This window comes from Sciurus carolinensis, chromosome 5, assembly GCF_902686445.1.
Source record: "Sciurus carolinensis chromosome 5, mSciCar1.2, whole genome shotgun sequence".
Taxonomy (NCBI): domain Eukaryota; kingdom Metazoa; phylum Chordata; class Mammalia; order Rodentia; family Sciuridae; genus Sciurus; species Sciurus carolinensis.
The window spans coordinates 46,116,691-46,260,869 of record NC_062217.1 but is presented as its reverse complement, the minus strand read 5'-3'; the positions used below and the strand labels follow the sequence as shown (position 1 = coordinate 46,260,869).

At 39.0% G+C, this 144,179-nt stretch overlaps 1 protein-coding gene across 1 annotated transcript; it reads left to right on the top strand.

Annotated features, from left to right (window-relative positions):
* The first annotated feature begins 61,043 nt into the window (after positions 1-61,043).
* On the top strand, positions 61,044-94,875 carry Tnfsf11 (TNF superfamily member 11). The gene is made up of 5 exons (XM_047553999.1): positions 61,044-61,333; positions 68,428-68,595; positions 87,416-87,461; positions 87,539-87,637; positions 93,393-94,875. The coding sequence occupies exons 1-5, from the start codon at positions 61,103-61,105 to the stop codon at positions 93,812-93,814; spliced, it is 966 nt and encodes a 321-aa protein (XP_047409955.1). The 5' UTR covers positions 61,044-61,102; the 3' UTR covers positions 93,815-94,875.
* The last annotated feature ends 49,304 nt before the right edge of the window (positions 94,876-144,179 follow it).

Here is a 144,179-nt window from a genome sequence, read left to right as displayed (position 1 = left end):
AAACTTTGACCAAACTCCATGGGGAGAACCTGCCTCATGGGACTGTTTCCCAAGCCTGCCCTATGGAGCTGAGATGGGTCAGCAGCTTGGGGACCCAAAATGGTGATAAGCAGAAGAGACAACTGAGAAGTACTAACATTATGAAAGAATCTTAGTGCTGAACTAGAAGAATAGTGAGCCCTTTGTCCCATCCATGCTCCATGAATATCAGGTCAGTACCTAAGGCCCATGTAGAGTAAAGCCAGGATAGCGAATATGGTGGTAAAATGTTGAATTCCAGTTCTTCCAGTCATTCTCCTTCTTTATCCTATTTTAATAGCTTTGTTTCCTGCATTATCAACATTTTCTCTCCAGAAAGAATTTGACAGGCTTATTTTTCCACACTAGCAGAAGTTAGAGATTGATAAGCTGGTGAGGGTGGCATGTCTGACTTTGAAATTCTAGGCATAGGGGGCTCCTTTTCTTCTTATGAAGAAAGTAAAAATGCCTCTGTTTCTACCATGTTTGAAGAATGGAAATTTTCTGGAGAAAATGAAATGGGGGCAGAGTAGGTTAATATGCATTTCAAGTTACAAATACTTAAAAAATCTTGTGCAACCTAAGGATATTCTGTGTGCATCTGTTTGAAGCCAAGAACAGAAGAAGAAACCAAGGACTGATTTAATAATTATTCAAATTGATCAGCAGGCATAATTTTTCTCTTTTTATCTCTCTTTTTCTGGGTGAAATGACACTCTAATTCTTTGAATAGTGCTGTTAACTCACCTGGATTAGCATAAAGACTTACTTTGGAGTTTATAGTTCCACTACTGTTGTTTCTTTGATCTTCAGTCCAGCTCATATATAAGTTATTCAGAATCAACAAGAGAGTTGTTCTATATTACTAGCAGCATGTATCCTCCATCAGCTAAAGAGCAACATCCTTGAAACATACAGTAATTCTAATAAGTGATAGAATTGTATATTACATTTTTTTCTCATCAGTTTTACTGGAGTTGTGATGAACTGCAACTTAATAAGCAAGATGGTTAGTAAATCATAACTGATGGAGATAACTCATTTATTAAACATCTTAAACTCTGTCACTCCAGGTGGGAAGATGAATTCAGGAAGGGGAAAACCCAAAGTTGAGCAGGTAGCACTGATGTGAGTCAGGTCTGGTAATCTGCTGTGGGTGTGCTATATGCCCAGGTTGGGAGACTTGTGAGGGTGTACTTGCTGACAGTGGAGGGACAGCCAGATTGGAGCCTAGAGGCAAGAGTCTCAGTGGGTTGAATGTCCTGACAGGTTTTAATATCTTTTCCCAAGAGAGGTTGATATTTCATTTCCTCAAATTCAAAGTTTTATATAATCTCTCTGCAGCTATGAGGAAATGAAAAGAATAAAACCAGGAGATGGTAACTCTGTCAGTTTTAGGGAATCTGCCATTGAACTTTCTGACCATGTGAGAGGAATTGTTTCTCTGTTCTAATATGGCCTGATGTCAGCAGGAGGGCGTCCAGCTCAGCATGGATGTCACTTGCTGCCAGGTGTGTCTGCTTGGATATTGAGTCACACTTTGAAGTTCATCCATATTGATCATCTCATACAGGAGTTAATTATTTCCAAGACTCTGAGGTCAGGGTTTGTTGTGAGTTCATTTGGGGTCAACCTAGACTTGTTGAAGCATAGAAGGGTTACTTTTTTCCTATAGACCAGAGAGAGATTTTCAAACATTCTTTGGCAGTGGAATCTTTGGGTCAGACAACTTTTCAGGGAATCTTAATATAGAAAATAGACAAAGGTGGATCTTCTCTGGTACCCTTGGTGTCCAACCATGGTCTTTACCCCAGGAGACAGCATGAAACCTCCTTGGGGAGAAACACACTAACCAAAGTGGAAAATTCCTCTCCAAATTTGTACGTGAGCAGAACCTGCTTGTGCTAAGTGGTAGCACATGGAAAGAACCTGGCAGCATTGAGGAATGTCATAGGAAGCAAGTCTATGAGACTTATTTTTGTGTTTACTGCAGGGATGTTGTTAAGGATGTGGTTGCTGACATCCCACAGTGTTTCCTTTATGGAGATCTGCTGAAGAAATGTTTCTCTTCCCTCAGGACTGCAATTAACCACATTTCTCCTGAGCAGCTGGGAATCTTACATCTTGTAGGTACTGTACATTATGGGCTATCTCTATGCTGCCTGGAGGGCAGGCCTCTCAAACTTTACTGCACACTGGAATCCTCTGGGGAGCTCTTAAATTGCAAATTTCCAGGCTCACCCCAGAACAATGACATCAGAATCTCAGGAGGGGGAATCAGCATTCTTAGAAGTTTTCTGGGTTATCTCAAAGTGCACTCAGGGTTGAAAACCACTATTGCCTTATTGCATTAATTGTGGGTACTTTTTTTTTCCTGTCCAGTTGCTCAATTGTTCATTCCTTACATGTCTTTGTTAATCTTAATTTTTAAATGAGTGGATATGCACATATACATATGTTTGCATGCCAATTGATGAAGATTAAATGTTCAGGAATAATTGCCTTCTTTTAAAGTAAAATTTGGTTCTACTTACAACTTTCTCCTATAGTACATGTGTTAGTTTGGGTCCTCCAAGCAGCAGATGCTGAGATGGGATTAGATGTGCAAGAAATTTACCAGCAAAATGCTTGGGAGGGAAAATGAATAGGGAACTGGAAATGGCTGGGAGAGTTATCAGGGCTGGATGTTGGCTGACCCAGGAAGGCGAGAGCAAAGAAATAAAGTATGGGTGAAAACTCTCAGCTCATGACAACTTTAGGTAAGGTTGGGAAACCTGCTGGAATCCTTAAGCCAAAGTCATTAGTCAGAGGAGCTCAAGGGTACCAGGGACAGGTCAGATGGAGGACCCTGCCTTGCTTGGATGTTGACTGGGAGCACCCCAGAGGAGGGTAGCCTTGTGCTGACTATCACCTGGGGTCATCAATCCATGATGCCGCTGTCAGAGAGCTGAGAAGCACATTGCTGTGGCAGCCATAGTGCATCACCTGAATTCCTTTTCCACTTTGAGTCTACCTATCATTTGTGTTTAGAAATAGCAAAGGATTGGGAGCGATGTGACTATATGACAGGAGGGGGAAAGAAAGCCACAGGGTGAAGAGAGTGACAGATTGGGATGTGAGAAGGTGGCTACAAGGAGCAGAGGGAAGTTACATGAAACATTAGTTCTGGTTCACTGATAGGCCAAAGGGAAAGATGAAGAGTGGGGGTATGAATGACTGCTGGGAGAAGAGTGAATGAACAATTTGGATAAGGAGTGAGAAGGACCATGCTGACTAAATCCAGTAGAGACCAATTAAAGTATGGATGTCATTCACTCATAAAAAATGGAGGCATGTGTCAACCTGGGGTGGCTAACTCACTCCACTATTCCAGAAAGACTTGTGGGAGCTTTAATATTGAGAAAAATACTTTACTTCTTTAGCAGTGGTTTCTATCCTGGTTTCATGTTAGAATCATTTGGAAATCTTAAATATACTGATGCCAACAGAATAAATAAAGGAATATTCTTGAAGTCATGTGCACACATCAGTATCTTGAAAAGGTACCTCAGGTGATGCTAATGGGCAGTTCAGATTTAGCCTCTTTACCCAATCCAAACATGAGCAAAGCATGTGCAGGACTAGGAGTAAAATGTACATTTATTCGCATAAATAATTTGAGGGCATGGGAATTTATAAGGTGCTTCAAAGTGCGGAGATTTTAACATTTAAATAACCCATGAAAATTGTATTTGCAACCTGATTCTTCTTTGTTTACATCAAAGACCATAATAAAAACATTATCTGTTCTGCCACACCAAAATTATGGGAAAAACCACTTCCCACTCCCTTCTCACAGTCTTCTGGAGGCAGGGTGAAATGGGTTTCCAGTTCTTAACAGGCCAAAGCAGATATGAAGCAAGAATATGCAGGGTCCACTGCACAGAGAACAGAACCAAATATAGCCATTCTTCCATCTCCACAGGGGATTGGTTCTAGGACCCCCTATGAATACCAAAATTCCTGGATGTTCAAGTACCTTATGTAAAATGGTGGAGTATTGCATGTAACATATACACATTCTCCTGTATACTTTAAATCATTTCTAGATTATTTATAATACCTAGTATAATATGAATGCTATTCAAAGAGTTGGATACTGTTTTATTAAGGGATTAGTGACAAGAAAAAATATCTGCATGTGTTCAGTACATGTGTTCATTTGGTTGAATTTGTACATGGAGAATCCATGGATGGCGAAGGCCAACTTTATTTTGCCCAGGGTTTGTTTCAACAATCATCCATGAAATATCCTGTGCCTGGTGACATGAGGAGCACTGCTGAAGATATGTCAAAGAACAGGACAACTAGTGGTCCTCCCTTGACATCCAGGTACAGCCTAGCACTGCTTGAGATGCAAATTGTAAAAAGACAGGGACTTCACAGTGGAAAGGGAATCCCATTTGGAAAGAGAGAAGCCACCCAAAGGTAGTTGACCAGTAACTGAAGAGCTAATGGCATTAGTGTGATAGTTTAAGCTTAGTATAAATATGCAATCATTAATTAATTGAGAACATCCTATGTGCTAGACACTGAGCAAGATGCTTCAACTGATTTCGGAGGGGAAGACCTGGGAAGTTGTCTCATCTGATTTTTGGGGATTCCATGGTGCTGGCATTGAGAGAGTTATCTCCTTTGTCCTGAAAAGTTCCTGTGGTAGGGAGACTAGTGGTCCTTACACAAAATGTCCTAATCCCCTAAACCCATGACTAGGTTGCTTTGTGTGACAAAAGGGAATTTACAGATGGGATGAGTTAAGAACCTTAAGATGGAATTACCCAGATGGGTTCAATCTAATCATTTGTGTCCTTTAAAGAAGGAAACCTAGTTTAGTTCAAAGAGAGAGAGATGGAACCAAGAAGAAGGGGCAGAAAGATAGCAGTTACCTGCCATTGTTGGGTTTGAAGATGGAGGAAGACCCAAGAGCCAAGAAGTGCAAGCAGTCCCTAGAAGTTGAAAAGGGCAAGGAAAAGTCTTCCAGAAAGGAATACGGTCCTACCACCATCTTGATTTTAGTCCAATGAGACCTGTGTTGGATTCTGCCCTATAGAACTTATAAGATAAAGAATTTGTGTTGTTATAAGTCACTGTATTTCTAGTAGTTTGTTATAGCAGCTGTAGGAAACTAGTTGCTGAAGAGTCTGCATACCATTTGTAGAAAGAAGAGACACACTGCTTAATTTTCATTTCTTTTTAAAGTTTTTATTTTGAGATAATTTTAGATTTACAAAACAGTTGCAAAACAGAGCACAGTTCCCATATACCTTTCACATAGTTTTTCATAATGTTAACATCATAGATAATAGTAGTAAAATGATCAGTATTAAGGAATTGGATCAATATTAAGGAATTAATACTGATATAATACAATCAACTGAAGACTTGATTCAGATTTTACCAGTTTTCCATTTTCTACCAAAGGTCTTTTCCTTTTTGTTCCCAGATCCCACTTTGCATTTATTTGTAATGCCTTTTTAGTCTCCTTCAGTCTGTGAATTGCCCAGAATTTACTTGTCTTTGATGACCTTGACATTTCTGAAGAGTGTTGTTATTTTCTAAAATGACTTCATTTGGGGTTTGCCTTGTATTTCTCATGATTATTAGGAAGAATCCCACAGAGGACATGTGCTTTTCTCAATGTATCCTATCAGTTGTACGCCCTTATGATTTGTCTTTTTACTGATGATGTTAACTTGGTTCACTTGGCTACAGATTTTACCACTGTAAAATGAAAATTAATACACGGGTATTTGGGGAGGTATACTGTCAGCCTATACACATATCCTGTTTCCCCTTAAACATTTTCCCATCAACTTTATAATTCACCAGTGAATCTTGACTATAGTAATTACCATTGTGGTCTAATCATGGGACTTTAGTTCCTTTATTCCCTTTACATTTATTAATGGGATTGTAAGGAAAAGCTATTCCTTTTCTGGCATTTATTTCTTTATTCAGTTATTTATTTATATCAGATGAACTCAAGGATATTTGTGAGGGTTCTCTCTGCTGCATCCTGCGTGGATGGGCAAAGGGTTAACTGCCAGAGGGTGATGTTGGTGGTTTTTCTATCAACTACCCCAAAAACCTATCTACTCAATAAACACACATGAGCCAATACTCTTTTTAAATGAGATGGAGTGTGATGGGTCTGACCAAACCAGCTTTGGCCTCTTACAACAAGTCGCCCAACTCTCTTTTATTTGTATACACAGGTAAAGGGGGCCAGAACCAGGAGGAGCTTCTTCTGTGATGGACAGGATAGGGTTAATTTAGGGAATCCATCATCTTAGGGGGAATATTCCAGAAGGAGACAGGGAACCACTTCCACGCAGAGCCACATGCTTCCCAGCAGTTCCTAGAAGCCAGGCATCTGTGTCCCATGGTTCAACCTAGTCTGATTCTGCTAAATAAGGATAACTTCCCACAGATATTTATTTCATCTTTTGGTTTATGACCCAATGATATTATTATTTATTTTGTTGCTCAAATTGATTCAGATGTGATCATTGGAAGCTCTTTTAAGTAGGCCTCTGTGAACTTTCAATATACACTTAGTCTTTTTAAAAATACTGCTCATCTTGTATTTTCCCTGTCCTATCTTTGAATTCAGTCACTTCTCCAAGGAGAGCCCTGACTTCTTTTATTAGAAAATAACATTTAGGTTGGGCAAGGTGGCATGCACTTGTAATACAAGTGGCTTGGGAGGCTGAGGCAGGAGAATTGTGAATTCAAAGCCAGCTTCAGAAATTTAGTAAGGTCCTCAGCAACTCAGTGAGACCCTCTCTCTAAATAAAATATTTTTTTAAAAAGTGCTGGGGATGTGACTCAGTTGTAAATGACTCCCCCCTAAAAAAAAAAAAAAAAAGAAGAAGAAAAGAAAATAACGTTTAGAAACCATGATCTGGATACTAGAAGTGCTCATTGCTACTGGGATGTCACTGCTTCCAGACCCTCCCAGCAAACAAAACTAGAGACTTGCCAACCCACCCATGCACCCATTTACACACACACACACACACACACACACACACACACACTTACTTATACACACATATATACAGATATATATGCACCTATCTGTGTGTGTATATAGATTTTTGAGAAAAATCAGTCACATTGCTTTCTCCAAAACCAATCCAACACCACTAGGTTTATTTTACTTTCTCCTTTTCTTATTTATAAATTGTTTCTGTAATTGTGAGAAACCTGGATCTCATTATCTATAATTTGCTTACTTATTAGCTCAACCCTATTATGCTTATAAAATAGTTTCAGAATTATGAACCTGTATCCCTGTGAGGAGCAAATTTACCAACCTAAGTATAAAGTTTGTGTGCAGTCCTGTTTGTGTTTTACCTTTCAGCACCCAGTCAAAACACTTCCAATGATACTTTAGTAAGCTGCTTTTTTTTCCCACTTCTTAATTTTTTAATCTTGATTCATGAAATTTTGTATTAAGATATGAGATGAATTGCAATTCATTCACTTTCAAGTGTTCAACTTGAAAACGTCTCTTTTGAGCTGAAATAGAGCTTTTGAATTTATTACAACTTGGTTTCAGAGCTGGAAATCTGGGACTCTAACACTTTGACACTGAACCCTTTTAGTTGTGAGACAAGTTAAATTAAATCACTGTGCAACACTCATCAACCCTGGACAGCTCTGACAGTTCCAGCCTTGCAGGGTAATTGACCCAATACCTTACTCTTTTAGCTAGATCACAAGCTTCCTGAAGGCCATGTAAGTGCTAATTCAGTCTTCACATTCTTTGAGCAGTCTTCTTTGGCCACAGCAGATGATCAAATAGTTTCTACATTTTTACCTATCATGTTTCTAAGTACAAGACTATGAATGCTGTGTGTGATGGGTTTTGTGCCACAGAAATGAAAGGCAATTTCTTCTTCCCCGCCTGGAAAACTCTTTCCTTCATCCCCTGCTATTCCTTTCTTGCCTGGATAGCACCTCTGGTGGGACTAGACAAAGCTGGAACCTTCTTAGACTTCCCTCTCCCCTCTACTGTCATTTCAGGGCCTGTACTCTCCTGTCTCAAACTTTGTGTGCAGATCTAGGCAAATTAGATACACTCTCCAGATAGAACTTAAAACACTGTGGTGTAATCATTGGGTTTCTTGCCCATCTTTCTCGGAAGGGAGTCAGCTTTTTGAGTGCTGGCTCTGGGTCTTCTTCATCTTAACATTCCCAAGCAAATGGCCTTCCAGGAAAAGATACTGAGCAGGTGCTGATTGAACAAATGGGTAACATCTGTGGTGAGAGGAGTAATATTGTAGGTGCATTAACATGTGTCATCTGGTCACAGGAACAGGGCACTTGACAAAAATTAGACACCTGCAAATAAAGCCTGTACTAGTCAGGGTTCTCTAGAGGAACAGAATCAACAGGAGGTGTGATTATAAAAAGGGGATTTATTAGATTGGTTTACATGACCAAAAGCTGGATAGTCCACAATGGCTATCTGTAGGCTGCAGAGCTGGGAGAACCAGTAGTTGTACAGTCCAAGAAGCAGATGCCCCAGAATAAGAAGGATCAATGGTGCTACCCTAGTCCGAGACCACGGCTTCTTGGGAACTCCCTGGAGAATCACTGGTAGGGTCCACTTTGAAAGAGTAAAGAAGTGAGAGTCTGATATCCTCAGACGATCAAAGCAGCAATCAAGAACCCATTCAAGAAGAGTCGAGCTTGCATCTGCATCTGCTTCCTTGTTCTTCCAACTTTTATTCCATCCAAGTCACCATCCTACTGGGCAGTGCTGCCCACGCTTAGGGAGGGTCTCCACTTTGGTTCACTATCCCACATTCTAATCATTCCTAGACACACACTCATTGACACAACCAGAAGCCTCTCAATCATAGGCATCTCTTAATCCAATCAAGTTGACAATTCAAATTAATCATTATTAAACCCAAGGCATGAATCCATTTAACTTATGGGCATAGGACTCATTGGAAAAAAAGAAAGGATGGAAGGAAGGAAGTAAAGAAGGAAGAAAACAACCAAAAAAGAAATAAAGCATATCCAGTAACAATTATGTACCAAGAATTATCTGATACTTTGCACATATTATCTCATTTTAACCCTCAACCCTCTAAGTCAAACCAGTTTTTGTCATTGCACAGAAGAGACACAGCTAGTGCTGGGGTTGAGTGATTCATAATCTATGTGCTCACAGTTCTTAATTGATTACTCCACATTTCAATCCACCTCCATCTTCCTCCAAAATCAATATGCTTCCTGTTGTATCAAGTTATCTGGAGGGAAAGAAAGGCATTAATTTGTTAAATTACTAGAAAAATAAATCAAAGGAATTTATTTTGTAAGATAATTATAATAATGATTAAAAACAAACAAAAATTCTTAAACTGAAGTCAAGCTGCATTTGATTAGCAAAGTAGTCAGAGACCAAATCTACTACTATTGCCCTTGAAAGTCTCCTAAATGATAACTGAAATCCTTGAATAACACTATTAATGCCTAATACAGGTTTATAGGATAAAACTTAGAATGATCAAAATTGGCAGGTTCTTGGAGATCTAATATAACCATCAGAAGTTTTCTTTTTTCTTTTGTCTAGAATATATGTCCTGTCACTCTTGTTTCCAGAAGATCCAAATAGCCAAAAAGTCATGATATCATTTGATTTCAGTATAAGAATCCAACTGGGCAAAGGTTCTCCTTTGATTTCTATAGTCTCATTGGATTGCAGAGCTAAATATCAACTCCTAGAATGTGGTACAATTTTTATGGATCTAAACTTGGCTTCGTGGAACTCGACAGGAGTTGTTGTCATTTTGTTTTGTTTTGGGGTACTGGCAATTGAACTCAGGGGCACTTGGCCACTGAGCCACATCCCCAGCCCTATTTTGTATTTTATTTAGAGATGGCCTCACTGAGTTGCTTAGCACTTTGCCTTTGTTGAGGTTGGCTTGGAACTCATCCTCCTGCCTTAGACTCCTGAACCGCTAGTATTATGGGTGTGTGCCACTGTGCCTGACAAGGAATTATTTTTAATACTCGATTTTTTCAAATACATTTTTAATAAGCCACAGTTTTTGTTCTGCAACTTATTTTGCTTAGAACAAGGAAATGTCTTACAGTTCAAAATTTTCTCTCAATACTGTGTTGCAACAAACTTTGTCTCCTAGCCAATTTCGTGTGCTTGGCAAGCAATTTGTCAGCAAGAGCATCTTCAGATGAAACATCAACTTTCACTTCCCCATGGATGATCTCTCTTCCACTTCAAAGGATACTCAACTCCTAACCCCCAGTTAGACATGCAAGAGGTTAAGTCTATACTTCCCACATCTGGTGTTCCATTCAATGATAGATGATTCTCCTCAGTCACCAAGCTGATTAAAATGTTTTATTACATCCTTGTGACAAAAAATATTTTTTTTCTTAAAGCAAAGAATAATTAATTCTGAATGAGGAAGTAGAAAATGATTTAAATCACTTACTGGATAAGGAATGTAAACAAGTAAAAACCATTAGACAGAAATGTGGTTAACATTTGTTTGCAAGCCTTCTTTCCCTGAACCCAGTCTACCTAAAGAATCACATCTGAAGTAATAAATGCAAATTTTTTTTTGTTAAGGAATTAAAAAAACCCTTGTCTTTCTTTCTTCTTTTTTCATGCTCATATAAAAGCATTTTGGATGATTAAGTAAATGAAAGAGACTGAAAATTTACCAAATAATCTAAATTTAGAAGAAAATTATGGGGCTCCTTTTTTGAACAAAATATGCACATGAAAAATAAAACCCTACTCTTTGAATTGAGAAGCAATTTTAATAGCTTGTTGAAACTAAAATCTTACGGCTATGCTTGGTAAGCTTTTTTTTTTTTTAATTCTTTTTTTTTTCCTCATGCAAATAAAACCAAGAAAAACACAACCATGCAAACTCTACCTCAAACAACTCTGAGAATGTATTATTTCTTAGAACTGGGTTGAATTTAAAGCTATCTAGTGTGGACTCTGCTTCTAGATGATTAATGCAGGAAATAATTTCAAAAGGTTAACACGTTTGCTGAGAACATATACTTTCCTGGCTTTCTCTTTCATCATGACCAAGCCCTAGACTTTACTATACTCATTCCTAATTCCTCCTCTTCTCTCCTCTCCCCTCCCCTCCACACCTCCCCTCCTCTTCCTTCCTTCTCCCTTCCTTTCCCTCCTTCCTTTTGTATTTCAGCTCTAGGTCCTAAGAGGGTTCTGTGTATGCAATATATACTTAATACATTTTTTTTGGAGTGGATTCATGAGTTCCAGGGTTGGGAGTGGGGTGAGAGGCTTTTGTCCAAAAGCCTCCTAGTTGCATAAAGGCAAAATTATAACCCAGATTTTCTTCACACAGAAGCCAGGCCTCCATTAAAAGGCATTAATTCTCTTCAAGTCACCAGTGTGTTACTGTAGCCCTTACACAACAGTAACACTTGTGTACCCACTCAGGGATCATGATGGACACACTAGAATTAAATCAGACCCCAACAAAACAAACCCAGAGCAGCCCTCCATTTCCTCATTAGAGGGGCAAAAGTTTTCCCTTATAGATTAACATCAAAAAAATTATCTCAGGGAGCACTTTTCCCCATACTCCACTATAGATCTCATGCAAGTGTGTGCAAATGTGCACGTACACACATGTCACATATGAATGTCAGCTGTTTACATGCTGTGAACAGTCTAGCAGTCAGGAATGTTTGTTAAAAGGATTTTTTTCTCTGTAGCTATTACCTGCTTATCTTTTTTCTTCTTGGGGTGCATTCCTAAAGAAGTTTCTTCAATTTTCCACAGCCAGCTATCTGTTTGGTTAACATGTTTATGGTTTTGTCTCTCTTGGAATGAATCACAGAAATCCAGGTCCTGCCCACTTTTAATATGACATTAATAAGTAGAGTCAGGAGGATCAAACTGGAGATACCATACAGCAGGCTTCAGTTAGACTTGGTACATGCCTGAGGCTTCAGAGGAACTGTTGTTCAATAGGCAGAGACTGACCAAGGCAGAACCACTGGGGAGCTGGGGACAACAGGATCAGAGAGACTGTGGGTTGCTAGGGCTAATGCTAGGTCAGGAATATAGAAACAAGATCTAGTTGTAAGGCAGCCCTGGGAATCTGGGGTAGACTTTTGCTGTTTTTTCCACTAGGTGTCCACTTGCCCTTCCTGTGATTATGGCACTTTAATCTTATTAGGAGACTTGTTCCTTCTTACTATTTGTGTTTATCGTTTGGGAAAGCTGACTCCTCCCTAGGGTCCTGGAAAGGACTTGTGTGCTTAACTAAGTCAAACCATGTGTTACCTGTCTCAGCCACTGGGATTGGTTCAGGGAGGAACACATGACCCAAATTAGGCCAATATGAGCTAAAGACATAGAAATTTGGAGAGATTCTTATACTGATCGGGAAAGTGGACTCAGTAATCTCTGGTCAAACCTGAAATCCCCAAAGATATAAGAGCTGAATCTGCTGCTACTATCGTATTACCATGTGTTCCCTGTGCCTAAAGTCACCATGGAGGAAGATAAAATTGTGAAGGATAGAAAAAAAACTATATCCTATTGGCATTGCTTAGACTCCAAATTCAGCTAAACCCAAAGCCACTGAGCATATCCTGACTTTGCCATTATGTGGATCAGTAAATTCCACTTTTATTTAAGCCAATTGGGTTTGATTTTTTATCATTTGCAACCAGATGGATTATTTTCTGATACAACATTTCACTGAGTCTGCCTTGTTACTGAAGTTTTTTTTTAATCCATGTATAACTCTCGACCCAAGGTGACTCAGTCTCCATTAAAAAGTGTCATAGTTGAATAGTTTTTGTCCTATGAATACCTAATAGTCACTGTCCCTGAATGAGATCACAAGGGAAGGTAGTAGAACCTTGGGCTAGGTTGATGGTTGATTGACCATAAGGATGATGCAGGAAGCCTTCAAAAGCCAGATACCCTCTAGTAATCACAGAACTTTCGGGTAGATGACCTGAGTGATACTCCACATAAGCAGTTCTGGTGTGGGTAGGCCCAGAGGTCCTGCAGAATTCAAACTCAGAGACTATGGGATGTTTAAGCAATGGTGTGCTTCCTTAACACAATATCCCAAAGACCGCAAAGAAAAAAGGGCTGAAGTCTTGCAGGGATTGTCAGCCAATCAGGTTCCAGTGGCCATGGGAGGCTTTGAGATTCCTGTGTCCCAAGTATCCTTTTGTCCACTGTAAGAACAACTCCATGGCTAGAGTTTTATTGCCTAGGATCTGTGTGTGGTTTGCGAGGTATACCTCAGTGGAGTTCTCTGGACTTTCCAGATTGTCTCATAACCTCGGTGTAAATATGTTCTGACCTGGTTTTTCCTGCTGTTGCTGGTTCAGAGCACATAAGGAATGTGGCCCATTGGCATCCCTGTCCAAGTAGCTGGCTCATTGGAAATTTCTCCCTATATTGAGGAAAGAGATCCCTGCCCACAGCTCCTAATATGTTTCAGCTTATGCTAGGATACAAACCATACCATTGCAGAGTTCCATCAAACTTGACTCAGGCACACGTAGAAAGGAACCAGGGCTGGGACCTTACACCTCAGTGTGAAGCTCATAAGAGCTCTGGTCATGGGCTATCAGGTGGTGGACTGATTTATGTCTGATCTTTTGCCCTGTACTATGGATAAATGGGAACTGCCATGCCACTGAAGGGCTGGGATAAAGGCGGTGTTTTACTGTGGCATTGGTGGACTGAGTCATGGTGTATTGGAACTGAGATAAGGCAGGATGTTGGCAACAAGAGACAAGGAGGCTGATGTTAGGGAGGATGAATTTGATGGTAATAGTGGGGTGACAAGCTTGTGTCAGGTGGGGGGGCCCTGACAGGACATGGAAGCAACCTTGTATACACAGCACAAGGCCAGTAGTTAGCTTGGATCAGGCTTGGACAACAAGGTGAATCAGTAGAAGCAGGAGCATGTTGGGAAGCAGAATCAGGACCAATCCCAGTGAGTTGACTTGTTTTGTCAGTATGCCGTAGGCCACTACAGACATTGATTTTTTCCCTCAGCACCCTTCAGGTATTATGCTAACTTCTGAGGTCCAATGCTCTGCTTCCTCCTGAATTCCTCTCCCCCAGGAATCATATGCTTTTCAATATTCTCTAGATGAACCCCTGGTAAGAGCTAACCTGGGTGATTTGGCTTTCCCAGGTGCTGGGAAAAAGCAGGAGCTGGTTATTTTAAATCCTAGAATTTCCAGTGGATCCTTCCTATCTATACCTACTTCACTTTGGGATGTCAGTCCTTGGAAGTTTGGGATTTATTTGAGCCTCATCTACTGTCATCAGAGAAATCATTTTTATGACTTTGTTTTCTGGAATAATAGGACTTCTTTAAGAATGTGAAATTTCTCAACGTCCAGATTATTATAAGCAACAATGTAATATATTAAATTCTACATATCTTTTAGGATTTATATATACTCTTCCTACTTACAAATAGGTTTTGGGGTAACTTGAAAAATAAACATTCATAAACAGAGGTTATTAAAAAAAGAGCTATGCAAAAGGAGAAAGCCAGTGGGTTATGTTATCTGATACATCTAAATAAACTGGATTCTTGGGAGATGCAATCTTTTTTCCTGGTACTAAAAGGAACATATTGTATGTATATGTCCTAACACAAAGAACATGGAATGACATAATAGATAACATCATCAATAGCAGTTTTAGAGATGATGCAATTGTGATCCTGATGGCATGATGGCAGGTTGCAGAGGTTCAAATTGTAGTTCTGTGTGTTTCCAGCTGTGTGTCCCTGGGCAGGTTGCTAAACCTCTCTTTATCTAATTTTTTCTTATTTGTAAAGTGGAGACAATAATAGAACCAGTGTTATTTCATTTGGGGAACTTTAAAGTAAATATATAAAAAAAATTAAGAGAGTGTTCGGTAACAGTGAATAAATAAATGTTACTTCTTGTTTTTTCTTGTATGAATCTTAAATAGACACAGAGGTTCAACAAAGTTCTAGTTCAAAAGTGGTCCAAGGATCACTTGTCTTCTTGACCTTGGATTCTCCAAGACAGTTTGACTAATGCTCCCTGATGCCAGGGATTTTTGTCCTTTTTTTCTCTCTTCCCTTCGTCTCTTTTATGCCAGTCAAAAATAGCCTTTCCTATGTACTGAGCCTTCAGGGAATTGACAAATATGGTAAAGTAATTTAAGGCAAGGTGCTGTGATAGTTAATTTTATGTATATGCTTGAATGTTATGTACCCAGTAGTTTGGTCAAACACTAGTCTAGATGTTGTTGTGAGGATATTGTTTAAATAGAATTAATACTTAAATCAGTAGACTTTGAGTAAAGCAGATTGCTCTCCATAATGTGTGTGGGCCTCTTCCATTAACTGAAGGCCTTGGGAGAAAACAGAAAAAGGGTACCCAGCAGGACGAAGGAAATCATTCCTCCAGACTGCCTCTGGAATCAAGATTGCCATACCACTCTTGTTATTCTCAATCTGCCTGTCTACTGGCAGGATGTTAAACTTGCCAACTTCAACAATTATCTAAGCCAATTCCTTAAAATAAATCACTCTCTGTATATGTACACATACACACAAAAACACATAAACACACACATGTGTGTATATATATATAGATATATGAATATATATGTAGAGAGTGATTTATTAAGGAATTGACTTATTTAATACTTATTTAACACACACGCGCACACACACACACACACACGCACTATCCTTCCTTCTGTTTTATGGAGAACCCTAATATAGTGTGAACAATTATAATGGTTAAATGTCTTAGTTTTCTTGGTAAAAACTTGCATTTTAATTAGGGCTTAACTGTAGTTTTTATTTTTTGCAGTGCTGGGGATCGTACTCAAGAGCCTCATGAATGCTAGGTAAGCATCTACCACTGAAGTACACACTCAGCCCAGGGCTCAACTTTAAAATGTGAGTAATGAAAACATTTCTAAATACCATCAGGGAGTCAGGTAAGCTACTTTCTAGTAACCTTGAAATAACTTGGTAGAGGAACTGTCTATTTCTAATATGGGTCCTGGGCTAGTCCAGGATATTTGGATTTATTTCCTCCTTTCCTGAAACTATTCATAGATCATGTAGAAATGACTTTGGTTATTGGCACATGCCACACACATTTCTTTTAGTCTGAGTTAGTGTTTGAAAATCACAGAATAAATAAAAAATAGCCGGGTGTTGCTCTGTGCATCTGCCTTGAGTATCAGTGTAATTCACCTATTTGTCATAATCATCCTAACAGCAAGGTAAGCATGAATCATTGCTTCCCCAAGAGTATGAGAGAAAACAAAATCAAATTTTTCTCTGGAACTTCCTGGAGGAAAGCCAATCTTCTACTCATTATGTTAGGGCAAAAAAATCAATCAGTCTAAAATCAAAGTCTTTTTTTTAGCTTTTCATGTGAAAGATTGCCATCAATAAATCCTTCAGAATCATCATTGTTCTTACAAGGGTCACATGGTGTTCTTTCAGAAATGGGAGAACAATGAGAATGTAGGGGCAAGGTGGACCTTGGGAAATAAATAAAATTCATCTGGGATATGATAAAAGACCAAATAGCTTGGATATCTACACTGCAGGGTATTATTATGGTGATGGTGTTTTCTCTGTATGAAAATGTAGAAAATTTGTATTCATTGATAGAACATAGTTACCATATTTCTTTTTTATTGTTGGTGTTTTGACAATCACTTATCCTCATCCATTCTTGCTTACTCATCTGCTCAATGTTTGGTCCACCTTGTGAGATCCTTAATGCTGTGTGCTACAAGAAGCAGGGGTTATGACTCCATATCCTGAAATAGAATGGGCAAGTCAGGCAGCTCTCTCTGTGAGGGTAAGAAAGGAAGTCTGCATGAGAAGAACAATTAGCAGAGGTATTTTAGGGAAGGTTCATTGTCTGGGGTCATGATTCACCCTTTGGGAGAAGGCACAGCCACCCTTTGTGAGAGCTGGTTGAGAGTTCACTTTTCTGGAGGTAGTCTAGAGAAGATGAGCGTTGGCTGATGGAGAGGTGAGAGAGGATCCCAGAGGGAAAGGTATAAAAAAAACTCCTGTTGTTAGGGGTTTAGTCTTTAACTGATTTTAAGGGTTTGTGTAAGATTTGCCAAGTATCGCAGAGCCAGCAAGGTGAACTGTTGTTTTATTAGAAAATATTATTTGACAGAAGAAACAAACAAAGATTGCAAATACTAGACAGGACCTAAGAGATCTGGATGCAGAGGGCTCTCATAGCCTTTGTGACAGATGTATGGTGTTAGGAGGGAAGGAAGGGAGAGAGGATGGTGCAGAATGTCCAAGCCCCGACCTGTAGCAAGGAACTTTGTCAGAACTGGTAGCTTGGCATAGGTAAAGTAGCCACTGGCTGGTCCTTCTTACTTCTGTCCTGTGGACAATTCCCATTCCACATCTCTATTATTCATAGGTGATATGAGGGGGAGATTTGTCCACTTTGTTGGGGGGGTTTTCCTTGTAAGGACAAAGTATATATGGACTAGGTCTTCTGGATCTTGGCATTATTGACATTTTGAGCTAGAAAATTGTTGAGGGCTGTCTTGTGTATTGTAAGATGTTTAAGCCACACCTCTGGACTGCATTTACTAGATGCCAGTAGCACCATCAACCTTGTCTCCTGAGGAATAAAACTGCCCCTGTTGAGAGTCACAGGTCTAGATTGAACTACTTTGAAATTTCCCACTGAGCCATAATAGTAGGAGACATGGATCATAGTGATTACATATAAATGTATATATACATATATATGGCAGTCTGGAGGAATGATTTCCTTTGTCCTGCTGGCTATCCTTGTTCTGTTTTCTCCCAAGGCCTTCAGTTGATTGGAAAAGACTCATACACATTATGGAGAGAAATTTGCTTTACTCAAAGTCTACTGATTTAAATATTAATTCTATCTAAGCAACATCCTCACAACAACATTTAGATTAGTATTTGACCAAAACACTCAGCACAAAACATAAAATTCAAGCATATACATAAATTTAGCTATCACAGCACTTGCCTTAAATTACTTTACCATATTTATTTGTCAATTCCCTGAAGGCTCAGTACATGGGAAAGTATATATATCTCCATCCCAAATACCTCTCGATTCTGTTCTGTTTTCCATCTTCAACACCTTGGACTAAGTTACGGTCTTCTTATCCTGGACAATTTCTGTGTCCTCCTAACTGGTCTCCTCTATCCCTTCTTTCCCTCCCCAAATCTGTTCTTTACACTGTAGCAATAGTGATCTTTAAAAAAAACATCTGTCTTGGGCTTAAACACTTTGGACCTTTCCATTTTGTTAGGGTGAAGAAAAAAATCCCTTGCTGACTGACGTGGCTCTGCATGATCCAAATGTCTGTAGCTTTCTTTCCCCCTTCACTCCCTTGTCCTTTGGACTTCAACAACCCAGCTCATCTTTCATCCTCAAGTGGGCTGTGATTCATCCAGCCACATGGCCTTGGCACATGCTGCTCCTCGGCCTGACATTTTCCCCCTGCATATTCTCTTGGTTAAAGCGTAGGTGGTCATCTGTCAGCTCAAGCATCACTTCCTTGGGGAAGCCTTTTTTGACCACTCAGAAGGAATCAGGCTGCTCTGCCAAGTGTACTAGTATCATTACAAAGGGCTATCATCCCAGTGTGATTTCCTACTAGTGAATAATTATACTGTTAACATCCATCTCCTTTTCTGGGTTGTAAGATATAGGATATTAGCACTCATCTACTTTCTCCTTATTTCTCCACATCCCTCCTCCTTTTGTTCCTTCCTTCCCCCTACCCCTTTTGTAGGGGGGGAGATACAAGTTCACATGAGTCTGCTGACACCCAGGTTGCTCTAAAATACTACATCTATTCTTTAGTTATATATATATTTTAACCAATCTCCCTTGCTAGTAATCCACATTTACCTGCCACCACTTCCCTTTCTGTGAGCCAAGAAATCTTTCAAAGGGATGGAAAGGCTGGACAGGTGCCACCTGAAGCTCTTTTTTATGGGACTTCTCCAAGGTGAGGAAGGAGCCACAGTCTTTTGTTCAAAGCAAAGAAATCCAAACCCTTCCAGCTGCATCTCAGCTGCAGCTACTGCCCAGGGCTCTCGGCTGCACAACTGATGATTTAAAAAACTCACTGGCAAAAAAAAGAAAATCCAGTTCATTATAGCACATGGTTCTCAGACAAACTCTAGCAGGGTTTTTAACAGTAGGCAAAAGAAAGTATATTTGATGATAATGACTGATAGTGGTATTGCTGGTGGGTCGTGACCTCGTTTGGCTCCTCAGTTTCTGGTTTGTGGTTCTATCCCAAATCTATAATGACATATAAAATAATAGACCACTTCTCTTGGTCCTTCCTTCTCTTCAAAAATCACATTTCTCAAGAAAATACATCGAATTTATAAGATTTAAGCATGTCAGTAAAATATCCATCACTTAGTAGATTGTCACCTCACACCTCGGGTTCAAATTGTCTATTTTTTCCTCTCTGTTTCACTTTAAACAGTCTCTCCCTGCTTCCATTTTTGTCTTTCTTCCACTTTAGTCCCTGTGGACTGCTGAAATTCACAATTTATTTCTGGATGAAAGATTCAGAAAGTGTTATACACTAAGGAATAATGAGCCACAAACTCTTCCCTTCTTGACCAGACAGTGCTGGGGATGCAGGGTGAGTAAGCATAATGCACGAACAATAATGGGAATTTGGGACAGATCTCTATAGGTTGTGAAGCACTTTTAACCTCCATTATTGAATCTCAATGACACTTAGGGGATGCAAAGAGAAAATTCAAGGCCCCAGGCAGAGATGATAGAGATGTTCTTCTCAACTAGAGATTCCGTTTACTAGGATTTCCAGCGTAAGCACCCGAGGTCACACTCCTGTTTGCTCTGCAAACTCAAGAAAAATGCTCACTGAGAAAATACACAGAAGAGTTGGGTGGGGGATTTGGTGGCTGTCCTGGTAACTTGTTTGAACTCCATGATTGCCAGGATTGCATCTCTTTTGTTCAACACCATATTCCTGGAGCCTAGCAGAGAGTTTGGTATTTAATGTTCCCAGCAAATATCTGTTGATCTTCTTTGTGCATAGCAAGTAAACACAGCATAAGCTGGATGGGAAGCATCCTGTGTGGATGGGAGGGTAGGAAGGAGAAAATGTGGGAAATGAGGAAAAGTGGAAACAAATATACTTGTATTGTTTTCTTTCAAGATCTTTCTTCTTCAATTATATTGTCCTTCCTAGGCTGTCTTAAAGATATCTTCCTAAACAATTACTATTATTTCCATGGTGCATAACTGGAGAAGAAAAGGACACAGGCTTGGTTTCCCTGGCATTACATAGAGACGCTACTCAATCCTTTCTCTGTTTACAATAATCTTGTTTCCTTTTTGTAAAAAAAAATTTATTTGTTCTTTTTAGAGATACATGACAGAAGAGTGTATTCTGACCTTATATAAGCTCACGTCTATCTAACATTGTTGGGCTATGCTGTAAGGCACAAAAACTGTGCTACTGAAAATGTTATAGTCTCATCTAGTGTAAAATATGGTTATTTAAAAGAAAAAATTGCTTTGTAAGCAGCTAAATTAACAAGACTGATCAGTTCTCAATTTATGGAAACAAATTAATAATTTCTATTGGCCTCACATGGCACTGGAAAACTTGAGGCCTTGGTTCTACGTAAGAATTTTCCTGGACCTCAGGGAAGAAATCTCCATCTTCATTCATCTCTGTCTTCTCTACTAGGCTATAGTAGACATCACATCAGGAATATGATATAAACTCTTTCTTAAGAAAAGGAGCTATTCATATATAAATACAAGACTAGTGTAACTCCACATCATGTATAGCCACAAGAATGGGACCCTAATTAGAATAAGTTATACTCCATGTATATATAATAGGTCAAAATATACTCTATTGCCATGTATATCTAAAAGGAACAAATACACAAATAAAGTAAAGAAAAGGAGTTATTTGTTAAGTACTGATTTGATGCCCAACCTTTCAGAATGTTAATAAATGAAAATGCATGATCCCCTTTGCAGAGCTGAAATTTTGGTTGTAAGACTAATACTGTAAGTAAGGACAGTGTCTCACACAGTATAAAGGCTGAGTCCTGATTACTTTCAGAGGCTCAGAGCCTCTATCATCCTTTGCCTCTCAGGCTTCTTACATAGACTTCCTGCTTATATTTCATCAGCTTACATTTTTCTTCTTTTTTTTTTTTGCAATGCTAGACAAGCATTCTACCACTGATCTACACCCCCATTCCTTCTTCATCTTACTTCTTGTTCCCAAGCTAGATCATGAAGCTAAAGCTACAAAGTTAAAACACACACACACACACACACACACACACACACACACACACTTACTGTCTGCATGATCTAGTAGAACCACTCCATGATTTTTCAGTTGGAATCACTTACTACTAATTTGCTGTGTGATATTGGTGAGAAAACTAAACTGTGTCCATTTTGTTCTGCATTAGTGACTTGAAGTTGTTCTTGCTTATGGCATAACATAGACCCAGGAGAAATATAGAGAGATACAACGAGAATGAAGCAAGTCATATTACTACTCCTAAAAGTAACCAAGTAAATTTAGAGTTGCTACATATTTCATTCAATCTGTTATCACTATTAATTGTGAGCTGCAACAGTTTTTTTAATATACCATGAAGAAAGTAAACAAAAGAATGCAACCAATTAAACTAGGACACAATGCTTCTTATCATGTCCGTTTTAATATGCACATAAATTTCAGAGACGATAGAATGTGAATAAACAAAACAAAACAAAACAGAACACATATGTGCATCTTATCTATTATTAGAGCCATTCGTGTAGGTGTGTCCAAAGCAAGCTACCTTTCCAATTTTATAAAGCAGGCATTATCAATGACATGAACTATTAGTTTGAAAGCATTCTATTTTACCATTATTATGTGAATTCTGAAAGAGCTGAAAGCTCAGGGCTTGTGACAGCTGTCTTTATCATTGGTGGGTGGACACAATCCAACACTCAGCATTTCACTTACGATACAGTTTTATTCAGCTTCCATGAGCCCATTTATTTATTTTAAATCCAGCATTTTTTCTATGAGAATTTCTTTTAAAATAATAGCCACTCTTGGGAGCCTCCCGCAAATAGCCATCCTAACACACACTAGCTGCTGACTCGGCACAGACAGTTAAACACAGCCTTTCCCAGGGCCGTCCTGGGTTCTCTGGTCCTGCACAAGGGATGCTGAGGCACTGTGGGTCAGGATGCTGCAGCCCTAGGCCGTGGTACAAGCTCATCAATCAGATGCTGTCAGTCTGTGTTTACAGATGCAATGAGGTTTATCTTTTCCAAGAGAAAAACAGAAAACTGTATGTGCCTCCTTTTTCCATTTTCTAGTAGGAAACTGCTTAGTGGAGAATGCGTACATCCAAAGCTGTGGATGATGAGTTAAGGGCCACTTCCATCAGAAACTGAGATTTTGGTGGTTTGCTTACTTGTTAACCAGCCTGACTTTGAAATGTCAGGATAGAGGGGAAGGGATGGAGAACATTCTCCATTCCTTGGTTGATATGTGCAACACTAGTGATTATTTACAGAACGCTTCCTATGTAGCAAGGACTGGAGTAAGCAAATCATAAGCTCGAGCTACTTCTCCTAACACATCCAATAGGTAAATAATGTTATTTGCGTCTTCTTGAAGGTAAGGAAACTGAGTGTTGTGTTGAGTGATGTCCTCCTGAAGGTGGAGTCCTAACTTCTAGTAACTCAGAATGTGACTGTTTTGAAGGCAGGGTCTTCACAGAGGCAATATGAGGTCATTAGAATGGAAGCTAAGCCAATAAACTAGCATCCTTTTAAGAAGGGTGAAATTTGGACCCAGAAAAAGACATACAGAGAGAAAGTCATGGGAACATGAAGACAATCATCTACGAGCCAAGAAGAAAGGCCTGGAACAGATTTTTTTCTCACAGCTCTCAGAAAGAATCATCTATGCCAACACTGATGGCCTCCAGAACAGTGAGAAAGTAAGTTTCTTTTGCTTAAGCCACCTACTTTGTGGCACTTTGTCATAGCAGCCCAAGAAAGGTGATCCACCAAGGTTATTCTATTTGCCAGGCATCACCAAGGTGACAGATATATAGCTCATACACAAATCTTGGTGTCTGAATCTGGAGCTTGGGATCCATTTAACACACTCACCACAATGCATCCTGGGCAGAAATGGTCTCTTGTTGCAGCCTTTGTGTTCCATGAAAATGGATGAGCCTGAGTGTTGGGTTGGTGGTTTCCACATAATTTCAGTATTACATGGTATTTGGTTGTCTGACATGCTGTATTGTGGTGAAATATTAGTTATACCATTATTCCCCAGGGAGAAACCAGGACCAAACTGATCTTGTCTGAACCATAGTCTGCACTGGAAATAAACTTCAGGGATGCTCTCCCTGGAGTCCTCCCTGGATCTGATGAGTAGGGTCACTGTAACATGTAATTGGTGTGCACTGTATAAAGGTCACCGACAATCTTATTAAATTATATACCTGATCATGTCAATGCTGAGAAACTTGGTTGAACATCCAACCCCTGGACATGCAGAATAAATCCATAATCCTTTGCCTAGCATTCAAGAACTCACAGAGCATTACCTTGACCTGTTTTTGGTCCTCACTAGAATATCCATGTTTTCTCCCCAGATGCACACAGGCAAGGTGCTGCCCCAACCCCTGCTGCTGCCCACCCACTTCAGTTTTGGATTCACTGTGTACCGTCTCACATCTAGTTTCTAGTTCTAAATATTTCCTTGACCTTAAACTTCCTTCTTTTCTCTTATTACACATTGACATATTGGTAACTTCACTCACAAAGTCTAATTTAAATCCCACATTCCTCAAAGACGTATCTCCCATCTTGTTATTTCCTCTCTAAGTCCCAGGTCTCTTTTCCAGTCTACCTCCTAAGGGAGACTATTATGACTCTCTTATCCCTGTGAGCTCTTGGAAGGCAGGGACTTTGTCTTTTCAATTTTTGTGTCCTTCAGATTTAGCATGGTCTTCATACAGTTGATAGGCAATGAGTTTTTGTTGAACTTAACATAGTCTCCAGGTCACCGAAGCGAAGGTTTCCAAACAAGCTCTAGAGAATTTACCACTCTTCAGAGACAAAAGACAAAGGACAAAAAGCAAAAGTAAAAATGTGCGGCTTTTGTTTTCAACAGAGTCAGATCATAAAGCAGAGTAACTCTTTCTCATGTTTTTCCTGGAAGACAAAGTGTGGGCATCTGATCACCAAGTGTGCTTTGTGGTTTCAATTTCATTGTCTGCCGCTTCTAAGGTTGTATTTTGTTTCTAGGCGTAACTACTTTGAACTCCACGAGTGATATTACAGCATACGCTGGTAATAATTCCTTTACTTTAGGCCAGATAGCATGGTGGCTCAAACAGAAACAACATTTGATGTCGAACTGGAAGTTGCATACGGTCAAAGTTTATTGTATTTCTCTAGATTGTTTTCTTCTTAAGAAATGTGAAGGCAGCAAGAAAGAAACATGCTTTCCAATTTATGGGCCTCACTGAACCTGACTTTACAATTCAAACCACTCTTAACCAGGCACAGTGGCACACATCTGTCATCCCAGCTACTCAGGAGGCTCAGGCAGGAGGATCTCAAGTTCAAAGCCAACCTGGACAACTTATCCATATTCTGTCTCAAAATAAAATAAAAAATGGTTGGGGATGTAGCTCCATGGTAGAGTGCTTGCTTAGCAACTACGAGGCCCTGGGTTCAATCCCCAGCACTGAAAAAATATTAATAAATAAATAAATTAATAAATAAATAAATTAATAAATAAATAAAACTATTGATCCTTGTGACTTATTTTTTTAATTGGTGCATATTAATGATACAGAATAGTGCATTTTATTGTGGCATATTTGTACAGATATGTAACATAATTTGATCAAGTTCACTCCTAGTACCTCTGCTTACTTTCTCCCTCCCCTCCCCCTCATCCCCTACCTTTACGCTAATTGTCTTCCTTCTACATTTGTGACATTCCCCCAACCCCAGCTTCCATTTATGAGAAAAAACATGTAATACTTATCTTTCTGAGTGGCTTATTTGACTTAACATGATGATCTCCAGTTCCACCCATTTTCCTACAAGTGACATAATTTCATTCTTCTTTATGGATAAAGAAAACTCCATTGTGTAAATATACCACATTTTCTTTTTTTATTCATTTTTTTGATGGATGCCTTGATTGCTTTCATAACTTGGTTATTGTGAATCGTACCATGATAGACACAGGTATGCAGGTATTAATTAAATAATTAATTATTTCTGATAAGTACTGAATAGTGAAATCGCTAGATCATCTGCTAGTTCTCTTTTTAGTTTTTTGAGGAAACTTCATATGTGACTTAGCCTTGATAGCAGCAGCTTCATTAACAGAATGATCCAGAACTTATATCCTTTTTTTCAGGGGAAAAGGTTGTTTTGAACTTGATGGAATTATTCAGCCCTAAATGGCAGCAGGGTATAGTTGTTAAGTGTATGAAACCTAGACCATCTGGGGACAAATTCTGGTTATAGTAACTTACTAGATTGCAGGAACCCTACATATGACTTTAATTTCTGGACCTCGATTTCATTTTCTATACAATGGGGACAAAGGATTGTTTTGTAAGATTGTTATGATAGATTCATGAATGAATACATAAAAAGCATGTTGATTAGTACCCAGGACCTAGTAATTGTCGCAGTTAATGTTAGCTGTTACTATTTTGGTGTGCTTTTCACTGAAGAAGGGGAAGGACAGAGAATATTGTCGGCTTCATCACGAACTCCATCTCAAACTTATTTCCCACTGTTTGCCTTTTCTTTCCTTTCAGAACATGTTGGAAATTATAAGCAAACATGCAAGTGATGTATGTATATTTAGTTTCACATGCAACCTTGTTGTTATTTCCTGGCGTTCTTCCAAGATATCTTACAAGTTATCAATCTCGCCAGGACAGAGTGTGTTTTCTGACCACTTCCCTTTTGCAATTAAGGACTGTGACCACTCGCTTACGCACAGACTCAGACCAGCAGCCTTAACCCCAAAGGAGGTCAGAAACTCCCAGCTTTCCCCGCCAAGGGGGCTAGCTGAGAACCCGATACCATGTGTTTTAAGGCTGTGGCTAAGGCTGTGACCATAGGAACTGGGAACACCCACCAACACCCTGTCCCCCCAGCCCCACTTCCTTGGCTTCAATGCCATCAAGCATGGTTGCAGTACGTTTGTCAATGTTTTGAGTGGATTTCGGTTTCTGGTGTTTATTTTTGAATTGCTAAAGATTTGGAGAGAAGGCAAACAAACAAACAGACAAGCAAAGAAACAGATGGCAAACACTCCTGGACAGACCAGCACTATGAACAGACAGGCTCTGGATGATCAGGGATCACGGTGAGCTCCATGAGGGTCCAGAGCCCCAGGATTTGGTCAGTTGCTCCTCAAATAAAGCCTGCCCCAGACATACTGCAAGAAGGCTTTATTTGCGTAGGAAACCTGCCAGTCTGGCCTCAAAGATAGTAGGTCACAGTCAGAGTGGTGGTGAGTTTTCCTGTTTACTTACTACCTTCATGGAAGCATTGAGGTGAGGGCTGAAGTCGTTGGGTAAGATCAGCATCTTTCCTGTTTCATTAAATCCACAATTGTGCCTCTTTGATTGCTTGCTGCATCGACTTTTCCCAATAGAAAGTTTAGAGAGGCATGGTAAACTCACAAAGATTCTCTTCTGAAGGTGTGAGAGGGTTTTAGAGCAAGGCTGGAGGGGTTGATGACAGAAAGGGCAGACAGCATTGTGAAGCCCACAGGCTGTCCCAGCTGGGCAGGAAGGCATCCCCGTCTGAGTTCATGGTACCAATTACACATACTCAAGTCCATGTGGGTGAAGGCTGTGTCCGTGATGTTTGCCACTGTCTGCCCAACATTCATCATAGTACCAAGTACACATCGGACTCCTAGTTGAATGATGAAATAAACATCCATAAGTAGATTCAATACTTATGGAATGGCCTCATCTTAAAATATAATATGTTGCATGGTCTTCCCATATACATCTGTTTTTGCTAAACAATCGTGCTAGTTTTAGGCTTTGTCAATATAGCCATTGCATCTATTGTCCCTTTTCTATTGCTGAAGCAAGGAGAACAACTCTCCAGGACCAGGGTAGAACATACATTTGAGGGAGGATGCTCAAGCTATGAGCAATTTCCTGGGACAAGGGACTCCAAAGGCTCTTCCATCCAGTTTGAAGAGTCTTGTACTTTGCAGGCTTCACTATTCAAGACTGATTGTAATTCCTTGAGAGCTTGGAGTCTTATCTCTATTTGGAGAGAAGCTTAAAGTTTAAAGAAACTGAAATGTTGAATCAGATGAGGAGCAGGTTGAATGGCACACTTGCAGATTATGAAAGGTTATCTCTTTTGGAGATAGTATTGGCTGCAAGAGTATAAATTATAGCTTAACATAGGAATCAAGGGCCTTACAATTTTACCTTTCCATCTAGTAATTCCTCTGGAAAGAGAGGCTAAGAATCAAATATGGAAATTAGCAAAATACCCATACCCAGTAAAGTGCATCACATCATTCTATCTGAGAATCAAAAATTGGAAACAATTTTAATGTCCAGCAATAGTCAATGGCTAAGTAAATTATGGGGTGCTGCTATTAAAGTGGAAAGCAGGACATTTATTTGTGGTTGCTTTGATACCATGGAGAGTTTCGGTCCCTAAAGAGCAAACCACTGAATTTCTAAGTTGAAAACAAAACAAAACAAATAAAAAAAAAAGTGAAGTGTTTAATACTTATCCATGCCTGGAACCCTTATTCTTCCTTCCTTAGACATTAATTCCAAGAAGTTTAAATGATTAGGTAGTTCTAGAAATAGGATGAGGCTATTTGATGTGTAAATAATTTATGATTTAGAATTGAAAGCGTGGAGATTTCAGTGTCATCAAACAGCTGTGGATATTAAACTAAACATGATGATAAAAAATAGAAACAAAGCTTTATCTATGAAGGTTTTATTTATAAAAGGTAGTTACTGATATACATATGCTAAATTATTTACATTTTTATTTTCATCTGTGATTATGAATAATTGCTTTATTCTTGATGTTTATCTTTTTATATAGATATGTACTGAGTTTATATTAAATTTATATTAAGTATAATTTATGTTAAAATTATAAAAGGTAATTAAAATCACAGTGTGCTGGAGCTGGGTCAGCTACAAAGAACTTATTGATGGGAAATGTTTTTTAAATGCTTGAAGTGAGCTCATTGGGTAAAATTAATGACTACTTCCTCCCAAGAGCTACGGGAAAAGAAGTTGGGGGGAATTTTCTCCCTGAAGGGTTAGTGGACCTGAGGGATGGGAAATTTTGGGCTACTGAATACCCTTTGTGTTCTAAATATCTGTTAAATTATGGAGTCAGAGCAAGGACAGTTTAGTGCTGCAGCAAGAATTGGGTCACCTTATTGCTTGGCCACAGTGTTTTTTCCTGGCAAGTGCTTTGCCAGTGAAGTGGCTCAACTTCCTGTCCGTGGGCATTTATAATAATGCCTTCTCTTAATAGTGTAACTGTTTTTCACCATCTGTCTCCACCCAAGTCCTCTTTTAGTATGCCCACTCCCCTATTAGAGACCTACTTCTGTCTGAGGTGATTTAGATCATGTAGCTTTCCATACATTGTATAGTAGTAGACATCTAAGTCATGCTGATTAAATCATTTGACAGTTTTAGTCACCTAAGCAAAATCTTTCTATTCCTTGCATTTTGTTCTGATCCCTACTCTTAATCTCTGAGGCCCAATAGTCTCAGAGAAATAGATCCAGACTAAAGCAAGCATTGGGATGGAGCAGAAGAGTATTCTGTGGTTAGAAGTAGCCTTTGGGGTTCTCAAGGTATGGGTAATGATAGGGGTAATAATATGGCAATCTAGAATAGCAAAAGGAATCACATACTTGTGGATGGGCAATACAATAAAGAAATCTTTTGAATAAAATTAAAGGCAATATACCACTCAGTTCATTAATAGTTTTTGCAAAGACCTGACAAGAACAACTAGAGGAGGAAAAGTTTATTTTGGGGTTCATTCTTTCACAGAACTCAGTCTAAGGATGGCTGACTCCATTCTTTGGGTCTTGAGGTGAGGCAGAACATGATGATAGAAGAGCCTGGTGGTGGAAAGCAGCTAAGAATATTGCACCAGGAAGCAGAGAGAGAGAGAGAGAGAGAGAGAGAGAGAGAGAGAGAGAGAGAGAGAGAGAGTTCTCACTGTGGGTAACATGTAAACCTGAAAGCCATGCCTCAGTCACTTGACCCCTCCAGCCACACCCCACCTACCTACAGTTTTTACTTAATCCGTCAAAGTGGATTAATGCATTGATTAGGTTAAAGCTCTCAAAATCAAACCATTTCACCTCTAAACTTTCCTGTGTTGTCTCACACATGAACCTTTGTGGAACACCTGATATTCAAACCATTACAGGGGCAGTACACAGAAGAAAATATTTTATAGAGCAGATATTTTATTCCCATAGATTCTGACAAAGTAATTCTTGAACCAGACACATCATTTTTTCATGGCAACCTGAGTTTTCCTGGAGCCAACTTTGGAAGAATTGGTGAGAACTCTGGGAATTCCTCAGGGCTTCTCTGGCTTTCCTGGAGGAAGGTTGGATGCTAGGACTCTAATGACTAGCTTATTCTGGACAATAGGAGAGGAGGATGCAAAGAGAGAGAGGTAACAACTTATTTGCCATATTTTGGATAAAATTGTCCATGGAGAAAAAAAAAAAAACCACCAATCTGGGGTTTCTTCTGGCTCTATGCTCAGGATAATGAAGGAGGATGTACCTCCCACTAGGTGACTTAAACAACAGAAGTTTATCTTCTCACAATGGAGACTAGAAGTCCAAGATCAAGTTATCAGCAGGGCCCTGGGCAAAGGACCTGTTTCAGGGTTATCCATGCTTTGTACATGGTTGTCTTCCTCTGGCTTCATATTCTCTTCCCTCTGTATGTGTCCGTGTCTATATTTTTTATAAGGATTTTCAGATAAGTTTAGGATTCATCTAATGAACTCATTCTAAATTAATCTCTTCTATAAAGATACTTCCTCCAAATACAGTCACATTCTGAGGTACTTGGGTACTAGGAGTTCAACATATGACTTTTTGGGCAACCTGAAGTACTAAATTTCAGCCTGTAACAATTTTTCTCTGACTATGGTAAATGCTGACAAAGGAAGATTCTCTAATTTTTAGTATGGGTAGGTCTGGGGTCCTCACCCCTTTACACCAGTGGAGGAAGGGGAGAGAAACTCAGTCAGCAAAACTGACATGCAATGAAACAGTGAAAAGCACGTCTTCTCTTTAACAGCAGGTACGAATGAACCACCTACTCATCCCAGCCTAGATGGGACCTGCTTTTCCAAATGGAGATGTGGAAGAGAAAGCAAAGTCATAATGTGAAGCCAAACAGTCTGAAACTATGAAGATGGGAAGTTTGGCTGTGTGGTTGAGCCCATTAATTATAGTGTGTCCTGATCATGTTTATTTGTCTAAACTCTTCTTGGTGTTGCAAAACAACCCCCCTTGGACATAAAACACCAAAATTCGAGAGCTCATGGAGCTGTTGTCATCTTCCCATCCTCTGTGGTTGCAGGTCTGTGGTGGGGACGCTCATCCAGACTGACAGGGAGATCCGAATATAGCGAGACACACTGTGTCACACAGGAGTAGGTACATGCAAGATGTGGGTTCACCTAGGTCCCATGGAAAGTCACCTCTGAGCACAGTTGGAGTGAATGAATGGAGAGGTCCCCAAGATCAGCTGCCATCTCCTCTATCATCTGTCAAAAGTTTTTCAGATTAAACTGATGAATTGGAAGAGAGGGGAATAATGGGGATGAGAGGGAAAACTATCAACTCATTTCCTAAATGTCTTTTTCCCTACCCTAGACTGTGGTAAAGTACAGCAGGGACCAGCTGGCTAGCTTTGTTTGTTTAAGTTGTTGACTAATCTCTGAGTTCATGTGCTGGGTTGGTTCATGAAGTTCCTGAACTTTTATTATCCTTCTACTTCTGGCACAGTGAAAATGAAATAGGAGACTGGTACTACATTTAAAAGAAGCCTATGGCATAGCTTTGGAGAAAGAGAAATTGAAAAAAAAAAAAGTATACAATATTCATTGAAGCTTCTGTGATAGGCTCTAGGATAAATGAAATTTAATTTTCTTTTGGCTCTATCAAAAACTTTACTCTTAGGTTGCCTCCAAAGTGATTGGATCATCGTGATTCTCAGTGTATCTGAAATGTAGTACTTTTAATGCAAAATGTTAATCAGCAGATGTTAATCAGAGATTTTAGAAAGCCAGTATAGATCTGTCCTCTCCAGTGTGGTAGCCATTCCAACCAAAGACAGGTGAGGAACTGGGGAAATTCAGTACTTCACTTTTACTTCTCAAAAGTCCAGGTTCCTTAGATGCAGGTATCTAAAGGCTGTCATATTTAACAGCACAGATATAGAGCATCTTGTCATTGCAGAATGTTCTATTGGATACAAATAATGAACAAACAGACTAATAGGAAGATCTGAATAGGAATTCTTAAGAATATTTTTCAAAACTAGCTGTGGTAGCAAACACCTATAATTTCAGCTACTCTGAAGGCTGAGCAGGAGGATCATGTGCAAGGTCAGCCTGGGCAATTTAGCAAGAGCTTGACTCAAAATAAAAAATAAAAAGAGCTGTGGATGTAGCTCAGTGGTGGAGCACCCCTGGATTGAATCCCTGATAAAAAAATTATTTTTCACTTTAAAACATTTTGCAAACTTCTGTGACACCTGAGGGACAATTAAGGTGGGCAGTTTATATGTCGGGACTGGAAACAACTTCACAGATTACCCAGATTAACTGCCCATCTAATGATTAACCCACTCTATACCATTTCCACACAGCCTTTGTCTGTGATGGGTTTTACAATTCCAACAACAGACATGGCTTCCAAGTCAGTTTTTTTATCAGGGTATTCCCTATGGTCTCAAATGGTAGGAATAATTCAGTACAGAGCTCTGAGAAATACTCATTTTTTTCTTTGAAAATATGAAGAAATTCCATAGTCTTACAAATACCTTTACAGATGAGTCACACAATTTCCATCAAAATCACATATGGGAAGAGCAAATGTCAAATGTGAATGCAAATGTCAAAAATAAAGTTAAGTGATGTGGTTGTCTGCCCACTTGGTCCTGTGCTTTCCTCACATTTGCTGATAATAATGAAAAAATAAGTTCTGATATATTAGCAACATTAGTTGACTACTAATACTGATCTTAGATATTTCTTGAAGATTTTAAAATTTTCACTTCAAAAATATTTTACAATTGAAAAATGAATTTTCCAAACAAAAATTAAACTTAACTTTTGTGTCTTGAGGATTCTTCTCAGTCATGATATAAATATCCTTATAGAATGTCTGTGCTATAGAAAGTAGGTATACTGATATACTCCAGGCTTTTCTCAAGGTATGTCACTGTGTGCTTTGTGTGCTAGATCTCAGCATTGCCCCACTGAGGTGTACTGGCTTGTCACCCAGTCACCACCCTCTGTGTGCTCCTTACTTTCCTTGGTAACTCTCCTGGCTTCTCCTCTGCTTCCCCTACCATTTCTAACGGCCGTTGATTGTGTATCCTTCAGTACTGGGAGGTCCATCTCATTGCTTCAACCTTTTTCTCTTTTAATATACATTGGTTTTAATTTCAAAGATAAGAAGCTGGAGGACTCTTCTACTCAGACTTGTAATTACTGTCATTAAGTAAAGTACATAGACTTTGTGATAGCTTCTTTTCTCAGTGTCATCAGTACTGAATGATGTTAGCATGGGGGTGTGCACCAGTTGTCCCAGTTACTTGAGAAATTGAGGCAGGAGAATTCCTTGAACCCAGGAGTTCACAGCCACCCTGGGAAACAGGGAAACTCCACCTCCTTTTAGAAAGAAAATCTGACTAAGGAGTTCATATATCTTAGCTTATATTACACTCATAACAACCCTGTGTCTTTCATCCCACCACTGAAACACACTGGCTGCATGAAAGAAAACCTTGCATAGAGTGTACTCAGCCAATAGAGTCCAGCATAGTCTGGATTTGATCACAGAACATGTAGCCTCACAGTCCCCATTTTTAACCTCTTTTTGTCCTAAAAATGGCGGATTTCCAAAGTTTTCATTCTGTAGTACAGTTTGAATATATGCAAGCTTAAAACAATCCCTTTCTTTCTATTCTCTCTTTTGCCCAGGGACTTCTAGTACACATCCTGTGTTCTGTTTTATGAGAGGCAGTTGTAATTGCAGAAAGAACATATGATCTGTAGTCAAACAACAGTGAGAGGGTATCTGCTCAGACAACAAATGCATCCTATTTGAATAAAGTTCCATTTGAATATCTCAATTTTGGTCTTTTCTTCTACCTTTCCTAGAAGGCTAACAGTGCCTTGTTTGTATGTGAGTACCTGATACATGTTTTTTTTGTGATGATAGTATCTGCCACACTGGTTATTTTTGAAATGAGTTTACACAGAAATATCTCATGAGTATTTTGACATCTGCATTGCTGCTTCAGTATTTTAAGATTCAAAGGATCTACTTTATTCAATGATATTGATTTAAGTGCCCACTATGTGCCAGGAATTTTGCTAAGTGATGAATGTACAAATAAAGAATAGTGTAGATTCCATATCTTAATGAATCTTATTCAAGTCTCCTGGGGAAGATGCCTCTATAAATAAAGTCACTGTTAGGAAGAAAGTAATAGGGTAAAGGTAAGGAAAGGACAAAGGGAAAGGGCTCTTGGAAAAGTCCAGGGATTTGGGGAAAGCCAAAAGAAGGTAGGACCTGGGCTGAGACCTGAGCATTGAAGAGTAGGTGATTCAATCAACAGAAGCAGGAAACTTCTCACACCTGCAAATGTGAGGTGGTGCTTGTCCAGCAGACTCTTCTTCCTGGGTTCTCATGCAAGGAATGGCAACAACTTGTGCATTATCTTTGATTCCTTTTTTCCCCACCTTCCCATGGCCAGAACCCAATGGATTCTGCATGGAAGTGACTCTGAGACCCATCATAGCTCTCCACCACCTCTGCCCACCAGGCATTCCATGCCTGATTTGGCAGTGACCTAGTAACTGACTACTCCAGGTATGCTCTGCCCATCTCTTACCACCACCCTCCTCTGATCCATTCTCCACATTGCAACCAAAGCACATTCTAAGTTGCAAACCAGAACTACTACTACTACTTCTTCTTCTTCTTCTTCTTCTTCTTCTTCTTCTTCTTCTTCTTCTTCTTCTTCTTTTCTTTTTTTTTCGGTGCTGAGGATTGAACCCAGGGCCTTGTGCTTGCAAGGCAAGCATTCTACTCACTGAGCTATCTCCCCAGCCCAACATGATGTTCTTCTGAGGGGCAGGGAGTACTTTCAATGCCTCTCCATTGCTCTTAGAATAAAATGCAAATTTTTATCAAAAGAGACAAAGGCTTTACATGACTCGATCCCTGCTTTTTTTTCCCCAGTCTCATCTTCTCCCATTCCTTCCTCTCATGCTCAGTTGAGTTATACTAAATTTTCAGTTCCTTGAATACATCCCATTTTGCTCCTTGACCTTGATATGTGTGTTTTCCCACTTTGCTTGGATAACTATTACTCATCCCACAAGTCTCATTTTAAATATGGTTTCCTCCAAGAAGTCTTTTATGGACTCCTGAGTCTCCAGTCTAGCTTAAGAATTTCTTCTCTTATGTGCTCCCAAGACACATCTCACTGATTACACTGTATGGTAAGTGGCTGTTTGCTTGCATAACAGCATGTTAAAGTGAGAACTAAAGACTAGGTGGTAAAAACTCCCATATTTCAAAGAAAGATGCTTACAGAGAAGGAAGCCAGAAGTGACGTTAAAGATGGATACGCTTAGACTTGAAGGAATCAGGAAATAGTTTGAGAGGGGCTTTACGATAGGCAGTTGGAAGTTGGAATTTGTTGTGAAGTTCGAGGTGAAAGAGTGGAATTCATCCCATGTCTAAGAAGTCTAAAAGTACATGGTTGTGGCTGGAGCTGCCTGTCTGCTGGCAGAGCTAAGATGAAGCTTCACATAGTGAAAACAAACTATGTTTTCACTGACAACAGGGCCAAAATGTGTACCAGGGACATGATGTGGGCAACCAGGGAGGGGACAGTCTGAGGGACCCTATCCCAGAAACTTTCCTGTGAGGCAGGCTGCCTTCCTTCTGCAACAGGCTGTGTCCAGAAAGAAAAGAATAAGGTGTACTAGTAGTTGCTGAAATTGAGGAGTGGGAAAGGAATAAGAGTTGACCAGGGAGAGGGAGCTTCAGCCAATGTTTCCAGAAGGAAAAGCTTCAAGGAAAGCATGAAAGTACCCTTTAAAAGAATTAGCTCTGAACACTTCACCAAGCCCAGGGAGCATCGACTCAGATTATAATTTTATCAGTCAAATAAAATACCATTTGTCCTTTGTTATTCCTTACCCTATCCTGCTCACAGTAGCCCCTCTCACCACTGAAAAGTTTCCAGACTGATAATTCTGAACTGGGGGAGGGAAGGACTTTTAACTTTAAATGGAATAATGTTTTTATTATTAAACTGGATTCCATTTTTGAATTATTGAACTGAATGTGTTTTTAAGACTAAAAATGTCCAGTGCGAACAAAGAAATTATGAGACCTGCTTGAGATTTCCAGTTAAAGGAACCAAGAAATAAGGATTGTTCAGTAGTTTTAAGGTCTTGGTCTTCGGATTTTGGGAGTTTGATTAAGATGCACCTAAGTGGAATCCCTGCTTGGGAGGTTCTGACCTTTGAACCCATGAGTTCAGGTCTCTAATCAGTTTGGAAAATTCTCACTGTAATCTATTCAGATGTTTTTTCTTTTCCATCTTTTCCTTTCCTTCTGGAACTCTAATTACACACACATTAGACGATATGATCATGTTATACACATTTCTCACGTTCTCTTCTGATTTATTTTCTAATTATTTTTCCTTTTCATGCCTCAGTTTTGAAGTTTTCTCTTGAACTTCCTTTGAATTCACTGATTTTTAAAATGAGATCCAGTCTGCTATTATCTAGTGAATTTTTAATTTCAGATATAATAGTCCTCTTACTCATGGTTTTGCTTTCCACAATTTCAGTTACCTGTAGTCAAAGATGGTCTAAAAATGTTAAGTGGAAAATTTCAGAAATAAATAACTCATAATTTTAAAATTACACACTCTTCTGAATATCATAACAAAATCTTGACTTGCCAGGATGTGAACCATCCCTTTGTTCAGCATATCCATGCTGTATATGCTACCCACCCATTCGTCACTTAGTAACCATTTTGGTCATGAGATTGACTGTCACAGTGTCACAGTGCTTGTATTTAAGAAACCCTTACATAGTAGCCTAATACTAAGTTTCGATGCCTATGTCATTCACCTCACTTTATTTTATTACATAGATATCTTATCTCTCATCATTACAAGAAGAAGGTTAAATAAACTATTTTGAGATAAAGAACTTTCACATAACTTTTATTATAGTATATTCTTATAATTGTTATATTTTATTAGTAGTAATTGCTAATCTCATACTGTGCTTAATTTATAAATTAAACTTAATAGGTATGTGTATGTAGAAAAACAACATGGTATATATACAGGGCTTAGTACTATCTGAGGTTTTAGGCATCTACTGAGAGTCTTGGGACATATTCCCTAGAGATAATGAAGAAGACTGTATTTAATTTTTCTGTTTTAAAATATTCACATTTTTTAAATTGAAATTTTTTGACTGAAATTCTCTTTCTATCCACTTTGTTTCCCCCATTCTCTATTTTCTTTACCATAGTTCTAACAGTTATTTAAAAATCATTGTCTACAATTTCCACTATTTGTATCATCTGTTGGTCTGTTTCTATTGGATGATTTTCCCTGTCTTCATTATGAATTACATAATTCAGCTTCCTATTACGTCATGTAATATTTAAAATTGGCTACCAGCCATTGTATATAAAAAAACTAATGTAGACAATTATTTTGCAGCTAAGACTATGACAACTTTAATTCAATCAGGATTTAAGCTGGATTGTAACTTTAATTAGTATCAGTGCAACTCTTATTTAAAAAAAAATTGGAGGTGGAATAAATGAGCTAGGCATTGAACCTAGTTTCTTGCACATGGTAGAGAGACACTCCATCACTGAATTATATCCTCAGCCTTTCATTTTATTTTATTTTGAAACAAGGTCCTGCTAACTTGCCCAAACTGGCTTTTAATTTGCAATCTTCCTGTCTTAGCCTCCTGAGTAGGTGAGATTACAGGAATGTACAATCATTCCCAGCTTTGTTTCAATTATCTTAAAGGTTATGCCTGTTCTGTGTTTACTTCAGATCTTTCTCTCTCTCTCTCTCCTGTAAGATCATCTCATATACACTGAGAGACCTTTAACTTCCCAACCCATCCCCCAAACCTCTTAGCAGTCCTATGGGGGGAAGAAAATCAGTAGTTGGAGAAAGTTCAATAGGCATTTGCAGTTGATAAAGATTTTAATCTGCCACATCCTCTCTAGTAGTAAGCTCTCTGACTATAGCAAGCTCCAAACTATACCTGCTTGTTTGTGCTTGACAAAAGCTCCCAGAGAGGGAAATGACTATCTTAATCATTCCTAACCTAGGAAAAATTTTTCTAGGATGAACTTGGAGTTTTAGTCTTGTCTTCATTGAAAGGTCAAATGTCTTTTAAAGGGCCTAAGAAGTTTGAAAGAACCCATGACAAATAAACAGAGCAAATGTTTATAGAGAGGGGTTAAGAAAGAAGCAGAGATGAAGTTCAAAATTGTTATAAGGACATTTCTAAAAGACATCTGGGAAGGTATCCTAAACAATCAATTGGAGAGGAAAAAAAAAAAAAAGATGTCTTGATGATAAAATTTAATTTTGGACTTAAAAATCTATCGGATGAGCTGCTGTAAACATTGATGTGGTTGCATCACTGTAATATGCTGACTTTAAGTCCTTTAGGTATAAACTGAGGAGTGGGATAACTGGATCAAATGGTGGGTTCATTCCAAGTTTTCTGAGGAATCTCCATACTGCTTTCCATAATTGTCATATATAACTAATTAGAACAGATTTTAAAAGTTTTAAAAAATCCACCAGATGACACAAGTAATGGAATGGAAGCTCATGAAAAATTAAATAAAGATCCAGAAGATCAAACGAAGGGACATACTCATGATGGAAAGCATAAATAAAAATAAATGAAGGCCAGGTGCAGTGGTGCATATTTGTAATCCCAGTGGCTAGGGAGGCTGAGTCAGGAGAATTCAAAGCTAGTCTCAGCAAAAGTAAGGTTGCTAAGCAACTCATTCAGATCCTGTCTCTAAATAAAATACAAAAAATAGGGTTGGGGAAATGACTCAGTGGTCGAGTGCCCCTGAGTTCAAACCCCGGTACTCCCACCTCCAATGAAAATGACAAGTTAAATGATAAGGGTTATGGGAGGCCATATATGATGAAACTAGAAGTTTCGATAAAGAGGAAAGGAGAAATAATCAAAAATTTTTTTCCTAAGCAAAATTGAAGTGGTGACAGATTCAGGATCATTTAGGATATGAATCCAAGTCCCTCTAATATCTTTAGATTATGTTTTCAGAAACAACTATAATCTCTTGGATTGATTTCTGCATTTCCCAAAAGTTTATTTCAAAGATATAATACTTTATATAACTTTATTTTGGGGAAAAGTTTGAGTTAATACTAAGTAATTAAAAACCTATCAAAGTTGCTTCCTAGAAAATTAGATGTAAAAATTACTATAAGTATTTCCAGCATTATGCACAAAAGAGAGAAACAGCTATGGACAGGTACATTTCTTTCAAATATGACAAGGATATTTTTTCTTCCTCTATCTCCCATCAAGTTTTTCCTGATGTTCAGTAATTTACCATTAGAAATGCACCCCTTTATGCACAAGTCAGTATATTTCCAGAGGCTGCCAACATAAATCTTTCCTTCAATTGTTCACTAACACAAGTCAATGTTAACTTGTTTTAGTTTATTTATTAATTTTTGAGCTGATGTGAATGTGATGAGCACAGTTTGCTTGTAAAAAGGGTAACAGGCATGCTGGGTTAGATTTTCAAGGAAGCTGGATTTGGGTGAGAGATTTCATTGGGTTTCAGAGAACAAAACCAGCCTTGACCTGAAATCAGAAGAGGTAGAAACACAGAGGATAAAAAGTGATCAAAGTACAAAAGAAAAAGCATACCAACTGTGTAGGGTTATTTGGGTTGACTCCATCTCCAGGGCAAGACCTTTTCATGTACTTATTACTTAGTTCAGTAATACAAGTTTAAAAATGGTCACTAGCATGAAGGGATACATAAATATTTATAATTTGTTTCAGATTTGGCAAGTACAGTCTGCCTTCAGTATTCAGAGATATTCAAGTCCCTCATATAAAATGGTATGGTATTTGCATATAACCTATGCACGTATTTCTGTATACTTTAAATCATCTCTAGATTACTTATAAGACCAAATACAATGTATACAAATCACTTTATTTGCATAGTATTTGGTGCATGGCAAATTAATTTTTTATTTTTGGAACTTTCTGCAATTTTTTTTTCTGAATATTTCCATCCATGTTTGGTTGAATGCACATAGAACCCATACAGAGAGATGACTGTACATTACACAGGATCCTGGCAGGAAATAAGTGACAAATCCAAGGGATATAACCAAAGAGACTTTGAAGACTTGTGGTCAGGGTTAGGCAAATTAATAAGAAATGATGAAAAACCCTGGGACTAGAAAAAATACAATGATTTCCCACAGTGTAGAAGGCTGACTAATGCTCTCCCAAATCTGTTTATGCCCTAAACACCAGAACCTGCAAATCTGCTACCCTATATGGCAAAAAGGACTTTGCATATGTGATAAAGGTAAGGATTTTTTCTATTTTTAATTTTATTTATGTTTTAAATTTTACAGACTGCCTTTTGATTCATTGTACACAAAAGGGGTACATTATTTAGTTTCTTCAGTCGTACACGATGTAGATTCATACCATTCATGTAATCATACCTGTACACTGGGTAATGATGTCTGTCTCATTCCACCACTTTTTATACCTGCCTCCCTCTCATTTCCTTCTACATAATTTAAAGTCCCCCATTCTTCTCTCCCTCCCCACCCCCCCACCCCCATTATATATTATTCTCCATTTATCAGGGAAAACATTTGGCCTTTTGTTTTTTGGGATTGGCTTCTTTCACTTAGCATGATATTCTCCAATACCATCCATTTATTTGCAAATGCCATAATATTATTCTACTTTATGGCTGAATAATATTCCATTGTGTATATATACCACAGTTTCTTTATCCATTCATCTGTTGAAGGGCATCTAGGTTGGTTCCACAATCTAGCTATTGTGAACTGAGCTGCTATAAACACTGATGTGGCTGTATCTCTGCAGTATGCTGATTTTAAGTCCTTTGGGTATAAACCAAGGAGTGGGATAACTGGATCAAAAGGTGGGTATATTCCAAGTTTTCTGAGGATTCTCCACACTGCTTTCCAGAGTGGCTGCACCAATTTGCAACTCCACCAGCAAAGTACAAGTGTGCCTTTTTCCCCACATCCACGCCAACATCTATTATTGTTTGTGTTCTTGATAATAGTCATTCTAATTGGAGTAAGACGAAATCTTAGAGTTGTTTTAATTTGCATTTCTCTAATTACTAGAGATGTTGAACACATTTTCATATATTTATTAATTGCCTGTATGTCTTCTTCTGTAAAGTGTCTGTCCAGTTCCTTGGCCCATTTATTGATTGGGTTCTTTGTATTTTTGGTGTAAAGTTTTGTAAGTTCTTTATAAATTTTGGAGATAAGTGCTCTATCTGAAGTGCGTGTAGAAAAGATTTTCTCCCACTCTGTAGGCTCTCTACACATTCTTGATTGTATCCTTTGCTGAGGAAAAGCTTTTTGTTTTGAATCCACCCCATTTATTGATTCTTGCTTTGATTTCTTGTGCTTTGGGAGTCTTGTTGAGGAAGTCTGATCCTAAGCCAAAATGATGAAGATTTGGGCCTACTTTGTCTTCTAGTAGGTGCAGGGTCTCTGGTCTAATTCCTATGTCTTTGATCCATTTTGAGTAGAGTTTTGTGCAGGGTGAGAGACAGAGGTTTAATTTCATTTTACTACATATGGATTTCCAGTTTTGCCAGCACCATTTGTTGAACAGGCTACCTTTTTTCCATTGTATGTTTTTGGCTCCTTTGCCTAGTATGAGGTGACTGTATTTATGTGGTTTTGTCTCTGTGTCTTCTATTCTGTACCATTGGTCTGCCCGTCTATTTTGGTGCCAATACCATGCTGTTTTTGTTACTATTGCTCTGTAGTATAGTTTAATGCCTGGTATTGTGATACCTCCTGTTTCACTTTTTCTACTCAGGATTGTTTAGGCTATTTCAGGTCTCTTATTCTTCCAGATGAAGTTCATGATTGCTTTCTCTATTTCTATGAGGAATGTCATTGGAATTTTAATCAAAATTGCATTGAATCTGTATAACGCCTTTGGTAGAATGGCCATTTTGACAATGTTAATTCTGCCTATCCAAGAACATGGGAGATCTTTCCATCTTCTAAGGTTTTCTTCAATTTCTTTAGTGTTCTGTAGTTTTCATTGTAGAGGTCTTACACCTCTTTTGTTAGATTAATTCCCAAGTATTTTAATTTTTTTGAGTTTACTATGAATGGAGTGATTTTCCTAATTTCTCTTTCAGAGGATTCATCACTTTTTAATAGAAACACATTAGATTTACGCATATTGATTTTATATCATGCTGCTTTGCTGAATTAATTTATTAGATCTAGAAGTTTTCTAGAGGAGTTTTTTGGATTTTCTAAATATAGGATCATGTCATCAGCAAATAGTGACAGCTTAAGTTCTTCTTTTCCTATTTGTATCACTTGAATTTCTTTGGTCTGTCTAACTGCTCTGGCAAGTGTTTCAAGGACAATGTTGAATACAAGTGGTGAAAAAGGGCATCCCTGTCTTGTTCCAGTTTTTAGAGGGAATGTTTTCAGTTTTTCTCCATTAAGAATGATGTTGGCTGTGGGCTTAGCATAGATAGCTTTTACAACGTTGAGGTATGTTCCTACTATTCCTATTTTTTCTAGTGTTTTAAGTATGAAGGGGTGCTATATATTATCAAATGCTTTCTCAGCATCTATTGTAATAATCATGTGATTCTTAACTTTAGGCCTACTGATGTGATGAATTACATTTATTGATTTCTGGATGTTGAACCAAACTTGCATCCCTGGGATAAATCCCACTTGATCATGGTGCAATATCTTTTTAATGTATTTTTGCATGCTATTTGCCAGTATTTTGTTAAGGATTTTTGCATCTTTGTTCATCAGGGATATTGGCCTAAATTTTTCTTTCCTTGATGTGTCTTTGTCTGGTTTTGGAATCAGAGTGATACTAGCCTCACAGAATGAATTTGGAAGGGTTCCCTCCTTTTATATTTCTTGGAATACTTTGAGAAGTATTGGTGTCAGTCAGGTCTTGTAGAATTTGGTTGAGAATCCATCTGGTCCTGGGCTTTTCTTGGTTGGTAGGCTTTTGATGGCTTCTTCTATTTTGGTGCTCAAAATTGATCTGTTTAGATTGTGTACATCTTCCTGATTCAGTTTGGGAGGATCATGTGTCTCTAAAAATTTGTCAGTGTCTTTGATATTTTCTATTTTGTTGGAGCATAGATTTTCAAAGTAGCTTCTAATTATGTTATGTATTTCAATGGTGTCTGTCATGATCTTTCCTTTTTCATCACAAATTCTAGTAATTTGAGTTTTCTCTCTCCTCTTATTTTTTTATTTTTTTATTTTTTTATTTATTTATTTTTTTTTACGTTTACATAGGGTAATGATGTTTATTATATTTTTCCCCTCCCCCCCACCCCTCCCACCCCTCCCACCCCTCTTTTCCCTCTACACAGTCCTTCTTTCCTTCATTCTTAGCGCTCTCCTTAGCCTAACTCTAAACCTAACCCTAACCTAATGCTAGCCCGTCCCACCCCCCATTATATGTCCTCATCCGCTTATCAGCGAGATCATTCGTCCTTTAGTTTTTTGAGATTGGCTTATCTCACTTAGCATGATATTCTCCAATTTCGACCATTTGCCTACAAATGCCATAATTTTATCATTCTTCATTGCGGAGTAATATTCCATTGTATAAATATGCCACAAGTTTCTTTATCCATTCATCAACTGAAGGGCATCTAGGTTGGTTCCACAATCTGGCTATGGTGAATTGAGCAGCAATGAACATTGATGTGGCTGTATCTCTGTAGTATGCTGATTTTAAGTCCTTTGGGTATAGGCCAAGGAGTGGGATAGCTGGGTCAAATGGTGTTTCCATTCCAAGCTTTCTGAGGAATCTCCACACTGCTTTCCAGAGTGGTTGCACTAATTTGCAACCCCACCAGCAATGTATGAGTGTTCCTTTTTCACCACATCCTCGCCAACACCTATTGTTGCTTGTATTCTTGATAATCGCCATTCTAATTGGGGTGAGATGAAATCTTAGGGTAGTTTTGATTTGCATTTCCCTTATTACTAGGGATGTTGAACATTTTTTCATATATCTGTTGATTACTTGTACATCTTCTTCTGTGAAGTGTCTGTTCATTTCCTTAGCCCATTTGTTGATTGGATTATTTGTATTCTTCGTGTAGAGTTTTTTGAGTTCTTTATAGATTCTGGAAATTAGCGCTCTATCTGAGGTATGGTTGGCAAAGATATTCTCCCACTCTGTAGGCTCTCTCTTCACATTTCTGATAGTTTCCTTTGCTGAGAGAAAGCTTTTTAGTTTGAATCTATCCCAGTTGTTTATTCTTGCTTTTATTTCTTGTGCTATGGGAGTCCTGCTCAAAACACTAGAAAAAATTGGGGCAATGGGAACATTCCTAAACATTATAAAGGCCATCTACGCTAAGCCCATGGCTAATATCATTCTAAATGGTGAAAAACTGAAAGCGTTCCCCCTAAAAACTGGGACAAGGCAGGGATGCCCTCTTTCACCGCTTCTATTCAACATCGTCCTTGAGACTCTAGCCAGAGCAATCAGACAAACCAAAGAAATTAAAGGGATACGAATAGGAAAAGAAGAACTCAAACTATCCCTGTTCGCTGATGACATGATTATATATTTAGAGGAACCTGGAAATTCCACCAGAAAACTTTTAGAACTCATAAGTGAATTCAGTAAAGTAGCAGGTTACAAGATCAATGCTCATAATCCAATGCATTTTTATACATAAGTGATGAATCTTCAGAAAGAGAAATTAGGAAAACTACCCCATTCACAATAGCATCGAAAAAAATAAAATACTTGGGAATCAATCTCACAAAAGAGGTGAAAGACCTCTACAATGAGAACTACAGAACACTAAAGAAAGAAATTCAAGAAAACCTTAGAAGATGGAAAGATCTCCCATGTTCCTGGATAGGCAGAATTAATATCGTCAAAATGGCTATACTACCTAAAGTTCTATACAGATTCAATGCAATTCCAATTAAAATCCCAATGATGTACCTTACAGAAATAGAGCAAGCAATTATGAAATTCATCTGGAAGAATAAAAAACCTAGAATAGCTAAAGCAATCCTCAGTAGCAAGAGCAAAGCAGGGGGTATTGCAATACCAGATCTTCAACTCTCTCCTCTTATTAGTGTGGCTAGGGGTTTATCAGTTTTGTTTACATTTTCAAAGAAACAACTTTTTGTTTTGTCAATGTTTTGAACTGTTTTTCTTGTTTCAATTTCATTGATTTCAGCTCTGGTTTTAATTATTTTCTCTCTTCTACTATTTTTGGTGTTGATCTGTTCTTCTTTTTCTAGGGCTTTGAGATGTAATGTTAGGTCATTTAGTTGTTGACTTTTTATTTTTTTAATGTATGAGCTTAATGCAATGAACTTTCCTCTTAGTACTGCTTTCATAGTGTCCCAGAGATTTTGATATGTTGTGTCATTTTTCTCATTTACCTCTAAGAATTTTTTTATTTCTTCCCTGATGTCTTCTGTTATCATTGCATCATTCAATAGCATATTATTTAGTCTCCAGGTGTATGAATAGTTTTTGTTTGTTATTTTATCGTTCATTTCTAATTGCATTCCATTATGGTCTGATAGGATACAGGGTAGGATCTCTATTTTTTTGAGTTTACTAACGGCTTTTTTGTGGCATAGCATATGGTCTATTTTGAAGAAGGATCCATGAGCTGCTGAGAAGAAAGTATATTCACTTTATGATAGATGAAATACTCTGTAAATATCCATTAAGTCTATATCATTGATTGTATTATTTAGTTCTATAGTTTCTTTGTTCAGTTTTACTTTGGAGGATCTATCCACTGGTGAGAGCAGTGTGTTGAAGTCTCCCACTTTTAATGTGTTTTGGTCTACTTGATTCTTAAAATTGAGAATGGTTTGTTTGATGTACATATATGGGGCATAAATATTTATAATTTTTATATCTTGTTGTTTTATGCTTCCCTTAAGCAGTATGAAATGTCCTTCTTTATCCCTTTTGACTAACTTAGGTTTGAAGTCCACTTTATCTGATATAAGGATGGAGACCCCTGCTTTTTTGCTGAGTCCATGTTCATGGTATGCTTTTCCCCATCCTTTCACCTTTAGTCTGTGGATGTCTTTTTCTATGAGATGAGTCTCTTGAAGGCAGCATATTGTTGGGTCCTTCTTTTAATCCAATCTGCCAGTCTATGTCTTTTGATTATTGAGTTTAGGCCATTGACATTCAGGGTTATTATTGTGATATTATTTGTATTCCTGTTCATTTTGGCTTATTTTTTATTTTTAACTTGACTTGCTTTCTCCTTTGAGTGGCTTTTCCTTTAGGGTAGTTCCTCCCTATGCTGACTTGTATTGTTGCTTTTCATTTCCTCCTCATGAAATATTTTGCTGAGAATGTTCTGTAGTGCAGGCTTTCTATTTGTAAATTCTTTCAACTTTTGTTTATCATGCAAAGATTTTATTTCATCATCAAATCTGAAGGTTAGTTTTGCTGGTATAGGATTCTCGGTTGGCATCCGTGTTCTTTCAGAGCTTGAAATATATTGTTCCAGGTCCTTCTTGCTTTTAGAGTCTGGGCTGAGAAATCTGCTGATATCCATATTGGTTTCCCCTTATATGTAATCTGATGCTTTTCTCTTGTAGCCTTTAAAATCCTATCTTTATTCTGTATGTGAGGTATTTGCATTATAATGTGTCTTGGTGTGGATCTGTTGTAATTTTGTGCACCTGGTGTTCTGTAAGCCTCTTGTATTTGATTTTCCATTTCATTTTTCAGTTTTAGGAAATTTTCTGATATTATTTCATTGAACAGGTTGTTCATGCCTTTGGTTTGTATCTCTGTGCCTTCCTCAATCCCAGTAATTCTTAAATTCGGTCTTTTCATTATATCCCATAATTCTTGGAGATTCCATTAACATTCCTCTTAACATCTTCTCAGTTTGTTTAACTTTATTTTTAAGATTAAATATTTTGTCTTCGTTGTCTGAGATTCTGTCTTCCACGAGATCTATTCTATTGGTGATGCTTTCTATTGTTTTTAATTTGGTTTATTGTTTCTTTCATTTCAAGTATTTCTCTTGTTTTTTTTTTTTCCAGAATTTCTATCTCTTTATTGAAGTGTTCTTTTGCTTCCTACATTTGCTCTTTTAACTGTTTACCAGAATGGTCATGCATTGCCTGCATTTGTTCTCTTATCTCATCTTTTGCTTCATGGATCATTTTAATTTTGCAGACTCTAAACTCTTTTTTTTGTCATTTCTACTGCCATTCTGTCATAGGATTCTATCACAATAGCATCTTGGTTCATTAGGGACACTTTCTTCCCTGTTTTTTCATATTGTTTCTATATATTCCCCTCTAGCAGTGAAGATCAGAGATACTGAAGTCCCCCCACTGCAGGCTTATTATGACCCTGCAGTTTTCCACTAACTCTTCTTTGAAGGGGAGATCAATACCAGTAGCACCCAATACAGAGAAAATGCAACCCTGAACCAGATAGCTCCTATAAAGACTTTAACATTATTGTAATGAACAGGATGAGTTCTATTACTATTTACTGTATTTCTAGTTGTGAACAAGAGGATGAAGAAGGGTGTAGGATGTAAGTGAGTAAATAGAAGTACCTGTCAAAGGGCCTCCAGTCTCCTGTAGGTGTCTCAGGAAGGGAGCTGCCCTTCCAATGATGATGATCACACCCTCAGGAATAACTTAAAATGCCTACACCAGCCTCCAAAGAAGCTGGGGAGCCCCAGTGAGGGTGTGGTGAGTCAGTGCAAAGGCAGGCGCAGTGTCCCTCAGCAGTAGGGGGTGGGCTGGGGGGCTCAGTGCCAGTGTCCGACATCGGTGTTGGGGGACGAGCTCAGCACCGGCACCTGACCTCAGTCAAGGTAAGGATCTTGAGAAGAAGAGATGATCCTGGATTATCTGAATGGGTCCTATGCCATCACAAGCCTTCTTATGAGAAGAGTTATTAGAGTGAGAGTCAGAGATAAGATGTTCAGACAGAAACAGAGGTCAGCGATTGGAGTGATAAGTTTTGAAGATGAAGGAGCTGCAAGCAAAGTAATGTTCTAGAATCTGTAAAATACAAGGGAGCAGAAACTCCCCTAGGGACTCCAAAACAACAACAACTCTCCAAAAGAATAGCTCCGTAGACACATTTTAGACTTTTAATCTCCAAAACTGTAAGATAATATATTTGTTCTCTTTTAATCCACTAGATTTGTGACATTTGTTACAGCAGCAACAAGAAGCTAATAGATACTCCTTGGTCCAAAGTGAGAGGAAGGCGTTAACAGAGACTAGAAAAAGCTGGATCTGGAGGGAGGGCCAGGTAGGAACTGTGACCACAGTGTGCAGTCATGACTGAAATCTCAATGAACGTGGGGGTTGGGATGGGGGAGAACCAGGACCTTGGTTTCTCTCTTCTGCCTTTGATCAATAGATCACTGCCCATGCCTCCCACCAGATGAACTTACTAGATCATAGAACAAGAGAGCTCATGTGGTGCAGGCAATGCAGCCTCTTAGGCACAGAGAAGAATAGAGGGACAGAGCATAAATCAGTGAGGAGAGAGGAACTGAGGAAAGGAGAATAAAGAGAAAAGCAAGATTCTTGAAATATGCCATCCTTGTCATTATAATAATCCTTATTAAGGTATCATATGGAAAAGCTTGTATCACAATGTATTTCCACCCATTTATTAGAGTTTGGGATATCATTATTATTTTTCTTTTTCTTCTTTGATCAGAAATTACTATTGCAGCATCAACAAAATAAAAAAATAGACGTATACAGAGGTCATAATTTTGAATGGTGTGATCACATTATTTCTAGAGTACCAAACACATTGCACAATATGTCTTTTGGAGGCTTCCAAGAAGTTTTAGTTGTCGTAGAATTGTAAGCCTGGACATCACTATCATAAAACGTCATAACTAACCAAAAAGCTAGAGAATATGATTAAAATTCTATGTCAAATATGTTGTTTGAAAATATTGAATCCAAATTGAAAGTTTCTCACAGAAGCCTTTTCCATAAAGATGTGACTAGTAAGGGCAAATGTAGTATGGAAAGAAAGACAATGTGAATTTTCAGACTCAGAAGTTGGAAAAAATTTGCCAGGTGCTGTGGCTTATAATCCCAGAGGCTCAGGAGGCTGAGGCAGGAGGATCGCAAGTTCAAAGCCAGTCTCAGCAACTTGGCAAGGCCGTAAGGAACTTAATGAGATCATGTCTAAAAATAAAAAATAAAAAAGGACTGGCTATATGGCTCAGTGCTTAAGTGCCCCTGGGTTCAATCCCTGGTACCAAAAATTAGAGGAGTATTGTCTTTTCAGTGAAGGTAAGACTTATCCTGTACATATTCAGAGGAAAGTAAAGTGGCAAGATATGGGAAACTACTTCTGGATTTCTAGTAAGATGTAATGACAGGAAAATCCTTGTAATCCAGTCAAAATAACTTCACTTCTGAAGGAAAAAAGGGACTCTTAAATCACCTGAATAGGTAGAAATACAAAAAGGGAAGATTTGTAAAGTAATGACCAAATAGTTATGGAACATTTTGTTTAAGTTGTCTATTAGGAGAATATTGAGAATATCATGAATGATAGACTTTTTATATCAGCAGATTGAGACCATAAAATTTTTATTTACTCTTTTCTGTAAAGAAAGAATGATAGTTAATTTTATGTGTCAAGAGGACTGGGCTAGGGGTACCCAGATATCTGGCTAAACATTTTTCTGGGTGTGTCTGTAAGGGTATTCCTAGAAGAGATTAGCTTTTGAATTGGGGAACTGAGAAAAGCAGAATCTCCCCAATGTGGGTGGATGTCATCAAACCAATTGAGGACCTGGATAGACCCAAAAGGTGGAGGAAGGTAGATTCACACTCTGCTTTACAGCCTGAGCTGGGACATCTGTCTTCTTCTGTCCTTGTTGCTCCCAGTTCTCAGAATTTCAGATGGGAATCTGTACACTTCTGTGGCTCTTAGACCTTCAAACTATATCACTGGCTCTTGTAGGTCTCCAGCTTGCAGACAGCACATCATAGAATTTGTCAGTCTCCATAATTATGTGAGTCAAAGATTTATAATCTCTCTCTCTCTCTCTCTCTCTCTCTCTCTTTCTCTCCATTTGTGTTTGTATAAAATATTTGTTTACTCTTTACTGCAAAGATCATATGTGTGTTCATTCAAATAATTCAATGAAAAGATGGAATGTCAAAGACTTATAAATTGAGGAAATGTGTGGAAGTGTTGAGATGAATGGATTGGATAGAAGTAAGTCAACATTTGAAATGGTAAGTAAAGTGTGATCTCTCATGACTGACTTCATCCTGTTAGCATTACCAAAATTTTCTGTGCTTTGTCTTGATTTATGGTGTCATAATCTAACTCGTCACCCAAATCAAAGGTCTGAGTGTTAACCCTCCCATCTGCTGCCTTCCTTGTTCACTCATCAAGTTCTGCCTATTTTAAAAATAATGACCACCAATTTTACCGACTCTGTGCTAGGCACTATTCAAAGCACTTTATCTAGATCCACTTATTTAGTTCTTATAATAACCTTATGATGTCGATAATTTTAGCTCCATCTCAATTTTTATCAGTGAGGACTCGGAGAGTCTAAGTAAATTATCCCTGGTTGGACAGATGAGAAGTAATGGAGCTGCATTTCAAGCCTAAGCAGACTGGGTTTAGTTGTTCAGTTTAATGTTGTATTTGACGGTTTTTCCTCAGGCCATGGGCCATGGGCCACATAATAGGGTTCTTCCCTCTCTATCCCAAATAATACCATTCCTTAGCAGAGGCCTACACCTTCATGTAGCAGTTCTACCCACCTCCAGGCAATCGCCTCTCAAATCCAACCTCAATTCAGCCCCCAGAGTGATATATTTAAATTGTCTATCCAATACAACTTTCATACTTAACACCCAACAATAGTTTCTTATTTCAAATTGTTTTTAATTTCGGTTTTGCTGAAAATAGTATGCGTGTTTGAGTGCTGGTTTATTTTGGTCACAGAAACTTTTCTTCATGTGAAAGTTTAATAAGTAGCACAATGTATAAAAGATGGAACTTGGCTGGCTCAGATTGAAGCAGGAGTATAAATAGCAACCTTATCTTATGATAGTCCCATGGTTGAACAAGGGACTGTGATGAATTCCTCAGTGGAGAGTTGAAAGTAGTGTAAATGGTATGTAAGAAAGTTAGGTTACTAGTCCTTGTATGAGCTAGACAGGTGAGAAGTCATACTGGAGGCATGAGGGGATGATTGACACAACTGATTGCTAAAGTACATAGCACTGCCCCAGCAGAAGCCCATCGCTTAGTGTTTCTTACCTCAGATGGCTTCCTTTTCCCTTTACCTATTTGCTTTCTGAAAGATAGAATTTTCTTTCTTGCTGCAGGTAGGCAGATTTTAATGACTCCAACATTTTTTTTGATTGTGTATTTACCATATTTACTAGAACTAGCCTGTACTGTGCACAGCTTTTTACTAAAAGGTATCTCCATCCACTAGAACAATGGTTCTCCAAGTGTGGTCCTCCACCGTCAGCATCCTTAAGACCCATTCAGAGAGCCTCAAGATCAAAGATATCTTTATAGTAATACCAAGATCATGATTTGCTTTATTTTCAAAACTATGTAGACATTTGTACTGATGATAAAACACTGGAGTCATGTTACAAATCAAGTATAACTGACATGAGAACTATCTTCATAGTCATTGTGTTCATAACTGGTTCATACTTTGTACTTAACAAAGAAACTCTGTTCTTCCCTATCCCCTACCCTCTTACTGTGAATTAACATCTGCATATCAGAGAAAACATATGGTCTTTGGTTTTTTGAGTTTGGTTTATTTCACTTTACTTCACTTAGCATGATATTCTCTAATTCCATCCATTTACCAACAAATGCCAAACCTTCATTCTTCTTTAAAGCTGAGTAATATTCCACCACATAAAAAGAAAAGGCCAGTTTCACATAAGAATGTCCTTGATCGAACAGGGAAAATTATTTTTTGTTATACTTTGACATTCAAATACACATTTAAAGAATATTCTTTGAGGCACAAGGGTGAAGTATGCATCAAAGGACTTCTGCCACATGAGTGTGATGGTATCATAGGGAAGCCCTTGTGATTGAGTTGCAAACTGAAAATAGACAGATAAACTATGCTTTTTAGTCTTGGGTACATAGAAGATACTGTCAGGAAAATGAACATAATGAACCTTTCAACTTGGAAAAACAACAGACAGTATTGGTTGTCAGTAATACAATTCTAACTTTCAAGAAAAAATTAGAACTTTTGGAAACTTCTGCCTCTGTGAACTTGGCTTTCCTATACTGAAAATTTCCTGATGAAGTCAGTGATGATATAAGTGAATTCAGGTTTTTGATAGTGTGTACTGCAACATGTTAGCATTTAGAAGATCTGTGGAACTCAACAAATCAATATTTTCTGAGTAACCAATGCCTGATGTTCAAAATCATCCCTGGATAAAAGATTGAATCAAAGAGAAGGAGAGAACAATGGATACCCTTATAACATATTAGAAAAATATCCCAATGATTTTAGATTTCACAGTGCAACTAATAGTTAATAAATGACACTGTTGAGTTTTGATGTAGTAGAAAAGACAATAAGTATTCCTTTCTTTTCTAACTATATATATTATGTGAGGCTATATTTTCATCACATACTTCAAGAAAAACAATGAATCACAATAGAGTATTGAAGCAGATGGGAGAACAGAGTGTCCCCTATCAAAGGGGTTTGCAAAACATAAATGATGTGATCTTTTCACTAACTTGTTTTTCAAAATGTAGCTATTTTCTTAAAATATATTACATATTACTTCAAATGAAAACAATTCTGCTTGAATTTCTAACATGGCAAATATCAATGGATACAACCCATATTTTAAAAGCTTTTAGAGGTCTCCACTTTTTGAACATTTTAATCCTAAGACTAAAATGTTTGAGAGCTGCTGCAATAGGTAATTACATAAAATCTAAAAATCACTCAAGTTCATGTTTTCTTAAGTTTTATAAAGCCTGGTGTTAAAATTCTACAAAACTTGAATCAAAATACATGGATTAATTTTTATTATCTAGACATAGGCATATTGTGTCTATAAGTTTACTATATGCTTTCCTCCTTAAGTTAGGCTATCAATATTTGGCACTCGAATACTTTGTCTTTCACCAGTCCAGTCCTTTGTTATTGGAATGTGCGAAAATTTGTAAGTTTTTTTTTAACTTGTTCATTCATTTTACCAAAACTCACTATAGTGAGCAGTAGTAATACAAAGATAATCACAGTCTGTGTTAGGTTTCTATCACTGTGACAAAATTCCTGAGGTAAATCAATCTAAAGGAAGGAAAGTTTATTTTGGCTCATGGTTTCAGTCCATGGTTGGTTGGCTCCTTTGCTTCTGTGCCTGTGGTGAGGCAGAACATCACAGTAGATCCACGTGGTGGAGTAAAACTGCTTATGGGAGCTGGGAAGTGAAAAAAGAAAAAGAAAGAGAAGAAGAGAATGATGTCTGATATTCCTGTTACAAGTTCACCCTCCCCCATGACTTACTTCCTCTTACCAGGTCCCAGCTCCTATTGGTTGCACCACCTACCAATAGTGCCACATGCTGGGAACCAAGTGTTAAACACATGGGCCTTCAGAAAACAAGTAAGCTCTGTCCTCAAAGAGCTTATAGTCTAGTGGGTTAGATAGAGGAGTAAATTAAAGAAGATAAAATAAGGCTTCAGAGATAGGATAAGCATATGTATGTAGTATAATGAAGAATCATACAAAAGTTATACTCAACCTAGGAAAGGTTATCAAGAAAAGCTTCTTAAAGATAAAAGACCTTAACCGAATGTTTGAAGATAAGCCAGTAAGGACACAAAAAAGTCAGGGAAGATCAACCTTGATAAAAGAGACCTAATAAGCAAAGATATAGAGGAAAGAAATGGGAGGGTGCAAGTTCTGTGTTGGTAGGTCAAAAAGTTGAGGCTGGAGAAGAAAAATGAGGTGATAAAGGAAGTAGGAATTAGAAAATGACATACACTACATAATGGAGCTTTAGAGTCATCCAATGGGCCAGTGTGGTTTAAGAGGCTCCATGAAAGCATGGGAAGGCAGTAAACCAGGTCTATGGAAATGTTTGACATGACCAGTATGATACTTTAGAATGGATTTCAAATGCTTTCCTCCAAATGCAATTCTTCATGGCTTGTCTCTCCTCTTCCTGATCCTTCATCCTGCATGTCTTCTGACGACTGATAATTATGCTGACACTTAGGCCACTTGTGTTGACTGTCCATTCATGTCCAACAGGTCTCTGTCATTTAGGTTCTTCTTATTTTTAGCCAAATCTTTTTCCTTAAACCCTTGATATATGAAGAAATAGTATTAAAAGATTTTTGGAATACTGAACACTAAACATTTTTTCTAAAAATTTACAATATACATTTGTACATTAATGCCACAGATTAGGTTTCAACAGGAAACGAGGACCCTTTGGGGACTTGGAATGGAGGCTACTGGTGTTATAGTCTGGTAGAGAACTTGGATACCTTTTATGTGTGCCTTGAAACTTGGTGTGAAGCTGAATTTAAAAGTGTTAGGGAACAGACAGATGAGGATGGTGGGAACTAGAGGTTAAGAGAATAATTCTACAAAATGGGCCAACTCTGTTGACCCCCACATGCTTTCTTTTCCAAGAAGCAATTTACCTGCAGCCCTGCCTGGCCTAAGTGGACAGGAAAGGTCACATTTCTCAGCAAACTACCTGTTCACTGCAGGAGAAATGCAGGCCCAGAATAATGTTAATAAGAGGAACCCAAGTTACCCTGAAGGAGACTTTTGTGACCAGATCCTGAAACTCTGGGAGATAAGGATAGTTCATCCTAACCATAAAATCTGTAAGAATGTACTTTTAAGAAACCAATTAGAACCAGTCAGCATGGGCCAAGGTGACCTAGAGTTGCTATGACAGTGAAGACTTGAAAGTCTGATGTCACTTTGCTGTCAATCAAAAGACAAGAGGTCAACCTGGGCAAGACTCTCTGGAAACTTTTCAATAAAACTGGGGTGCAGAAGAGGCACACTGTCTCTCTCCTCTCTGAGAGAACCCACTCGTTCTCTCTTCAGAGAGTCCCTTTCCCCTTTCCTACCCTTTCAATAAACTCATTCCTGTTACTCTGAACAACACTTCTAAAATCTTTCTAACTTGATCCCTAGAATTGGGGTTTAAAGAGGGGATTTTCCTGCTGCCTCCATTTCTCAGAAGGCCATAGCTCCATAAGAGATGGACTAATTAATCTGGCAGAGAAAATTTCCAGGCAGTATGGCATTCAATCAGTCGCATGGAGATTGCTGGCCACTTTTAGCCAGGTTTTCTTTGAGAAACAGGAACAGAAAATAGAGCCAAAGGATTTTAAAAATTTGCAGTTTGACCAGAAAAGTACATTTAAGCTGGGGTCAAGGAAGTTGTGCTCTTTGAAGAGATTATAGACCCTAAAGAGATGCTAAGCAGTTTGCACAGAGATATTGAGAAATGGTATTATGATTTGGATAAGAGGTGTCCTCCAAAAGCTCACATCCAGAGTAGCTATGACAGTGGGAGGATTTGAAAATCTGATGTCACCTTGCTGTCAGTCAGTGTACAGAGACAATGCAAGGTTTGGAGGAGAAATGATTGAGTTATAACCTTAACCAAGTCAGTGAATTAATCCTGATGGGATTTACCTAGTGGTAACTGGAGGCAGGTGTGGTGTGACTGGAGGAAGTGGTTCATTGTGGGACATGGCTTTGGGGTATATATATTTTGTATCTGGCAAGTGGAGACTCTCTCTCTCTGCTTTCTGATCACCATGTGAACTTCTTCCCTCTGCCACATTCTTCCACCATATTGTTCATCCTCACTTCAAGCCCCAAGGAATGGAGCTGACCTCCTATGGACTAAGACCTCTGAAACTGTGAGTCCTAAATAAACCTTTCCTCCTCTATAGTTGTGGTGCTCAGGTCTTTTAGTCATAGCAAAAAGAAAAAGCTGGCTAACACAGATGCTTGAAGGCATCTCAGGAATTTGTAAGACCATAGGCACCAAGATATAGAAGGAAAAATTCTTCAAGAAGAGAACATGGGGTGCTTGCATGGGGGGTGGCCTAAAAAGTTGTTTCACTATGCTCAGTCATGCAGGCACTCAGAGACCTCTGCAGTTGTGATCACAGGGAGTTCAGGTATTATACAACTCAGATATAGCAGCAGACCTTGGTGTCATCTATGTGGTGCTGGTTCTGCAGGAATGCAGGATGCTTAAGTTAAGGTGTCATGGAGGCTTCCATTGAGATTTCAAAGGAGGGTCTTGGAAGCCATGCAAAGTGCAGCAGGGTTGGAGTCCTTGGTGGTTGCTCCTGAGAGGGTGATATATGAAGCCATGAAGGTAAAACCAAAGCTGGCATGGAAACCCCAAGAATTAAGAGATGACAGTAATATGGATTGTCTGCTGAGTAAAGTTGTTGGTTGAGAAGAGAACCAGGATAACAGAGAGGCCACGTGGGCTGCAAATAGCAAGACCAAGTGGTGGCACTGCCCAAATCCTTCAGAGAGCACATTGCACAGTCACGTGTCATAGATATCATACACAGAGTTACAGGACCTCTTCATCTGGCTGTGATCTGGTCTTGCTTTGGCATCATCTCTTTGATTCTTAGGGGCTTAAAAAGAATTTCTTTTTATGCCCCTAATTCTTGGGATAGGAATGTTTGCTCTGTACCACCTTATATTGGATATATGTAATTTGCTTTTTGTTTACAGGGGTTCACAGTGGAGAGTTTTGGGTTTTTTTTTTTTTTTTTTGCCTTGAATCTCAGAAAAGACTTTGAATTTAGACTTTTGGATAATGCTGAAGCTGTTAGAAATACAGACCTGTCAGGGATGGACTAAATGCATTTTGCATTGTGAGATGGACATGAACTTTTGGGGGCCAGGGAAGAAATGGTATGGTTTGGATATGAGGTATCTCACAATGGCTCCTGTTAATATTCAGGAATATTCAGAAATGAAATGATTAGATTATGAGAGCTGTAACCTAATCAGTCCATCCTATTTTTAATGGACTGGCTGTGTGATAACTATTGGGAGATGAGGTGTAGTTGGAGGAGGTGGGTCACTGGGGGTGTGCCCTGGATGGATGCATGTGCCCTGTAAACTGTTTCCCCTGCTCTCCCTCTGCTTCCTGACTCTGCCATGAGCTGAGCAGCTTTCCTCCACTGGCCCTTCCCCCATGATGTGCTGCCTCAACTTGGGCCTAGAGCAATGGAATTGTTCATCTGTAGACTGAGACCTCTGAAACCTTGATCCCCAAATAAACACTTTCTTCTCTAAGTTGTTCTTATGGGATATTTTGTTCACAGAAACTCAAAATCTAACTAAAACAATGTGCAACATTTGAACAGAGTAAGTACAGAAATGTACAGAAGTTAAATAGAGAAGAAATTTGAAAAGATGGAAAACAGTGTCACTCTTTTTATTTCAAGCCTGAGTTTCTAAAAATAAAGTGACATTATATCAACATGCCAACATGTTAAAATTGTCTGGATTTCTAAAATATCAAATGTTTATAATCATAACTCACATAAATTAAAGCTCCTTGCGGTTCTCAGTAATTTTAAGAATGTAAAGAGGTGCTGAGATGAAAAAGGTTGAATATTGTCGATCTAGCAGAATTTCTGATTGTGAACAACTGTGACTATTTTTTGACTGGCGGTGTAGCATCAATTCCTTACCTTTCGCACATCTGCACTTTCATTTTCCTTGTTAGTCTATTAGATCTGCATTGGTTTGATGTAATCCTCTGACTCAGGAAAAAGCATTTGATTCAGTCCTATATCCAACCATGCCTGAAATATAGACCAAACCCTACATTTTTCAACTATATAAACCAATAAATTGTCACTTAAGTCCATAAGAATCCTGTCTTAATAACAGAATGACTCAAACATCATTACTCTATGTAAATGTATGAATATGCAAATGGTATGCTGTTACTCCATGTACAAACAGAAACAACATGTATCCCATTTGTTTACAATAAAAATAAATTAAAAAAAAAAAAAGAATCCTGTCTTACTATACTAAGGTACCAGGAAATAGAGCTTGAGAAATGTTAATTCAATCATTGGTTGTTTATAGTTCAGCACTGACATAAACTTTGAATCTTCAAATTATGTTCTGGGTTCTGGCATCTCTTAATGCCTATCATTTCACTAGGCTTTGACTTAATCACTTACAGCCTCATAATAAATTAATCAGTTGATATATTCATATGTTAACAAATGTTAACAAATCTATGTTAAATAAGACAGGCATGTGCAACTGGGAAGACATACTAAACAAGTAATTGTAACAATACAGTCTCCCAATGCCTAAAATAGGGCCCTGATCACTTTCTTTCTAGGCTGTTACTCTAGGATCATCTTTATCTATCAACCTTTTTGGGCTCTCCAGAATATATTTAGACCCCATTGTAATTTTGAGGTTTTCATTGTACTTGCACTTTGTTTTTGAAATACTCAACAGGGTTTTTCTAATTATCTGTGTGATCATTTGTTCAGTATTTTTTTCTCACCAGAGTGCAAGTCTCATGTTCTATCTTGATGACCAGGTTTCCAGGATCCAGCTCAATGCCTGAATATAGTGGGTTCTCACTAACATAACTATGGAGTGAATAAAAGAAAGCACAAGTGTCATGATAGGAGAAATAAAGGGTGCTCAGGAGCAAAAACCAGAGGGTATCACCTTGGGCTAAGGGAGCAGAGGAGGACTCCTGGAAAAGTGAAACTTGAGTGAGAGGATGAGTGAGCAGAAGAGTCATCAGAAGTGGGGGATGGAGAGTAGACCCCAACTTGGGGAAGCTTTTGAAGCTGAGTCTTGATTCAGCTTAGGAAGTGCGATTTATGGATTTTAATCTCAAGACTTTACACAAGTAACAGAAGCTATTCTGAATATGGAAATGATACAAATTTTTGCCTTTAAAAGGAAGTCCTTATCAGGATGCATAGAACTGTTCAGGGCAAGCAATGAATGAAGATAGTGGGATCAATGAGGAGATGAGATTAATTCAGGGAGAAATGGTGTGATTGAAAGTAGAGATTGGCAAAGGCTTTGAGGTTTCCTTCATTCATTTTTAATCCAACAAGTATTTACTGTGTACCTACTGTATGAGACAATATTCTAGGAAATGATGAATGTTATACAGGTGAACAATAAAAAGTCTTTGAACATTTGGAGTTGACATAATCACTGGGGAGGAAATATTGACAAATGAATAAATAAATAGCCAAGAAAGATACATTCCTTTGGAAAGAGCAGTCAGTAGATTGACAGTAGAATTTCCAGTCCAGTCTCTGGAAGTCAGAGTACAATGGGAAGACATCTTTTAAGTAATAATGGAAAATAATTGCCAAGCAATAGGAATGATATATGAAGAACTCTTAGGGATGTAACATGTCCCAGAAATAAAAATCCTTTGCCAAACAATGCCTAACATGAATCAGAAATTTGAAGGACCTTCTTTTAACCTGAAGATCAAGATTTAAAGGAATGAAAAAAATGTACAAAAACAAAACAAAACAAAACATTACTACATTAAAACTTGTTTTTTAAAAAACAAGTTTTTCATCTTCAATAATGGAAGAGTATCATTATGGATTTATTTGTTACAATATCTGAAAAATCTTTGATCTTAATAAAGACTTATAAGAAGATTGAAATAAAGAATTTTTTTCCAAATAAGGAAGATAAAGAAGAGGAAGAAGGAGGATAAGGAGGAAACAAACCTCCTTCCCAAATTCATTAAATGAAATGTAGAAAGAAATCAAAATTGCATGGAATAGAAGATTGATGTTAATTGTTTCTCTGTTGAAGTTAAAAATTTTTTTCCTTTCCCTATCAAACATACACACTAAATGTTAGAGGTATTTAGATATACATATGCGTAATCATTTCATTTGTATGGGCTTTTTTTTTTTTTTTAAAGACAACTCAGTCACTTCTTTAACAAATACTGAGCTCTAAGTGTTCAATTTAGAAGAGTTGTTTTAATAACTCAGAGATGTGCTATTTGTGATAAATATTGCATAATAGAAATGCACATTAGACAAGGCAAAAAAAAAAGATGCAAAACAAGAATCATTTTAAAAGTGGAAACATCCTAAGTTTTATAGGTGTTTAAATGGTCTACCTCCCTTCTTCCTTTTGAATATGTATCAGAAATAATTTGTGAGCAATGCTAATATTTTCATTTTTTCAACAACGGGACCAACTCTTCTTTAACAATGATAACATTTAATTCTATAACCAGCATTGTGTAACACTTCTTCCTGTGGCGCCAGCCCTCCTGGGTTGCCTGCTTCTGGCTGTGCACAGCACCCCTTTGCACTATTTGCATTTTCTTTCTTTCTTCTGTGTTGGTATATATAGGCTCGCTGCTGCCACAGTCCACACAACCTCTCTCAATGTTACTTTGAAGATGCACAAACGGGAATTTGGGAAGGGAGTTCTGGAATTTTTTAAGTGTTTCCAAAACTCTGGGAATCTATAGCTATATTTAGAATCACGATAGAGGCCAAATAGTTAAGATCCTTGAGAGTGTTCCTTGCCGAATTTTTGGGAAGGGTCCAGCAAGGGTCTTGGGAGATTACCAAATTTAACCTTCTAAATCCTATGGAGGAAACCAAGGCCCAAAAGGTATGAACTGCTCTGAGGAATATCCATGATGTGCCCCTCCTCCTTTACCCGAAGGACCCATCTACATCTTCCCCGACCATCTTTTGGATCTCCAAAAGGGCAGCAGAGGATGGGCAGCTGAGGATAAGTCAGTAACCCCTGGACCCACCCACAGCCTCTTCTGTGGGCCCAGATGGGGAGGAGGCCTTCTAGTGACAGAGTGAGGAAGAGAGGGAGGGCAAGAGGAAGGAAGGGGAGCCAGAGGTGGGAGTGGAAGAGGCAGCCTCGCCAGGGCTGATTGGCTCCGGAGGCCAGCCCTCTCCATGCGGTTTATAAGAGTTGGGGCTGCCCAGGGCGCCCCGCCGGCTCTTCGCGCGCCAGGAGCCACCGCCGGGCTCCCAAAGAGCCTCCACGTCGAGGTCCTGCCTGGCGCTGAGCCTGCTTCGCGGCTGCCTTTGGAGTTGGCGGTGGGCAGAAGAGAAAGGGAGGGAGCGGTAGAGGAAGGAGAGCGCCCGAGCGAGCGGGCCGAGCGCCATGCGCCGCGCCAGCCGAGACTACACCAAGTACCTGCGCGGCTCGGAGGAGATGGGCAGCGGCGGCTCCGGCGCTCCGCACGAGGGCCCCCTGCACGCCCCGTCCCCGCCCGCGACCGCCGCGCCGCACTCGCCCCCCGCGGCCTCACGCTCCATGTTCGTGGCTCTCTTGGGGCTGGGATTGGGCCAGGTGGTCTGCAGCGTCGCTCTGTTCCTGTACTTCAGAGCTCAGGTGAGTGACCGCCTCCCCGAGGGACGTGCGGTGGGATGCTCCCACCTCGTCCGTCCAGCACTGGAGGGAAAAGTCTGGCGGCAGGGCTGGGCTCCCCAGATCTTAGGAGGGGAAAGTGACTCCAAGAAAGGGAAGGTCGGGCTAAAGACTTCGGGCGCACCTGCCCGGTTTTACTTATCCGCACCTCTGTCCCGCCGCGCGCGGAGGCTGGGCGTGTCGGGCCAGATGATGGGTTTGAATTTCGCCCCCCGGAAATAGCACGGGCCTTTCATCTCTCCTGGACGTGATCACACACTGTCCCTTCCATTTCTCACTTGGCGTTAAGGATCTACTTAAGTCCACTTAGGAAAAGAAAAATGAGCTCTTTCAGGTAGGCATTGACACTTTTGCTTCCCGCCCACCACCCAGTGACTTTCTGTTCCTGGGACTGGTTGCTTTGCAGGTATCCTCCGGCCACAGTGCTGGAGGGCCGCGCGGTGCCCTCAGCCTTTGAAGTACTGGGTCAGGGGCGAAACCCAGGGCATCAGATGGGCAGAATGACAGCGCTGCCTGAGTCGCCTAGACAGGGACTCTGCTGCTGCTGAGCTGTCCTGTGTATGAGGCTGGGCTCTGAAGGGTGAAGGAAGAGGGACAGCCCCACGTGCTGCCAGTGAGGTGGGCGGAGGAAGGAAGCAAGGTGTGTGTGCTGGCACAGCCTCGCTTCAATCTAGCGGGTAACCAACCTTCAAAAGATGAAGAGGCTGTGGAGGAGGGCTTAGAACTGCAGGGAGATAGTAGAAAGGAAGGGGTAAATTTGTAATATTATGCTTTCTGGTGGTTTATGCTCTTGTGTTTTCTTGGAAATTGCAGTGCAGTTGGTTGGATTCATTCAAATATTCTTGTCTGGTGCTGTGAACTCTTTCTCAGAGGAAGTGGGGGGCTGACTGTGCATTTTTTTTTTATGGGAAAAGAAAGTTGGGTTTGGACTTCATTGGTTTTCAGACTCAAAGGTGATTACTAAACCAAATTGAATGCATCAAAACATGGCATTGCTTGCATTGTATGGGTTTTTGACATGTGCCAGGATCTTGAACTCCTGCTTGAATTCACAGGTTTTCTGTTAAGCATTCATTATCCACTAGTATGCATTTTATAGCACTAGTGTAATTATCTACTAAAACAAAAAAGTAGAAGTGCTATTAGCAATACTTCAGAAAATTTGTAATTATGTGTTAATAAACAATTTTTCCCTGTTGAGAACTTTTTCTAAAAGTCAATTTTTGGAGTGGTTGAAACATGGATTACACAAATCCATATGAAAGTGACTAAACTTTCTTCCCCCCCATTGGAATGCTTTGCAGTCAAGAATGAATGGTTTTTGGGCTTGGGGTTGTGGCTCAGTGGTAGAGTACTTGCCTAGCACATGTGAGGCACAGGGTTCCATCTTCAGCACCACATAAAAATAAATAAATAAAATAAAGGTAAAAACAAGTGAATGGTTTACCATTTTTACCTTAACAACCTCCATTTAATGTTTGGTATTGAGAGTCTAAGTGCTATGGAATGTGACTTAGGAATCAATTATTTCAATACACAGTGTATGCACATGGTGCCATATACTGGAGGAGATCTCCAATAATGATACCACTCTTCTCTAATCTTTTCTAACACCTTAGGGTCATGACATTTCCCCAGCCATAATAGTGAAGTGAGTGTTCAACATAGAAAGAGCAATGGACAATGGATGAATTCTAGGGATCATGACAGCTTAGCTTGGCAGGAACCATGGAAATTGGCTTGGCCCTGTAGGAAAGAGTGACCAGCTGAGTTCTTGTTACAGTTGTTCAACTTTCCCAAAGGAATTCCAGTGGTGGAGTGGGCTGAGAGGTCTGTCCTGATGGTTACCTCTCATCAACTGGATAGCACAGGAATAAAAGTAAAATATTCAAAACCTTTTCCCAAAGGACACATGTGAGTTAGTAAGCTTAGCTGTAAGTTTTTCTTTAGGAGAATTTAATGTCATCAGATTTCTGAGTACAATTTCCCTAACTGCCACGAAGATTGGGTTTCTCTAAGACTTATGCAAAACATTTTAGTTATTATTCTGCACCCAGTTCTGTACTGCAGTTTTAAAAGGTCATCTCCTTTAGTAAAGAACTGGTATTAGAAGTAATGTGTTCATATGAATATACCACCAGTTCTGATTGCATTTTATTGAGTTTAGTATCTACATTTAATTCCTAAAGAAATCCTAATCATTTAGAGATACATTCTGAAATTGTTACAAATGAAATACTTTGATGTCTGGAATTTGTTTCAAAATAATTGATTGGGAAGAGGTAGGGAAGTGATTGCTTGTAGATGAAATAAGATAGATTGGCCATGTACTGTAATTGTAGTAGCTGGGTTATGGGTGAATAGGGGTTCAAGCTACAGTTTTTCCCACCTTTGTTTATTTTGAAGGTCTTCTGTCACAGTTCTGACTAAGAAGCAAAATGTTGTTTTTATCAGTTCCTTTTAATTAGAACTTGGTGCCAAATGACAGAAGGGTTTTGAAAGCTATGGACCAAGTACTTGGGATTTCTGAATTAATCTGAAGAGAATGATATCATCTAGTATCAGGGAACATGTTTATAGATAAAATAATTCAGTTTGATTGTTTTAGTATAAAGGTAGGGGAAAGAAGCTATGCAAACTCTTAAGAAAAATGCAGGTTTTTTTTTTTTTAATTTTAGCTTTAGATGCATTTAGAAGGACTCTCAGAATAGTATAAAACTTAGCGACTTAAAAAAAAATCTCCCCATTCTCAGTTCATGTTTCAATTGTTAACAATGAATTAGTCCCCCTGACTGTTTCATATTGCCTATGCCTAGTTTTTTTTTTTTTTTTTTTTTAAATATATGTACTAGATCCAGTGTAGATTGGCTTTTCCCCCTACTGACCCTGCCAAAGAGAAAATAGCATGTGGCTTGTGCTATATATTTACCACATAGTATTCATACTTTGGTTTACAAAGAAAAAAAAAAACAACTTTCTAAAAAGTTGCTTATAATATTTGTACTTTTTTTTTAACATCTGTATAACCAATTCAAAGTTTAGAGTTTAGCTGTAAGATAAGTTTTTCAGAAAACTCAAGCTCTTTGACCCTTTTAACTCCTCCCCTTAACCTCCCAAGATGCACATATTAACCTCTCTGGCTGCTTTTTACCCAGGATAGCCCTCCCCACTGAAAATCTGGTGTGGCGATGTGGTAGCTGCCTGTTGACAGAAACAGATAACGAAGTAGCACAAATGTCAAGCATCCTGCCTTGTTGAACCTGACAAATGATTAAGTTTCAAAGAAGTTAATATTTTAAAAAGTTCATTTCATAGGTACTACTTCATCTGATAAGTGCTTTTTAAAATTCCTTTTTAAAATCAGATGTTCAAGATTTGGTGTTTTCAGACATGCCTAGGTACAGTGACTTTATTTGTAACTCAGTTTACTCAGATCATTTGTGGAATTGCTGTGTTCTTCAGTTGAATGTAATTTTCATGAAGATAGACATTACCTGTTTTGCTCACTGCCTTTTTTGTAGTACCTAGCATAGTACCTGGCATATATAATTTACTCAAGATGCCTTCAGTGATTTGCAACACTACCCATATGTTCATTTCTAATTTATAATGTGCATATTATCTAATTACTAGCTAAAATAGTACAAATTTTCAGTCATTCAAATCCTCTGTCTAGACTGCTGTGTGCCAAGATATAGGGTTCGGGTAGGAGATACCTTCATTCAGTTGCTCAGTGAGTGCTTGCTGTGTCTCTGCCACTAATCCTGCAACTCTGTTCCCTGCTTAGCATTTCCTTCACATAGAGGTTATCCTTAGCCTGTGTGTGTGCTTGACCTCATATGCCCCAAACTTCTGTTCACCTCTTTTTTCCTGTACACTGGAAGGAGAAAGATATTTAGTTGTAAGTTAAAAATAGATTTCTAACAAGTGATCCTTAAGTAAACAAAATAAATGAGTCTATCAAAATTAATTATGCCATACAATCATGATTTCTTTTGGGAAAAACAATTGAGATTTTAAACGTACTTAAATTCCAAACAGTGAATCTCAACTGCATCTTCAAAGTACTTGGGGAAAAGATTCAACAATTGGACTCTACTCTTAGGAATGTTGATGAAATTGGCCTGGGGGTGGGGGTAGGATCTGGGCTCAGGCATTTTTTTAAGAGATAAAGGGGAAGATATTTGCATTCTATTTAATAGTATTGAATCATCAACCACTATTGATGAGTCAGTATTTTCATACTAATTAGCGATACTAATTTTAAAAATCAGTGTCCAGGGGAATTTGGAGTCATATTAAAAGCAGAAAATCTGTATATGTTTGTATATTTGACATTTTAAGACGTCACTTCTCTAACTTTAATATGTGTAAAAATCACCTGGGGACCTTGTTAAAATGCACATTCTCTGGTAGTGTGCTAGAGTAGAGCCTGAGATTCTATATTTCTGACAAGCTTCTAGTGAGCCCAGGCTGCTACTGCTGTTTGGACTCCACTTACAGAGTACTGAGAAGGCAGGGGACTGCTGCTCCTGTGAGACAGCTTAGTTTGTCAGCAAGACTCAAGTTTAGCCAACTCTAGGGTTCCCAGGCAATGCCCTATGAATGACACATTGTTCCTTCAGCTCCACACTTTTCTGGTGTTGAGCCAACTGAGGTCTTCGAATGATTCTGCTTTCTTTTCTGAGGTCTGAACGCAGTTGACCCTTTATATGGGTTGCCCAAGTTTTTCTGATTTTGTAGATACTTATCGGCATAAATGAGCTGTTTTAGTCAGCTTTTTTTTGCTGCTGTGACTGAAAGACCTGACAATAACAACTTTAGAGGAGGAAAATTTTATCTGGGGCTCAGGGTTTCAGAGGGCCAGATAAATTGGCCCAGAGGTGGCCAATTCTGTTGCTGTGTGCTGAAGGTGAGGCATAACATCATGGTAGAAGGACATATCACAGGGAAAAAGCTCAGTAAATCACAATCAGGAAGCAGAAAGAGACTCTGCTCAACAAGGACACAGTACATACCCCAAAAGCATGTCCCCAGGGACCCATCTCCTTCGACCACAGTTACTACCTCATTAATCCGTTCATGTGGATTAATGCACTGATGATGCTCATAACATAACCCATAACCAATAACCCAGTCATTTCACCTCTGAATGTTCTTGTATTGTCTCACACAAAAGCTTTTGGGAAACACCTTATATCTAAACCGTAACATGAGCCTTAAAAAAAAAAAAAAAAGGGATGTGATTGAGAGCTGTCCTTCTATAAACAATCATAATTCTGATTCAGATGAATTATTCTAAAGAAAATATGAGAAATATAGTTTGCAAATAGTTTTGCTTTATGGTGGTACTTCTTTTTTTTTTTTTTTTTTGATACCAGGGATTGAACTCAGGAGCACTCAACCACTGTACCACATCTCCAGCCCTATTTTATATTTTATTTAGAGACAGGGTCTCACTGAGTTGCTTAGCACCTCACTTTTGCTGAAGCTGGTTTTGAACTTGTGATCCTCCTGCCTCAGCCTCCAGAGCCGCTTGGGATTATAGGCGTGCGTATGGTGGTACTTCTTTTTTATTTATTTATTTATTTTTATTTAGCTTTTAATTTTTTACAGACTGCATTTTGATTCATTGTACACAAATGGGGTACATAATTTCGTTTCTATGGTTGTACACCATGTAGATTTATACCATTTGTGTAATCATACATGTACATAGGGCAATGATGTCTGTCTCATTCCACCCTTTTTCATACCCTCCTCCCTCTCATTTTCTGATTATAGGTCATTCTTATATTTGCAAGACTGGGATAATAAAATTTGTCCTGAGTGCGTATTTTTAAAAGGCTGTCATTTCACCTTTTGGAATTTCAGATATGGATGGGATACTTTCCAGTTTATTTCTGGTGGTTGGTTAATAAACCTGCATATATTTCTGAATACTTTTTAAAACATAAATCAGGAAGAGTGACTTAGTATTAATTCTGATTGGGCTATGGTAGCTTTGGTTAATGTAAACATATAGCTCTTCCTTTTTTTCATTTTTTGGGGTCTAGTTTGTATCTACTAATAAGCAAATGCACATGAAACACCTTGAATTTTTTAAAAGAAAGGACAAATTAAACTATTATTATTAAAATATTTGTGGCTAATTATCACTACTCTTTATTTAGCAGTTGAAACCACTGCAAAAGCTTGCCAGAGCCCTTTGCAGAAAACACTAGCAAGCAATGTATAGCAGTGTTCAAAGAAGTGCTTTGTGCTGGATACCTGTTCTAACCAGGTGATCAGCTAATGAACCCAGGGGAATATATTGTGGGTGGCACAATCCCTTACATTACAAGAATTTTAGCATTCCCCAGTATATACCTTGTTGCAAGGTTATGCTCATACAGCCCTCCCACCCTAATGTGACACCACATCTCACCCATATTTCCAAACACCCTCTGATGTACTAATCCAGGTTGAGAAATACTGATGAGAGTTTCAGTTCAAATGAAGAATTATACTTATGGCTTCAGGTTTGGTTTATAGCTAGGAAATAGATTTATCTCTCCCTTTGGATGATTAAAATATTCACCGATTAAGGGAAAAGACCAGGCAGACACGGGGGTTATTGTTGATGTTAATTTCCCCTGATTTATGTATGCTTTGAATAGCCAAGTGGGCTTCAAGATCCCGTCTAGCCTGCTGCATATGTCTTAGAGACAAAACCTTTTTCTACCTGCACTGGTCACAGGTGATTTCCTTGATGCCCTCCCTCTGAGGACTTTCAGGTTATTAGGCAACCTTGAGAAGCACCTTGTGAATCACACATTTCTGATGTTGAAAATCTACCACTGAACTTCACTTGGTTGTGGATGATAGTTAACTACTCATCAAAATGAATTAGAAGTCAATGTTTTCATCAACTGGAGGGTAATTGTATTAACTGTTAATCATCGGGGACATAAAAACTCTTGCAAGAATGAACCTTTTTGTTCTCGAGTCACACTTTATTAAACAGCAGAATAATTAACAGTAACCCCCCCCAATGTCCTTCCTTTCTCCCTGCTCAGATGGATCCTAATAGAATATCAGAAGATGGCACTCACTGCATTTATAGAATTTTGAGACTCCATGAAAATGCAGATTTGCAAGACACAACTTTGGAGAACGAAGACACAAAATTAATACCTGATTCATGTAGGAGAATTAAACAGGCCTTTCAAGGAGCTGTGCAAAAGGTAAGTGCACACTGAGGTTAATAAGTTAAGGGCTCTTGCCGATTCTACAATTAGCAAATATTAAAACTTGCCAAGTGCTATTGACTCTGTTCTTTTTATTTTAGTGATTTGTAAAAGAGTTAAAGAGAATGTTTTAAAGAGATTAGCAGAATTCTTTCAAAGTTGGTAGTGGTTAATTATGGCATCCAGAGACATTCATACAAAATTCTTTTTCCTTTCTTTTTAAGATGAGGGATTTAAATTCATACTTGGAAAGAGCACAAAGGTGCCCTGTGGTTGCTAGTTTGAATTCTGGAAGATAGAAACCATTCCCCAGATTCACAGGAGTTTCTGGTAACTATTTCCTTTCCATTTGTTTTTGAAATGGTAGCATCCCCTCTCCACATCTGAGATCCAGGGCTTGATGAGACCCAATTGTAACTGGGCCTTCGTTGTCATGAATGTGAGGAGCATGCACAGCAGAAAATGTAGTGGTGGTGGAGATGGAAATTCTGTCTGTTTCTTCATTTTATGGAACAGATGGACGACAAGAAAGATGGGCACAGAGAAGACCAATGGCTTCTATTACACCAACAGCTTCAACTGAGAAATACTGTAATAACTGCCTGTTCTATTTCCTGAAGAAAGCCACCTGAGAATTCTGTAGCTTAGAATTATTTTAACCTATTGGCTCTACCAAACTGGGTAGAAGCAAACAAACAAACAGTGTGTATTGCTTTTCTGCATCATATCTGCATACATTCATGCATCCATCTATACATCCAGCTTCTCTTTTGAAACTGCCTGGATTATCTCGTCATCTTAGAGTAAGTCCTGGAGTCCTCAAAACCATTAAATCTAACTTTAATTTTAGTTTACTTTTTAAAAACTCCACATAGAGGAATAGCATATTTTTATGAGTGTATCTGTCAGTCAGAGGTAGAGGTAGGGAGATGAAGCTGTTTTTGGTAAAACAAATAGAGGTAAATATCTGTAACCCATGTAGAGTTGAAGTTTGCTAGATTTGGTTAAATTTAAGACATCACCTAGTTTCAACTTCTTCATTATTTTATGCATCACTAAGAAAGAAAAAAGTTAAACATGATTATCATAGATTCTAATTACATCCTAATTTCAGAGATATTATACTGTAAACAATGTGTATCTTAGAATCAAAGTACATATTGTGATATGTATAAGAAAACACGTTACTTATGAAAATTAGTTTTTCATTATAATTAGTAAATGCTTAGCTTTATGCAGTAGATGTGTAAAATATGGGTTTAAATTCATTGTTGTTTTGTTTCACATTATAATTTTTGAGCTGTAGCAACAGCAATTCTGCTAATCTATTCATTTTCATTGTTCTGTTTCATGTCAGTAGTTTATCTTTTACTCCATCTCTGAAATTCCTCTCTCAAAAACTGGATAATCGATCTACAAACAACTGTTTACATGTACTAGGAATAATCTTTAACTGAAAGCTGAATCCCTTGTTCAAATAATTTTGGTTAAGTAAATTATTGTGTCAATTTTCTGTTTGGATCAATCCATATTTAATCTCCTTAAAATGAAGAGATAAACTTAATTTCCTTGATGTCTTTGTTCCTGAAAAGTGTTCGTTGAGTTTCTTATCAAAGAAATATTATTCAAGATCAGCCAAGATAATTTTGAAAATAAATAATATTAAGAGTAGATACCATTAGCATTACTGTAAGAATCCAAGAATGCATCTTAACAGGTCAAAGAAGAAAACCATGTTATTTCCTAGAGCCTGAGAAGTGACTGAAAACATTTTGTATCTATTTCTGATGTTTAAAATCCATTAGAACACATAATTAGATGAATTCTTGATGTTTCATAAACATCTCAAACTGCAAGTTAGCTAAGGATGAAAATTAGGAGTATTTCTCTTAAAGTAAGGAACGCAGGAAAGAGACCCACTGTCCCCACATTATTTAACATTGTTCTGGAAGTGCTAGCAAATATAATTACGCCAAACAGTGAAATAAGAAAAATATAGAGAGAAGAGTAGAAGGCATAATTTGCATGTGGCATGATTATGTACTTAGAAAAATTCAAATGAAACTGAAAGGCTACAGGCAAAGCAAAACAAATCTGTTTATAAGAATTAATAAGTAATAATCACTAGTTGTTCCATTTCCATCAATAATTAGAAAATATGAATGAAAGATTCCACATATAATATGTAAAAAAAAGTCCTAAAAATAAATTTAACAAGAAATGTACAGGGTATATAGGAATAAAACTAGAAAATTCTACAGAGGCATATAAAATAGAATTGTATAATGTACACATATAACTATGTATAGGCATAATAATTATTGCAGTATAACTTGGGCAAAGGGTAGAAGACAAATTCACACAAAGGAACAAATAGCTTCATGTAGATCTTATTGTGTGTGTCTCTATATGTGAGTGTTGGTGTGTATATAACTTAATATATAATTATTTTAAATAAGTGAACATATTAGATATTAAAAAGGGGATTGGAACAAATTTTACTTTTTTAAAAAAGTCATAACCTTCCATCATGTCCTAAGGGAAAGCAAATCCAGACCATCTGATGACCCTCCAACACTCCCTGTTGTTCATAGAACTTTTCTTCCACTACCTGCTCCATCAGAACTTACCCATTTTCTTCAGGATTTCTTTTTTCTTTAAAATTTTTTTAAAAATTTGTTCTAATTAGTTGTACATGACAGTAGAATGCATTTATACATTTTGATAAATCTTACATAAAATGCAGTGTAATCTCTCATTTTTCTGATCGTACATATTGTAGGATCACATTGGTCATACAGTCCATATGTACATGAAGTAATAATGTCTGTTCACTCTACTGTCCTTCCTATCACCATCCCCCTCCATTTCCTTCAAGATTTCTGAGTGACTGCTTAGATAGTATAAAAACCAATTTGTACTTAAAGGTGTTGGTAAGCAAAAATAGCAAAATTTTGACTATTTGGGGAGACTTTTGGAGATATGTTTCTGTATTCCAAATGAGTAATACTAATTATGAGAGATTCAGTACCTGGAAGGACAAAGATTTTGGGTCAGGCAAGAATAATCAACTTCTTTTGTTATAGTTTTAATTATAGTAATAGGTTATTATGGCTAACAGGATGAGTAGAACTTTATTTCAATTATTTCATATTTGTTTTCGTTGTGCCATAGGATTTTAACTTTTTCATGTAGATACTAATATATGCAGTAATCCTTTTAAAAACAAAGAGCTGCTATAATATACTAATGTGCATTGGTGAAATATGCCAATTATAATAAACCAACATGTACTGGATATGAGATACCATTTCTTTTCCCTAGACCAGGGAGATGAGTGATATCCATATCTTATCATTAGAGTCAACCAGCTTCTGTTAAGTATACATACTGCCCTAGGCATGATGCCACACCTTTTCTTATATATATTCAAGGATTTACTTTTCTCTTATCTTAGCCAAATTCATGACATGCCAAATGTATTATCCTTTGATGGAGATTATTGGTTAATATGACATTCTGCACAACTTTGCCAATATAATCAGATTTCTTATTTCTCTTGCCACTGTTAAAAATAGTATGATGTATTAGGCATTCATTAGTAGGTTTGTAACTTAGTTTTAGTTCTAACTTAGATATCAAGTGAACCCATAAAGCAAAATTACATGTGTGGCTGCAATCATTATTGAGAGATCAACCCATCCAATGGTAACAAATACCAGACATAAGCACAATATCACATTATATGTGTGCAAAAAGTGGTGTTTACCCAGCCTGTCTTTGGTCAGACAAGTAATGCAGTCTTTTTCCCCTCTTTTTTTGTTTGTGGCTGGGTTTTCTGGCTTTTCCCCCCCATTTAGCACAGAGCTCTGAGAGCCTCTCAGTTATCCAACTCTACCAACCACAGTTTATAAAGTCTGTCATAACATTCTATGACAATAAAGAAAACACTGGTGTAAATAATGGTGTCTGATTTGTAAAGTGATTCTTGTTTTCAGTTTTGGCAGCCTCCTTGGCTTCTGCTAGCCAGGGTCGGGATGGGGAGAGTGGTGAGCTCAGGCCTTAATGAGGACAGCCCTGCGTGGCAGGGAGGGCACCCCTCCTGGCCAGTCTCAGTGGAGAGCCATCTGTTTATGTGCTAACCATACATTCTGTGCCCTCAGGGTGAGACCCTGACTCTGCCTGACTTTAGTGTGCCAGGTTGTTGATTGCACGCTGGCTACTTGTTTTTGAAACACTCGGAAACTTACTAGCAAAGATATTTGAAAGAGTGATGTATAGAAGATCAATACACAGATGACACAAATCACCTTGATCTCTGAAGTGGGATGTCCTGAGAATTCAAGATTATCCCCTAGGAGGTAGAGAGGAAGCTTAAGTACCTACCAGTATATTTATTTTTTGGTACTAGCTTTTAAAAGATATGTCTTAGATTGTGAATATTTTGTGATGTGCATAATACCCAGGAGTGTTTTTATTTACTATTTTAAGTAAATATATATGTACATTTGGGAGCATTAAAATATTTTCTCTGGTAGAACTAAATCATCAGAAATGTCTAGTGACTATGGAACAAAACTGCAAGATCTATCGGGACAAGGACTGTAGTCAATTTGCACACATTTGGATATACTGTACCTAATTTATTCTCAGGAATTAACTTAAAAAAGAAAAGTAAGTGATGAATGACTTATTGAACTCCAGAAATGTATTTTTGAATGAAGCTGGACATCTACCAACTCATCAACTCATAAAGCCATTCAAGAATATAAAAACCTGGTTCTTATGCGATAGTTCCTCAGAGCTAAAACTGATAATTTTGAATGTTATATGGGCCAAGGCAATAGTGCTTCATACAGTCATAACACAGGTTAGTTTTTGTTAGATGCTGTCTCCAGCTAGACTTCTCACTTGGGCCACACTGTCTTCAGGTCTGCTCACCTCTCCTCGGCCTGCTCACAATGCAGAGGCAGGTCTACAATGGGAACTTAAAAACTTGACTCTGGCTTCTCATATAGGTAGGGTTTTATCAAGCTTTGTAACTGCACTCCAGAATAGGAAAAGCCAATGATGATAATGACTACCAATTGGTCATCTCATTGACATTTCCTGGAGAGTAAGTCTCTGAACCTCTAATGAACGACTTGCTGGAGAATGACTAGGGAGCCATAGTTATTGAACAAGTTATTCTTACCTGAAGTTCTTTCTTGATTCCTGGGGGATTGGTATGTATTTGGCCTTCTCTCCTTCAGGATTGTAAATGCACAGTATCCCCTGAAGAATCCAGAGGGGAGCCCCCCAGGGTTAGTAGGGATGCCTCTCCATCCTCAATATGTCCCTTTATTGTGTGTCCAAATTTGTGTTTCCATTTGTTGTCATTTCTAGATAGGGAATGGATTAAAGAAAATGTGAGGGTGGTACCTGAGAGTTGATGCTATTACTACTAATAGCATCCTATTGGCTGGAAGTTACTCATAAGACCACACCTTGCTGCAGGGGAGGCCGGACAATGTTGACTCCAGCAGATACCTAATTTGCCCATAAAACTTGAGGAAGCAGATCGCCTGTAACTAATAGAGAAAAGGAGGGCATGAGTGTAGGGGAACATTGAGGAGTCTCTGACATTCACTAAGCCCTGGGTAGGTTGGAAAGTGGGCTCATTACATGAGCAAGAGTTGACTCTGAATACACAGGTCTTAAAGTTTCCGTGGTCAAGATTTGATGTGATTTTTTCTCTTTCTTTCTTTCTTTCTTTCTTTCTTTCTTTCTTTCTTTCTTTCTTTCTTTCTTTTTTTTCTTTCTTTTTCTTTCTCTCCTTCCTTCCTTCCTTCCTTCGTTCCTTCCTTCGTTCCTTCCTTCCCTTTTTCTCTCTCTCTTTCCTTCTTTCCTTTCTTCCTTCCTTCCCTCCCTCCCTGCCTTCTCTCTCTCTCTCTCTCTCGCCTTCTCTCTCTCTCTCTCTCTCTCTCTCTCTCTCTCTCTCTTTCTCTCTCTCTCTCTCTCCCCTACTGGGGATTTAACCCAGGTACACTCAACCACTGAGCACATCCATAGCCCTTTTTAAAAAAATGTTTTTATTTTGAGACTCAGGGTCTCGATAAATTGCTTAGTGCCTCACTAAGATGCAGAGGCTGGCTTTGAACTTGTGATCCTCCTGCCTAATCTTCCCAAGTTGCTGGAATTGCAGGTGTGCCACCACTGAGCCCAGCAAGGTTTTATTTTCTAAATGTTAAAATACATTAGAATTGTTTACAAGAGGAAGAAATTTAGAAAATGCAACACCCTTTATCTTTTTGAGGAAGTTTTATGGATATATGCATTTAGATATATGCATTTGTGATGTTGAATAAAACTTAATGTCACTTGAACAATTTTTGCTAGGTTTTGTGAATTCAAGAGCATTAATTTAAAACCAAAAAGTTCATCAGATGAAGTGATTGTGTTTTCTCCATATGTAATGTGGATTCCTTAGAATTTTAGTCATGATTATTATAAGAAGCCATTTCTAACTTTAAACCAAAGTAAATAAGAAATCAATTAAAATTTAAATAGATTGTATCTGCTTATAAAATTGTAATTCATAGACTTATTTTATAGTCATTATTTCTCATTTGCTTTTGGTTAACAAAAAGAAAGACAAAGAGAAAAATTAAACCCTTTTCATTGTCTCTTTGCCTTTGTATATAAGATCATGTGCCCAAGAAATTTTCTCATAAACCCACAAGGAAACTTGAGTTTTGGGGCACTGGTGTTCCCAAATCAAGATGTTAGTCATGTAGTGGTTTTCCAATAGGATTTTGTCTCTGTTTGCCATACAGTTTTGGGAAGTGCAATTCAACCCCAATCATATTTAGCATTTATAAAAGCTGTCTTTATGGGAAATTTGAAGTCAGACCCACAGAGTTTTCCTATAAAACCAAGGCCATCTACTGCCTTTGGGGCAACAATAGGCTTTTGGCAGTGTGCTCATTCTCCGGGGAGACCCAGGGAAGAAGGCAGGAGGTAGGAGGTTTGCAAGAGGGAGATAACCAGTGAATGACATTGTCAGAGATGGGCTTATGTTTGTACTACAGGTACCCCAGGGGAGAAGAAAAGGCATTCCATATAGACATATTTAAAGAAACCAAGAATTGGAAGAATACGCCTGAAAGGGGAGCCTTCATTATATGACCTGAGATCTTGGGCTGATTCTAGAAGTAAATGGGACTGAGGGTACTTCACTGGTGAGGGACAGATTGGATTGTTTTGCCAGGCATGGAGCATCCTAGGAGAGGGAAAGTCTCTGCAGTTAGGGAAAAAGCAGTCTCCCACAGCAGAGTTTCCCTGGCTTTCTGGATCTGAAGATTTACTTGAGGCCCATGTTAATAATAATATCATGAAAGAGCTCTTGGATGCATCACTGGAGATTCTGACTTGGTTGGTTGGGGATGGCCCCTGTCACGTCTTCAAAGCATTCTAAAAAGAGGTGAGAGCCACTGGACAGACTGGCCATTTGTGAATGAAGTGACTGCTGTGAAGTTGAACCAAGGCTGCGTTGTGTAGGAAGGGCGGTCTTGGAAGTGGTAGAGAGCTGTCTATATCTGAGATGATCAGATGAATAATGTTTGCTGGAACTGTTTGAAGTCTAGAGTTGCCTTCTAGGCATTCCTGTGGAACTTCTTGGGGTGCTACCCCAGCCTACAATATTTGACCTTAGAGAACACTAGGGATTGGGGGTAGCAGTGACAGTAGTAAAAATACCAAATTATACCCTCAAAAGCTCATATTCGCCAATGATTGGGTGAATTGGAACCCTTGTCCTCATGCCCACAGCTGCTGCTTATCTGCTTCACCCTTCCATGTTGAAGGACTTCCCATCATCTCCATCACCCACACCAGGAGCCAGAAGGTGGTCTTGTTCTTTTACCCACTAAGTCTTGCCTCCCCCATCCTGTGATTTTTACCTCTGTACACAGCTTTCATGTTCTTCTCTCTATCCTCTTTCTTACTGTAGTCACATAAACATAGGCCATTATCATTTCTTCCTGGATCATTGCAAATAACCTCCCTGTGCATGTCCTCATTGCCTTAGTCCGTCCTCTCCATAGCCAAGTGACTTCTAAAATGCGTCTGAACATATCACTTACCTTCCTGGTTAAAATACTCTTCGCTGGATCCTTGTAGTCAGGATGAAAATCTGAGCTGCTGAACCAGTACCATGAGTCCTTCGTGTTCTGAAAACCCTTGTCCGACCTCTGCTGCCCTAGGCTCATGACCTTGATTCCTCCATCTCATCAGTTGCACCTCAACTTGTGCCTGGTGTCTCCACCATACTAACGTGCTTGACCCTCCCTCACCTGGCTGCATTCTTTCACCTCTCCACCTCTCTGCTCTGCTCCTAACCACCGCAAGGATGAAGAGGGTATCTGTCCTCTGACCACAGTTTTCCTATGACTCACAGGAGGCTGACCTTTTAGGTTGGCCATCGCCAACCTTTGTTGAATCGATGTATGAATGAATGAATTAGGAGTCCTGAGCCTGGTCTTTAAATTCCATTCCAGCCCTCTCCCACCCCTTTTGTTTTTTGTTTGGTACCAAGGATTGAACTCAGGGCCCTTTTTGTGTGATCATCTCTTTACCTATCTCTCAACTTAGGCCTTATTTTCCAAAGGAGGCTCCCACTGACACCTGCCCACCTGCCTGTGGGCTAGTAGCCCCTCCTGGGCACATCTTGGGGTTCACTAACCATCTGAGCCGGGGCTTGCTCTGACTCACAGGAGTGTGAGCATTCCAAGGACAGGCACCATGTAATGTTTCATTTCTGTCCCCAGTGGCAGGTATATAATAGATGCCCAATGGAAGTTTAAAGAACAAATTTAATGAATGAATAGTCTATGCCCACCCCTGCTGCAGGTATCCTGGGTATCTAATTGCTTGCTATTATCATAAGCCAGCCACATTGTAAATCATAAGATTCCTGGAGGGCTGGAGGTCACTCCCAAGTACAATGCTGTCCTGCTTCTTTGAGAGGGGAGCTTTCTCCCTCCTTGTGGCTTCTACACATTAGGGACCTTGAGGCTGGGACTCTTCTTCCCTGGTAGCCATGGCCTCTTCCCTCTCTGGCCTCCCTGTCTCTAATGGGTGACTCAACTTCTCTGTACCCCTTTGACTTTGCTTCCTAGCGGTGAGAAACACTTTTTTGGGGGAGGGTGTGTATGAGAGGAAGCCTTTTTTTCAAAGGAGATGAAGCTTTGTAAGTGTAGACAGCACTGCCAAGGTAAGGGTGGCGTTGTTATTTTTTGATTGGCAAAGAAAAAGCAGAGATGTGGTAAATAGTGCAGTTAGCCTAAGATACCACATTGCAGTTACTCTGCCAAACCCCTTGATTAAACTTCTTAAACAAGTAGCTTGGTGTCAGACATTTTAAAATTGGGCTCTTTATGAAGACTAATATTGCTGTCATACAGCTCCTTTATGAATACCCAAGGGGAACTTTAACTGTAGCAGAATCTTCCTCATTTAAACCATGAAGGTTAAACAATAAAAACTAATTTTCTATTCCCAGCATACCCATCGCACTGCCAGGAAAAGCATCGCTCTGCTTTAGGAAAACAAGGACACACTATTCCTCAGCCCTTCAGTGGATAGGGTTCATTAGCAGTTTGTGAAGACGTGTCTCTTCTACTCTGCAGACTTCTCTTGGTAGAAATGATGCCCTGGTGACTGTATTTGGACTGGGGGAGGAGCTCAGCCCATATCTTGGTCAAGTTCTTCACTGAGAATTTTCATAGACAGCTGTCGGATGGCGGTGTCTGATCAGGTAGGAGGTAGAGAGATTAAGAAGTTAAGATGGAGGGTGTGTAGAATCCGTGTTGAGATAATGGCTTTGAGAGAATTATTTTTATAGTCAGTAGTTTTATATTGAAAAAGAAAGAATTTTAGGGATCAATAAGTTAGAAATTTCGGCGGGAGATGTTTCTTACCTTCGGGATTAGTGGGATCTACACCCCATCTACCTTCTCCCCTCCCCTCTTCTTCCTGGGCTGCTGGAGCCCTCACCCACCTTACATCCCTGACCCCTTCCTCCACGCTCCTAGCTCCCCACTTCCGGTTATCCTGTGGTCTGTGCTCTAAGGTTAGAAGCACGGTTTGCAGTCTGCTTGTGTTTAGGCAGCTCACTACTCAATGGACTCTCCTCTTAAAAGTTCTTTGCTTCATGATGTTTTCGAATGGTCTCCACTGACTTCATACGGACCTGGGGGGTCACCTCCTCCTTCCAGATCATATATCATATCCTCCCTCCACCCAGGCCCTATCGATTAAAAGGTCGGTATGAGTTTTAGGGGAAGGAGGAAAGCTGAGATAGAGATTCCAAATCCTGTCTCTTTAGTTGCTCCCCTTCACATGGTGGCCGCTCTTTCTGTGCTTTGCAAACTAAGAAGGCGTGTAGACGGCAGCTCTGTGATTAAGGAAGAGCTGGTGATGACAGCAGTGTGTGAAGGTCTGCATGAGCTGGAGCCAAGCTTCTTGCAGGTAGAACTGTCAGTAGTTCCTGGAGGCTGGAACCATGGCATCCCAGAGAGTCCTTGAAGATGATGGTGCAGGGGAGGAATAGCAGGAGAGCCCAGAGTGTGACCTAGCTAAAGGAAAAGCTGCTGCATTCTCTGTGTACACAATACTCTTGACACTAAATATTTGAGGTTTTTCCTTACCTTAAGTGGCTTCTGATTTTCTAATTCTCTAGGCAATAGCTGCATGTTCTATAATTTAATTATGACCCCAGCAACAAGTCCCAGGTTGTTACCTGAGCTGCTGCTGCTCTTCCTTCTCCTCTTCCTCCAACTCCTCTTCTTCTTCTTCTTCTTCTTCTTCTTTTTTTTTTTTTTTTGGTACTGGGAATCGAACCCCAGAGCACTTTACCAGTGAGCTACAACCCCAGTCCTTTTTATTTTGAGGCAGGCTCTCACTAAATTTGCTGAAGGTCTTGCTAAGTTGCTGAGGCTGACCTCAAACTTGTGATCCTCCTGCCTCAGCCTCCACAGTTGCTGGAATTATAGGCCTGAGTCACCACATCTGAGACTGGCTGTTACCTGTGCTTCTGACCAACTAGTTACAAATGTGTGTGTTGCGGGGGAGTTTTCAGGTGACCTCTTTCTCAGGTACAGTAATTTGCTTGAACAGTTTACAAATTTCAGGGAAGTGCTTTATTCACTAATACCAATTTATTATAAAGAACACAATCCTATTACATAGCATTTTTGTGGAGGCGATGTTAGGTGGGCATGATTGATTAAATCTTTGGCCATTTGTGACTGAACTCAATCTCCAGCCCCTCTCCCTCCCTGGAGGTCAGAGGATGGGGCTAAAGCTCCAGTCCTTTAATCCTGTGGTTGGTTTCTACAAGAGTCACCTCATTAGCATAAATTCAGATCTGGTTGGAAGATGCTTATAAACAACAAAAGATGCTTTCATCACTTCTACCCATTAGGAAACTCCAATAATTTTAGGAACTCTGTGCTAGGAACCTGGGATGAAGACCAATGATATATTTCTTTTTATATCCCAATATCACACAGGCCTAGTCATTCAGAGCCTCATAAGCCCCAGTAAGAGACGTGGACTTATTCCTGAGGTGTGCAACTGTTCCTGGGTGATTTTAAGAAGAGAAGCACCTTGCTTCTACTTGTACTTTAGGATGCTCATTCTAGTAGCAATGGATCAGTGTGAGGAGGGCAGGAGACAGGGCAAGGAGGTAGGAGGCTGTTATTGTAATTTAAGACATGATGAAAGCTTGAAGCTTGAAAGCAGTGGTAGCTGGAGAGGAGGGGATGAATTTCTGAGCTACTTACAAGGTGGAAGACTGCAGGACTCCTCTGCAGGAATAGGAAACTGGCTATTCATTTTCAGAAACAACCCATGTGTGGTATTCATGTGCTAACTCGCTGATGAATGCTCTATTCTTGTAACTAGGTTGGAGAAGAATTACATGAAGGGTATCATTAAGATATTAAAATGAATGCATTACATATGTTAACAAGTGTATGAACCCTGCATTATATCTGGCAAACGGGGTGTTAAATCCTTGTTCAACCAGCCAGATGTCCCTGCAGCTGCTACCGGTACTACAGAGGGAAGCAGCCACCTGAGACCCCAGCTATGGGCTAGAACTAGTGGTTTCCAAAGCATCTGGCTTTACAAATTGCTTCTTCTGTGCTCTGATTGACAGATACCACACGGAACACAGAGTTTATATCACATTGCACAGGTGGGGTTTTTAGTCGGATACACCTAAACTTCAGCAACTTGACCTTTTCAGGGAATCTTTGCAGCTGGGAATGTCTTCAGTTCAAACTTAAATCTGTTTATATTATTTCATAGGATGAAAAAAATTGCAGTCAAACAAACTTAAGACCAATTTAATAACATTCACTCCTGAATTGAAATGTGCCAAAGTCTTGTTTGGGGCAGTTATTCAGATGAGTTTGCAAAGCAGGCTTAGTGTTTGTAGTAAATGTTTACATTACCTGGAGCGAAATTCCCATAACTACTCCAAGGACTTAAAAGTACTCATAAGTGTTTATATTTATTCTTATAGAGTAGAACCTCCCCTAAGGGGGCCCAGCTTAATCAAGATGGGGCCAGCTTTGGAATGTCTCCTTCCTCCCTGTGTTTAGCAAGAGATTCTAAAAATATATTAAAAGATGTTCAAGGTTCTGAAGAGAGCCCGGTCCTAACAGACTGGAGTAAGTTTTACTATCACACTCATGGGGTTTGTGTTTCTTGGATGTTGAGTTCAAGAAGAGTTGAAGAGAGGCAGCACTGGAGACCACAGTTACACAATCACATTGATCTTTTGTGTACTTTGTTTCCTGGAGGAGAAATTGTGAAATTCCAACATTTTTTTCTTTAAGTGAAAGTTGAGATTTAAAAGAAAAAAAAATCATATTGGTTGTTTTCCTGTCTGTTCAAATATACTTTGACAGCAAAGATGAAAAGTTATGCAGTCTAAATAGAAAGATACCACAATGAAAAGTTTTTTTAAACATCCAATAACTTTCTCTTCTCTATTATTTAGACCCGTGTTGTGCCAGGCTTTTCAATTTTTGACAGTGTCCACTAGGTGGCAGTGTGTCAGAGGGTTTCTTTTATCCTTGAATGGCAGCTGATTTCTTTGGCTTCCTGCAGTAGTTGAGTTTTCCTCTTTTGGCCCTGTTTTGAAGGTGAAAGGAAGCTATCATAAATATTTAAACCCAAATTATGTTCACTTAATAATGAATAAATTGTCTGAAAAGGCTAGTTTTTACAGTAGCCGCAAATAAATTCATTCGTTCATGGGAACTTTCTTAGTAACTTATTGTAGGTAATGATCCTAGTTGTCATGGATAGTTTATAGTAATCAAGAGCCAATTCTTTTTGTTTTTTGCAAGTGGCAGATAATAACTATGCTGCATTCTGAGAAAGCAGATCACTGAGCTTTGAAAAGGGGGGAGGTGCAGAACATTAAGGTCTCTTGAAGATAACTCAATGTGGCTTGAAGCCAAAAGAAGACTGGGAGTGCCCTTTGTTCAGCTTCCTCATACTGAAAGCTGTTTCTGCAGAGCTTCTGCTCTTGTCCTATTTTCTGGGAGTTGTGTCAAAGCCACCTGCATGTCTTTATGCAAATCTGTGGGCATTCTGTTAGTGTAGGTAATGTGATTGCATTGGATGTTTATCCACAGTTAACTGGTTTTATTAATTTATAGCTGACTTCAAGTAAGATAAAACAAATATACATTTTTAAAAGATCTCTTTCATCTGAATTATTTGTTCAGAAGAAAAGGAATTAGGATGCTCTTTGTAGTGTTTTCCCCAAATTAGATTATCAGAACTTTGTGAATTCAAAGAAACCAGAAGCAATGTCTGAATAAGATTTAGGAATAAAGAACTCCACACATTTAAAGACACTCTAATTAATTTGAGATGTACCGGACTAATGTGGATGAAAATCAGTGTAAATGTGAAGCTTAGAAAATAAGTGGAATTATTAGTTGGGGGTGAAGTTTGCGTACCTTTTTGGGAGGGTTTCTATAATCTTGACAATTAAAAATATTGGGGAACATTCAAGAAAGATCTATGCTTGGGATAGATGTAGCAAAGTATCTGATCCTTGAAGAGGTGACCAAGCAGAGTGGTTATACCCTAGGGAATGAACTTGACACCATCATGTTTGCAGGTTTCCTGCTCCTTATCCATAGGACCCAAAGGCCTTAGTTTGGGAGATTCACCATTCTAGCCCAGAACATATTTGACCAGTTCTGACTCAGTTGTATTCTGAAGATTCTGGAAATTCTGGGATCATGTTTCCTGGTGTTTAAGCTCCTTTTGTCAGTCTCCAGTGATAGGGAACTGATAGACGCAAGTGGGGGAACATAGGGTTAAGGGAATAATTCTATAATCTGGGCCCACTGCGACTACCCCCACATTTCTTTCTTTCTTTCTTTTTTCCTTTTTTTAAGCAATTTACCTGCAGCCCTGCCTGGCTCAGGTCCACAGCACACATCACATTCCTCAGCAAACAACAAGTTATCTGCAATGTTGCAAAGACTTGAAATAATAAGTTATCCGCTTTTGTGACCCTTACACAGACTAGAACTCAGGGAGATAAGGATAATTCCCCCTAACCATAAAATCTGTAAAAAATAGGTTCAATTAGAACTGGTCAGCATTGACCAAAGTGACCTAGAGTTATCATGTGCAGTGGGGACTTGAAAGTCTGATGTCATCCTCCTGTCAGTCAAAAGTGAAAAAGTGGGGCTGGGATTGTGGCTCAGTGGTAGAGTGCTTGTCTTCCATGTATGGGGCACTGGGTTTGATCCTTAGCACCACATAAATAAATAAAATAAAGGTACTGTGTCCATCTACAACTAAAAATAAGAAAGATTTAAAAAATGTTTAAAAAAAGGTCAAAAAGTGAACCTGGGTGGGACTCTCTAGAAACATTCCTGGGACCCCCCCAATAAAACTGGAGGGCAGGAGGGGCACACACCATCCTCCTTCTCTCTGAGAGGACCCACTGTCTCCCTTGAGAGTGTCCCCCTTTTGTTTTTATAATCCCTTCTAATAAACCCATGCCTATTACTCTGAGCAACTTGTCTGAAATCTTCCTGACACGATTGCAAGAATCAGAGTTTGAAGAGGGGACTTCTGCGGCTGCTTCAGTTTTGTGGCAGGTCTCTGCCCTGTAGCACTCAGGAATCCAGCAACCAGATGCCCAGTCAAGGTGTGCCTCCTTCTCAGAGTTAACTGGTGCCGAGAAACAACCGTGCTCTGAGGTTGCAACTCTCAAGAGCATATGTGATGATGCCTTAGGAAGGGGCATGGGTGTAGCTCTGGAAGACAGAGGTTCAAGTCCCAGTTTTGTTGGATGAGACTTTAATCTCTCTCTAGCTCCATTTCTCAGTCTGAAAAATGAGGTTAATAATAGTTACCCAGGCTGTGATTCTCATAAGAGTAAAATATGATCCTACAAGGAAACATTTGGTCGGCTAGAAATGTAAGAAGTTATTTAACTTTCAGTACATGGAATAGAAAAATAATTTGTGAGATTATAATAAACCTTTGACTAAATAGAGGTGTCACCAAACAGCTCTTCATGGGAACACTCAATTAGCAATAATGTTTCCTAACACCTGCTGCATATTAGAATCACCTGGGAGCATCTTTTTAAAAATATCAAGTTATATCAGACTAATTGAGTTAGACTGACTGTGGATGGGGCCAAGGCAACCCAAAACTTCCCTTAAAGTACGACCAGGTTCCTTGCTGGCATTCTTGAGTTCTACCTGTGTTAACTCTTAACATTTTTTTTACAGTGTCCAAACCCCAAACACCCTAAAAGTGTTCTCTTAGAGGATGCTATATTATGATTGTACATAAATAACAATGATCTTAGAACCCAAAAAGTCAGGGTGATGATACACCCCGACTTGGGACTACATTTTTTTGTAACCTGAAGTTGTAGACATATGATAAGCACCCCCCCTTTTCTTTTCTTTTCAAATGAAATTTTCCTTTAGAATTCTAAAAGGAATTGCAGTTCTTGGATACCTGAGTGATATAACAGCATTACCCTTTGAGTCTCTAGAGACTTCATTCATCCTAGAAAGCATGAAGTCTTTTTTTTTTTTAAAGCTGGCATTGAAAGTACTTCTGAGAGGTGCTAGTTATCAAATTTTTTTGTAACTAAATGTGTCTGTGGTAGCTCTGACCTAGAAGTCACTGATTATATGGGTGAGAAGGGTTCATTCCCAGGTGAGAATGAGCATGTTCCCTGCCTGTTTAATCAGTGGCTTAAATCTGCTGCTGCTTCTGCCCAAGTCACAAAAGCTTCAAGATAATCTCTTCATTTGCTCATCTGTGAATCTTTGGGAATGTGAAAGGGGATCATACTCAAATGAGGTCCCAGGCCAACAGCACCAGCTCATCTGCTAGAAAGGCAATTCTCAGATCCCAGCTCAGACCTGGATCAGAAACCCTGGGCTGGCCCTGCAATCTGTTTTCCAATGTCCTCCCCGAGGTGGTCAAGCACATTCAAGTTTGAAAACCACTGAGCAGGAACCAAGGATCTTTCCTTGTTTCTCTAGGTAATAAGGGTGTTTGTAGAGAAAATCACGAAACTGGCATTTGCAGGCATATGCCATACTTAGCTCTGCTTCATCTGGTACTCCTTCCTTTCTTCTCTGATGGTGAGGCAGATCAGTGCTAGCAGGAAAATGAGAGGGTAGCTTTAAATCTCCAAGGTTCCTATTCCAACCTTGAAAAGCTAGTAATCAGGTAGAAAGAAGCCTTGTATATTTATGAATGTGTAAAGATATACACAATGGATAAAGATACATTGTGTGTATATATAAATGTATAATGAGATACAATGCACAAAGACACCATATATATGAGATTGAATACATAAAGATATATTGTATACAAAAATGAATAAATTTATACAGAATAAAGATACACTGCATCTATATAAATGTGTAAAAATATATACAATGTGTAAAAGTACACCGTGTATTTAAATGTGTGAAAATATTCAGTATGTGTGTGAAATCTTGATCTCCATTGTGAATGTTGAGGAGCCCAAACCAGAAAATTCCAAACATTGGGGGACTATTGGGAATCCAGAGATCTTGAGAAGGGACTTGGGAGGCTGGAGGTGAGCAGGAGAAAGAAGCCACTGCATTGTTCAACTCAAAACTACTTGCCTATAAAATACCCTGCAAATGGTACCCCCAGGGCTGTGCAGTGTCCTGGATTTAGGACAGGGCAGAAGATGACTTTAGATAAACCTTAGGGTTCCTTTCTAAAAGTCAGCCACAGAATGACTTTAGGACTTTCAAATAGGTAAGTGAAGACAGCTGAGCTGTGTCCTCCAGTGGTCATTAAAAATGGAATAGAAGCCAGGGGTGAAGGTGCACTCCTGTAATCTCAGAGTCTCAGAAGGCTGTGACAGAAGGATCGTGAGTTCAAAGCCAGCCTCAGCAATGGTGAGGTGCTAAGCAATTCAGGGAGACCCTGTCTCTAAATAAAATACAAAATAGGCCTGGGGTTGTGGTTCAGTGGTTGAATGGCCCAGTACCTGCCCCCCAAATAAAAGGAATAGATTCTCTCGTGTCCCAGTGGGGGTCAGGCCCTGAAGGTACAGAAAGGAATGAATATTATCTTATCTCCATTACACTTCCAGCTTATAACAATTGAAGTTGTATTGTTACATCTATGTGCATCCATCTATCGAAATTTGTCTGCCTATCTGCCTGATCTATTCAAAACCTTCCTATCCAAACACTCAAAGAACTCAAGCTATATATATGGCCTATCTTTTCAACATCATGGTAGGGGGAAGCATGAATGGTTATCCTGGTAACAGAAGTTAGGAATCTCACTATCATTTCTAGTACTTATATATCTGAATTTACTGGGCACTCAACTAAGTGCCTACCTGCATTATCTCCTTTAATCTTCTTAACCACTGGATGATAGAAGTGCTGTTAATATCCTAGTTTATGCAGGATTTGAACCATGTGAAAGCCTGGGCTCTCATCCACTCCACCTTATTATATCCCATGATGGCACATTTAATGCTAGCTAATGCGTAGCTCCAGGTGGGCATGTGTTACCTATCGGAACCTTCATTCTCAGGGCTCAAATTGAGATATGCAATTACCTAAACTCTTTATGCACTCACGTTCGTTCATTTTCTGGCTTGTGCTTCTAGACCTCTATTTGGAGCAATATTTTAAGTTAATTATTGGTACTCTAAAAGCTCTTAGACTTCCATATAGTTCTTTAAATACACTGCAACTTTAAAATAAAAAATTAACCACTGGGAGCCAGGCATCATTCTCTTTCCTGTGGGCTGAGCTTCAGCATTGTAACAGGAATTCACTAATGAAATAGACATAAATAGAGCCTCCCTGAGGATTTAAGAGGGTCATATATTCTGTGTAATTGTTACGTTCCTAGTTAACTTCATCTCCATTTGTGTACCTGCTACAAGTTTTTAATTATGTTCAATTATTTTGTGTTTTCTAATTTACATTGTCTTTTATTTCCTCTTATTGTCCAAAGGATTTTGTTGGATGGTGTGTGTGGTTGACTTTTTAAGCACATTGACGTCCAATTCTTTGGGGTGAATCTCCTCTGATAGCTAATGAGATAATCCAGAAATTTCACTGCCTCTACACTTCTGGCATCTTTTGAAGGAAAGGAGGGTTAATTTATCTCATATCTCACACTCCTAAATAGTCCTACTGCGTTACAGAAAGGATGAGCTTATAAATGAATCACTTTTTCCTTTTTATTTCAGGAATTACAACATATTGTCGGGTCACAACACATCAGAGCAGAGAAAGGTAATCATGAATTTATGAATATTTGAGATCTCATAGGGTCACTGGTCTTGGGCTAATGTGCTTTCTGTCATCTCCAGCTATGATGGAAGGTTCCTGGTTTGATTTGGCCAAGAGGGGCAGGCCTGAAACCCAGCCTTTTGCGCATCTTACTATTAATGCCACCAACATCCCATCAGGTAAGTTTTAATTACATCTAGCCTGAAAACTATTCAAGAATCACTTACGAGTTCATTCACACATTCAAAAGTATTATTAGCCTGTTACTGAAAAATTTAAGAGTCAAAAAAAAAAAAAAAAAATGATGATTAGTCTTCAGTTGTTCCATGTCCTGGAAATGGACATTATCATTTCCCAGAGAGACCAGAGGATGAGGACAAGTGAGAACTCCCTTGGACAAGTGGGAGAGGAGGATTTCTTGACCTTTAGAGGGCAGCTGCCAGATGCCCATAACTGGGCCAGGTGACCTTGCGGCAGACATGATGTGGCAGAACAACCGTGTCCTATGCTGTTTGCCAGTACCCAGGAAACAGGTCTTCCCTCTGTGCCCTTGGAGGCAGCCTTGGCCCACCTGGTATCTGTAGACAGGGCCTTTGAGACTAGCACTTCTAAGTCCCCACAGCAGGAGGGGAGTATCTGTCCTTGTCCTGGGGGGCAGTCAGAAGACAGACTCTGCTGACTGCATTACCCCGGAGTTTTCATTCAAGAAAAGTCCTAAGCCAGAGATTCTAAGTGAGATTGTCACTAAAGGCTTGACACCTGTCGTTTTGAGACTTGTGGGAGAAGTCTGGTCATGTAATGGCTCTCTCCCTCTGGCCTTGACTGTCAGCTAAGAGAGAATCTCTCTGAGTATCACCACACCCCAGAGCCCCTGCTCTCCCCTCTCCCCAGAGCTAGCCCTTCTCATTCTGGAGCAGGAGACTTCATTTTCAGATAATCAGACTATGTGTTTATTTTATTTAAAAATTTTTTTAGTTGTCCATGGACCTTTATTTTTATTTATATGTGGTGCTGAGTATTGAACTCAGTGCCTCATGCATGCTAGGCAAGCGCTCTACCACTGAGCCACAACCCCAGCCCCGATGTATTTACTTTAAATGACTGCTGATTGAGAACACATAACTGGGAGGGACAATCCCTTGATATACTCATCTATTTTTGCCCATACTAAAGAGCAAAGCCCCATTGCTGACCTCTGAGGTGGATGAGTTCCTCCAGGTGGTAGATACTCAACCATTTGCTGCAGAGTTACACAGAGGAGCTCAACAGCATGGTCTTTAAGAGACACTAGTCCTCTGGAAAAATGAGACCTTCTCTCCCTTCTTCAGGGGCCTGTCATTTCCTCTGGGTGAGGGTTTAGCTCAATAGCCCAGATACCTGATTACCTTCTGAAAATGAGGGGAAACCCAGAGCTTTGTGCTTGCAGCTACCTGAATGCCCAGGCATTCCATCATGCAACTCCACTGCTTACTCACCTTGTGCTAGGTAAGGACAAAAGGGTTACCAGGGATGCTAGATAGAGTGATAATTGAATACCATTGTTAGTTATTCAGTGCCACTTATTGTATAGTCATTGAACACATGTTGAACACATCTGATCCACTTATGGATCAGACGTTTTGATCTGTGTTCATTATCTGTAGTCCTTACTCCAACGCTGCAGCACAGTGGTTGTGATTCAGAGTCTGCAGACAGGGAAACAGGTTCATATACTTTGTCATTTGCTCAAGGTCACAGTGGTAGCAGGATTAGAAGTTGAGTTCCACCCAGTTAATCCCTAAATCTATGCTTTTAATGCTATACATTATCCTATAAGCAGGCTACATGATACTTGTGGCAAGTTGACTTTGTCACGGGAAAATAATTCAAAACCCTTAAGTTCTCTTTTCCTGTAAGAATTAGATTAGTGTCTAAGGACAGGGACTCTAAAATCTGACTGCAACTGGACAACTTACTGGATCTGTGACTATGTACAAATTACTAGACTCAGTTCTATCATGTCTAAATTGGGCATGGGGTAGTGTCTACCTCATGGGGTAGTTGTGACGATTGTAACATATGGAAAGCACTCTGTGAATATGATTTGTTATTTGAGTTTACTTCAATAATCATACTCATTCCACTTCATTGCACAAATGACTTAAGAGGTTCTTTTTTTTTTTTTAAATTAAAAAAGTACCAGATTTTAGTAAATGATTTTGAAGCCATTATCATAGCATGGGCCATGGAGGTATATTTCCTGATTGGAGACATTAGAAAGTAAGAAACTAACTCTTGGGTTTTAGAGGATTTTCTATACTACCTATTCCTGTCCCAGATATTTGCTTCATAAACAAATTTTCTCTCTTTGTCTGTGTGTCCCTCATGGCAGAGCTACACTAATTTTCCCTGAGTGGAAAACAATTTTGCACGTTAGCAAGGCAATCAAATTAATACTTATGCATCGACTGTGTGTGCTATGAATGTACCCTACATTTATCTTTTCAGTTCATTTAAATGGTATATGATAAATATTGCATTAGACTGTGTGCCAAAGACTGTTTGGCAATAGCAAGCATGTTTTAGTTGCAAAGCTTGCTCTCTGCAGGCACCTAGAATCAAATCATTGCCAAAAATACAAGAAAGAACTCCTGGTTATTTCCCGACAGTTATTGGGTTTGTGACTGAGGGAAATGAGTCAGTATATGCTTCTGTGTAAGAAAATAGAATTTGTTGCCCTGGTTGGGTCAACAACCCCTTGAGTCCATTGATCTCCCAGTGTTGACCAATACTGGATGCCTCACAGCCAGGTGGTTTAGTTTTGCATTTTAATTTTGTGGCTTTGTTTTACATTTGTTTACACATATGAAATTAGAATCTGCCTTACATGGACTGTGCATTTTCAAAGCTTCTTGAACAGATGCATTGGGAAGTATTTTGTGGGGTCTGAATATGTGGCTTTCTTTAGGCTGCTCAGGCTAACTATTTGCAGAAGTCTCTTCTGTAACATCAACCAGCAGGGATCATAGCATAGGGCTGGAGAGGCTGGGGAGCCTGGGGTAGGAGGCCGATAGCACACCTCGTGGGTGTCAGAAACTCTGATTGACATGGAGGCCCTCCCACCAAATCACAGCACATTTTTCTCATGATTTTTCCCCACTGTTGTCCATATGTGAGTCCTCTCTTCTCACTGTTTGGCTTCCCTGCCTCTCTCCTGTGGATGCTAGGCACACTCAAACACCTTCCCTTGCCAACAATATACTCCCTTTACCCAGCCTGTCCAGATTTGACTGAAATCCTCCCTGTTGTCTGACTCTTCTACCTCCCACTGAGCTCAACTTTCCCAATCACCATGAATTTCTGCAGCTATTGCTTGGCAGTTTCTTCTCACTGAATGTCAACCATGTGCTATACAACAGCAGAAATGAAAATGTCATGTTTTGTATGCTCATTTTTCATTTTCTCTATGATTAGTGGTGTCTTGAGGGTATACTACTTGATATAATTATTATGGACAGAATGAATGTCTATAGAAAGCACCACACTGTTATTTCGTGACAAATCAACAGAATGAATCAGTGAATACATGAGTCAATGAATGCTTAAAAACAGAAATGTTTCATAGAAAAAAAGGACACTTATTTTACTTGACCTCCCTAACCATAGGAGTGGTATTCTGTTAAAGTTCTTATTTCAGATTCCTTCCTTGCCTTCTCTGATCATATCCCACTCCAATGTGGCCAATCCATCTCATTGGATAGGTAAACTTCATGTCAGTGATTGTTTCTCTCTGATTTGAGATAAAAGATAATGAATTGAAGGATTGAATACAATACAGGAGTTGGGTAGGAAGGAGGCAGTATGGGATAATTTGAGGTGGGAAACATCTTGAATTTCATTAACTATGTTCTTGAATTAGGCAGCTATTCACCAAACTGGAAGCATTGCTTGACTAGTGTTCCTGACAATGTGGTGAATATAGTCATGTTGTCTCATGTTGACTCCCTATAGGGACTATAGGATGGTATGTACATTTGGGGTGCTTGAATCTAGGGTGAACCATGAAATAAGACCTCCTGTGAAAAAAGAAGGCAGCTTGCTGCGGAAGGCCCTGGAAGCCACAGTGACTGTGATGGTTCCACTGTGGATAGCTGCAGAGCTCAGGAACTCTTCTGTTTCTGCATAGGGGGATTGTAATCACTGGATTCTTGGTCTTCTAATGATGGGTTGCCCCACCATAGACTGGCCACTGTCACATTTTTTCCCTCTATTTGTCTCACTTCTTGTTTGACTTTCGGAGCAGTCTGCTTTTGAGGTCCCAGACTATACTCTAGAAACAGAAGAACATTCATCAACTTGTGGCTCTCTTGGGAAAGGTGCAGGTGTTCAACATTCTCCAGGACTCAGCAAGTCTGGGAATGTATCTAGAGTGGGTGTCTTAATCTACAGGGATCTTCTAGACTTCATCTAATCAGAGAGTTGTCAGCTTTTATGAACCCTGGGAATCTACTAAGACTCTGGGCTGATTTCTCTACCTCACTGTCTCAAGACCTGACTTAAGTTATGGGTGATCATAATAAGTAGCCAAGAACTCAGAGCTGCAGAAACTAATCCCAACCCCAGGCTGAGATTCAGTTCTGTTTTGTCTTTTTGATGTCAGAGAGATGACGACCTTCCGTTAGCCTAAGCATGTACAAAATTCCCTGAAGGAAAAAAAAATGTTTCTAGACTTTCTATAATATGTCTACTTACGTCCCATTAGTTATCACCTTTTCCAGTAGAATAATAGGTGTCCACATAAATTCAAATCTTTGATTAATTAGTTATATCATAGAGGTATTGCCAATTTAAAAAAAAAAAAAACATTTTCAACTGTAGATGGACACAGTATCTTTATTTATTTCTTTTTAATGTGGTGCTGAGACTTGAAAACCCATTGCCTCACACAGGCTAAGTGTGTGCTCTACCCCTAAGCCACAACCCCAGCCCCAAGGTATTGCCAATTTTTAAAGCCAGTAAAATACATTAGAGACCTGTAATATGAAAAGCACTGGATATGCTGCTGATTTAGAAAATTCTTTGGAAACTTTTCACTGTTCTGGTAAAAGCATGAGGATCAGTTGTCCCCTCATTCCAGGAATGAGCAGGGACTAAAGGACCATTTGGCCACTGGGGAGAGATTTTACTATACTTCGGTCACAATGGATTGTGTTATTTATTTATTTATTTATTTATTTTTTCTTCCCAATTGCTCTGGGAATAGCTTTTTAGTTGTGTGAGCCTGAGAGACATATGGATTTTTAGAGGTGGGGAAAATAGATGATGATAAGAATAGATTTTAAGAGTTTGGCCATTTGTTCAAAGTTACTGTGACCCAGATTTTCATCTCCTACATATCCCTCACTATGGAATAAAAGAAAAGGTTGAAACATGTGAGGTAGGAGGATTCTCCTTCTCTGCTAGTTTCTTGCTTTCCTGTTGTGGTTGGCTTTGACTAATCCTCTTCCTTCAGTCTGGAATGACCTTTCTGCTCTTGTCTGTGGCGCTTAATCCTATTCCTCTTTTTAAGTTCCCAGGCTCAGTCAGCAACTCTACAAATTCAGTTTTCATCCCTCTGGGTGGAAATAATCTCTCTCTCCCCTTTGAATTCCCGTAGCAATTATCTGCACCTCTCCTTTCAGTTCTAACACCTTGCTTCTTGTCTGAACCCATTTCATACTTAACCCTAGTGTACTATAGCTTCCTTGAGGCAGAAAAAGTGGGATTTGGGGTCTTTGTATCATCTGATGTGCCTCCATCTGAATGTATTTCTCCCCGTATAGAAAATAAATTTCAGGAAGTTATTCTCCCCTAGGAACAATGACAGACTGCGTTCTGTTCTAACTTCATGGAATTGTGAGACTGTCTTTCTCATTCAAGGGGTGAATTGTAAATCAAGTGCCTCTCTTGCCACAGGTTCCCACAAAGTGAGTCTGTCCTCTTGGTACCATGACCGGGGTTGGGCCAAGATCTCCAACATGACTTTGAGCAATGGAAAACTAATGGTTAACCAAGATGGCTTCTATTACTTGTATGCCAACATTTGCTTTCGACATCATGAAACCTCCGGAGACCTAGCAACAGAGTATCTTCAGTTGATGGTGTATGTCACTAAAACCAGCATCAAAATCCCGAGTTCTCACACCCTGATGAAAGGTGGCAGCACCAAATACTGGTCAGGGAATTCGGAATTCCATTTTTATTCCATAAATGTTGGAGGATTTTTTAAGCTACGGTCTGGTGAAGAAATAAGCATTGAAGTGTCCAACCCTTCCCTGCTGGATCCAGATCAAGATGCAACGTACTTTGGGGCTTTTAAAGTTCGAGATATAGATTGAGATCCATTTTGTGGAGCATTATCACATATTTCATAGATATTTGGAAACTTTTCTTAAATAAGCCAAGAAATATGTATATAGGTGTGTAAGACTACTAAGAGGCATGGCCCACAATGGCACAAACTCATTATCCATGCTCTCAACCCTGTAGACAGTATGCATATGTACAGCCAATGGGTGAGGTTGGACTTGTGGTGTGTTACACAATGGTTTTACAATTTTGTAATGAATTCCTAGAATTAAACCAGATTGTAGCAAGTATGGTTGCTCTTGGGAACAACTGCATTTGGGCTAGAAGAGGGGTGAGCTTTCTGGATCAAACTCACAATTTATGGGCCACTGTGCACCTCAAGTAGAGAGGGTATCATCTCATTGTAAACAGATGATCATCTGAAGGGTTAAGTTCTTTTGAATTGTTACATCATGCTGGAACCTGCAAACAATACTTTTTCTAGTGAGGAGAGAAAATATATGTATTTTTATATAATATCTAAAGTTATATTTCAGATGTAATGTTTTCTGTGCAAAGTATTGTAAATTATATTTGTGCTATAGTATTTGATTCAAAATATTTAAAAATAATGTCTCACTGTTGACATATTTAATGTTTTAAATGTACAGACATATTTAACTGGTGCACTTTGTAAATCCCTTGGGGAAAACTTGCAGCTAAGGGGGAAAAATACTGTTTTCTAATATCAAATGTAGTATATTTCTTCATTCTTTTTAACTTAATAGATTTTTCAGACTTGTCAAACCTGTGTAAAAAAATTAAAATGGATACCTTGAATAACAAGCGGGATGTTGGCTACCATGTGCCTTTCAAATTTAGAAGCTAATTGACTTTAGAAAGCTGACATTGCCAAAAAGGATACATAATAGGCTACTGAAATCTGTCAAGAGTATTTATATAATTATTGAACAGGTGTCTTTTTCTACAAGTGCTGCAAATTGTAAATTTTTTTTAAATAGGAAAGTTACTAGTGGTTTATCAGCAAAGAATAACCCAAGTTTTAAGTTAGTGGGAATTATTTTATACTGTACAATAAAAACATTGCCTTCGAATGTTAATTTTTTGGTACAAAAATAAATTTATATGAAACCTGCCTTGTGATTTTGTATTTCTCTTTTATGTCTGTCTTGCTCTGTGATCCTGTTCTCTCCAATATGATAATGTGGCTCCTATCTTTTTCTGAAGGTTACTGGGAGAAATGCAGATTTAATTAAAAACTAGGAACAGATTCAATTAAATTAATGAACCTTAGAATTTGAAAATTAATTTGCAAGGGATTTGTATGCAAGGATGTAACCAGATAGAAAACACTTCACTCAAAAAGGAAAAATTTATGTTATGTTTACATCAGGAGAAAAATACGGTGTTTTATACACATTCATAACGTCCTGGAAAAATAACTGTTTAACCAGAGGAACAGCTGAACATTTTCTACCTTAACACAGTAAAGAACGGTGACCTGGACACTTGTCCTCATGGAAATGTATGTGGGTGAGCTGTCTAAACCAGGGTGGCTACTTGTGTGAGAGAGAAAAGAGAAAAAGAGCTGCTGGGGAAGGTACAATGTTTCTTGATGGTTATGACAATAGAAGCTGAGAAGGTACAGCAGATACTGCAATATAGAGATTATAAGTTTTAAAAGGCAGAGCTATAATGGTGGGACTCAATCATTAGCCAAAATACTCCTATTACTTTAAGATTGTCAGTAAATCTGTAATAGATGGGTGCAAAAGATGTCTTCTGTGTTGCATATCTGGTTGCTGCTTCCTGGCTTCAGAAAAAATTAATTTTGATGAGCTGCAATCACAGTTTCTCTGCTTCCCATGGACAGAATTTTCTTATGACCTCATTAGCTAACTACCTCTTATATTCATTTGTCATTTCTAAAGGTGGATAATATCCATCCATTTATTTGTCTCATTTATTGACTACCAACTATATGCTAGGTACCAGGCACTGTGGACACCTTGGCACTCTCCTGACACCTGAATTTCCATTCCAGTGAGGTACCAGACTAGGAAGGCATAGTAAGCTACAGGGTGTGGGCTGCATGGAGGCTCTTGAATCCAATCTTGGGAATCGGAAGGTCTGAAAATAAAATCAGGTTGGATAGGAAGTGAGATGAAAAGCTTCAAAAGTGGACATGGAATATAAATTACTGTTGGGGGCTGTGCCATGTGGGCTGCGCTGTGATGGCGCCTGGCGGCCAGCCAGAGGTTGTTTTGATCACATCGGCAGTGAGGAGGTTGATTAAGCACACTCAGGTGTTTTACCATTGGCCGTATTCAATTAAGTCCATGCACACAACACGTGCACAGGTGTTCCTGAGTGCTCCTGCTTGGGCCTGCTCGTTTTAACCTTGTGGTGATAGGGCAGCTGGCTCCTCACCTGAACTCAACTGTCGTGGCCCCGCCCTCTGCCTCCTGGAGGGGATATAAGCAGCAAGCAAGAAGCAGCAGTAAGCAGAAGTGGCAGTAAGCAGCAGCTAGCAGTGAAAAGAAGAAGCTAGCAGAGAGAAGAAGCAGCTAGAAGAAGCAGCTAGCCCTCAGATAGATAGTACCTAGTTCACAGGATGCGGGATGCACCTCTAAGAAGAAGCAACAGAACTATAAGAAGAAATAGATCTCTGATAAGCGTAGCAAGCCGCTCTTTCTCTAAAAACTTCCTCTAAGCAAAGTCTCTCTTTCCGATAAGCAAAGTTTCTCTTCCTCTAACCTCTAAGCAAAGCATCTCTTCTTCTCAAAGTCTCTTTTCCTCTATAAATTAGTGAATATAGAAAAAGTAGTTTATTTCCAGTCCACCTCCAATAAATACCCACGCAGTTGTTGCCGCGGGCAGCGACAAATTACCATTTTTTTTTTTTGTACTTAGAGGCAACCAACTTGCAATCTCTCAAGGATGAGCTAAACTCAAGGTCTAGGAATAGAAAGCACCCAGGATATATGGAGCACCAGCCAAACAGGGAGTCAGCATGGCAGATGGTCTGCAATACTAAGAGAGCTGGAGAGTAGACCTTGAGAATTCAGCCAGAATCTATTGTGGATTTTATGTACATTATCACCATGGTAGGTCAGGGTTTTAGAGCTTTGGTGGAACAATGACTAATGAAATATTGGTGTGAATTAGCCTATGTCTGGAAGGAGTAGCTATAACAATTAGATATGGCAGAGGTATGGAAAAGACACGGCAGGCTCTGAGAAGTAAGATATAAAATGCAGGAAGAAATACCCTGCTTTTCCCACTCTTAAGCCACTCTCAAGCCACTCTCATTTCTGCTCTTTCTTTTCACTCATTCCTTTTTTCCATATTGCTCTTCTGTGTGTGTTTCAATCTTTTTCTTTCCCTCCTTATGCTTGGCTCTTGCCTGGAGGACCAATTAGTTTCTCTGGTGGCCTTTAGGGTATAAAGAGGCTGCTGCATTTGATTGAGATGGAACTAGATCAAGTCACCACTCAGCCACAGCTGAGTAAATGTGTTGAGTGGTGACAAAATCATGCCAGGAAACCAACGAATACTGGATGCAATGGTGAACTGAATTGTTGCTCATTTTAACTCTTCCATTTCAATCTTCATGTCAAATAAGGAAGAAAAAAAGCAGGCCAAATTCAAAGCCATCTGTCTTCTTGAAACAGTTTTTTATGACTGCACCAGACCCTGCACTGTTGCCTCTTTTCAAAACACTGTGTGCAGCAGTTTTGTGTAGTGTCCTTGCTTTCCCTCTTTCCTCCCTCTCCTTTTGTCTCCTTCATCTCCATGAAGCCATCTTGAAAAATATCCAGAGCAAATGACCATTTCCTCATTGACTCTGGTGGGAAGCTGAGCGTCTTGGACCTCGTCTTTTCTCTGTGTGTGTATTTTATTGTCTTGGTTTGGGATAGTGGCATCAGGTTATACTTGTATGTTGGGGGCACAGTTTTGACCTAACTTGCAAACCGACCATGCCTGTGGAGTCAGCAGAGGCAGGCCACATATGTCCTTACTTCCACTCCAGCTTTATTAATTGATTCTCAAGCTTCCTTGCAATGAAATTGAAATATGTTTCCCAGTAGCTGCATTTATAAATGCTAATTAGTTATTGATTCACATTATGATGATTTAGCCTTGTGTCACTTTTTATAATAAAATGTATACACAGTGAGTGTTGGGTTTTAGCTATAAAACAGAAAACTACCTTTTTGATTAATAAGATTTTTATGATACTTCTACTTCTCTATTTTGTAATTTTAAAATTCCATTTTTTAGTCATTACCCTCCCTTCTCCTTTTTTATGTTGGCACATTTTCTTTGCAGAAGATTGTTGCTATTGCATCTTGTGTTCTGGATATTTGTAGGAACAATATGATATTATTAGATATAGACAAAACCAGGAGTGCTGATGTCCAAGGACAGGGGAAGATAGATGCCCCAGCTTAAGCAAAGAGTGTGAGTTAGGTCTTATACATCTTTTTGTATGATTTAGACCTTTCCATGACTTGGATGATGCCCACCTACATTGGTAAGGGTGATTCAAATGCTAATTTCTTCTGGAAACACCTTTATAAGGCATGCTCAGAAATGATGTTTTACCAGCTATCTGGGCATCCCTTAGCTTGGTCAAGTTGACATAAAAGTAATCATCATACTGCACTGGGATACCTGGGTCAGTTATGAAGCAGCTTGTTCAAGTTTAGAAGGAACATATCCTAAACCCTAATAGATGAAAGGAGAAAAGTTCACATGCAACTTCATGAGAAACACAAATAATAAATAAGACTTACTGAAAATACCTAAATGAGGAATTGAATCTTGAAATGGGATAGGAATTTAGATGAGTTTATCCAAAGTTCAGGAAGACATCTAGAACAGCTGGGGTGAAAACACCCCAGAGAACACCAGATATGTACAAGGTACAGGTGCGGCACATTCAATTCCCCTATCTTCTACATCATCAACACATGTGACTCACAATCCAAAATGTGAGTCTCATCTAAGTTCAGGGTCAGATCAATAGTATAGGAGTGGTAGGGAGTGCTCATGGGAATGAGATAGGAGTGCAGCTTAGGTGTGAGGCTCAAGGTCTATTCAGGTCTGAAGGCCATTAATGTGGATTTGATTTTAGTATGTGAGCAACAGCTCAAAAACTGGGAGTCAGCTCTGGATGGAGACTGATAGGATCCTCAAAAATGAACCAGAACTTCAGGTGGCTGGGGATACAGGCCAACACACCAGGGAGCCCTGGGTGTAAGAAGAAACCTCAGGTGCTAATGATCCTTGACTGAATGGGCCAGAGAGGCAGATAGCCTCCCCTGTGGGGCAGATTCTGGAAGCTTCTTTGCAATTCTGTCCTTGAAACTGAAAAGCTTTTACACTCCATGTTAATTTGCTACGGGTGCCATAACAAATTACCACAAAATCGGTGGCTTGGAAAAACAGAAATACGTTCTCTCAGTTTTGGAGTCTGGAGTCAAGGCATTGGCAGGGTCATGCTTTCTCTGGAGGCTCTTGAGCAGAGTCCTTTGCCTCCTGCAGGCTCTAGTGGCTCTCGAAGTTCTTTGTAGCTGTGCCACTCCAATGTCTGCTTCTATCTTACCTGCCCTTCTTCACTTCTCCCTGTCCATTTTCTGCTTTTATTTCTTATAAATATTCTTGTCATTAAATTTAGGGTCCTCCTGATAATCCAGGATGATTTTTCAAGATTCTGAATTATATCTACAAAGACCTTTTTCTAAATGTTCACAGGTTCTGGGGTTCAGGACATGGAGATACCTTGCAGGGGGCGGTCTCCAGTTTGTGTACTATACTTTCCAAGAGATAACTGTCTAAGTCCTAACTGTTGTTGGGCCAGTCACCTTGCTATCCAACTTTTTGGGGCCATAGCTTCTGGGGAGGGGCAGAGAACCTACTAGGAAGAGTTGGAGATTGGGAAAACAATAAACAAGTAAAATTCAGAATGATGCAAACTCCTAGATCTGCAAATTTCTAAAAGTGTGAACACATGGAGACAATCCCAGAGTGAGCAGATAAACATGAGTATGTTGTTGTGTTAGGGAGGTGGGATTATGAATGTTTTCTGCTTTTCAAAATTTTCCTACTATTGCTACATTGCCATTGAATTCAATAATAAAGCACATTGAAACTGATCTTGTTAATGAAGAAAAGAGATTGCAGCTTTTGGAACTGAATGAATCTGAGCTCTGGGCAGTGGGCCTATGTGTTTTTGAAACAAAATGCCCTAGGGGCTTGGGAAAAGCACATCGGCTGAAGGAATGAGGCGCCAGCTTTTCAGAGTGGGAAGAAGTGACTTCTCCCTGTGAACTGCCTTTTGCTGTTCATAGCCTGTGCCTTAGATTGCAACCTACAGGAACCTGATTTAGTATCTAATATCTGCCACTCCCTCCTAACCCTTGACGTCTCACCATTCTTCCAGATTTTAGAAAACAAGACGAAGAAGCAATACAGTTTGAAAGGAGACTGTTTTCCAGCACTCCTTAAACAAAGCAAAGAGTGAAGGGCTATGGAAAATAATATTCCTACAAGACAACTCCCCAAGAAAAACGGAAAGACAGTGTGGCTCTGGAGGAGGGAGGGGAAATTAGCCAAACATTAAACCTCTCCTAGTACATCCTTTCCCAATAACAATGGGCCCTAAGGGGAAAAAGCAAACTTCCATCCTTTGCCAGGTCCATCCCTAGCATCTCCACCAAAAGCAAACATTTACCCCTTCCCGACTCCAGTGGACCTTGAAGGAAAGAGGCAAATATTGAAAATGCTGGGCCCTGGACTTTTCTCCTTCTCCACTGCAGATGAGTCCAGGAAGGAGAAAAGCAAATAGTGAAGCTCTAGGTAACAATGGATCCCAGAGGAAGGGAGATAAGCAGTGAACACTGAGTTGTGAACTTTTCCCAGTGATGAGGTTTCAACCTTTTTACAACTATCTTCCTGAGTTAAAATTTTAACCTGCAGAACTAGGTCCCTGACTGTGCAAACTGCACCAGTCTCCAGTGAAACTATAAAACCCAGACTCCTTCTGTAACCTGGAGGCCATCTCCATACCCAGAAAATGAGCCCTCCCATGCCTGATCAATTGACTTTGCTGAAGAATAAAAGAAAGCTTACTGATCTGAGTTTGCTTCCCATCTCCTGTCTCTGTCATTTGTGGGTCATGAGCTTACAAAGAGTCTCAGAGTTAATTTTTTAAAAATGACTTGACAACTTGTTTTCTGCCATCGACAAGAGAGTAAGCAGAGATAATTAATTGAAATGTCCCCTGAGCATGTAAACTGCTTAGGTAAAGATGGTATCCTTGTAGCATGGCTGTTTAACCAGGTATGTGTGTTTTTAATGGATTGTTGAAAGGAATTCAAAGTCAGATATATTTGTGTGCATGTGCGCGCGCGCGCGCACGCGTGTGTGTGTGTGTGTGTGTGTGTGTGCATGTACAGTATAATAACCTAAGATTTCCAATGAAAGCCTGAGATATTGTCCCTGAGAAGCCCAGACCTGCAGGTTGCTAATGTCTGTAGTGTATCTACTGGCCTGAGAAATGGTAAAGATTCGGGTCCAATAGGACTGCAAGAATTTGAATTTAATTTTTTTAAATTAGAAAAAGATGGTTAAAGGGAATGTATTAGTCAGGGTTTTCCAGAGAGACAGACTAATAGGATTTATCTATGTAACTGAGAAGGGATTTATTAAAGGAATTGGTTTATGCCTTTGTGGAAGCTGAGAAGGGCCAAGACCAGTAATTTGTAAACTGAAGACCCTGGGTTGCCAATAGTGTGGCTCAATCCAAGCCTGAAGACCTGAGAACCTGGGAGACTACTAGGTGAAGTCCTGCAGTCCAAAGGTTGAAGACCCTGGAGTTCTGATGTCTAAGGGCAGGAGAAAAAGAGTGTATCTTAGCTCCAATAGAGAGAGACAAGTCTGCCTTTCCTGTTTTTGTTCCATCTTAGAGTCTAGCCAATTGGACCATGCCCTCCCATATTGAGGGCGGATCCTCTCTGCTAAGTCCACTCAGACTCACCTAGGAAACATGCTCACAGACATACTCCAAGATAATGCCTTACCAGTTCTAGGTGGGTATTTCTTAATCCAGTCAAATTGACACCAAAAATTAACCATCACAGGGAAGGAAACAAACATGGTTTAGAAAACTAAATAGAAAAAACAATAAAAGAATAGAATAGAATTAAATAAATAAATAAAAGAAATGAGAAAAAAATAGAAAGTCTTTCTTATTTGTGACTTACAATAAAATCCTTTGGAATTCATTATCTGTTAGAATGTTATTAAATCAAGCAATTTTTCTGACATAATCTTAACTGGGGACTTAGGGAGGTTCCTTCCCTGGAAGGAAAGACTCATTCAATGTCCTGAGTCTACCAGCCTGTGGGTCCTGAAACACCTGGGGCAGACCAGCTTAATCTACTTTAAATAAGCATTTTAAAATATCTGTTCAAGATGTATTTAGGAGAGAAGAGAATGAAAGGGCAGAGAAAAATTTGCTGGTGGCAGAATTAAGCCTCCTATTGACTGTCATGAACAGTTCAGATTTAGTCCACACTTTCATATCAGTCAGTAAAAAGATTCCTGAAGTTCATCAGAATCCCTCTACATAGTTGAGTATCCCCCTTTCGTTTAGAGAAAATGCTCTGAGAGATCAAAATATGACTTCCCAAAATATGAGGGATTGTTGAGTTGAAAGTGGTAGTGAAGAAGATGGAAGAAAGCTTTTGCCTTGTCATTTCTCTGAAAATTTATTGTTTTTTTTTGTTGTAGTGGAAGATACTTTGTAAACTGGAATTCAGTCATCTTTTTGAGAGCTACTTGTTCTCAAATTGTCTCCCTTGTATATATAAAATAAACAAGTTAATGAACTTCTGTTTATTTTTCTCTTGTTAATCAGTTTTTAGTTGGACTCATTTCAACTAAAAACCTTTGGAGTTCATTGTTTCTCCTCTATGATTCCCTTCAGGAACCTGACCCCTATGGGTGCCCCTCAGGGCCAAAAATGAATTCCTTCCCGGCATACTGAGAAGTCCATCTATTTTCTCCATCTCCAGCTTCTTACATTTTGAGTGCCTGGGCCTGTCCCTTTGGACCACTCAATTTTGCCCTGTTAAAGGTAGCAATATTGTCATCTGTCTTAATAAGAATAATCAGAGGTCAGCAATAAAAAATGATGAAACCCAATTGAGGTCTTGATCAAATGCAGAAAACAAACGTGGAGGAAGAAAAATGGGAATGGAAGTGAACAGAAAATGGAGGTGAACCCAAATGGAAGTTGAGAAGAAGAATTAAAACTCTAAGGTGATGTCTTGTTGCTATTTTCAATGCCTGTTTTACATGATTGTGATCAATGATTTTGGTCCTGTTTTCAATGCCTGTTTAATGTAGACTTTGCTCCAAGTTCTACTCAGAACTGTAAGAGCTCCCAAGCTAGCAAACCAAAATGGGTTTTTCTGTTATCAGGCACCCTCCCGCGTGTGTGAGTTCTCGCTCTTCTCGCTTAAATAAATCCTACTGCGTTTACTCTTCCCTTCTGTGATTGTGGATTTTATTTTCCAAAATGTGTGAGACAAGAACCCAGAAGGAAGTTGACAAATCAGGGAATCTAGTCTCATCTCAAAATTTTGGTTTCATTTACACACATACACACACACATACACACGAAAACAAAACCCCCCAATTTCTCTTCTTATTACTGAAAAGGACTTATGTACTACATTACATTAAATTGTCAAAAATTATCAATAGTCTGTTAATGTATTTTCACTTGCCTGGATCAACAGTTAAGACATCTGGGCTTGTTTCTTTCCATTTTGGAGATCAGTGCTAGCATGTGTCTGTGGTTAAACATTGGGGTTTGGATAGTAGTAAGACATGCTACTCCTACACACTGAGCATTCCATTATGGTTCTTCTCAGACATAATCTCTCTGAGTTCTCACTATATTTCTATGCAGCAACTGTTATTATACCATTTCATAGACTCATAAAAGTTAAGTGACATCTGGAATGTGTGTGGAAGTGTGAATGTAAGACTATAAGGTTTTCTTCTGCAGTCCTGCTGTCACAGACAATATGATTGGTGTAGGTCTATCTGAAATGTCCTCCCACTTCTCACCTGGCCAGGTTCTCACCATAATGCTTGAGTTAGCTCCACCTCCTCCATGAATCCAGCAGTGATCCATTCCTTCTGAGAGTTCCTATTGTGTTTCTTGTGTTAATCGTAAGGCATGTCTTATCTCTACTCCCTGAGTCTTCCTCTTGCTTTCAAGAGAAGTAAGAACTACTTTAGTACTAGGAGAGTCTGTTCTCTGTACTTCTTTTGTGTTCCCAAAGGAGCTGAGTTCCAAATGAGAGGAATATAGTACAGACTCCTTGAATACAAGATTGGTGAATTCACCATTGTCAATCATGAGCAAACACAGCCCATCATTTGTTGTATGACACCTTGGAATTCTCATCCCAATTTCTTACTGGAGCTACATAAAATTGGGTGAGAGGTCAGGGAAAGGCTGGAGACCAGGGGGCCATTTTTGCATTGAGAATTTTCTCAGGTGTAGTACCTTACCCGTAATCTCATGACAGGGAAGTCATTTTTACGTTGGGAGATCAGAAATATAGTCCTATCTCTGCAATAATCATTTCATAACTTCATATAAAACACTAAATTATTCTGTAACTCCAATTCTTTTTTTTCCATAAAATTGAAATAATAATAGCCACATCACCTACTTTTTGAGTTGTGGAGAGTTCAAGTAAAATAATAAATGTGCACATATGTCATAAAGAACACCATGTACCAATGCTGTATTTGTTGTAGGAATTCTTCAAAAGTTCATCAAATTGAATTTAAAGACTAAGATTATTCCCTAATCTTAGATTCTTCAATGTCAAATCATTAAGATAAAATCAAACAAGAATACTGAATTCTGAACTAATTCAATAAAAGTCATAAATTATGAAGTACTTTCACTAAAAAAAAAAAAAAAAAAACCATGTAATGGGTAAAAAGTAGAAAAACAGAGCCCTCCTTGTGTACCTATCACCCAATTGTAACAGTTGTTAGCACATGACAAGTCAAGTTTAATTTCCACCCCTTTGCTCTACTTTCATGCAGGTACCTGTTGGATGTTTTAAAAAAACCAAATTCAAGACATTGTAATTTTAGCTATAAAACATTAGTATGTATTATTAAAAGATAAGGACTTTTAAAGAATTATTACTATTTGAGTATGTTGAACAATTAATAATTTCTTTGTTTTATCTAATGTCTAATCAGTATTTGAATCTCTCTGATAATCTCAGAATTATCTTTCTGGAGTTATTTCAATCTAAATACAAAAAAAATTTCACACATCCTATTTAATTGATAGCACCTACTAAATCTTTGCAACCTTGTCTTTTTTGGTTTTCTTTTTAGTTTTTAAAGAAACTAGGTTATTTTTAAAATTCCTGCCCCTCACCCCATGGTTACTGATTCCACTGACTACCTCCTGTAGCATCCGTTAATATGTTTCTCTGAATGCAAGTGTTTTAAAGGAAGAAACTTAGGGGTAATTAGACTAAAAAGGTTGGAGTTATTAAGACACATAAATAGTGCCTGAGAGGCAAAAGAAAAGGAAATACGGTTTTGTAACAGTAAATGAGATGATAACCTAGAATTATTTAGCTAGTCAACAAGCTTTATATTAGCACCTACTCTATTGCCATGGGGACCTCTGACTCCAAAAAGTTTAACAGTTAAAGTGAGATCTTAGAGAAAATCTTGTGATATTTTTATTATCGATTCTGCCATCTGCATATTTCTACCATCTCCCCATATCCACCTGCTCTATTCTACTTTCAACTTGACTATAATCATTCAGCTATAGCTTGATTCTTAGCAGACAACTCTAAAGATCTGTGACTAATCACTCAAGAAACTGTGATGCCACTTCTGCATTATATAATTGATAATACTTTTAAATTTTAATGTATTTCTTATGCCATATTTGATCTGAATGAAATTTTGTTTCTGATTAAACTAATCAAAGAACCGTGTGTGGTGTGTGTGTGTATGTGTGTGCGTGTGTGTGAGTGTTACTGGAATTTGAGCCCAGGGCCTTGAGCATGTTAGGCAAGCACTCTGCTACTGTGCTACATTCTCAACCTTAAAGAACTCTTAGTTTAAAAATATGTTAAGCACATTTAAATGTAGATTTTTATCTGTGGGTTTCTGGGAAGATTGTTGTGTGTGTTCTTTATGATTTTTTTCTTCTTCTTTTTTTTAAGACTGGAAGTGTTAATAGGATTAATAGAAGATAGCTGTATTCTCATCTGCTTCTATATTCAGTCCATTTTATTATATTTGAGTCAAGTATATGAAGAAAATTCAGCCTCACACACCTACGTAGTTTTAAAAGGGAGGGATATTTTAATACAATTGGGAATATTCTCTGAATCTACACCAGTCTAGGTTTTTTAATGTTATCTATATATATATATAATCCTAAAATTAGGTTGATAAACATTTTGTGCTTTGTTATATTAAATCCATCTGCATATTTCACACATACACACACAAGACTACACTATAATGGGGATTGAAGAGTGCCTCTGTTTGTGAAGCTGGTCAGACTATTACAGAGCTGAGGCCTTCCAGGAAACAGAGGCAGCCCGAAGACCACCTTCAAACCCCAGTTCCTCCAATCAAGTCAGAAAGATTTCAGACATATTGCTCGAAGTAATAGGAATGAATTTATCGAAGGGATAGGAAAAGGGAAAGGGTACACTCTGAAGGAAGAGAGCAGTTCTTCTCAGAGAAGAGAGAAACAATGTACCTCTTTCACACTCCAGTTTTATTGGGGATCCCAGGGAAGTTTCCAGAGAGTACTACCCAGGTTCATCTCTTGACTTTTGACTGACAGCAAGATGACTGGCTTTCAGGTCCCCACTGCCATGACAACTCTGGTTCATCTTGACCCATACTGACAGGTTCTAATTGCATTCTTAATCATTTTTACAGGTTTTATGATTAGGAGGAATTATTCTTATCTTCTGGAATCTGGTCTATGAAAAGGGTCACAAAAATTTCTCCCTTCAAAGTAACTTGGGTTCCTCTCGTCAATGTTACTTCCTGCCTGCATTTCCTTGCAGATAACAGGTAGTTTGCTGAGGAATGTGACATATCCTAGCCACTGAGGCCAGGCAGGGCTTCAGGTAAATTGCTTCTTGGCAAAGAAAGCATGTGAGAGTCAGCACAGTGGGCCCATTTTACAGAATTATTCTCTAACCTTATGTTCCCACCATTCACATCTCTTTGTCCTCTAACAAGACAAGCAATACTGTGTGACTTGATGGACCTCTGGCAGCTTTCCTGAGCTGCTTTCCCACACCTTCTCATTCCTTATCATTGTCCCCATCCTCCAAGAGCCAGCAATCATTTCTGAGGATTTGGTGCCACTTTCTAGATCAGCAATCATTTCCAAGGAAGACTTAGAGAGTCAGAGTGGTCAATTCTTGCTCTGACCTCTCCAATGACTCACATATTCACATTAAAATGTTGTACAAACAATATACAATCACAAATAGGAGGAATCAGTTCAAGAGATTTATTGATAGTATGGTGACAATAGTTAATGGCTAAAAATTGTATTCTGGAAAAATGCTAAGAGAGTAGATGGTAAGTTTTGTCACCACACACAAAATGATGAGAGTTGATGCATTTGTTAATTAGCTAAATTTAACCACCCACAGTGAACCTATATTTCAAAACATCGTGATGTACATGACAAATGCATGCAATTTTGCCAGTTAATTAAAAAACTATAAGATAAAATAAATTCTACTTTGATTTGGCATTTCAAATGGTTTTTCTCCTGTTGAACTCTGGATTCACCTCCTTGAGAATTAGTTTATCTCTTTCATCTTTTCCTTTTCTAAAATAGAAGAGAAGGGGGCAGGTGGAAGGGAAGTACTCATATATCACAGTTGCAATGTATCACCTTCTTCCTCCTGCAGGCAAAGTGAAAATGTCCTCCGAGCATCAATGAATTAGTCTCAGAGCCAAATTCATCCTTTCCCTCTCTGCTGAGCTTGTCTATACTTTGTTCTCTGCCTGATGGAGCAGACTGGTGTATGGGGAGCCTCATGGTGAAAGTGAGAAGAGTCCAAGAAGATGGGAGCCTATATAATCCTTCATTCTCATAAAAAGAAACCTTTAAAGACAATCCCTATTCTTTATGTTTTGCTATAATTCTTCCAGCATGGAGTGTTGAAAGTTTGGTAAGGACTCAATAAATACTGAACAAATTTTTTAACTTTTTTTTTTTGAAAGAAAAGACTTCAAGAGACTCTCCCAATGATATGTGCACTATGGTAGAAAGAAAATTCCCCAGTTAAAGAAATGATTCACTATGGAGTAGCATTTCACACAGCAAGGATTGGTTAGAGAAGATAGATAGGGTGTGTGTATGTGGGTGGGTGGGTGTCCACAGGTATTTGGAAGGTATAGCTTAATTTGATTTTATTTGTAAGTAATAGACAAACCCAACTCATCGTGACTTCAACCATGAGAAAATTAGTAAATTGGTTTCCTCATATAATAAAAAGCCCAGCAGAAACTGTAGTTACTGGTAAAGTGTGTCAGGGCTCCTGAGCTAAATCTTTGTCTCTGCTCTGTTTTTATTTATATGTTGGCTTTACCTTCATGATGGTAACAAAATGATCCCAGCAGTTTCATCCATCCTAACCAGATATGATGATGTTCCGAGGAAGAAAGGGACCATCCCTTCACAGTCTTTTCTAAGGAGCAAGGAAACCCCACCCTAAGGTATCACATAGTCACCTTCCAGGGATTGGCCATGGTTCAGATCAATGGTCCATTCTAAAATTCCAAGTAATACAAGGTCTCAAACTTCTGAGAGTTCAAGATATAGGACAAGATGCAACATCTTAAATTCCCTATTTCTAGGAAAATGTCCCAATATTGGTGACCAATTTGGATTTCAGAGGTGTCATATTCCACATTTGGATATCCTTAAATCCTTTTACCAAACCACTTGGAAGACTGATAGCACTGAGTAAGGACTATATATTTAAAATTTCTCCAGCAGACCTAGGCTGCAGACACCTACCTGTCCATCAAAAGTGTGTGCTTCTTCTTTTTGGGAAGTGGTTGCCTTGCCAGGGATTCCATTTTCTAAGGCCCATGTCATGGAGCCACATGACAAGTTCTCACCAGCAGAAGTAAAATGTTACCACGAACCAATCCAAGAGGGTTAATAAACAATCTTTCCTCTCTATGCAGACTGGAAGTTGCAGACTTTAATGGTCTAAGGAATACCTGGCAAATAAGATAGGAGGAGCCTAGAACTCCCAGTCTTCATGTAGAGGAAACATGAAGTTCTTTGTCAGTGGACACCTGCTAAATAAGTGAGAAATAAACTTCTATTGTGTTAAGCCACTGATAATATTACTCAGCTTTAAAAAAGAATGAAATTGTGGCAATTGCTGGTAAATGGTTAGAGTTAAAGAACATCATGCTAAGTGAAATAAGCCAAACCCAAAACACTGAAGGCTGAATGTTTTCTCTGATATGTGGAAACTAATTCACAATAAGCAGAGGGGATAGGGAAGAGTAGATCTATTTTATATTAAGTAGAGGGGAGTGAATGGAGGGGAAAGGGTATGGAGGTAAGAAGAATGGCAGAATGAAACAGACATTATTACCTCATGTACCCGTATGACTGCATGACTGATGTGATTCTGTAATATGTATAATCAGAAGAATGGGAGATTATACTCTATTTATGTATGATCTATCAAAATGTATAAATGCATTCTACTGTCATGTACAACTAATTAGAACAAATAAAATTTAAAAATAAAAATAATAATTTGGGAATTCTTTGTTATTGCAGCTAGTATTACCCTACTAACACACCATGTTTTAAAGCAAAAGCACCTAGGAGTTGAGCACTTCTTAAAGTTCTTTTCATGAACATTCCAAACATCTAATGTTACTTCTCAGTCCTAGGTTCTGCATACCTCAGTGTGTCTCCTTAGTCTAGTTCTTATATGTCAAACATCCCCCCTACACATACACTATAAGAAAACACCATCTCCCATCCTAGCACCATGCTTACAAGTGGCATATCTCCTTAACTTTGACACATGCCAGGCAGTCCTAAGTCTCTGGTCTTGCAAGTCGTTCAACCAAGTCTGGAGTTGTTGGTGGAGGCAGGAGTATGGGTAGAAAGCTCTTTGTATTCTGAGTTCTACAGAGGGGTCCAGAGTATGGAACACCTAGTCCAGTTCCCTTCAAGATCTCCTCATAGTGGGAGTTGCAGGCAGCCTCTGTCATCTACTAGTTTCTCAGTGAGTAACTATTAAATAACACACATGCGTGCACGCATGCATGCATATATACATACATATCAACCACACACCTTCCAAAGATAAACATAAGTTTTTAGGGTTTTGTTTTTTTTTTTTTTTTTGGTGCTGGGGATTGAACCCAGGGCCTTGTGCATGTAAGGCAAGCACTCTACCAACTGAGCTATCTCCCCAGTCCTAGTTATTAGGGACATACAGAATAAGTTCAATATGAAGAACAGAAACACATTATCAGCTGTCCAGATGACTAACTATACTCTCTCATCATAGAGTAAGTAACATTCTTGTCTTTAGAACAGTCAACGTATGTCTTGTTTTGCAGAACAGAGTTAACTCCTTTTCTTCTTGTCCCTCTTATTTCAAAGAGTTATTCTGGATCTGCTGTGAGCAACAAATTGGCTTATTGCTGATTTGAAATACTCAACAGTGACTTCCTTAGCTAATAAAAGAAACTGTGGAAGCTTTGACAAGCAGGAGAATGAATTCTCATGGGGGTAGCTTTCACTCCAGTGTGATTGGATGATTTGGGAATTGGAGTTCAGGGGATCTGGCTAGTTTTACTCGTCCAACAAGAGCTGCATGCCTTAAACTGACAGAGCAACTCTTCTGAGAACAGGCATCTCTTTTCCTCTTCTTACTTTCTTACTCAGTTCATAGGCAGGACTCATGTGAACCCATAGCTGTCCAAGTCCCTTTTGACAGTGGATTCCCATGATCTCCTTGCTCCTTTACCCTTTGCTTCTCATTTAGCACATGACGAGTTGACACCAGAACAAAGGTCTGGGTTGGAATGATAAACATTGTTGGCTATGCTCAGGAAACTTCCAACTCTCATGATGGAAATAGTCTTCCTGGTGCAGAAACCCATTTGTTGTATAGTGCTTCTTGTAGGAATTAGAGATGTGTTGCCATATTTCAAAAATGCCACAACCTTGTCAGCCTTGAAACTTTGACTCTGGATTGAAATTTCCATCCAGAGGAAAGCAGCGAGAGAGGCCTCTGCAGGGCATCTGTGGGCCCCCATCCTGAGCCAAGAGGCTTTGTGGCAATTTAGTCCTGTATTTATTCAACATCTATTAGGGTCAAACAGACAGTGGAGGAAAAAAGATGAACCAAAGAATTCCTGACTTCTAGCAATGTTGAAGAGGAGACTAAATTTCGACATAGGGTAATATAAAAATATGCTTTTGAGGCTTTGGGCATATAGAAGAGAGGCATGGTATCCATCCCAGGAAGTTTGGAGAGGACGTCAAGGAGATGACAGCTGAAGTAATGCCTAAAGTAAGGACAGGAGTTTAGCAGGTAAAGGATCAGAGAGAGAAGCAGGGGGAATAGAACGGATATGGCAGGATGAGATGTACATTGAAGGAATATGAAACCACTGGGAAGTTGAAGAGAGGAAGGGACCCCAACAGAGGGGAAGTGGAGAAGGAGGGGTGCAAACAGATGTGAGAGATGAGGACCAATGGCAGGTGCAGTGTTTTCCTGATTCCCTTTGCCACCCCAGGAGGCTTTCTAATAGTCAAAAGTATGGTCCAGTGATGTTTTTTTCCTGCAGAAGGACTTCCTTTGAACTGCGGTAGTGTAATTTGCTTCATTTCGTTGGCAGAAGGTGAGGTATATACTCATGTGGAAACTGAGTGAGGGCTAGAAGGTGCAGGTCACAAAGCAGAGCTGTTACACTCAAGGTCTTTGGGTACCAGCCCCTCTGAGACCTGTTTCTTTTCATGCAAGACACGGTGAGAAGCTTTCCCAGGGCTTCAGCTCAGTAGGCACCTACACCAGTTTTTGAAAGGTGTGATAGCAGCTATTAGACTTCATGTGCATTCAGTTAACTTCTTTCCCACTCAAAGGCAAATAACACGTTTTTACCAGATGGGCTCACATAACTAGTTCTAGACCATGGTTTGCAGGCTAAGTGACACCTAAGCAGGAGCATTTGATTTCTGGTGCAAAAACCTCTACTGGTCTCTTTCCTTTGCTATGAAAGCAGTAGCTTTATATATGGCATATCTTCCAATATCTTGGGTTCTAGAGTAAGTAAAACTAAGGGAAAACCTGAATCAACTCTTAAGCCTCACTTACTTTTACTTGCTTTTTTTTTCACAAATGGTAGAGGTCACCTTGCTTAGCATTATATTCCCATTAGCTTTGCTATTAGTAACTCCTCTGATGTACGGTCACTATGGTAACAATAGTTTAAGTAGTTTTTCAGGAATTTGGAAGCTGCTTTTCGTCTGTCTCAAAGTGGTTGAAAGCACCAAACCTTCACTTGCACCTGCTTAGTTGTCTGATGAGTGACCTTTAGATGTCACAGTACTGAAAACTCCACCCTTAGATCACACTAACACCACCATTTTTCAAAACATGCATCCTATAAAGAGACATGAAATTTGTTTATGTTTGTTCAGACCATTGATTACTCTCCTTTCTTTATTTCCAATTACCTTTCCCCACACCTTAGACTGCCTTGTTTTCTTCATCCCACAAATTCCTCTAAACTCTGTCCTTGGGAAGGCAGTTTTGAATCAGGGACTGCTTCTCTTCATGTTTTGTCCCTCATGAATGAAACTTTCTCATTTGCAAGACCTATCACTTCAGGGCTTGGCATACTGAGCAGCAGACAAAATGAGTACCAGGTGAGGCAGACACTTCTGCTGATGCCTGATGGACCTGTAGAGTGAGCAGAAAATAAACTCTTGTTTTTAACTTGGAGATGTTTGTTATTGCAGCATAGCTGAACTGACCTAAAGAGACACAGAAAGCCTACCTCTTTTCTTGAACATGAGAAGTTGCCCCTTTAAGGCTGTTCAACCCATAATAAGCAAATAGGCCCAGGCCTGACCAGTGGCCCTGAAGGGCTCCCAGTGGCAAAAATAATGTTTTGCAATTCCCACAAACCAGCCTCCAACCAGAAGCCAAATGTGAGCAGAGGGAGCTGTATGCTTAGCTTATGGAGAACAATACTGATAAGGACTTTTAGGGCACTTTAGTGTACAGCACACAAATGAGAGGTTTCTCTGTAGCAAAATCCCACTGGGTACTGATTCCCTCACAGAGGTGTGAGCTTCACCGATCCCTTCCTCACCCCCTCCTCCCCTAGCCACACACACACACACACACACACACCTGGCTTACCAACAATGCCTCCAGGGCTGAATTTATGGCATATGAACAATGTACTGAAATCAGACAATTTCTTCCCTATTCAATACACTGAGAATCTGGGATAATAACTTTTCATTCCTTTAGTATAAGCCCTTCTTAGCCTGATGGAGTCCCTTTAAGGTTTGCTTCCCCCCATTTGTTTGACTGCTCAAAACGAGATCAATAATCATTTCGTTTCTAGATGACTTAACAACTGCTTTAGAGCAACTGTACAACTGGTCCAAATGGCTGCAGAAATTGGTCATTAAGATGACTGAGAAACATGTTTGAACTGAGCAACAGTCGATTTTGTGTCAGCAAGTTGATGTGGCCAAGCCCCAGTCTGCTCTTCCTACCTGACTCTTGCTTCTATGAGGTTCCTGAAATCTGCCTTCACTGCGTTCAGCAGGACAATTTTCTAGAACAGGGTTACCAGCCCGTCACTCACTCTCTTCTGAGCCTCACATCATTTCTTGATGCCAGCAGATTGAGTGAAAAACGTCTACTGGCATCAGCCTCTTTTTGCAGGTTTTTCTCCTGAAATTTCTGTCCCCTGGCAGAGTTCTGCGTACTGTAGCCTAGTCAAGCCACAGGGCCACCTGCTGCCTCAGGGACCATATGTACATTTGCACACCTCTGTAATTATGCATGCTGGTCAGGCAGCCTTTCCTCTTTCTCTGCTTCATTATCTGAGGTACACCCATGCAGTGACTTCCCCTTAAAGCTTTATTATTTTTTCTTCCTCTCATGGCTGTCAGTCAGTCAGTCCCTCCTCTGGGTGTCTGTGGCACTTCGGTTCAGCCTCATCAGTTGTATTGTAATTATTTATTTTCCTGTCATTCCCTTACTGGTGTGGAGACTGTGTCTTATTCATCTTTGTGTACATGGTACCCACTCAGGGCTACCCAAGGAATATTTGAAAGAGGAGAAGGAAGGATGGGAATGAAGGAAAAAGCGGCTATCGCCTCAGGTTGTGGCTGCACGGGTCCCAGTAGCGTAGCATACACCCAGCCCATGCTTCATGGGTGCGTGCTTCATTGTCCTATCAGCCTTCAGTTGTAAAACACAAATTACCAGATCAAATTTCTGAGAATTTTACGTCAGCTAAGAAAGGGCCTTAAGCTCCAAGCACAGGGACATTCTGGGTGCAGGCCCCTGTGGGACCATACTGGTCTCAGGTCTCTGTCCTGCACTGGAAAATCCCAGTGTAAGATACTCCAGGATTAGTTGGGCTTGGTAGAGGAGGTGGTGTCGGCTCAGACCCTGCCTCCTTTTAAGGGCAGCACCAGCAGTAACGCCCTGGTTAGGTTCCTTGCCTCAGATCTACCTCTCCCCGCTTCACCCTCCCTTTAGGAAGACCTAGATGGTATTTGGATTGTTTTCAGGTGACCATCACCCACTGGGAGGAGGATTTTGACAGTGATCTTCTGTGGGCTGAAGTGGTTATGCTAAATAAAAATCAACACAAATAAATCCTGGCTTCTGCTCTGGGACCACGTGCTGGCTTTAGGGAGCCATTTGCATCCATCTCTCTTTTTTACAGAGGCTTACTCTGGTGAGGTAGCATTATTCACATGTCACTGTTAGTCATGCCTTTTATTAGACACAGGCCTCTAGAAAACATCATGCTCCAGCCAGCTTTAACTTCTCCACTGCTACACAATGGTTGCTAACACTGTCACCTTCAGCAACTCTCTTGTTTAGACAGGTTCACTTTTTAGGACCTGAAAATAGCTCGTTCACTTTTTAGGACCTGATTCCTTCCTCAAAATAGCTCCTCCAAAAGAATTACTAAAGAAGTGGGCTATGTTCTTTAAGACATAAGAACCAACTTATAACTGGGTATAAATGCAGTCAACACTATACAATAATACAAAAGCATGAAAATATTGCATTTTACATAAAATCCTTTGGCTATCTGTAAGAAAGTTTCTACATGCAGTTTAAGTTTTTGAACATCACCTAAGAGCACATTTATGATGTATTATATATCTTATATTAAATTATAAGAATTATAGGGCATAGTAAACTCTTAATTAACTAATAAGAGTTTTTGTTAATTGATAGATCTATTTGAAAGATTCAATTCTCTTAAAAATTATGCAGTTGAATTTTTTAAAAAGTCCATACGCTTTGGTGGAAAAATTCTAACCTAGAGAAATCAGAATGGGAGATAAACATTTACATAAAAAGATGTTTACCAAAGCATTATTTGTGATGACAAAACACAGGAAACAACCAGGTGTTCAACAGAAGAAGAACTACCTAAGTAATGGTGTTAGAAAGACAGAGCAGTTGTCCCTTGGTATCTGTGGAGGATTGGTTCCACGATACATCCCCACTCCCCAACAGATGCTAAGATACCAAAAATTGTGGATGCTTAATCCCTGGAAGAAAAGGGCATGATATTTGCAATCAACCTATGCACTTGTTCTGTATACTTTAAATCATCTCTAGATGATTTATGTTATTTAATACAATGAAAATGCTATGTAAATAGTTGGTATACTTTATTGTTTAAGAAATAATGATGAGAGAAAAAATTCTGAGCATGTCCAGTACAAACACATTTTTTCCCCCTGAATATTTTCAGTCTGCAGTTGGTTGAATCTGAGAATGCAGAACCTGTGGAAATAGAGCCAACTGTACAGTCAAAAGGTTAAGAGTAGGTTCTTAAGTCAACCAGCTCTGAGTTTGAAAACTAACTCTTTTAGTTACTAATTTTATGATGTGGGACAAGTTGGTTTTCTCATAGAATGTATGAGTTATTTCGTGTGTGCGCGTGCACACACACACACACACACACACACACACACAAACCTGCTTCAAAATTCAGTATCCTGAAACAACAGTTATTATCATATCTCATACATATGCAGGTTGACTGAATTGGGTTGGACAGCTTTGCCTCTCATTGCAGAGAAACTATGTCTGTGGGGGTGGCCCTGCTTCATGTGTCTGTCACCCTCCTCTCTTAGGCTAGAGAGTAGAATGAACATATTCTTTACACAGTAATAGAAGAGCCAGAAGAGTGTAGTGAAAACAAATAAAACAATGTTATTTTGAAATTTCCACCTTATTATACTGCATGAAGCAAGTCACACTGGCCAATCTCCAAGGCAAGGGTGAAAGAAGAAGAAAAAGCACATAATTATGTAAAGGGCATGATCTGCAGTTGGGTTTCTCAACCTTGGCATTCTTGACCTTGGGTCTAGAGAATTCTTTATTATGGGTGGCTGTCCTGTGCATTACCAGATGTATAGCAACATCCTTGGCCTCTCTCTACACACTAGATGTCAGTAGCATCCCTGCAGTGTGACAATCAAAAATATCTCTGGGCATTGCCAAATGTCTCCTGAGGAGCAAAGAACTGGTCCCTACTCTACTGTGTGTGTGTGTGTGTGAGTGTGTGTGTGTGCGTGTGTGTGTGTGAAGAATTAAGTACAATAATAAAATCTGTCACCACAGTAGTTATTATATTGACCTTATAGTGTGTTTAAAAGGATTAAATTCAATTTCTACTATTTTAATGTGTTTCATAATGCTAACTTCTATTATATTATAACCATATAATATAGTCATTAAAACTTAGACTTTTGAAGGATTTCATGAGAAAAGATATATTTCTAAGTGAAGAAGAAAGACTATGACATGATATATACAATAAGAAAACAATTTTGTGAAAGATAAATATAAATGTAGATATACATAGTTAAGAAGAATAATAGGCAAACATACAAATAAATGTTAAAGGTGATTTTCCATTCTAGTACAATTAGGGGTGATTCTAATTTTCTTTTTATTATCCTATTTTTTCCAAATTTCCCAGGAGACTCTATTTATTTTTTAAATTAGAAAACACACACAAACACATATAGCTTAAAATTCATTTAAAGGGCTCCAGCCTAACTTTTCTATCCTTACCCATTTCCTTTAAAACAAGAAAAGCCTTTTAAAAATCCTTTTGTTAACCTTGATCTTTTAGAGAAACTATTTTATAGGTGGTCAATAAATAATTTGAGGTTGATGATTTCACTTGTTAGAGTAAAAACACTTTCAAAGACAAGAATGTATTAAATTAAGAAATAGTTTTAAAATGGAAAATATTAAGTATTGGAGCTTATTTGGGGAGGAAGTAGATTTACATACTGCAGCTGGAATTACAAATTGCTACAATCTTTCAAAATGGCAATTAGGCAGTTGTTTAAAGTGCTCCTACAGAACATTTCCATATCTAAGTATCTATCTCTCTTAAGTAAATGATCCAGAGATGTATATAAAAACTACTAAATAAAGATGTTCAATAAGGCATCCTATACTACAGCATAAATCAGGAAACAAAAACCAATGAAAGAGGGAGATGATAAAATATTTTACAGTCAATGAAAGTTCTGTTTGCAAAATCACTTAAGGATACTGAGAAATAGTCATCAGGCATTGGTATGGAAGAGCTCTAATTGCTTCTAGAATCCATTTATTTAGTCTTCTTGCATTTAGTAGTAGATGGTCACACCACAGACCTCTGAAAAGGAACATGGTCTTCCACTTCTCTCTGAAAATGGAGTTGTGACTGAAGTGATGTGAAAACCTTGATAGTAACAATCATCTAATGAAAGGAACTGTTTTCCCTCCACTTTCTTGTCACTTGTCCTGGGCTGGAATGCATCTGTGAGCAAGTTTGGCTCACGCATCTAGACACTAAGTCCTGGGTCCCTGGATGACCTCATGAACAGAGATGTTTTCAGTTCCCCAACTCCTTATTTTGTGAGAGAAAAATCACTTGATTTTGCAATACTGTATTTTGAGGTCTTTTGTAATAATAACTTAAGTCTGAATCGTAACTAAACACAAATCTATATCAGAAATAGTATCCTTCAGGGGTAACAGAGACATAAAATTATATCATTCTTATTTAACAATTTTGTGATAGTCGGCAAAAAATTAAAAAGAGATTGCAGTCTGGAAAGCTGGTGACCTTCCTCAAACCATGGCAAAACATTTGATAAAATTGGTCCCTGTGATAACTTTGAAGGTGGTTTACCTGCTTACCATGCTTGGAATTCTAGAAGAAATGGTGAGACAAAAATATGAATGATGGTTTCTGTTGGCTGCTCCTTACTGCTTTCAATAAAGGAGATGAATCTTGCAATAATTCACCAGTTTGCAAGCAGAGATGGAAGGAAATACAGCTTTGATAGGGATGTCTGCTGTATTTGGGACTACAATCTGAACTTACTAACTGTACACTAATTTAGGTGTCATGGAACTGGAAAAATTATATGGCTTCAGTACCAAAGCAGAAAGAAAGAATATTTTATCTATGAGACTTTCTCCAGGACCTGTTGTTAATGGAATCATGAAAGCCAATCCAATGGCAAATATAGAATTAAGCATACTGTTGTTTCATGCAAGCATATTATTTAAGATGCCCTCAAAGTTGCTACTGGAGAGAAAGGAGTCCAAATACAGAGATGAGTAAATAAATGAGTGTCCAGAAACTTAAGGTTTATGCAGACAAGATCTTTGGCTATACTTACATGTTCATAGAAGCAATTGGAAGCAAATAGTTCAGAAAACTGCTAGGAATTTTGAAAGAATTATGTGATCAAAGAAACCACAAACCTGGCCTGCAGAAGTTGTAATTTGCTGATCCCCAAAGAAACTCCCAGGAAAGCTGTGCATCCCCTAGGAGATCATAGTCTCCCACACTGCTTTAGTTGTGGCCTCAGAAGTTCATGGACAAACAGAGAGTCTCCAAGAGGTCAGTGAACAAAGGCATTTCTGCCAGAGATGCAAACCAGTGATCAAAGCCTAAGGAAGGTCCTGCATTGGCTGAGATTTGTCCCAGTTCTTTCCCAATAAGATTTCATCATTCTCAAGAAACAATGATTCTGTTTCCCCTTCACCCTTTCCTAAAATAGGGAATTTTTATTGCAACCATTCTGTCTGACTACACTACTGAAGTATGGAGAAGATAAACTAATGCCTATTATAGTTTATAAGTCCCTAGATCTGGCCACCTCCTGACCTCATGGAGAAGACTTTGCATTCCTGAGAAATTTTGCACTTTGAGTGGAAGCCATAACTGGATGTTCTTCAGGCAGATGCTGACCATCATCCCCAGGATTCATTTCCCTCTTACATTTAGAAACAAACTCTTTCACATTGGGGTTATGCAACAGATAACCATGCAGTGGGTGATTGACTTTTCACAACCTTTCCTATAACTAAGTGTTACAAGATGAATTTTGAATGAATGGATGAATTTGACCAATGGCAAGTGAGAAGAAAATAAGTGAGTAACTACCAGGGCACATTCTTCAGAGGAAGCAACTTGCTGTTCATTTCCTTAGTGTCTCCTTACCACTTTGGCTTGATTGGTGAGTGGGTTCTGCTGTCTTGCTCTAACTATGTGGACAAAGGCAACATCTGAGGAAATTTGGAACAACAAGATAGTATAGTTTTTCCTGAGTATCTACAGGGGACTGGTTCTAGGAACCTTTTCAGATATCAAAATCTGCAAATGAGCTGAAGTCACTTATATAAATGATGTAGCATTTGTGTATTCCTGTGTATCTTCCTATATACTTTCAACCATCTCTAGATTACTTATAATACTTAATAGCATGTAAATGCTGTGTGACTAGTCATTATATTACTTTGTTTAGAAAATAATGACAAGGAAAATCTTTACATGTTGAGTGCAGACATATCAGACACATTTTTCCCCAAATATTCTTTTTTTAACAGCTGCTCATTTTCACATATATTATGTGTTCTAAAGTGTTCTTGCAGCATGAGAAAAGGATGTAATTTAAACAATGAGGCAAAGTGATGGAAAGAAGGTTGTTTTTCAACTTAAATGTATATTTTTTTGAGCTGACATTGATTCAACATCTAGTAGTTTCTGATATTTGACTTTTGGTAGCATATCTTACTATATCAGTTCTTTTTATTTGTTCTTTTTAGATTTCCATGACAGAAAGAGTGTATTTTGACATATTATACATAACTCAAATATTCTTTATCTGTAGTTGGTTGAATTCACAGATGGAGGACCTGAGGATATGAAGTGCCAACTGTATGCATCTGGGTCTCTAGGCCACTGAAGGAACAGAGGTGCAGAGCAACTGAGACACATGCCATCTCTGCTCCATATGTGAGAGAGCAGAAGGTTTATATCTTGCTGGAACTTCTATATCTTTGTGACAGGCATCTACCTAATAATCAATCTACCCTAATAACTCAATTATTTAGGTAAGAAAAAACAAAGATTTGCATAATGATCTCAAGTTTCTTTTTTTTTAAAGTTAAGGTATGTATGCATAGAAAAAACCCTAAAAAGCTAAGTATCAAAACATTTTTCTGGAAGTGATATTATGACTACTTTATATTTTCACTTTATGTTTTTCCACATTTTCCAATTTTTTACTTTGCACATATATTGTTTTTATAATTAGGCAACAATATATGCTATTTAAAAAAGATAAATAACTATAGTCCCCTCATTTCTCTCCTTTGCACTTAACTACCAATATTTTCTCCAATGGTGACAATTTTTCAAAGTCAGGGTTATTAGAATAAATAAATTTCCTGAGGAAGCTCTATGTACATTTTCTTTTCTTTTGATGCCATGAGACCTAGTCAACACTTGGTTAACATCTATCAGAGTTACTTCAAAGTTCATGTGAAACTTGAGTAATAATTCCACAGCTTTTCCAAAGATCCTCAGACACCCACTAAGGTCCACTGGATCACAGTGTGGGCAGCTAATCACAGGGAGGACAGATGACTACTGAAGAACCTGCCTGGATTTGCTTTCTCTCCAGAAGCCTCTGAAAAACTTGCTTTTTATACTTCATATGTGGTTTTTATGATTGTTTTTTAAAAGCATTTTTCTAATGTGTTCAGAACCCTCTTTCTCTCTTCCTACCTACATCCAACCATCCAAAAAATAAATCTATTTTAGATTAAAGCATGTCTTTTCTCCATCCCCTCTCTGTGTCCTTATTGCTATGATTTGTTCCACTTTTATCTGTTGATGATAAAGCACCTGGCTTCCTTCTTCTCATGCTTCTCCTTTTAAAAAAGTCTCTACCCTACAATCAGAGTTGCCTTTTAAAAAGGCATGTCTGAGTTTGTCACTGTTGTATATAATGGCTTTCTATTGCTTTTAAGGTAGAGTGCACTGACTCAGACTATTCATGGTCCAACTAGTGTCTACCTCTCCAGTCTCCTCTCCAGATGTTATTCACCTTAACCCATAGCAAATGCCAGCGTATCTGGGACAGAGTGGTTCAGCTATACAAATGTCTTTTTTTTTTTATTTTCCCCAGTGTGACAGATAGAATCCAGGGCCTTGTGTATGTGAGGCAAGCACTCTACAACTGAGTGTACCTTCAGCCCTTGAATGTCTAAAATTTTTATGTATTAATAGACTTTATTTTTAAGGCAACATAAGTTTACAGAAAAATTGAATGGAGAATACAGAGTTCCCATGTATCACCCACCTCCGCTTTAGTTTCTCCTGTAACATCTCGTATCAGCAGCACGCTTGTCCAACTGATGGACTAATATTGGCACACTACTATTAATTAAAGCTCATAGTTTACATTAGAGTTCAACCTGTGTCATACATTCTGTGGGTTGTGACAAATGTGCTATCATATGTTTTCATCATGCTGGTGCTCTACAGAATAGACTCATGGCTCTAAAAAATCCTTGTGTTCTAATTATTCATCTTCTTCCCTTCTTCCTCCCCTGATCCCTGTTAAGTACTGGTCTTTTACTGTGTCCACAGATTGAGGTTTCTGAATGTCACACAAATGAAATCATACTGTATGTAGGCTTTCCAGGATGTTTCTTTCACTTATGAATGTATATTTAAGTCCCCATGGCTTAGTAGCTTGGTTCTTTTTTTATCACTGACTAATACCAATATATAGGTGTGCCATAGTGTGCTTATTTCCCTATGGAAGGACATCTTGTTTTCTGTTAGTGTTTGACAATTATGAGTAAAGCTACTATAAACATCAATGAATGGGACTTGTATAGACATATTTACAACCACTAAATGCCTTTTAATTCCTCAAATGTTCATTAGTTGGGTCCCTGATCTCTTGGACCCAACACAAATGTTGTCCCAGCATTCTAGAACATGCTTCCATTTTTGTTTACCCCAGTAGATCCTATTCACTTATCAAGTGCAGCCTAGAAATCACTTGCTCTGGGAAGTCTTTTCTAATAGTTCTCAGTAGGTTATAATTGTCTCCTGTGAACTTCTCTAGCACTATTTTCTATCCCTAACATAGTGTTTTAGTCAGCTATTTCACTGCTGTGACTAAATGACCCAACCAGCACAATTGTAGAGGAAGAAAAGTTTATTTAGGGCTCACAGTTTTGGAGCTTTTAGTTCATAAAAGGCAGGATCCATTCCATGGGGAGCGAAGTGAGGCTGGACATTAAGGTAGAAATGTGTGGCAGAGGGAAGCAGCTTACATAACACATAGTATGTGTTGTTCTTACTTCTACATGTCCATTTCTCTGTGTCCTAAACTGGACATGACTATTTCTCCATGTTGTGTACTAGATTCTGAGTTTAGTGAGGTCAGTGTTAAGGTTTGGATATGAGGTGTCCCCCAAAAGCTCACATGTGAGGCAATGCAAGAAGATTCAGAGGTGAAATGATTATGAGAGTTGTACCCTAACTCTCCGCTGGTATGGTATTAACATGTGGTAACTGTAGGCAGGAAAGGAATGGTGGCACAAGGTGGATCACTGGGGTTTCGCCTATGGGGTTTACATTTTGTCCCAGGTGAGTGGAGCTCTCTCTCTCTCTCTCTTTCTCTCTCTCTGCTTCCTAGTTGCCTTGTCCTGAGCTAATTTCCTCCTCTATTATTGTCCTCCATAATGTTCTATATAACATTGGGTCCAGCACTATGGAGTTGATTGAATGAACATGGACTGAACCTCTGAAACCATGAGCCAAAATGAATTTTTCCATCTCTAAGTAAGTTGTTCTTGTCAGGCCTTTTGGGATAGTTAATCTAAGTTGACTAAAACAGTCAGTGACTAGTTGTGCCTGGTCACCCTGTGACAATGTAGCATAGCTCCTGCCACATAGGTACTCAATCAACTATATCAAATAAATACCACAGGCCCTTATTATGTACTGCCTAATCTCCATTTAATGTGTTTTATGTTTTGATGACTATTCTGAATTTATCATAATCTTTTTTTATTCATCAAATTTTTTTTACTATTTCTTTTTAGTTGTGACAGTAGAGTATATTTTGACATATTTATACAAATGTGAGTATATCTTATTCTAATTAGGATCCCAGTCTTGTGATTGTACATGATATGGAGATTCACTGTGGTGTATTCATATATGCACAAGGAAAGCTGTCAGATTCATTCCACTCTTTCTTAGTCCTATCCCTGCTCCCTTTTCTTCATTCCCTTTTGTCTAATCCACTGAACATCTATTCTTCCCCTCCTCCACTTGTTGTGTGTTAGCATCCACATATCAGAGAGAACATTCAACCTTTGGTTTTTGGGATTGTCCTATTTCACTTAGCATGATAATCTACAGATCCATCCATTTACTGGCAAATGACATAATTTTATTCTCCTTTATGACTGAGTAATAGTCCATTGTGTTTATGAACTACATTTTCTTTATCCATTCATCCTCTTGAAGGGCTCCTAGTTTGGCTCCATGGCTTAGCTATCATGAAATGAGCTGCTTAAACATTGATGTGATTGTGTCACTGTAGTATGCTGATTTTAACTCCTTTGGATATATACAGAGGAGTGGGATACTGGGTCAAATGTCATCATGATCTTTGTTTCATTTATATTTCTTCCATCCGAAATCCAGAGCCTTGGTACACATCATGAATTCTGTAATGTTGCTATCTAACCAAGGTTTCTTGGTGCCCTCCCAATTCTTTTTTTTAAATTTTATTTATGTATTTTTTATTTTTTATTTGCTCTAATTAGTTATACATGACAATAAAATGCATTTCTGCACTTTGTAACCCTCTCATTTCTTTATACAAAATTAACTCCAAATGTTGACTTCTTCTTCTCAGAATTGTTCATTCAATGAATGTTCTTTTGTTGTCCCTGCATTCCATCCTAAGTCCAGAGATGTTCTTACCTAGGCATATCTTTCCTCTGTGATGACAATAATAGAATTGCTATCATTTGTTGAGATCATGAGGGCAGGTACTGTTTCTTCTCAGGAAATCATTGTGTCTTACTAGCAATCCATTCTACCCATAAAAATTTCTAGAGAGCCAGGGGAATAGCATGGTCCTGATTTCTAAGTGTAATAAAGAAGAATACTGAAGTTTTCAGTGATTTGCTTGATCTCTTCTAGTTGGGAAGAAGTGGTAACAGAGAACTTCTCAATGTCTGAGAATGTGGTCTGGAATAACCCACCACATTCCATTCACTCATCTACTTGCTCAGTAATCTGTGCTTTTGGAGAACTGGCAGTCATTGCACTTGACTCTAATTTCCAGCCCAATCCTCTCAGGTTGACATTATTTCCCCTATTTTTCCTTAAGATAAAGAAACTGAAACTTAGAGATATTAAGTTACTTTCACAAGCCCACCCAGGTCCCAAGAATTTCAGAGTCCTATAATTTAAAGGTCTGTACTATTTTGAAACCTTCACCTTTCAAAGCCGTGCTGCCCTAAATGACTTCATTCAATCTTCAGTATCACTGTGAATCTCACAGAGATCACAGAATTACAAAGCATGACTTGGATGAAAGGGTAGAAGGAGTATGCTGAAGAAATGAAGACCACCTTCTTCATGAAGTGACAAGATGGTTTTATAGATAGAAGTCAGATGCAAATAACACACTCACAGCCTGTCAGTAAGGTGTGATAGCCACACATACCCATGCTATAAGCCTGTACATGGAGGAAGGACATAAATCATGCACAAATATGTCTCTCCTTGCAACTAAGCAAACTCAGATATTGAATTTGTGCTTTTTGTATTTGCTTTGTAAGGCTGTTGCCTTGATGAAGTCCATTTATAAATGTAAAGTAGATGGATATTTCAGAGTTGTTTCCTTTGCAAACCAAAGGAGCAGAGCTCAACCGGGTTATTTCCAATTCTGCTTTAGCTCAGGGATCTTCACTTGGTCTGCAGCAGTACATTGGTGCATCCATAAGTGGGCTGCCAAATTTTATCAGTGCAGAAAGCTCAATCTTGTAATTAAAGAAGTGTTTTGTAACAAAGACAACCATTAGTGGAACTGGCCCTGCTATGTAGCAGGATATCATGCAGGGCACAAATTACTCCAGGTGGGAGAAACAGGGTGTGGTACAACAACAGGCAGGATCAGTTCAGTGCTTTCTGGAATATATATGAACTTGACCTCTTGGTCAGGGCAATAACTGTTCTGCTTAAATAGTGACTTGAGGCCAAGGGGCCATCAAGTGAATAGTGTGATCACTGTGAGTGTTTTTATTGAAATCTGTGACACAGTGTAATATCAAATACTGATTATATCTGATGATTCTGACAGTGCAGTTTTGAATCTTAAAATCCCTTTAGGTTACCTCCAAAAGTTCTGTTATTTGAGAAAATATGTCACAAACATGAAAGAATTAACAAGATACTGTTTCAGCTGGACAAAATGAGCCTTTTCTTACACTGGGTTGGAGTGTGGATGCTGGAGTCAGAGAGCTCATGTTTGCCTCTTCCCTAACCACTTCCTACACTCGGTATTGATTTCTGCTTCAACCACCCCTTTGTGTTGTTGAGAGCATTAAATGATGCAAGGAATATAAAACATTTGCACCTCAACTGCCATATAGTAAATGATAGTTCTTAAAAAGTATTGATTGCTGTGTGTAATGAACTGAACTGTGCACCCCTCCCCCCATTCATATATTGAAGCCCTAATCTGTCAATGGGACTATCCTTGGAGGTAGGGCCTTTAAAAAGGTAATTAAGATTATAGAGTCATAAGGGTGGGATCCTAGTCTAATAGGACCAGTGTCCTTATTTGAAGAGAAACAGATGTCAGGGAGATGTGCACAGAGGAAGGGCCATGTGAGGAAGGACCGAGAGAGGAGGTGACCATCTGCAAGCCAGGGAGACAACAACTCCACTGGAACCATGGTCTCGAACTTGCAGCTTCCAGAACCCAAGGAGAAAACAGTTGTGTTAAGTCCTGCAGTCTGTGATGCCTCGTTATGGCAGTTCCAACAAGTCCTACACTGAGCATCAGGTGGGTGCATGAATGAAACAGGATTAAGACTGACAATGCTCTCAGGCTTGGGAAACTGTTTAGGCCTTGGAAAATCAGTGGTTGTGTTTGTTCCCTTCTCTTCCCAGTTAAATGAGTTTATGCAAATCACTGAAAACTTTAGAAATTTTCTTTTCTGTGTTTAGTAACAAGGATCATGCTGTTTCCCTGGCTCTCCAGAAATCTTTATGAGTGCAATGGATTGCTAGTAACACATATTGAATTTCTGTGAATGTATCTTGCAAGAATGAAAATGTCTACAAGATTTCTCATTAGTGGCAGGAAAGAAAACTGGGAATTCTTTATGCGGTACTCCACATAGCTACCTAGAGGACTTGTGTTTTGGACCAGAGAAAGTTGCAGGGTGTAAACGTTCTGAGCAAGTCACATCTAAAAACCACACCAGAGGAATAAACTTCTCAAATGTGGTCCTCGATCCTTTCATCAATAATTTTAGCTTTTGCCCTGTCAGACTCAATTGGCCTGGCTGTAAGTATAGCTTTGGAGGCAAGCTAGTTCTGGTTCAAGCAACAATAAATCATTGATGAGCACAAGGGAACTCAGATTTCTTCCCAGAGCCTGGTCTCAAATCATCTCTTACACATGTTCCCAAATGGGCATATTTTAGCTGACTGCTGAAAAAGAAGAACATATCAGAAAGTCAATTGGCCTCTGACCCACACTCAGTGATGAAATCTCTGATTCTAAACACTTTCATTTGAAGCCTGTAAGAAGAAAATGAATGTAAACAGAAAATACAGTAACATAAAGTTTGGCCATGCAAGAGAATTCCTTTTCAACTATCTTCAATAGTTCAGTCATCCCTCACCACATGCCCACCAGTCAGAGAAGGAAAACTATAGATTGCAACTTCTTCAGGTTCAGTGCTTCCAGATTTGTACCGCTTGTCTACTGGAGCAGAAGAGAATTTAAGAGGCTGTGCAGCTGCCTCTGTTAGTCATATGCTTGGACATGCTATACAGGGATTGTCCACAATAAAGATTCCAAATCCCAGAAAAGCTTTGCTCTGCTTCTGATCAACTTCCTTTATTCCCTTAAAAATAATAACCTGAAAGAAGAGAGAGACTACTTTTTACATGTCTCAATTATATCAGAAAAAAGTCCTCGAGACAAATTTGCAAAAGTCATAAAGCAATTCAACTGGTAGACCAGGCCCAGTAGCAGTGCTTTCTCCTGATAGGTTTCTGTGTTTGAGAGCAGACCGTACAAGGCCAGTGGAAGTGGCAAGACTGGGCATGGGGAGTCAGGCACAGTCAGGGCACTTGCTCAGGAGAGTAGGAGCTGAGGATTACACCTTGGATAATGGTTGCTCATCCTGAGTACTATCACTTTTGGGATGTGACCATCATTCTCTGCTTGTAGGACAAGGGTTCTTTGTCTGACTATCTTTTTCTTCTTTCCTGCTTCTGCTTGCCCTCTGTCAAAGAGATCATCTTCCTGTCATTAAGTGCAAGCCTCACACCTGTCTAGTTGAAGTCCTGCTGGCCTGGTCATTGACTGTAGTAGAAAGAACCCCAGGCTGTGTCAGACTTGGATATGGGTCTGGTTTTCTGTTATATACTATCTGGGTGACCTGAAATAATTCAGCAGCACATGCAAGTTATCTCTTCATCAGTAAAGAAGAGGACCATCCTGCTCTGCCTAGCTTATGAAGTCCTAAGTTATCGTTTTTAAGTGTTTTGTAGTTCCTAAGGGCTCTAGAAGGGGTGATGAGGATGCTCAGAGATGTTCAGTACATGCTGTATCAATTTCAGTGCAGTTTTAGACTGAGGGCATGGGACTGTCCTGTGCCCATCTCTCCATTTCTGCAATAGACAATGAAAAGTTTTTCATTAAATTGTTTTCCTTTTTCTCCTAGGCATACAGCTAGACATTTCCCATCCTCCCTTACTGTCAGATATAGCTATCTGGGTAAATTCTGAGCAGTGGAATTGGATTGAATATGGTGTATGCTGTTTTAGTCAGGTTTTTTTTTTTTTTTAACATTATCATGACCAAAAATACCTAACAAGAACAACTCAGAGGAGAAGTTTATTTGGGTCTCATGGTTTCAGAGGTCATAGTCCATAGATGACTGATGCCATTGTTCTGGGCCCAAGGTGAAGCAGGGAAGGGCCAGGTGAAGGGAAGCTGCTCAGTTCATGGCAGGATCAGGAAGTACATAGAAAGAAAAAAAAAAAAAAAGAGCAAGAGAAGCAGGGAGGGGCGTAAGGGGCCACAGGGAAGATGCACCCTTCCAGGACATGCCCCCAGTGACCCACCTCCTCCAGACTTGCCCCATCTGCCTGCAGTTACCACCCAGTCATTCAAATTAGGATGGACTGAAGAGGTTACAGCTCTCATAATCTAATAATTTTACCTCTAAAAATTCGTGCATTCATAGTAGCTGTTAGGGGATGTCTCACATCCAAACCATAACATGTACTACTTTTGGACTTGGCACTTAAGTATTTCTCAGCACAATCCTCTATTCTCAGTTTGTAGTACTTTCAGAGACTTAGTGTATTTTTCCTGGTACTCCTCAGCCTAAGGTGTACCTAACAGTTACAAATACAAAATGGTTAGATTCAAACAACTGAACAAGTATTTATGGCCTCATAACTTGTGCTTCTAAAAAATGGTACATGTGAATTAAAAGCCAAATCATATTTTTAGCTGGGCACAGTGGTGCCTGCCTGTAATCCCAGTGGCTCGGGAGGCTGAGGCAGGAGGGTCATCAAACCTTAGAAAAGCAAGGCGCTAAGCAACTCAGTGAGACCCTGTCTCTAAATAAAATACAAAATAGGGCTGGGGATGTGGTTCAGTGGTTGAGTGCCCCTGAGTTCAATCCCTGGTATCAGCAGTCCCCCCCCAAAGAAAAAGCCAAATGATGTATTTACTTCATTCTTAAATACTCACAATTATCAATGGAATGCGTATGCTTTAGGCATGTGTAACTCCCTAAACCTAGAAATCAGATTGGACACACTGCCCTCATTTCCTGTCGTACATTGATTTTCATGTGACAACTTTTTTTTTTTTTTTTTTAATCACGGCAGTAGCTAAAAACTCAGGTTCAAAAAGATACAATGTTATCAAAATTAATGTAGCATGATTTAATGATGAAATTGAAAACTACCTTGAGCTAGTAGTTTTGCAGTGTCCAGATGCTGAATATTGCTGGGTTTCCCTAAGCATTTAAAAATATCTGATGACATACCCATTAATTCATTGCAGCACCCCAGAGCAGCTTGGTGCACAATTTGGAAACCATGGCTCACTTGTTTTTTTTCCCATCTGCCAGTTGAATGGCAAGAACATTGAGGATTTAAGGGATTGTGAAGACCAGATGGAGCCTGGGTCGCTGAGTTTCCATGGAAGGAGAGGCACTGAGAACCATTTAACAAGGAACACCTGCTTTGGTCTGTGGCTGGAATGAGATAAAGTTTTCCTTTGACATACCACTGATTTGGAGGAGTTAATTCAGCAGTTGGTCTGCCCTGACTCCTGCAACTTCCATATTCTTGAAATATCACTAGGGTTGCTTTTGTTAATCCAAATTTGGCTTCACTTTGGATGTTGCTCTCTCTCTCATGGAAAATTAGCATTAAGTGAGTCAGTCTCCAGTTTTGGTGACCTGGTTTATCTATAATACCCCAAGAAGGCATAGGCAACGAGTAAGAGGTTTTTCTCTAGAGATAGGTGTTTCTGCATCAATGTAATATTTAAAGAGTAAGTAAGAGCATTCTCCGGGGACCACATTATAAACTAAAATGCAAATGCTTTGGGGAATTGGAGGATACTTGTTTTCCAAGAGAATTAAGAATTATTTTACAAAGGGACCATGGACATCTGTCCATTAGTATGGGGATGTACTCAGAGTGGGAAGATGTGAATCACACCTTCACAGGAAGCAGCAATTAAGCAAATTTATAGTCCTGGGCTGGTTGCCTAAAGGAAAAACACAGCTTACTTGCAGAGCATCAGTGTTCAAAGCTAGTGTTCAGGGCTTAGTGTTGGGACCTTAGGGGATGTTTTCTCTAAGTGGGTCACATTTTCAATTTAGGTCTTGTTTCCTGACCTACCTAGCAATAATGTAGTTCAAAATCAGGTAACCATTTCTGGGAAAGTTCCATTTTTACTACAATCTTGGTAACATCTCTGAGATTCCCCCTCAAGAAGCCTAGAGCTTAAAGGGAGACATTATTCTCCTCATCATGAATAATTAAATGTGAGCACATTCAGAAGATCTGCCAGCATGCAAGTGTTCATGTCATCTTGATGGTTTATGCAAGGTATTGAGGCTCTTTGACTTCACATGTTTACCCTAGACTTTTCCTTTTTCACCCATTACAGAATTTCTTCCTGCCCAGCCTTCCTATTTACTTAATAGAGATAACACACTGTTCCTTGTGGATGGGAGAATCAAGAATGGAGCTTCACTGGCCCTGTGACTTTTGACAAGTATTCCAGAACATGTGTGAAGGCATTTCCATGAAGAGTGTCTGCCATGGAGTCAGTCACAATACTGAAATCTGTCTCCATTGAGTTTCTCTGAAGAGAAGTATACTTTACCTTTGGATTTCTTTCTTTATTGTTTTTCAATGTACAAAAATTTAAGAAAATGATGGGATTTTTTTTGGATTTTATTTTTCTTGTCTTTGAATCAATATAAGAAAGTAGGTGCTAATGTTTAGAGTGAAAGTATGTTTGAAGAATCAAACTTGGAGGGGTAGCAGGTCACGTGCTTGCCATGGAGATCCCAAGTATATCAGAAATACTTAAAAAGAAATCAGATTATAGTGATGGTTCTGCTCCTGGACAATGGGTGACCATAGTTACTTCACATTGCTTTCTAGTTCCCCATTTATAACAGGTAGAGTCCTAATGTCATATTCTCATTCTACATAACACATCATGTGCTTGGCAGAATTTTGGCTCCCATGAACATCAGTCCTGGTGTGAAAACCATGAATGTACCATGCTATATGGTAAAGGGCACTTTTCAGATGTGATTAAATTACTAATCAGCTGACCTTAAGATGGGACATTAACCTGAATTATCTGTTTGGACCCAATGCAGTCACATGAACCCTTGAAAACAGAACTTCCTGCTAGCTTGGTACAGAGACAGATAAATTCCAAGTATGAGAAGGATTTGATGTATCACCACTGGCATGAAGATAGAGGGGCTATGTACTAAACATGAGAAGCAATTAAATTCTGCTAGCAAGCAGTGAGCTTGGGAGAAACCCTGAACCTCAAATGTGGACTACAGCTCCAGCTGATGCCTTGATTTAAACCTTATAAGACCCTCAGCAGAGGATCCAGTCAGGCAGGTACAGACAGAACTTCCAATCCCCAGAAACAATGAGCTAATAAATTTGTGTAGTGTTAAGCCACTAAGTGTATTGTCATTTGTTACAGCAGCAAGAGGAAACTGGTACATGTCATGAAGTTTATTTGAAGTCAGAGATTGCAATCTAATATGGAAGGGCAGTTTGCCTCTCAGCCTGGTGAAAATATTGATGAATATAGGAATGGGCTGAAGCAGAAACAAATAAGTATTTTGTGCTTCTTGTCTTTTCTTTATGGTCCAATGTACATTTATTGATCTCCTACAGAGTATCCTATACCAAATGTAGCTTACATTTTCCCTCATTTAATATCATAATCACCTTGGAAATAATAAGTTACCGTTTATAAAGGAGAAATGGAGACTCTCAGAGCCCAGATGACTTGTCCACATTTCTGTTGCTGAAACTGTGTGAGATTTGAACCTGGGTATGCTGTGGACTAAACACCAGGGCTGTTTCCTTTATCGCAGTGGGCCAACAACTGGGTCTGTAAGTTGACCTAAATATTAGTTAAAAGTCATGCAGATTAATAAAAGTTTGAAAAAAAAAGGAACTATGGGATTATTATTTTAATGAAGTAAATAATATAGTTTCAGATCCAAGATTCTGAGATTCTTTCGTTCCTTTGGAAATCTGGCTCTCTGTCAGCAACCAGAAGCTGAGAGCAATCCAGAATTCTTACTTTTCACTTACTGGCTCCCAACTGTTATTTCCATGGAAACATATCAGATCTGCAAAAACAAGTTAAGTATCTTAATATCATCACCACCCAATGACAGACTTTTTATGTTTCAGCCCAGCTAACTTTCATTTCCTGGGGGCAGAGAGGGGAGCTGTGGCCCCACACAAAAGAATCCAGGGAATGCACCTCTTTCATCTCAGGAGTCTGTTGTTGATCAAGAACAAGATTATTTTTTTCTAAATGCCATCTAATTTTAGGTAAAAACTGAAAAGAAAAAGGTGTTTTGTGAACTCTGCCTCAGGGGATAATTAACAGGAATGTCCTACTTAATTTCTTTAGCATCATTATTGTTATTGGCCAGCATTGTTTACTGATTGCTGGAAAACACCCAAGACCAATTTACATGCACCAGACAACATACACTGTAGGAGTTTTTAAAAAATGGAATGGTCACCACTGGCTAAGGAAATCAAAGGAAGCATCAAGGAGTAGAGGAATCAGAGGTTTCTCTATCAATTGTCTTAGAAGTGCCCAGTGTGGCTAAGGAATGAACACATATAACCCAGGATCCATTCCCTCTGTGGTTGCTTTTTTACTGTAAAGGGTTATGTTGTTCCCAAGTCACAATAGGAGGGCTAATAAGACAATATGTCTAGGAGCCTTTTGATGCTACAAATTGACTTTCTCTTAAGGAGGCTTGTAAACAAATACTGTGTCATTATAAGACCATTACAACATCTTGGGTGGGCTTTGGCTTTCTGCCCAGAGTTTCAAAGTTGAGACAAACAGCAGTGTGATGATACCACTCTGTGGTCCATTGGTTCGTGAGGCTGTTGAAACTTTCATTACACCCATCAGTTAGCAACAACTCTGGGGCACCCACTGTGTGTGAAGCATGGAGCACCACAGGGAGCATCAGAACACAGAGAGGGCACAGCTTCTGTTCTTGAAGAGCTTTAAATTTACTGGGGCAGTCAGGAGCACACAACCGAACTATGTGAGAAAGCAAATGAGAGAGGCAACCAAGCCACCACACCAAAAGAAAATCCCAGGCCACCACCATTTTCATGACTTGTTAACTGTGTCAAGTTTGAGGGATTGGGTGAGCAAAGATTCTGAGTTGGATGGGAATGTGGAGATTCAGGAGAAGGGGGAGGAGGAGAAGGAGAAGCAATGTTCATAAAACTGTCATAGGGAATTGGCAGCTTTTGGTAAAAGCACCTGTTCTTCACTTTGGCTGGAAGATGTCCAATCATTAACCAAAAACTGGGTCAAAGCTTAGCATCTCCGTCTTTGTTCTGCTTCTGTTTCCTTTGCTTCCTTAAACTTTGGCTCAGATTCCATTTGAGCATCTAAAGCAGGTAATTCTTCCCTCTCAAGGCTGAAGACACCAAAATAAGAGTAATGATGGTATTTTTGAGATTTGCAGGGACATTATAATCAACAGATTATCAATCTTCAGCTATTACAATATCCCATTCCATATCCCCAGAGTGGTGCCTAGAAGTTTCAGTCATTTCCCTAAACTTGATGGATCTAACTCCATCTTGCCTTTTTCACTTGTCCTTTTTTTTCTGAGTCATTCTGTCCTATTGTCACCTTGGATTCCAGCAACAACCAGAATCCAAGCAATAAACATTGTGATAACAATGGAAACTCCCCTCAACATCCCCACCCAATCAACTTTCTTATTGCTGATAATGATCACCCAGACCACAGTCTGACCAAGACTGCTGGACTATGTATGCATACTTCTCTTATTTAACCCCAAAGCTCTTTTTAGCTCCTCAAAGTCAGGGCTGAGGACACTTGGTACCCCTGGTCTTTCCCCATAGGGTTATCCCAAATAAATTTATTTCCTACTTCAACATAACTTTTCCAATTTCATTTTTGAGGTGAGTAGCTAGATGTGATCTACTGAGACTCCCCAAAGTCAGGCCCTTTCCTAGGTCTCTCTCTGAGCTTATTAAAGGCCAGTGAAGGAGAATTTATCTAATGCTTTTTGATGGAAAAGGTAGAGGGATTGTAAAGGTCTTCCTCCATTTGCTGCTTCTTAATTGCTTTAAGCCCCCAAATATTTATGTTAAAGAGTCATTAATTTGGGGTGATACATGTTAACTTCCTTCATAAGTTTGCTTAAATTAGAGCCATATGCCTAGCACTGGGATTGAGGACAATTTGGTATCATGGGAAGTGTAAATTATGGAGTCTAGAATCTGGAAGTTCTAGATTGAAAGTCTGAATTTTCTTAAGATAATTAGACATTTCTAAAGGTTTCTGAGAAAGGGCCAGACATCATAGAATATAGCTAAATACAGAAGTAGAACAGAGAAGAGGCACATTATGAATCACTCAGTGGAGAGACATTGAGTTCCAGCTCTTCAATGGTGCACACATTCCTCTTCCTTTTCTGAACATTTTTAGTAGTTACAATGAATACCAGTAACCACTAATTTAACACTTGATCTTTCACTGATTTAACTAACTGCTCATATTACATGAAACCAACATGCAGGGCCATGGCTAACACAAATGTCATGCATCTCAAAGATTCCTACCAGCAAGGAAAGTTTTTTCTAGAGGAAAAAGAGGTTATACAATAATTTCTGCACCTCCCACCTTTGCGGTTGTGAATGGGCTCCAGGATCGACTTGTTACATTATTTGGATTATAAGGTATACCTCACAGGAATTACTATCCATTAGTTTGAATATTAGTGCAAAATGTTAACACTGGTATTTTTATTTTATTTATTTATTTATTTATTTTTTTGCTCTATGTTAGCATTTTTAAATTGAGATGTGGCCACTTTTGTCTTTTCCTCTTGTTCTCCAAGTCTGCTACCCATGAAGAGCAAGGGCCAAGACTTTGTCCTTTCAGCTTGAATCTCATCTATGATATTGATTCAAGAAGGTTTCAGTTAAAACAAAGTGTTGTAGGGAAGAAGATTAGATACTGTGAGCCTTGTTCAGATCTTGGGGAGAAAGGCTAGGAAACATTCACTATGGGGAAGGAAGGTGGTGACACTCAGAATGTCTACCTGAGATCTTCTCACCTGCCCTCCTTCTGCAAATTGTTTGGATCCCAAGCAGTTCTGATTGAAATGCAAATGACCAATAAAAATACAGAAAAACACTCAACCTTGCCAAGGACCCAATAAATAGAAATTAAAGCAACATAGAGTTCTTTTTGCATAGAGTTCTTAGATGTAGTGAGGGTGCTCTCGCAATGATGGCAACTTTGATTTAAAATTTTAACTCAATGTTTAACTCTCTAGGTACAGCTTGTAATTTGGATTACAGATTTTTGATGTTACAAACTTTACAAGTGAGTATTTCCACATTGAAAGGTTGTACAATGTACTGTAACACCAAAATTTGGCAAAATAACTCTTTTACCAGACTCAGCAGAAATTATAGCTCTTGATTACTGGCCATAATAAAGACAGCTACACTCACCCTATACCAACAACTATACTGTCTTGACAGTATTTGATTTTCAAAGTAACTCCAAGAAAGTCCATTCTTTTACTTTGTCTCTTTACCCAGAAAAAGAAACTAAAATGTAGAGAAATTAAGATCAACCATATGAAATTGTTAATATTTGACTGTTTTTGATCTACATATATGGCAATCTCATATCTCAAATGGTGTATTCTGATAATGTGTCAGTGTTGGAAAGTGGTGGAGTGGGAATTATCTGAGACATCTTATTCCCAAGCCCATGACCTTAACCTAGCTCTTACTATATTTAGCTAAAAGAGAGGGAAGGTAAGCATGAAGTCAAGATTAGCAGGGAGTTGATAAGCTATGGAAGGCAAATTACATCAGGACAGTACAATGAAAAGATATTTAAAGCCCAAGATGGCGTATTAGTCCATTTTTCATTAGTCCATTTTTTCATAGAAATAAATACTTGAAGCTTGATAACTTATAAAGAAAAAGGAGCTTGTTTCCTCACAGTTTGGGAGGATGAAAGTCTGAACAGAGTCCAGCTTTGGTGAGGGTCCCTGGCATCACCTTGTGGAGGATGGCATCCTGACAGGAGTGGGTGTGTGTGTGATGGAGAGATCACATGCAAGACAGGAAGCCAGAGGGAAGGGAGGGGCTCTCTCATCACCATTTGCTCTTTGAGAATTAACTCAGAGCTTCATGAGACCTTAATTCCTTCTGAGGGCAGTGCACCCAGTTACCTAATAAACTCCCACTTGGCCCCACCTCTTAAAGGTCCCACCGTCCCTCAACATCACCACATTGGGGACTGAGCTCTCAATATATTAACCCTAGGGGGACCACAAATCATATTCAAAGTTGCCAGAGACAATATGAGTCACCACAAGAAAGCAATAGTTTTCATTAAGTGAAGTTTAGTTTTGCATTTGTGACCATATTTCTGAGTGTCTTCCTCTTTGAATCTCATACTCTGCTGTTTAATCAGTAAGATTACCATGGTCATTTTGTACAAAGCTTTGGAAGAGCTATATGAGCTGAATGGACCAGGAGACAAAAGCAAATCACCATTTCTACTGAGAAACATCCAAGCATAGGGAAATGCTTTGCAAAAGGACTGCTTTACTATGTGGAACACTGAACTAGGCTCCTGTCATTACTCAGCAGGATGGATGAGCAGCCATTTTCCTTTTCTAGGTTGTTTGCTTCTTTGGAACTGGGAGACATATGATGATTCAAGAGTTCTGATTCATTCCGGTGAACCAGCTTGTAAACATAAGTCAGATGAAGTTGAAAGCCCACCTCATCATCAGGAGGTCAAACATTGTTGTGGCTCAAAAAACTCCTTGCTTTCTTAACTGTTGTTCCTAAGAAGGGGTTCAAAGAAATGGTTAGGCTAAAAGGTCTTTTGTACTTCACAGGGGGTATGCAGCCAGGCTGCAGATGAAAACAATAACAATTTATTTTGGAAATTTGCTCTTTAATTATGATGGATTTTCTAAGCAAATGATTCTGATTCCAACAGCTGCTGGGTGAGCAGTATGTACCTGGATAAATCAATCCTTCTGTTACCTTTAGAGCAGTGAATAATATGTCTTAGTTAGTGCAATAAAGATTCCTGCATTCAAGATAGAGAGCATTGGGCACAACATGCCTGCGATTGCAAATATTCAAATAAAATGTAGGAATCCTTCAAAGATAGAGTAATAAATCATGCAGCAGGCAAGCACTTTCTGATTTGCATGGATTTCTGTTGAGTTGAAAGAAAAAAGAAACTAGGGGCCAGCACAATACAAAAGCCAACTCTGGATGTCTATTACTGTTCTTGGCAATGTGGGACCTGGCCTGGTCTTGCAAAAATTTAAATACAGGTTAATGTGGTGACTGTCTGAAAAACAGCTTGATGAGTAACGGGTCATGGAGCATGCATTTCCTGGGTTAATCTGCCTGGCCCTAGGTGAAGTCAACATGAGCCAAAGAAGCCTTCAAATAGAAAGTGATGTGGAAAAGTCATACCCTCTTTCCTCTTGGAGTATAGAGAGGAATGGTAAGAGAAAACAAATGTAATAATTTTATGGAGAAGATAATAAAGCAATCATCAAGGGGAAAAAAGAAAAGAAACTGGGGAACCATATAAAAAGATGTGGAATAAATTATGTATGTTTCTGACGTACTACTTGGCATTCTAATATATATATATACACACATATTGTGGAATAACTAAATAAATCTAATGAATATGTACTTCTTCACATACTGTGTTAGTTTTCCATTACCATAATAAATACCTGAGATAATCAACCTATAAAGAGGAAAGGTTTATTTTGGCTCATAATCTTAGATGTTTTGATCAGTGGTTGGTTGGCCTTTGTGCTCTCGGGCCTGTGGTGAGGCAATACATCATGGTAGGGAGCAAAGCCTTCAACTTCTGACTGGAAAGCAAAAAGGAGGAAGAAGAAGGGACCTTCTTCTTTGAGGAAATACCCACAATGACCTAAGATGTGCCACTAGACTCCACCTCTTAAAGGTTCTGCAGTCTCCCAACAGTGCCACTCTGGAGAACAAGTCTTTTACACAAGGGAAGATATTTGTGGGATATTCAAGACCCAAACTATATCATGCGCTTATTTATTTGTGATGACAATACTTAAACAATCTACTCTCTGAGCAATTTTCAAGTATGCATTACACTACTATTAACTATGGTCTTCATGCTATACTATAGATCTCTTGAACCTATTTCTCCAATTGAAATTTCATAAACTTTGACCAACATCAACTGCAATCTCCTCCCTCCAAGGCAATGGAGTTTTTAGTAATGAGACTAAAGGGAAAGTCTTCGTTATATAGTAAAGCAGACTGTTCACTAAATGAAGTTCTATTTACTCATCTTTGAAATTCCTTCATATTTAATATTTAGAACTCAATAAACTCTTCCTATAAGTTGCCTATTAATAAAAATGTTTAATTTTTTAGAAAATCAGATATCTCCCCTTTCCTCTGACAGCTCCCCTGCTATTTACAGAACAGAAGGATGGGTTACAGGCTCTGGGGATCTGTGCTTCAAAGCTACAGATGCAGATACAAAAGGCAAAAATGTAAAAATATGGGAATAAATGACCAAAGGAATCTGTATGATTTTTGAGTCCCTGGATATTTCTGTGAGAATGACTCAAATGCTAGTAAGCTTGCAAAAGAGTGTGTGTTTGTAGGTGTTAAAATATGATTTGTCTTTCTTTTGAAAACCTCTTATTCCCAGATCTGGGTGTTTAGAGTGGTCAGTGTGGCTCTGGTGGCTTTGCTTTTCTGGTTTCTTCTTATTGACTGGGCAGTAGCAAAATGCTTCCTCTCCTGGGATGTTTTGTCATGGCAGAAATGAAAGGTCTTGAAAAATGCCTGTGTGTAGCAAGGAGTCATAATTCTCTATCTTCTATTTCATTCCACTTCAATCAGGTTGCTTCAGGCATTCAGGTCTAAAAGGCAGACCTCGCAGCTAGTGTTTCTTCCCCTCCAACACAAATAGAGATCAAAATGAGCCCATCACATCCATTACTAGAACATACTGTGAGCCAATGGTAAGCACTACCTTTGTACATTCACCTTTGTTTGACTGTGCTCAGGAACTATCCTTTGCTAAAGGACAGCCATGTAGACCTGTGCACACAAAGAGGTGAATGGTGAATGGTAAATTGTATGTGTTGATCTAAATTTGGTCTGCACTGGCAGGCCAGTGGCTCACCCAGAGATTCTAGCTATGGTTCTGCTGGACATTCTCATTTCTGAGTCATAACTACACATGTGTGGACTTGGAGAAATCACTCACTGGGCTTTAGTTTCCACATGTGTTGAAGAAAAGGTGTGGATTTCTGAAATGTCAACATTGTACTAAAGAGTTTACAGGAAACTTATATAAAGATTAAAATTTATTTGACCAACCAAAATTTATTTGACCAACTGTTGTGAAATATTGACCTAAGAACAACCCTATCTTCTCCATGGCCCAAGTCTGGTGCTTAGAAAACACTCACAAGTTCTTTGCCCTGACAGCTCTGGTAGTATAGGCCATGGTAATGCTGCCACCAATATCCTTCTATCATAGGAAACTTGAACTTTCCCAGAATCGGGTCTCATCCTTATGCTTAATACTCTTTATGTAATTTCCAGAAAGTTCCCCATCAGGCTTGATGTAAGGGAACTAGCACCTTTCCAGGTTCCCTTGGGGAGTTAGGACAGAGAGCACTGGCAGAGAAACAGCATAGCAAAAGTTCTCTTCAATTAAATAGCTTCCAAAAGTTTCTTGGAGGGGTGTCCAAGAACATTGAAATTTCACATCTAGTGGTCTGCCTTATACTGTAGTATCTGAACCATGAAGAGACCCATCTTAGCATTCTGGCAAACAGGTAAATCACTTCAACCTACACTGAAGTCATTTCTCTAACCACTGGAACAGACCCACATTTACACTCAAATTCTCTTTTTGACAAAAAGTCTGCTACCAAAAAACAAAAAACAAAAAAAACTCACGATTTCTATTATACTACTTTTATTTTCATAGACTTGAGAAAGACATACCCATTCAACTAAGAATCATATTTTCATTCAGAGGATCCACAGTCATGTATTTCAGAAAGATCTCTTGTGCACTTAATTCTTTGTTTGTGTAAGAATTCATAATTCCTTTGTGAATTTAATATTTATTAACTAGTCTTGTGTCAGTCTTCATGTCCTCAGACAATATGATGTTCAGTCATCCTTAGGGTTTTGGAATAAGGCACAAAATAAATGTGAATAATGAGAATGATTACTGAGACATGAACCAGGGACAAAATCTCCTTATTCTACATTGAATTTAAATAATCTTCGCCAGAGTAAGAAAGTGTAATTCCTTCCAGCAGAGGGGCACAGTGATATAAACTGATGTGACAGATGGCCACTCCATAACCCACCCTGATTAGCATTCATTAGCATACCAGGTTGTATCTTGATTAGGCACTGAACACAAGGTGTGCACAGAAACAGCATCTCCATTAACCTTCCAGAAAAGAAAAAAATCTCTTCACCTCAGTGGGAGAACTTGGTAGGAAAATGGTGCTATGATATTTTGTGCTGAATCCTGTTCCACAAGTGGAAAGTGTTTAGGGCTTAAGGACCTGGACTTAGGTGACTATTCCTAATGAGAAAGAGGCTGAGTGGGATATAGAGGACTGTGAGACTTTGCAAAGACAAAAGGGGAGGGGAGGAAAGAAGATTGTTTCTACCATTTTCCTTGAAGAAAACTCATTACCTGATATTGAGGGGAGAGACCTTTTTGTTTATGTATCATTCCAGTAAGTCTATGTTATCTTTGGAGTTAGCATGAAAAGCCTTTTATGTGAGCTGAAAAGAAACCAATGGGGAGAGAGAGGCAAAAAAAAAAAAAAAAAAAAAAAAGAAGGAAAATGAAGGCACAACATCACCAGTTTTCCTGTGAAGATAGAAAGTGCTCAGAGAAAATACATATAAGGTGCTTTGGGCATAATAAATATATGGTATATATATTTTTTTAGCATTGCCCTTCAGGATGATGTTGAAAAAACACTTTCCTCTCCTAGGGCTGTATGATCATCAATTGAAGGGAAATTGCTTCTGCCAGTTGATGACGCCCAAATCTATATCTCTAACTTCAGATCCCTCTTTAGAGGATGGCATGGGTATATCTATAGGTTTGTAGGACACTCATTCATGTAGACATCCGTGTATTTCTGGAGGGTGTGCCATGCAGCAGGGACTGTGTAGTAAAGAATCCAGACAATTTATTGTTGAGTTTGGAAGAGAGACAAGTAAAGAGAAACTCTAATACAGCTGGGAGAGAGAAGTCTGGAGCTGCTGGGTCACGCAGCAGAAGCTCCACCCTGCCTGGGGTTATGGACCCAGGGAGGAAATGACATCAGAGCAAGGACCTGAGGTATGAGATGGAATTACCCAGGGAAAGTTAAGGGATGGAGGCCATGAAAGATGAAAGAACAGATAGGGGCCACAGGCTTTTCAAATGCCTGGAGGTGATAGCGATTGATTATGGCATATTTGATGAAGAAACAGTGAGATTTGGCATTACTGAATATCTAGCAATTTTAAGGCACTTGAAAATCCCATGTGTTTCTCCTTTTGAGTTTTCTCTTCTTGTGAATGACACTAACATTTTTCCAGTCACTCAGGGAAGTGACCTGCACACCCTCCTGTTCTTCTTCTTTTCCATTCCTCCCTCAAATCCAATAAATCACTGTCTTTCTCAGAGCCTTGGAAATGGTATTGCTCTTCTCCAATGCCTTCATCTCTCTATTAGGCAGCTGTGACCATCTCCATACTTATATTTCTGCCTTTACCTTGTCTGTTCCCAGTCATGAATTACATCTTCACTTCAATGATCTCTGCAGAAAATGAAATCTATGGCATCATCTGCCATCACCAGACTCTCAGTGTCTTCCGTGGCCCTCACAATTAACACCCACTCCATCTCAGGACAAACGGGGTCTGGTGTGAACTGACCTCTGCTCCACCTTCCAGACCCCTGTGTTCAAGCCACTTCCTGACATATCTCCTAAATCCACTGTGTGGTTACGAGATCTTACCCAATTCTCAGGTTTTGTTTTGTGCTTATTCTTTCTGGAGGTGTTCCCTGAGTTCCTGTTTTGTTAACTCTAGTCATTCTATAATTCTCAGTGGAGACCTCACCATGTCTGAAAGGGCTCCTTTGAAAACTCCATTCCAGCCAGGTGTGGGGGGGGGTTTGCATATTTCCATGCATTCTGTGCTTACCTCTCCCATAGCAAGAGTCACCACATTTTTATTTTCACTCTCTCTGTGCTTACCATCAGACTCAATGAAACTTGGAGGCAGGAATCAAGAATCTCATCCCATATTCACTGAGTTTGGCACAGTGTCCCCACCTTTGTGTGCTTTCCCCCTCTTTGGAAGACATCATAGTATGCTTCTGTGTGGTGTCCGCTCTGCTCCAAGGCAAGTTTCATGTAGTCAGTAGTTGGTTTTCTTCAGTCCTCAGCTCTGACAAGATTCCTGCCTAGAACAGGTACTCAAATAATCATGCATTTGTTGGATGAATAAATAAGTGCATTTGACATTTATGCCCTTTTTCTGGCTTTGTACCATTATTTCTTCATCAAGGCAAACACTATGATTCCAGCTACACTATGTGAGATTTTCTAGTAAGCAGCCACTGGCTAATTATGTGACATTGGACAAATGATCAAGACTCTCTGTCTCAGTTTCCCCTTTGGAAAAATGACAGTTATAAAATGACCTACCTTATTAAGTTTTCAGGAGAGTTAAATGAGCTCAAACACCTACAATGTTTAAACCGTGCCGGGTGCATGATAAAGGCCCAGTAAATGTTAGCTATTCTCCTCCCCATCATGATCATCATCAAAATTGCTTCCATTTTAATTTTATATTCTCCACCTCTTTAAAATCACCCTTTGACACATTTTTCCTCCAACCAAGTCTTCTAGCAATAATTACCTCAACAATTTTAGGGGCCTTAGGATGGTTTCGTGCAGTTTTTAGCACAGTGCTAGATGGCTATTGAATGCTGAACTAGAATGACAATTTGAGATTCCTCTTTTAAAATACTTACATCTTTATGCACTGGTCATCTTTTACAGATTGCCCAATGCTATCCTGATCTGCAGTATTCAACAGAAAATGAATTTTGGTGAAACAGGTTTATCTTGTCTATTCTCCCACTTCAGTTATGAATAACAGTTATGAGCAGAATAGCAATAGCATTTCTATTTTTATACATGACATCCATCCACCTACTTTTTGAAACCTGACACCTGAGCCAAATATATTTCATCCTAGATTTAGAGAGAAACTTAGATTGGGGGAAAAACTGTCCTCATGTGCTTCGAGAAACAAACTCATGGCCATAGTGGCATTTCCAGAGAGATGTTAAAAAGCCATTCTGGTTGTATGATTCCAGGTAAGCCAGACAGTGCAAGTTATACACTGTTTTTAGGCACAGTGGCTTGCATTCCATTGTGCCAATAAAAGTTTTTCTTCTCTGGAAATTTGCTAATGGTA

What these genes read in the sequence shown, in the direction of transcription:
- Tnfsf11 (XM_047553999.1), top strand. Translation starts at nt 61,103, where the DNA reads ATGCGCCGCGCCAGCCGAGACTACACCAAGTACCTGCGCGGCTCGGAG. An exon ending in TCCTGTACTTCAGAGCTCAG is followed by an intron (nt 61,334 to 68,427) that starts GTGAGTGACCGC and finishes CTCCCTGCTCAG; the next exon opens with ATGGATCCTAATAGAATATC. An exon ending in ACACATCAGAGCAGAGAAAG is followed by an intron (nt 87,462 to 87,538) that starts GTAATCATGAAT and finishes TGTCATCTCCAG; the next exon opens with CTATGATGGAAGGTTCCTGG.